Source organism: Haliotis rufescens, unplaced genomic scaffold (genome assembly GCF_023055435.1).
Source record: "Haliotis rufescens isolate VD_foot unplaced genomic scaffold, xgHalRufe1.0.p SCAF_9, whole genome shotgun sequence".
Taxonomy (NCBI): domain Eukaryota; kingdom Metazoa; phylum Mollusca; class Gastropoda; order Lepetellida; family Haliotidae; genus Haliotis; species Haliotis rufescens.
Window position 1 is genome coordinate 23,856,984 of NW_025964383.1, and position 144,179 is coordinate 24,001,162.

The 144,179-nt window shown below is 40.3% G+C and overlaps 2 protein-coding genes across 12 annotated transcripts in view; both read right to left on the reverse strand.

The window, feature by feature from the left end:
* Nucleotides 1-12,264: 12,264 nt before the first annotated feature.
* On the reverse strand, nucleotides 12,265-67,321 carry LOC124116950 (protein glass-like). Of its 10 annotated transcripts, XR_006858205.2 has the most exons (4): nucleotides 66,123-67,321; nucleotides 20,094-20,472; nucleotides 16,148-16,550; nucleotides 12,265-13,947 (listed from the first exon to the last, which is right to left on the reverse strand). XR_006858205.2 is itself a non-coding variant. In XM_046478605.2 (3 exons), the coding sequence occupies exons 1-2, from the start codon at nucleotides 66,988-66,990 to the stop codon at nucleotides 20,108-20,110; spliced, it is 1,233 nt and encodes a 410-aa protein (XP_046334561.1). In that variant the 5' UTR covers nucleotides 66,991-67,321; the 3' UTR covers nucleotides 12,265-13,947; nucleotides 20,094-20,107. The 10 variants fall into 10 exon arrangements, 8 of the variants coding, with proteins under 8 accessions (XP_046334561.1, XP_046334563.1, XP_046334565.2 ...); XM_046478605.2 differs by lacking the exon at nucleotides 16,148-16,550; XM_046478607.2 differs by lacking the exon at nucleotides 20,094-20,472 and having other exon boundaries at nucleotides 12,266-13,947.
* Nucleotides 67,322-78,194: 10,873 nt separating this feature from the next.
* Nucleotides 78,195-144,179, reverse strand: part of LOC124116952 (anosmin-1-like) — a 73,596-nt gene continuing 7,611 nt past the window's right edge. Inside the window, exons 2-16 of one of the 2 annotated variants that reach the window (XM_046478612.2) lie at nucleotides 99,311-99,382; nucleotides 94,081-94,152; nucleotides 92,646-92,862; nucleotides 91,293-91,459; nucleotides 90,694-90,814; nucleotides 90,155-90,285; nucleotides 89,755-89,832; nucleotides 88,947-89,003; nucleotides 87,790-87,886; nucleotides 87,248-87,367; nucleotides 85,619-85,722; nucleotides 84,421-84,592; nucleotides 82,717-82,925; nucleotides 81,175-81,340; nucleotides 78,195-79,591 (exon numbers count right to left, since the gene is read on the reverse strand). In XM_046478612.2, the coding sequence (XP_046334568.2) occupies nucleotides 79,416-79,591; nucleotides 81,175-81,340; nucleotides 82,717-82,925; nucleotides 84,421-84,592; nucleotides 85,619-85,722; nucleotides 87,248-87,367; nucleotides 87,790-87,886; nucleotides 88,947-89,003; nucleotides 89,755-89,832; nucleotides 90,155-90,285; nucleotides 90,694-90,814; nucleotides 91,293-91,459; nucleotides 92,646-92,862; nucleotides 94,081-94,152; nucleotides 99,311-99,382 (1,959 nt within the window). In that variant the 3' untranslated portion in view covers nucleotides 78,195-79,415. Of the gene's footprint in view, nucleotides 79,592-81,174; nucleotides 81,341-82,716; nucleotides 82,926-84,420; nucleotides 84,593-85,618; nucleotides 85,723-87,247; nucleotides 87,368-87,789; nucleotides 87,887-88,946; nucleotides 89,004-89,754; nucleotides 89,833-90,154; nucleotides 90,286-90,693; nucleotides 90,815-91,292; nucleotides 91,460-92,645; nucleotides 92,863-94,068; nucleotides 94,153-99,310; nucleotides 99,383-144,179 lie in introns of both variants that reach the window. The other variant, XM_046478611.2, reaches the window with a different exon arrangement.

Consider the following 144,179-nt stretch of genomic DNA (forward strand, 5'->3'; position numbering starts at 1 on the left):
TGTCTACGGTTGAAAAAAAAGACATTTCTGTTTTAAGAGACGGTTGCATCGCAATGCAGTATTCTTCTGCAAATGAAGCATGTTTGGGGTATTCATTCCCAGTATGTCTTGACGGAGTTGCACAGTCTGCATGTTGTAAAAGGAATCTCCTCCAATATATTCCAAAGCCCATAGGGCCAGCCCCGGTTGGGCTTGGACTACTTAGAAATATTCTTGGCTTCCAATCAGATGGTAGCAGGAATCCGATGCGACCAGCCAGAATAGATCTGGATGATAAAAGGAATTCATCGTATATGCTGCAAAATTCAAGAGCCTTATGACCCATTTGACACCCGTGAAGATCCGGGGTAGAGTAGGTCTTCAGCAACCCATGCTTGCCGTAAGAGGCGACTAACGGGATCGGGTAGTCAGGCTCGCAGACTTGGTTGATGCATGTCATCGTATCCAATTGCATGGATCGATGCTCGTGACGTCAATCACTGGATTGTCTGATATAGACTCGATTATTTCCAGACCGCTGTCATATAGCTGGAGTATTGCTGAGTGCGGCGTTAAACAACAAACAAACAAAGCAGAAGTTTCATAACCCGACATGCAGGTGTTCTTCTTCTTCAAGGTAACATGATTAACATTTGAACTATACAACGTACAGGTACATTCGAGGTCTAGACGTTTTATTCAAAACCACAAATAACTGCTGAAGCTACTGCTGAGAAGTCCTTGAATAATGTTACCACTCTCGCCAACTGAGAGACGGTCGTGAAATATCCTTTCAAGCAGTGCTTGCTGTAGTTGTTCCTGTGTCTGGGAGCAGTCGAACAAAACGAAAATGTACCAATTTGGTAGTCATTATGCACTTTGAAGAAAAACACAACACGTGTATTCTTGAAAACTAAGAACGTATTCCAAAGTATGGTTCACGTGGACATCGTCGGATATTGAAAAATGCACATTCTAATGGCTCCACCTTTGAAGGCGGGGTTTTGGTCCTGAATCTCAGCATCAGGGTTTATGTCATTTGCTTCAGTCGCCATGTCAAGGTCGAAACCTATTAATCGTAATGTAATCTTAGGAATGACATCATTTAAAAAAAAAATGTTTACAGATTAACGCTGCTACATCATCAAAATATCATTCGTGAAATTATTCATACGCAGTTAAGAGGCTTATGTGGATTTGTGGGAATCGAATGATAATCGACGAGGTAGGCTGACCAATCAGATTGCGAAACACACTAACTATTGGTTTACAATTGGACTTCAGCAACCAATGCTTATCGTAATTTTAAGGCGACTGACGGGATCGGGTGGTCACGTTCGCAGACTTGGTTGATGCATGTCATCGTATCCAATTGCGTAGATCGATGCTCATGATGTCAATTACTGGATTGTCTAGTCCAGATTCGATTATTTACAGACCTCTATCACATAACTTGAACATTGCTGAGTGCGACGTTAAACAAAGTCACATAAACTGACGCAAGGTAAGAAGGTTGTATTACGTATTAAGATATTTGTTTGTTTGTTTGTTTAACGCCGCAATCAGAACTATTCCAGCTATATGACGGCGGTCTGTAAATAATCGAACCAACTTGCAATTGTTTGTTCACAAAATACCATGAACATCGACAATCAAGACGGAATCTAAACTAATTCTGGAATTTGAAATATATAAATCACTCTAGATTGTGTTTGCATATAGAAATTCACATCTCACTTAATGACATTTGGCGTTGTTTACGTGAGCTCCCTGTCACGTGATGGGCATTTTAGTCACGATACAGTAGTGAGGGAAACTGAATGTGGACACGTGACACTTTGTTTCCCATCGACCTGCTTGATGACCAATCGACTCATGCCTCCTTCTGATTGGTCAGTATGTCATAATATGTCAGTGTTCTGTTTAATACGCATGTGTGGCGTCATCCCACGTCTTAACAGGATGTTTGGAATGTACAAACTTTCCCAAGCCTTGACATCGTTTATGAATGAATCTTAAGGACATATGTTTTAGACTTGGTGCGGTGGTGTGGTGTTGCGATACTGAACCTGCCCCATGACGGGTTCCTTCTTATCCTGGTTGTTCTCAATTTTACATGAATCATGGCGTGATGTCATACATTGACGTGATATCATTATGATGAGTTTAAGGACCCTGTGACGTCATTATGATGAGATGAATGATGATGTGACGTCATTATGATGACATGAATAATGATGTGACGTCATTATGAGATGAATGATGTGACGTCATTATGATGAGATGTATAATAGTTTGGTGTCATTATGGTGAGATGAATGATGGTGTGACGTCATTATGATGAGATGAATGATAGTGTGATGTCATTATGATGAGATGAATGATGGCGTGACGTCATTATGATGAGATGAATGATGGTGTGACGTCATTATGATGAGATGAATGATGGCGTGACGTCATCATGATGAGATGAATGATCGTGTGACGTCATTATGATGAGATGAATGATAGTGTGACGTCATTATGATGAGACGAATGATAGTTTGGTGTCATTATGATGAGGTGAATGATGGTGTGACGTCATTATGATGAGTGAGTGAGTGAGTGAGTGGGTATGGTTTTACGCCGCTTTTAGCAATATTCCAGCAATATCACGGCGGGGGACACCAGAAATGGGCTTCACACATTGTACCCATGTCGGGAATCGAACCCGGGTCTTCGGCGTGACGAGCGAACGCTTTAACCACTAGGCTACCCGACCGCCCTCATTATGATGAGATGAATGATAGTGTGACGTCATTATGATGAGATGAATGATAGTGTGATGTCATTATGATGAGATGAATGATGGTGTGATGTCATTATGATGAGATGAATGATGATATGACGTCATTATGATGAGATGAGTGATGACGTGGCGTCATTATAATGAGATGAGTGATGACGTGGCGTCATTATAATGAGATGAATGATGGTGTGACGTCATTATGATGAGATGAATGATAGTGTGATGTCATTATGATGAGATGAATGATGGTGTGATGTCAAACATTGATGTGGAATCGTTATAAAATGCGTGGTGCAATACTGCAATGTAAATGTCTGATGTAAAACTGACGGGTGTGATTTGTGATATCATAACGCTGAGATGCGTACATGTGTGACGTCAGACGTCATGATTATGGTAGATAGGAATTTGTGATGTTACAAAAATATACGCCTGCCCGTGGGCTGTGTCAGGAAGAAGGTGAGTCGGGCACGTTGTTTCAAATTTGTATGGGTCTTATGGCCTGCAATAAATTTACGTGTCAATTTATTTGTCACAATAAGCTACTGATATTTTAAATAGGGGTCTGAAGAGTCTAGTCAGCGCCTGCTGCCTCTAAAGTATGAGGGTCCGGATGGCAGCCTGGTATTTTTGTATTTCAAACACTGGATGTTATACTGTGATTTGTGATAGTGTGCTAACCTTTGAGGTGCAGGATGTTGTGATGTTATACTGTGATTTGTGATAGTGTGCTAACCTTTAAGGTGCAGGATGTTGTGATGTTATACTGTGATTTGTGATAGTGTGCTAACCTTTGAGGTGCAGGATGTTGTGATGTTATACTGTGATTTGTGATAGTGTGCTAACCTTTAAGGTGCAGGATGTTGTGATGTTATACTGTGATTTGTGATAGTGTGCTAACCTTTGAGGTGCAGGATGTTGTGATGTTATACTGTGATTTGTGATAGTGTGCTAACCTTTAAGGTGCAGGATGTTGTGATGTTATACTGTGATTTGTGATAGTGTGCTAACCTTTAAGGTGCAGGATGTTGTGATGTTATACTGTGATTTGTGATAGTGTGCTAACCTTTGAGGTGCAGGATGTTGTGATGTTATACTGTGATTTGTGATGGTGTGACATCCTTTGAGATTCAGGATGTTGTGATGTGATACTGTGATTTGTGATGGTGTGATATCGTCTGAGCTGTAAGATGCTGTAATATTATACTGTGAATTGATAATTTGTATAATGTATATCATTAAGGTATTATATATATCGTTGTGTAATCATAATTAGACTATTACACACGTATATAGTTACTATTATTGTAATATAACGACAGCACCATTCATTATATCAGTGTATTATTATACATCATGGTCTGATATGATGATATCGTGAAGCATGACCTGACTGTGTTGTAATTGATAATCATGTCATGTGATGTATGATCGTTTCATATCATAACGTTGTTTAAGTGAGTGAGTGAGTTGGGATTAACGATGCTTTAAAAACTATTTCAGTTATATCACGACGCCAGCTTGATGTGGGGGAAAAGCCCGAAGTGATGCAGGTCTCAAACGTTTACCACTTTTATGAAACTCACGAGCACGGGTATGGTGCTGACAACCTAGAAACATAATCGGGGCAAACCGGGATTCGAACCCACAATCATAGGTTTCTGGTGTACCCAAGGGACGCAACTCTGCACAGCGAAATGAAGCGCCTTTGACGACTGGCCCCCCCCTTTATGTTGTTTTACGTATCATATTCAACACACAATGTTGGATTTCAAGCTATAGTTCAGAATGTGTGGGTGGGTAGGTTGGTAAGAAAAGACAATGGGGGCATACAGAGTCGGTCAGCTTCCCGGTTGGATGACAGGGGTTCCTTACTCTCTGGGTACAGGCGGCGTATTTTAGTTTGTTTTTGTTTGTTGTTTAACGCCGCAATATTCCAGCTGTATGGCGGCGGTCTGGACCAGTCAATCCAGTGATTAACATCATGAGCATCGATCCACGCAATTTGGATACGATAACGTGCACCAACCAAGTCACCGACCCGATCCCGTTAGTATAATCACACACTGTGGTCTCTACACTTGAGTACCGTTATAGTGCACTCGTCTTGAGTACCATCGGAAATGGCGTCACAAAAGTCTTATTGAAATATTTTCACTGTTGACTGATAAATGTACACTTCGGTACACATGTATACAATGTCGGCTTCCGTAAATACTGACTAGCAAGTGTCGTCGGCCACCATGAATGGGAGCAGTGTTGTAGGTATGTGAGAGGCCACTTAACATGGTGACAATAATGAGGGTCTCTGACAGGACGACTGGCTCTCGGTGTGGAACGAGAAGATGCTGAGCGGAGATGTCACCACTCGCCCCTTTCCGTAATCGCCATTCTGCTTGTTCCGGAATGAGTGGTTATGATTTGACTAACGTGTGCACATATACAATTCAAATCACTCTCCGAAACGTCGTTAAAGAAACAAAAACTAAACCATAACAGGAAGACGCGGTGGGTACAATGATTTTGTTGGTTTCTTTAACGCCGCACTCAGCAATATTCCAGTTATATGACGGCGGTCTGTAAATAATCGAGTCTGGACTAGACAATCCAGTGATTAACATCATGAGCATCGATCCACGCAATTGGAATACGGTGACAAGCATCAACCAAGTCAGCGAGCCTGACCACGGGATCCCGTTAGTCGCCTTTTACGGCAAGCATTGGTTGCTGAAGATCTATTCTACCCCGAATCTTCATGGGTCTCCTTCAGGTGGGGTGAGTGGGTGAAGGGCAGGTTCTAAGGTACCGACGATTCGGGTAGAGAATAGGTATTCAGCAGCCCCAGCAAGCCAGTATTTCAAAGGATATCACGCCGCCGTAAAAGGCGACTATGCTTGTCTTACGAGACGACTAACGGGATCGGGTGGTCAGATTCGCTGACTTGGTTGATGCATATCATCGTATCTCAATTGAGTATATCGATGCTCATGATGTCAATCACTTGCTTGTCTGTTTCAGACTGGATTATTTCCAGACCGCCGTCATATAGCTGGAATAGTGCTGAGTGTGGCGTTAAACAACAAACAAACTCTAGGGTACAGAAGACGGTCTATCTGTGCTCAACATGCCAATTATATTTATATAATAATATATCAATCATTATTAATTATTTTGAAGCTTCATTAAAAGATATTAATTAGATAATATACTCCTCTGCTTAATGATATGAAAGGAAAACGCACGAAAACGTCTAATAATGTTTATTTGAAAAATAATACTGTCGTTTTTTCATGCAGTGGAGATATCTGAGACGTGGGATAAATTCATAATTTGCCAGTTGATCTACTTATTCATTTTCCACCAAGCAAACGGGGACTGAACCCCAAACCGTTACATTTCTGATGTTTTCTAAATTCAGGACAGTAGCAGGTGTTTCAAAAGATGAAGATTTCACGAGTTACCTCCCTCTATTGGAAACATTAAACCGACTGTGAAAGGTTCCGTTATTGACATGGTGACTCCTTCTGTGAGTATACCCGTTTGCTAGCCACATAGTCACAGATCACAGAGTCTGGGAGCACCATATACCACTCACACCAAGGACTAGTGTATACTGCCAGCACCATATACCACTCACACCAAGGACTAGTGTATACTGCCAGCACCTTATATCACTCAAACCAAGGACAAGTGTATACTCCCAGCACCTTATACCACTCACACCAAGGACTAGTGTATACTCCCAGCACCTTATACCTCTCACACCAAGAACAAGTGTATACTGTAAGCACCTTATATCACTCACACCAAGGACAAGTGTATACTCCCAGCACCTTATACCACTCACACCAAGGACTAGTGTATACTCCCAGCACCTTATACCTCTCACACCAAGGACAAGTCTACACTGGCAGCACCTTACACCACTCACACCAAGGACAAGTGTATACTGTCAGCACCTTATATCACTCACACCAAGGAAAAGTGTATACTGTCAGCACCTTATATCACTCACACCAAGGACAAGTTCAACTGCCAGCACATTATACCACTCACACCAAGGACAAGAGTATACTGCCAGCACCTTATACCACTCACACCATGGACAAGTGTATACTGTCAGCACCTTATACCACTCACACCAATGACAAGTGTATACTGCCAGCACCTTATACCACTCACACCAATGACAAGTGTATACTGTCAGCACCTTATATCACTCACACCAAGGACACGTGTATACTGGTAGCACCTTATACCACTCACACCAAGGACAAGTGTATACTGCCAGCACCTTTTACCACTCACACCAAGGACAAGTGTATACTGGTAGCACCTTATATCACTCACACCAAGGACTAGTGTATACTGCCAGCTGGGGGATCACAGAAACAGGCAGCACCATATACCAACATTACAGACAGACCTGGCAGACATCAGACAGACAGGCCAGGAACAGGCAGACCCAGGGTAACTACGCCTAATGAAGACCGGTACTTGCATACTTTGCATCTCCGAAATCGATTCCTGACAGTGGCATCATGCGATGAATGTCTTAGGGAAAATGGTTAGTGGTGTACGTCTTTGGCATCTGGAGGGTCGTCTTCACTAAGCTAATGGAAGACTGCATGTTTACCACTGAAGGTTGCGTTCAGTAGGTCATGCCATATGGTGGAGGGGGTGTTATGGTGTCGCGAGGAATAATTTGGCAGGAGAGAACACTACTGGTCATTGTAAACGGAAATTTGGCACCTCAGGGTTACATGGATGACATTCTTTGTCCCATTGTACTACAATTTCTACAACAGCTGCCATGTGGTGTCTTTTATCAGCATGACAACGCCAGACCCCATACAGCTCGAATCATCCAGAAATTCCTTTCAGACAACAATGTCAATGTGTAGCTGTGGTCTGCACACTACCAAGACATGTCCCCCATAGTACACCTCTGGGATTGTCATTGATCGTTGTGTTCGACAGCAACCACATCCTCCAGTCAACCATCAAAGACTGATTCAGGCCCTCCAACAAGAATGGCAACGTATCCCACGTGACTTCATCAGATGACTTACTTTTTCTGTGAGCCGGAGAGTTCTTGCATGTCTTGTAGCAGGGGGTGGTCATTGACGCTATTAATTTGACGTGTCATTGAACTTGAGCAATGATTTTAGATGTGTGTGCCCTTTGTCCATTATGTTGAAAGCCTGTTTTTGCTACCCCACCTCAATTCAGGCAACTGTCATGCTAATATTGCATGCTGTATGACTGTCATTAGACAAACATCTCGTCTCTGAAATGAACATATTTTACAGAAAAAGGTACAGAGTCTTTTTTCATTTTCAGATACTACAGTAGGTATTCTAGACTTGCCAAATATTACAGACTTGCATGGGCTGTATTGAATATATTGGTTTCAGGGTCTGTATTCATTGAGATTTGATCTTTTCAGTATATTTTACTTCATACATCTATCTTTTGTGGTTTTGAAACTATAGAGACTCAAATCTATGGTAAAGTTTCTCTTGGCTGTCAGTTTTCTATAAGCATGAAAGCAACAAAATCACATAATCATGAAACATTTTATTTACGATCAGGATGACATGATGCAATTATAATGACATATTTACATTATAATAAACAATGGACATTTTTTCTTTTCACATAAAATAAAAAAAATGTTTTGGAAACACATTAAAAGCAAAAGAAATCTGAAAAAGAGAATCATTTGACAGATGCTTAACTAAAATATCAGTACAATTTTTTTCAGACTAAGTGAGCAAGTGATGAATGAGAACACTTATATAACGAACTCAGAGGTCATGTAAAATTTGACAAGACAACTGCCCAGCTACACCGTGTCATCTAAACCTCCACTGTCTCATACTTTCCCCTTTCACTCTCTCGAGATCAGATATAAATATGCTTCTACATGATAATACACAAATCTCAGAGAAGCGACTCATCTAAAAGAATGTTCCACTGGTTCTATGTTAATACTGTATAATATTGTATCACCTTCATGCCAGATAATGATTAGATACTTCAATTTCAATACTTATATATGAATTATAAAATTGGGTTATAAATTATGTCAATACTTCAGTTGTCAGTGATATTGAGTTTCAAACTCTGCACAGGTATCTCTTCAACCGCTGGGCCACTGATGTCCTCCTTGTGGAATAAACCTGGCTCTTGCACTAGAGTGAGTGAGGGAGTGAGTTGGGTTTAACGCCGCTTTTAACGGTATTCCAGTTATATCATGGCGTGTCAGCTTAATGTGGGAGGAAAGCCCGAAGTGATGCAGGTCTCAGACGTTTACTACTTTTTGTGAAACCCACGAGCACAATTTGGTGCTGACCAACCTAGCAACATAATCGGGGCGAACCGGGATTCGAACCCACAATCATAGGTTTCTGGCGTGCCCAGGGGATGCAACTCTGCACAGGGAATCGCGGCACCTTAGACGACTGGGCCACCCGTGCCCCCCTTGCACTAGAAGTTAATGTCACATCATATGGCCAGTCTCATAAACACAGAGCAATTAACCCACCTTGCTCAAAATGTAATTGTATATTGATCAGGGAGTTGGGTCGAAAGCTTTTTAACACTCAGTTGGAGAACAGATAAAAAGTTTGAATTTTATGGGTGTATAAAAATCTTAATTCCTTAAGTTTTGGAGGGGGAGAGAGTGAGTGAGTATGGTTTTACGCCGCTTTTAGCAATATTCCAGCAATAAGACAGCGGGGGACACCAGAAATAGGCTTCACACATTGTACCCATGTCGGGAATCGAACCCGGGTCTTCGGCATGACGAGCGAACGCTTTAACCACTAGGCTACCCAACCACCCCTTTGGAGGGTGAGGGAGAAGGCAGGGGTCAGGACTGTCAACAGGATTGCATTTGCTAATCATCAATTCAAAACATACCAGCTCTAATTATCACATTATTACTGTGAAAATGAACACCCATGACTCTTGTAGGTAAAATAAGATGAAATCAAAGAAGGATTGCAGCAACCTCTGTTGTGCTTTGTTTTAATGACTTATTATGGAATGATAATATTCTCCTGAAAATCTCTCTGAGAAAGTCAACATTTTCACACGTAACTTTTAGGTGGTGTGTAGGGTGCATATAACCTAAACTAAAGTGAGTGAGAGTGGTTTTCATGCTTTTAGCAATATTCCAGCAATATCACAGCGGGGGACTCCAGAAATGGGCTTCACACATTGTGGGGAATTAAGGTGTTTCATATAACTTTTAAACCTTCCTCTAATAAGAAAAAAATGTGTATTCAAAAAGAAAGACAAATACTTGGACAAACAGCCACCCTCCCGGCACAGATTTGTTGGAATACAAGCCAAAAAACATACCGGCAGTGGTCCAGCCTCGTCAATTTTTTTAACCATTCAGTGGTCATAAAGCCAGGTACGGAAACCACATGGGAAATAGGAGCAAAGTCAATTCTAGGTGTCACAGGCAGTGACGTGACTGTAATATTGCCAAATTGGGCAAATAACTCCGTCACAAACCATATGTTGTGTATGGTTCAAATGGATTTAATAAATTATATCTATGTAAATATTACGTTGCATCTCCCAGATCAACTCATAACTATGCAGGGGCGGTCGGGTAGCCCAGTGGTTAAAGCGTCCGCTCGTCATGCCGAAGACCCGGGTTCGATTCCCGACATGGGTACAATGTGTGAAGCCTATTTCTGGTGTCCCCCCCGCCGTGATATTGCTGGAATATTGCTAAAAGCGGCGTAAAACCATACTCACTCACTCACTCATAACTACACAAAGAATGTAAATGGACCTGCGATAAACAGACAACATAATGAAAAACATAACATTACTACTTAAAAAGAACAAAAACTAAATTCGTAATCAGTGAGCCAGGCTAAAAACATGAAGCTCATTTTTCATAAAATTTCAGTAATTGGCCATAAAATCCTTGATAATTGCTAAACCTGGGTAAAAATTACACTGAACATAATAATATTATTAGAGTCCAGTACAATGACCTTACAGCCTTTATTCTGAATTCTCACAGCTTTTGGATGAAAAGAATCTTTACTATTTGTACATACCATAATGTGCATAGTGAACCCTGTACTCCTGTCCTGAGAGGCCTCCAACATGCAAACAGACAATCTGCAGTGGGAGCAGGTCCAATGCTTGATGTCAGGTAGCTCTTTAACTTTTACAACAACCCCACCAAACCCTGTTTGTGTATCTGGAAATGTTGACATTGCCAAAGATTTTTTTTAAAATAGATCCTCTGCATAAATGTTAGCACAACAGAAGTCATGAAACAACAACAACATAACATACAAGGAAGCTTTTTGAATGGGCCCAGTCTTTCCTGTATTTCAACTCATTGCGGCAATGCTGTTCATATTTAATGTAAAAATATGATGAATAGAGCTGTTGTTGTGTGTGATGCCTCAACCAAAACCGCCTTCTCTTATTAACATAGATACAAAGAATAAATCTTGGGGTTTCTGTGAGGGGAATTTGTAAACGTAATACAATTAGATAAAAACAAATAAAAATATAAAATACAATTTTTAAAAATAATAATGTATTTGCCATTCTACTCCATCTCTGATGGATTAGAAAAACAAGAAACATAAAATTACAAAAATTAATGAAAATCATACACCTAGAAATCAAAACTATTGACTTATAGATGAAAATTGATAAAAGGCATTGTATATTATCTCTGGCCTCTACAACCTTTTCATAAAGAGAACAAATTTTCTCATACATGTTTTAGTATAAATATTAAACATTCTGTACTTCTGCAGTATTAGTATATATGTTTTCCAAATAAAGAGACTCACCGACCCAAGCATCACAGAGAACCAAACAAAACTGAGAGAGACAAATGGTTCATATTTTGACCAACCAAAGACAATTACTGGTAAGTGAGTGAGTGAGTATGGTTTTACGCCGCTTTTAGCCTGGCTCACTGATTACGAATTTAGTTTTTGTTCTTTTTAAGTAGTAATGTTATGTTTTTCATTATGTTGTCTGTTTATCGCAGGTCCATTTACATTCTTTGTGTAGTTATGAGTGAGTGAGTGAGTATGGTTTTACGCCGCTTTTAGCAATATTCCAGCAATATCACGGCGGGGGACACCAGAAATGGGCTTCACACATTGTACCCATGTCGGGAATCGAACCCGGGTTTTCAGCGTGACAAGCGAACGCTTTAACCACTAAGTTCGTTGGTTGGTTGGTTGGTTGGTTGTTTAACGCCGTAATCAGCAATATTCCAGCTATATGACGGTGGTCTGTAAATAATCGAGTCTGGAACAGACATTCCAGTGATTAATATCATGAGAATCGATCCACGCAATTGGGATCGATGACAAGCATCAACCAAGTCAGCGAGCCTGACCACCCGATCCCGTTAGTCGCCTTTTACGACAAGCCTGGGTTGCTGAAGACCTATTCTACCCCGGATCTTCCCGGGTCTCAACCACTAGGCTACCCAACCACACCCCCCCCCCTCACTTATAAAGACAAAAGGGATTTAATACTTAGTTTTGTAGAGAATGTCCTTTTTCCCATGGGCCTGTGACAGACATTTAGTGACAAATCCTTGATAAATATTTGGAACAAAAAAAAAAGACCTGTTGACCTGGCATGCCCTGTCCTCTGGACCAACTGAACTGTGACAGGTCAAATCAAAACTCAACAAGTCCAATGTCTGGACACACTTCACCATGTTCAGAACATCCAAACTATGCATTGTTCAATCTACTGTTCTGGTACATTAAATCCTGATGTGAACAATGCTAAGACCCGTTCCTGTCTGGTTTGGCTTTGAGAAATGTCCGGCTCATAAAACACCAGACTATTCACGTGTGAATGTATCCTTTTGAAAACATGATATTATTAAAGTCTTGTCATTGTTACCCCAAATTGCTGTTTCATGTCAAATACACACTCTCATGTTATTTCAAGACAACACAAATATTTGACACTATTGTAAAATGGACTTTACCTGACAGTACCAGTTTGAAAGCCAGGTTCAGGTAAGTTGTGAAATGATATGTATCAACACTGAACAAAGCATGCTATGTTCAGAAAAGTTCAACTTGACGTTGAAGTGCCATCTTCCCGAGGCAAGGGAGTCAACTGACTTTAATAGTCCAGTTTCCACCTTTGCCGAACTAGGCTGGAATTCCTGGGCTCGATCGTAGCACCACCATTGGTTATTACAAGTTATGTCAATTCTAAGCCTCTCCTATGGGCGAATCAGACTCCACCTCTCATGTCACTTGCATTTGTTTCAAACAAAATGGCGGCACCCAGTCAAGACGATCTGATCAATAATGGGGATCTATATTGCGATAAAACAGGTCTTACATCGCGAAGTGCATCAAATCACGCAAGCACCTTGATTAAAAACATGAAAAGATCTGGAAAATATGTTGACCAGTTGGTGGTGCACATGCTTTGGAAATTCTGCTATCGACCGAAATCTGCATGACAGTTCACGAACCTGATTTCAATTTCAGTGTGCAATTTTGATTGGACTATGCATAGACTCGTTAGTCTAGACAAATTGTATCTCCATAATACCAGCCTAGTTCGGCAAGTGTGGAAACTGGACTTTTATAGTCAGTTGTCTCCCTTGCCTCGGGAGGATGTAGTGCAGGTGTGAGAGACCTCAGCCTTACTTCCTGGACCTGGGAGTCTGCATATACTCTTGGTATCAACCACTATTCCATACACACCAGAAGTTGTCCTCAGTTAGAACTGGTTGACATGTAAAACAGGCATCTCTGCAACTCTTTCCACAGACTCACAAATATTTCCTTATACACGGCCATGTCATGACAGACAGGATGAGCATGATTTCTTGTGTCTCTGTAAGGCCCTGGGGTGTCGGTAGACTTTACCACAGACACAGGAATATGTCGTGTTGCCATGAACACTTTCCACGTGGATTTGTTTGTTCTGAGGTCTTGTGAAGCTCTTGCCACAGTGCTCACACACATACAGTCCTTTCCTGTTGGAGTCGGCGAAATCATCCGAAAATATCTGCATCGTTTTGTTGAAAAAAGGAAGGATCTGCTGTGAAGACAATACACCTCTAGAATCGTCTCTGTACGTGTCATGGTAAGAATGGTTGCCGAACCCTTGATTCAATTCCGTTCCAAAACCTGAAAACAACAAAAGGTAGCCATGCTTTGAACAGTTCAACAGACAGATGTACCTACTGTCATCACTTGGGGTGTCAGATTTAGTGAGTGATTGAATCTTTTACAATCTCATTAAAATCAGATCTTAGTTTTCGCTACCGCTAACCAAAGATCTGAGGATATCCCATTACGGGTCACGTCAGAACGACCTTTCGTGAACATTGACCGACCAACCAAATGACTGACATGAAATCGACATTAGCCAATCAGAAGGCAGCTATCTCGAGCTTTACGGCACTAGTTTGAAACTGGTGACTACGTTTGGAAACATAGTTTGACGTATTCTCGATTAAAAAAATTAAAACTGACCAAAACACCATTCTGGAATGGCTTATAGATGGCCTAGATTGTATGGATATAATCATAAAACCCTTAACTGTCGTTCGGAATACCCCGTGTTAAATATTTCGAGGTTGCATGATTAGACAACACATTCCGACAGTCACTTTCAGGATCTGGTAAGCGATGCTCCGATTGGTTGGATGAAAGGTTGTGCTGACGTGACCCGTAATGGGATGTCCTCAGATCTTTGTTTAGCAGTAGCGAGAACTAAGATCTGATTTTAATGAGATTGAATCTTTTACACAAAGAGTGCAAAGATACATCAGTGCACCGGTGCATCGTGATTTTTCATGGGACATGATATGCTTTTTTCTGTATCGATACAAGACGATACAGTTGCTAAAAACAATTACGTACTACCCTTTTAATGAGCCCCAGCATTTTGTTCAGTAAAATGATTCAAAATGTGTTGTAATTAGTGTTTCAGGTTCACCGCTAAACATAGCCACTACGAACATACATCCATAGCTGTCTTTAACTTTTGAACCAGCTCTGAAATATTTATAGTCAAGAAGTTTCCATGTGATTTGACGTAAATATGCATATTGCGATTTACCATCCAAAAATTGCTCCCACAGGAGAGATCAAGCGATATCTACATTGGTTACCATGACGTCACAATCAAATGACATCACTAATGGCTCTGCTACTGAAGCTGTTAGCAGTACCTTTTACACTTACGACACTTAAGATGATGCTTATTACTGTCTTCAAACTAAAAAACTTGGAAGAATGATGTTGGATGATAAATAAAATCTCACCCTCGTGTCTTGGAGTTTTTCCACTTTTATCAACTCGTGTTGATATATTTTATATCAAGACACTCGGGTGAGATTCTCCATATGTAAATTCCATGATGACCTTCAATCTCAATCGGATCAGGCAATCCGAACATACTGGGAATACATTGTTTGCCTCTGGTTTTCCCAATAAATATATAATTGTTTGCTGGACATGATGGAAGTCCTGACAAAAAAATTGTGAAAACAAATAAAATTGTTCAGCTACCCATTTCAGAGAAATATTGATATGTCTTGAAAACGTGGCTTAACTCTGGTTATGTCTTCAACAAAGCCTTCTTCAAGCATTCTGCAGCAAGGTATGTGATTCGGTGTTGAACGCAGGAGAACTTACATCCAGTCATGTGAGGTTATTGTTGCCTACATATGGTCAAGACTGTCCTTGTGCTAAGAAAAAAGTATTCCGCCATGAAGTTTGTATCCGACTCCTGGAGGCCATGTGACTGAGGTGTCAATGGATTGTTTAAAGTATCTGTTTTGTGTATTTATGTAAATTTAACTACGTGGGCACACAATTTCAAGTATGAGCAGGTCATGAAGACGATTCGGTTATTTTTACCAACGTCAGAAACTTTCAGACTGCCAAAGAAACTGTATCTTTAGACTTTCCAAATGATAGTGCATGTGCTCCATTAGGACCCATTTTGTCTCTCAAGAGTGATCTCCCTTTAAATGTGTGCACAATTTCTGTTCACTTAGAAATGATGGTAAACAGGTTGCAGTTGGTTTACACCTGGCATGCTAGAATTATCCCCATACCCAATGCAATACTTTGCCCTTTGTGTTATAACATGCAAATAATTATCTTAAAACACACCGTCTTTGGGCTATAAGGCAGCCAAATGAAAAGTCCAAACCTTAGCTTCAAATCCTAGTACCATATGAAAGCCCATTGTTTGTGTCTCGTCATAGTTCCATGATTGAAATACCCTTTCACTTTCACCAATATCATAATGACTGAAGATGAAGAGCAAATTCTTTTTTAATCCGTCAAATGAAAAAGTAATCACGATGCCTACCAACATACGCCTGTTCTCTGTGCTATGTTCCACCTCAGCTTTGCTCAATGCCCCTGCTGTGAACGCATCTGCATAACAACTGCACAGGTTCTCTTATGTCTGCAGAGTCCTCGCGGGTATTTGTAAGCATTGCCACACACACAGGTGTACATCTTCACATCACCAATACCATGGACAGCCTCCATGTGACCCTTCCTATTGCTGCCATTAGTAAAACACTTCCCACACTCCTCACACTGCCACACACGCTTCCTGTAAGCCAACTCATTGAAGATGTCTGGCTCACGCAAAGCATCATGTGATATGTCCCCTCTAAGCAATATGTCAACTACTCTAGATCGGGGGCCTGGATTAGAATGGCTGGGTAGTTCTTGATTTGGATTCATCACACAAGTCCCCAAATCTGAAAGAACAATAACCGTATGTTGGTTTAAAGTTGCAAGATCGGAGTAACATTTATTTTCTATGGCCTACATTTTTGGTATTTTCTAGTACCGTATTTTCTTGAGTATAGTGCACACCCATGTATAATCTGCATCCCACTCTTGCAGATTCAGATTTTTGAAAAAAAAAGAAGAAGAGTATCAAGCGCAGAAAAAAATTACACCGTACCCCTTCAGCGAAGTCCGGTAAACGAACGGGTGATGAGATACTTGGTCAGTACAAATTCGAAATTTGAGATAAAAAATCACCAGACAGGTTGATTTACCGTTTAAATTGTATTTTTTGTTCTGCTAGGCATTGTTTTACATCCAGGGATTAAGATTACCCTGTGTATTTTCTCAGAACCTAAGCCGGAAATAGCAATCAGCTGTACACACATTTTCTTGGAATCTACCGGTGATTCGGTCAAGACACACCCAATGATATAACTTTACAGGATTTTCATGTATAATGCGCACCCCCTTCTACACAGCTGTGTTTTTGGGGAATAAAGTGCGCATTATACTCAAGAAAATAAGGTACTCAAATATCGTCTCCACACTAAACATTTGGGACCCAACATCTATTTGCTTTTACCAAACCAACTTCATTCAGTTGCACACTGCTCCATGGTACCCACACCCTCCCAGGATCTGCACAGCAACACACTTGTTTCTGACTCACACCCTCCATAATCTAGTGGACTGCCCGGGTGGGTCAAATCCCTGCGGTTTCATACCACAAGACGTTAAAAGATGGTAGTTGTTGTTACCCTGCCTGACTCTTGGCATGAAGTTGATAAATAGAGGTTATCACGCGAGTGTGTTTGGGGATGGTAAATATCCTGCATTAGGAATAAACATTGTATTTAGCGAGCCTTGGCGAGCTAAATACATAGTGTTTATTCCTAATACAGGATATTTACCATCCCCAAACACACAAGCGTGATAACCTCTTTATCATATGATGTCATTCTTAAAATCTGTACTTCAAAAGCGCTTTCACTCTTTCACAAACATTACGGAAACATTCCGAGTTTTCCTGGAATGCACGCATTAATATTTATTTCGTCACAGGGTAAGTGATGTGTCAGTCGGACAGTGACAGTAGCCAATATAGTTCCAACTGAAATCTATTTCTTATACAGTGGCTGAGCAACATAAACGCAAAACAACAATTGTTTTTAATTGCCTTTCGCGGCAATCCATCTGTCTGTCCGCTAGAGTAACTGCCCTTTGTCAAAGGGAAGCTACTCTAACCCTAGTCTATGAGACGTCACGGCCACAGTCAGACGTTGTTGACAGTCGGTCTGTCCTGTCATAACGATAAGAAGTGCAGTCAGATGTACACAAAGAAAGAAAATGAAACAAGGTAACAATTCAAACATATTTCGGCCAAATCCAACTATTTTAATTTGTGGAGAAGGTTTCAAGCCGCAGAGGTCTACAAGCATAGATATGGCTTCTGATCCCACTTGGCTAGGCCTCGTGCCGAGAAACCTACCCATTATATGATAAAAGAAAAGACTGGTCGGCTCAGAGTCAGTATACACTTTAATTCAGTGAGTGGGGCATTCATGTTAAACTGCATTGTGGTGTCTCAGTGGGCTATCAGAATAAAACCGGCATTAGTCCAGACTACAAACACATGCACACGCACACGCACGCACACGCATGCATGCTAGCACACATATGATGAGTCAATATGTCAGAAAACTTCCCCAATCTCCAAAACGATACAACGGTGGTCATATAAAGCCAACCAAACCAAGCAAGACGCTATTAGAACAATGATTTTTCATATGTTGTCTGTGAACTTCTTATCTCATCGGATACGGTTGCCATCAGAACAAGACGGACACCATTAGGCTCAAATTCTTTTTCAGATACATATTACTGTCTGTGGTACATGACTATGATATTGCATACGACTGTAAGTATTCTCATTAATAAGCCAATCAGCATCTCCGATGTTTTCAGGAATTTATCAACAAAATATACTTGATTACCCTTAGGATATTTATTGCCTCAGGGCACTTATAGACAATGACTATGATATTGCATACGACTGTAAGTATTCTCATTAATAAGCCAATCAGCATCTCCGTTGTTTTCAGGAATTTATCAACAAAACATACTTGATTACCCTTAGGCTATTTATTGCATCAGGGCACTTATAGACAACCTTAAGGAGGTTGGTTGGTTTGTTGTTTAACGCTGCACTCAGCAATATTCCAGCTATATGAGGGCGGTCTGTAAATAATCGAGTATGGACCAGACAATCCAGTGATTAATATCATGAGCATCGATCAACGCAATTGGGATTGACCCGTTAGTCACCTCTTACGACAAGCAAAGTCACCTTTTACAGCAAGCATGGGTTGCTGAAGACCTATTCTAGGTCTTGCCAATATAGACTGTCTAACCCTGGCAAACTGTAGACTGTCTTGCCAATATAGACTGTCAACATTAGAATTTCTGGGCTCGATCATAGATCCACCAGTGGCTATTACGAGTTATGTCCCTTCTAAGTCCCTCCAACTGACCAATCAGATTTCACCTATTCTATCACTTGCAATTGCTTCAAACAAAACGGTGACGCCAAGTCAAGACCATCTGATCAATAGTCAAGATCTGTAATATAATAAAACAGGCCTTACCTTGCGAAGTGCATCAAATCACTTGAGCAACTTGATTAAAAACCATGAAAAGATTTGTAATATCTGTCGACACACAGTTGGCGGTACACATGTTTCGACAGAAATCTTCACGTTAAAATTTAAGTTGTTTACGAAAGGAATGTCTAATTTGTTAATGATTTTGATTGGACTATGCATAGATTCGATAGTACAGCCAATATTTAACTCCGGAATTTCAGCCTAGTTCGGCAAGGGTTGGACTTTTATAGTCAGTTAACTCCCTTGCCTCGGGAAGATGCAAGCTCCTCACAGCGATAGTACGTTCCCGGAGCTCTCTATACTATCGCTGCCACCAGTCAAAACTCCCCACTGTGAATAGGTGGCCACAACCATGCTTGGAGTTGAACTCGCAACCGAATGACCGTTATGATTACAAACAAGTGACGACTGTCGTGACGCCGAATACACTTATAGCTGCTAAATTACTTTCTTCGTTTGTCAATTTGAATTTCTGTTTCATTAAAACTATCGTGTTATTGATATAGTAAGAATGTAAGGGAGAAGTTGGTTGGTTTTCCGTTTGTCTGCAATCTCGAACCAATCTGATTATCAAAACAACAAAGTAAATTCATCTGGAAAACATGGTCAGTCGTAAACCTTTTCAAATTGAAATATGATGGCATTCCCAAAGACATAAACAAAAGTATAAACGTGACTACATTTGGGGTTAGAGGGCAAATTTCAAGATTCTTGTAATGGCCGCACCCACACTGGTGGCAGCGATGTTACCGAGAGTGTAACGAAGGTGTCACGTGCTGGGAAGGAGCTTGGGGAAGATGGTTCTTCTGTGGACAACCATGAAATATCATTCTCACAATCAATTACCTGTCGAATCATCACTAGTGTTGTACATTGTCAGATTGACTTGCAGCTTGTTTGGCAAAAGCGCAGTCATTCCTGTGTCTGATCAAGTTACATGGATATTTATACTGCTTCCCACAAACACAAGTGTAAGTTTTAGTTCCATGCACTGCCTCAACGTGAAACCTTTTGTTATTGGAATTTGTGAAGGTTTTCCCGCAATGTTCACACTGCCAAAGTCTTTTCAATGAAGTACTGTCACCAAGTGGCAAGGAAAGGAATTCGTCAAAATTCTTAGTAAATGCACTTCCATATATTTTCCCAAAGTCAGCTTGGATATCTGCCCCCGATATAGCCTGGATATCTGCCCCCGATATAGCCTGGCTTGGTATCAGTCCCAAACCTGCAAGCAACAAAAATAGACCTAGTGACTTGGAAAGTTATCTTAACCTATAATTTCTCAAAACCAAAACAGATGAGTCATTGGGGTGAGTGAGTGAATGAGTTTGGTTTTACGCCACTTTTAGCAATATTCAAGCAATATCATGGCGGGGGACACCAGAAATGGGCTTCACACACACTAAGTCGGGACTCAAACCAGGGCTTTCGGCGTGACGAGTGAATGCTCTAACCAGTAGGCTACCCGACCACCACAATGAGTGATTGGACGATTCACAATATTATTTAGTTACATATACCGTATTCGATGTAATAAGCGCCCAGGGCGCTCTCAAAATTAGAAATAGGGGGCTCTTATTAGAACATTTTTTTGTCGAAAAAAAACAGAGTTGAAAGATAAATTTCGTGGTTTATGCTGGCAGCCTGAAATGTTTATATACCGGTACGAGAGATATATTTTTCCAGAACTTAATTGCCCCTAATTAAGGGTGCATATAACACACGAGTGCGTATTACACGCGAATAAATAAGTCTTGTGTACATTGATCAATCGGAAAGGGAGCTAATTGGGATTGTTCACGAGCCAATATTTTAGCAAATATCGCAGTGGGCGCTTATTAGAGCGGGGCGCTTATTACCTCGAATACGGTATACAACATCAGAGCATCGATGATCAGGTGACTTTGATCAGCATGTTCTCAACAGTTTGTTTGGTTGTCTAGCATGTATGATCCTTGTGTGGATTCTGGGTCTAATATGTCTCCAGTACCTCAAGTGTGTCATCGCAGACAACTAATTATTGTCTGTCACTGTGTTCCGACAGCATGGAGCATTACTGACGTTCTCAACCACTAGTTTGCTGCTACCGATGTGATGATAATATATACCGGCACCAGTTTTCAAACTCAGACTTGACAAGTATTTTTTTGATAAGCATGAAAACTTTTATTCATGTATCTTTCGTAGTTTCTGAGAAAATTTGTCCCTATTTCACACTGTATGCATTACATTAAAAAGCATGGAGCAAGGGCAATAACTCCATAAAAAATGAATTTACAACACCAATTTTCGAACTAAGTTAAGATTTGTTTGTTTGTTTGTTGTCCAGCTATATGACGGTGGTCTGTACATAATCCAGTGATTGACATAATGAGCACCGATCTACGCAATTGGCATACGATGACATGCATAAACCAAGACTAACCACCCGATCCCGTTAGTTGCCTCTTACGACAAGCATAGTCGCGTGTTACGACAAGCATAGTCGCGTGTTACGGCAAGCATAGTCGCGTGTTACGACAAGCATAGTCGCGTGTTACGACAAGCATAGTCGCGTGTTACGGCAAGCATAGTCGCGTGTTACGGCAAGCATAGTCGCGTGTTACGACAAGCATAGTCGCGTGTTACGACAAGCATAGTCGCGTGTTACGGCAAGCATAGTCGCGTGTTACGACAAGCATAGTCGCGTGTTACGGCAAGCATAGTCGCGTGTTACGACAAGCATAGTCGCGTGTTACAACAAGCATAGTCGCGTGTTACGGCAAGCATAGTCGCGTGTTACGACAAGCATAGTCGCGTGTTACGGCAAGCATAGTCGCGTGTTACGGCAAGCATAGTCGCGTGTTACGGCAAGCATAGTCGCGTGTTACGACAAGCATAGTCGCGTGTTACGGCAAGCATAGTCGCGTGTTACGGCAAGCATAGTCGCGTGTTACGGCAAGCATAGTCGCGTGTTACGGCAAGCATGAGCTGCTGAAGTAGTAAGTTAAGATTATGGCCAGTAACATCAGGGTGTAAAATTTCATTTCTCTGCTCAAATAGTTTTTGCGAAACTTTGTCCCCATTGAGAAGCGCGGATGGATGGACGAACGAGCTCCATTCCTATATTCCCCGCCATATTTTGTGGCTCCAGGGATTCAGCTAAGTTTTTGAGGTACTGAGAAATTACTCACAAGTTACATTGGGTATTGATAGTTTTCTTTGGGTATTCAATATATTTTTAATCCCTTATGTACAGTTTATTGGATTGCTTTACATCAATGAGTAGACATTTGTTTTTAATAATTCTACTTAAATGCTGTTTCAGGTGACTTCTTATTTGAATCTATTCATTTGCTGCTAAATTCACAACAAGGATAAAACAGAAGTTACGCCTTGTTTATGCATTACATGCATTCACAGCAGTAGACTAGAGTTCAGATATGCATTCAATCAGTAAAGAAAAATCTGTAAAGAAATATGGGTATGAAGTTGAAAAGGAAACATTGGATATAGGGCTGGGACGGGTAACTCGGGTACCCTGGTCGGGTGGGTACTGAGTAGGACCCGGGTACCCACAGGACTACCCGGACCTGTGGTTAGTCACGTGATTATATTAATGGCAAAAATTATCTGAGTGAGTCATTACTGCATGATGCTGCATCACCAACCTTTCAGTTAACATCCTATGTGAGTCATTACTGCTTGATGCTGCATCACCAACCTTTCAGTTAATGTCCTATGTGAGTCATTACTGCATGATGCTGCATCACCAACCTTTCAGGTAAACATCCAATGTGAGTCATTACTGCTTGATGCTGCATCACAAGGCTTTCAGGTAAACATCCAATGTGAGTCATTACTGCTTGATGCTGCATCACAAGCCTTTCAGTTAAACGTCCAATGTGAGTCATTACTGCTTGATGCTGCATCACCAACCTTTCAGTTAACATCCTATGTGAGTCAGTACTGCATGATGCTGCATCACCAACCTTTCAGGTAAACATCCAATGTGAGTCATTACTGCTTGATGCTGCATCACAAGCCTTTCAGGTAAACATCCAATGTGAGTCATTACTGCTTGATGCTGCATCACAAGCCTTTCAGTTAAACGTCCAATGTGAGTCATTACTGCTTGATGCTGCATCACAAGCCTTTCAGTTAAACGTCCAATGTGAGTCATAACTGCTTGATGCTGCATCACAAGCCTTTCAGTTAAACATCCTATGTGAGTCATTACTGCTTGATGCTGCATTACCAACCTTTCAGGTAAACGTCCAATGTGAGTCATTACGGCTTGATGCTGCATCACCAACCTTTCAGTTAATGTCCTATGTGAGTCATTACTGCTTGATGCTGCATCACCAACCTTTCAGTTAATGTCCTATGTGAGTCATTACTGCTTGATGCTGCATCACCAACGTCAGTTAAACATCAAATGTGAGTCATTACTGCTTGATGCTGCATCACCAACCTTTCAGTTAAACATCCTATGTGAGTCATTACGGCTTGATGCTGCATCACCAACCTTTCAGTCAAACATCCTATGTGAGTCATTACTGCTTGATGCTGCATCACCAACCTTTCAGTTAATGTCCTATGTGAGTCATTACTGCTTGATGCTGCATCACCAACTTTTCAGTAAATGTCCTATGTGAGTCATTACTGCTTGATGCTGCATCACCAACCTTTCAGTTAAACATCAAATGTGAGTCATTACTGCTTGATGCTGCATCACCAACCTTTCAGTTAAACATCTAATGTGAGTCATTACTGCTTGATGCTGCATCACCAACCTTTCAGTTAAACATCCAATGTGAGCCATTACTGCTTGATGCTGCATCACCAACCTTTCAGTTAAACATCAAATGTGAGTCATTACTGCTTGATGCTGCATCACCAACCTTTCAGTTAAACATCAAATGTGAGTCATTACTGCTTGATGCTGCATCACCAACCTTTCAGTCAAACATCCTATGTGAGTCATTACTGCTTGATGCTGCATCACAAACCGTTCAGTTAATGTCCTATGTGAGTCATTACTGCTTGATGCTGCATCACCAACTTTTCAGTTAATCTCCTAAGTGAGTCATTACTGCTTGATGCTGCATCACCAACCTTTCAGTTAAACATCAAATGTGAGTCATTACTGCTTGATGCTGCATCACCAACCTTTCAGTTAAACATCAAATGTGAGTCATTACTGCTTGATGCTGCATCACAAGCCTTTCAGTTAAACATCAAATGTGAGTCATTACTGCTTGATGCTGCATCACCAACCTTTCAGTTTAACATCAAATGTGAGTCATTACTGCTTGATGCTGCATCACAAGCCTTTCAGTTAAACGTCCAATGTGAGTCATTACTGCTTGATGCTGCATCACAAGTCTTTCAGGTAAACATCCTATGAGAGTCATTACTGCTTGATGCTGCATCACAAGCCTTTCAGGTAAACATCCTATGTGAGTCATTACTGCTTGATGCTGCATCACAAGTCTTTCAGGTAAACATCCTATGTGAGTCATTACTGCTTGATGCTGCATCACAAGCCTTTCAGGTAAACATCCAATGTGAGTCATAACTGCTTGATGCTGCATCACAAGCCTTTCAGGTAAACATCCAATGTGAGTCATTACTGCTTGATGCTGCATCACCAACCTTTCAGTTAAACGTCCAATGTGAGTCATAACTGCTTGATGCTGCATCACAAGCCTTTCAGTTAAACGTCCAATGTGAGTCATTACTGCTTGATGCTGCATCACAAGCCTTTCAGTTAAACGTCCAATGTGAGTCATAACTGCTTGATGCTGCATCACAAGCCTTTCAGTTAAACATCCAATGTGAGTCATTACTGCTTGATGCTGCATCACCAACCTTTCAGTTAAACATCAAATGTGAGTCATTACTGCTTGATGCTGCATCACCAACCTTTCAGTTAAACATCAAATGTGAGTCATTACTGCTTGATGCTGCATCACCAACCTTTCAGTCAAACATCCTATGTGAGTCATTACTGCTTGATGCTGCATCACAAACCGTTCAGTTAATGTCCTATGTGAGTCATTACTGCTTGATGCTGCATCACCAACTTTTCAGTTAATCTCCTAAGTGAGTCATTACTGCTTGATGCTGCATCACCAACCTTTCAGTTAAACATCAAATGTGAGTCATTACTGCTTGATGCTGCATCACCAACCTTTCAGTTAAACATCAAATGTGAGTCATTACTGCTTGATGCTGCATCACAAGCCTTTCAGTTAAACATCAAATGTGAGTCATTACTGCTTGATGCTGCATCACCAACCTTTCAGTTTAACATCAAATGTGAGTCATTACTGCTTGATGCTGCATCACAAGCCTTTCAGTTAAACGTCCAATGTGAGTCATTACTGCTTGATGCTGCATCACAAGTCTTTCAGGTAAACATCCTATGAGAGTCATTACTGCTTGATGCTGCATCACAAGCCTTTCAGGTAAACATCCTATGTGAGTCATTACTGCTTGATGCTGCATCACAAGTCTTTCAGGTAAACATCCTATGTGAGTCATTACTGCTTGATGCTGCATCACAAGCCTTTCAGGTAAACATCCAATGTGAGTCATAACTGCTTGATGCTGCATCACAAGCCTTTCAGGTAAACATCCAATATGAGTCATTACTGCTTGATGCTGCATCACCAACCTTTCAGTTAAACGTCCAATGTGAGTCATAACTGCTTGATGCTGCATCACAAGCCTTTCAGTTAAACGTCCAATGTGAGTCATTACTGCTTGATGCTGCATCACAAGCCTTTCAGTTAAACATCCAATGTGAGTCATAACTGCTTGATGCTGCATCACAAGCCTTTCAGTTAAACATCCTATGTGAGTCATTACGGCTTGATGCTGCATCACCAACCTTTCAGTTAATGTCCTATGTGAGTCATTACTGCTTGATGCTACATCACCAACTTTTCAGTTAATGTCCTATGTGAGTCATTACTGCTTGATGCTGCATCACCAACCTTTCAGTTAAACATCAAATGTAAGTCATTACTGCTTGATGCTGCATCACCAACTTTTCAGTTAATGTCCTATGTGAGTCATTACTGCTTGATGCTGCATCAGCAACCTTTCAGTTAATGTCCTATGTGAGTCATTACTGCATGATGCTGCATCACCAACCTTTCAGTTAATGTCCTATGTGAGTCATTACTGCTTGATGCTGCATCACCAACCTTTCAGTTAATGTCCTATGTGAGTCATTACTGCTTGATGCTGCATCACCAACCTTTCAGTTAAACATCCAATGTGAGTCATTACTGCTTGATGCTGCATCACCAACTTTTCAGTTAATGTCCTATGTGAGTCATTACTGCTTGATGCTGCATCACCAACCTTTCAGTTAAACATCCTAAGTGAGTCATTACTGCTTGATGCTGCATCACCAACCTTTCAGTTAGTGTCCTAAGTGAGTCATTACTGCTTGATGCTGCATCACCAACCTTTCAGTTAATGTCCTATGTGAGTCATTACTGCTTGATGCTGCATCACCAACTTTTCAGTTAATGTCCTATGTGAGTCATTACTGCTTGATGCTGCATCACCAACCTTTCAGTTAAACATCCAATGTGAGTCATTACTGCTTGATGCTGCATCACCAACTTTTCAGTTAATGTCCTATGTGAGTCATTACTGCTTGATGCTGCATCACCAACCTTTCAGTTAAACATCCTAAGTGAGTCATTTCTGCTTGATGCTGCATCACCAACCTTTCAGTTAATGTCCTATGTGAGTCATTACTGCTTGATGCTGCATCACCAACTTTTCAGTTAAACATCAAATGTGAGTCATTACTGAATGATGCTGCATCACCAACCTTTCAGTTAAACATCCTAAGTGAGTCATTACTGCTTGATGCTGCATCACCAACCTTTCAGTTAACATCAAATGTGAGTCATTACTGCTTGGTGCTGCATCACCAACCTTTCAGTTAAACATCAAATGTGAGTCATTACTGCTTGATGCTGCATCACCAACCTTTCAGTTAAACATCCAATGTGAGTCATTACTGCTTGATGCTGCATCAGCAACCTTTCAGTTAAACATCAAATGTGAGTCATTACTGCTTGATGCTGCATCACCAACCTTTCAGTTATACATCCGATGTGAGTCATTACTGCTTGATGCTGCATCACCAACCTTTCAGTTAATGTCCAATGTGAGTCATTACTGCTTGATGCTGCATCACCAACCTTTCAGTTAATGTCCGATGTGAGTCATTACTGCTTGATGCTGCATCACCAACCTTTCAGGTAATGTCCTATGTGAGTCATTACTGCTTGATGCTGCATCACCAACTTTTCAGTTAATGTCCTATGTGAGTCATTACTGCTTGATGCTGCATCACCAACCTTTCAGTTAAACATCCTATGTGAGTCATTACTGCTTGATGCTGCATCAGCAACCTTTCAGTCAAACATCCTATGTGAGTCAATACTGCTTGATGCTGCATCACCAACCTTTCAGTCAAACATCCTATGTGAGTCATTACTGCTTGATGCTGCATCACCAACCTTTCAGTTAATGTCCTATGTGAGTCATTACTGCTTGATGCTGCATCACCAACCTTTCAGTCAAACATCCTATGTGAGTCATTACTGCTTGATGCTGCATCACCAACCTTTCAGTCAAACATCCTATGTGAGTCATTACTGCTTGATGCTGCATCACCAACCTTTCAGTTAATGTCCTATGTGAGTCATTACTGCTTGATGCTGCATCACCAACCTTTCAGTCAAACATCCTATGTGAGTCATTACTGCTTGATGCTGCATCACCAACCTTTCAGTCAAACATCCTATGTGAGTCATTACTGCTTGATGCTGCATCACCAACCTTTCAGTTAAATGCTGTAAGCCATTAACAGCACATTCTACACACTGAGAAGCAGGTGAACCATTTATCAATCTCACCAGGTTCATTTCCACATTTGATCAGACTCATATAGATTGACATTTGTGTGAATGTGATTGTTGTGAAGCATCTTTCTTTCAACAATAAGAATCTTGCACCTATCCACAGACTACCGCAAAATTAAACATAATTCATATGAAAGATATAAACAATAGATGATTTATTTCACATAGCGTACAGAAGACAAAACATGAACTTCCAACAGGATCATTGTTAACAGGATCATTGTTAACAGGATCATTGTTAACATGAACAATTCAGAAATAAATAGAATCGTTCCTTTGAGGGTTCCTTCTTGAACACAATCATGTCCAGTACAGAAGGGCTCTGCCTCACAGAGGCAGACACATTTCATTTGGGATGAGTGAGTGAATGAGTAAGCATGGTTTTATTCCACTCTAAGCAATATTCCAGCAATATTCCAGCAATATCATGGCAGGGAAAACACATTGTGCCCTTGTTGGGAATCGAACCCAGGTCGTAGTTGTGATGAGTGAACACTTTAACTACTAGGCTACCCCACCACCCTCATTTCAACTTGCAGTGTTAGAAATTGGCACAAGTCCTGTAGTCCTTGCCAAACTGCCCAATAGTTAAGGTATCATAAGGACTTGTAGAAATTTGCTATTTCTAAGGGTTTTGCTATATGTTATCATTGTAAGGACTAGTGGACTAAAAATGTTAGTCTCTACAACTGACTTGTGGTTTATGTAAAAGGTAGAACTTTTTAGGAAACAGGCAGTCCATTCAGATTTTCACTAGTCTCATAACTAGCAGACTAATTATCAGCTGTGTTTCATCAAATCCCGCCTATTTACCTGAACTAGAAAGATACTGATAGTCCTTTTCAAAGCTTTTCGAAAGTGAATTCCAACAAATTGAACTTGATTATGATGCATCACCAAACATTCATTCAGTCACAGTGAACACTCATAAACACTTAAGTCCTGAAAACAATAAAACTGTATCAAGTTCTTCTTGGGTCGATGGAGTAACGACATTAGATCATTAATCCCAATGAGGAATCTGCCAGGATCTTCAGCTTGAGTTTTGTTTGTTTGTTTGTTTGTTTGTTGTTTAACACCACACTCAGCAATATTACAGCTATATGACAGCGGTCTGTACATAATCAAGTCTAGACCAGACAATTCAGTGATTGACATTATAAGCTTTAGTAATTACATCTTCATTAACAATAGAGTTTAAAGGTGTTCAAGTTTCAGGGTGTATTTAATTACTGCAGAGTACAAATTTTAAAGGACTTATGTACCCTTGCTAATAGAACCCTTCCACAACATCACTACATCACTGTCTTCAAACAACCGTTCATAAATTATTTCCCTGCTGAATCGCTATGGCACACTTTTTCCTATGACCAAACAGCCCCCTGGGGTACTTGTACACCTTCCCACAAACACAAACATATGTCTTGACATTTCCTATCCCATGCACAGCCTCCATGTGGTATTTCCGGTTGCTAGGGTTGGTGAAACTCTTGCCACACTCATCACACTGCCACTGCCGCTTCCCGTAGGAAACTGTTTCTGAATGGTCAGAGAAGGGAAATCTCGGGTCATGGGGCTGTTGTCCAAAAGGGTAAAACAAATGACCTTGACCTGTGGTCTGACCTGAAGGTCTGGACAAATCCTGACCTGAAAACAAAACAAACACCTACAGTGATGGAGGCTGGTCATGAGGTAGAAATTTGAGGGACTTGCTGGAAGCAAGGTAAAGAATCGCACCAAACATCATGAAACGTCAAAGCCAGAGAATAACCAGTCACAATTCATCTACCAAAACAGATTCCAATGGGCGTAATAGGCAAAACTGTAGTGACCATTATACGAATGGATCACCGAAAATCATTGATGACACCAATTGTTTTCGGGAACAAGGTCCGTCCCGCCCTATCGGCAGGAAATCCATCCTTTCCCGTAAGTGTATTGAGAACAAATACTGCTATGAGCATACTATTGCACCTCTTAAGTAACAGCGTAACGCCTCTTCAGAACTAGTGATGATTTGAAAGCGTCCATGACCTGAAGGCGACACATCACTGAGAAAATAAAATGACAGCAGTTGCCATCTTGTCACCCAACACTATCAAATATTTTGATAGATATCATGAGGATAAAATATATGTATAACAAACACACTATGAAGTGTTTCATCAGTTGTTTTTATTAAGATTAAAATTTGATTTTCCATGACATCCATGTAGATGAAAAAATTAAAGTGAGTGAGTATGATTTTACATCGCTTTTAGCATTATTCCAGCAATATCACGGAAGGGGACACCAGAAATGGGCTTCACACATTGTACCCTGGGGAATCGAACCCGGGTCTTTGGCGTGACTGGCGAATGCTTTAACCACTCGGCTAAAGCCTACACACACACATAATCAGTGATACATCCATTAACATCTTACAACTTCCCCTGCATGTTAGGAACCTCAGGAGCACTGGCGTGTTAGGTCACATCATCACAAGTTTGACTTGAAGAATAATATTGCGTCTGGATAGGGCTTGCTATAAAGATCGCCAATTGGAATTATCGTCGATGGAAAGAAGTATTAACGATTATCGATATGAAAATAGTCTCATCGATGATATCTCACATAAACAACTGTGCTGAAATAAAGTATAAATTTACCCAAACAGACTGGTTATTGTCAATAATGTCAAAGCCAAAGACGGAAAGCAACTGTTTTTGTTATAACTTAAATATCCACAAAGTGATCCGTGCATGAAGTGGCATGAAGTATGTTATTTTTGGGTTTTGGTTTTTTTTCATATTTGCTACTTCTCCGTTAGGAGTTACTTCTCCGACAGGCTGTCATATAGCTGGAATATTGCTGAGTATGGCGTTAAAACAACAAACAAACAAACAAACAAAACTTCTCCAATATGTACCGATAATTGATCAATATTCAGTTATTGATTATCAATCTCTATGATCTGTATCGATAGCCAGCCCTAGTCTTGTATGCTTACAAAAATGGAATGGAGTAAAAAAAATTACATTGTGAGAACTGGAGGATGTAAGATGGGGGATGTATGGCTGTTTGAACTGTTAAAAATAATAAATAGTGTAGATTTCATGTTTCATATAAAAGACATTTAGTTCTAGTTCGAAATACATTCCAAGTTTATGGTGTCAATGGTTGATTCTCTTCAATGTAAATTTGAAATCTTAGCCATAATAGGCTAATAGCCAAAAAGCCAAAAAGCAAGAGTGGCCTCAACTCAAACAGATGCAGAAAAATCCCTGCCTCATGTTGCATATTATAGTTAAAACTATCCATTTTAGTTGAAAATTTTGGTTGAAAATGTAAAACCTCAAGTAAGGGAAAAGCCCGAGGGCTGAAGGTTTTACAACCCCAACCGTCTACATGTGGGAAATACCACAAAGAACAAGAAAACACCAGGATGGCTCATAGTGAAACAATACAGTTGTCGCGGTATCAAACAAATTCAGTGAAAGTGGGCAAGAGAAAGACCAAGTGCAGAATGCAGACAACTAAAGTCATGACATGTGAGATTGAACACCCTTTCACCACCTGCCCCGGTGACTCAGGGAATACATTGGGTTACAACACTAAATGTGATATGTGAGGTTGCAGTTTCGCGTCACGTCATGGAATTGTCATTTAAAACACATCATTGTGACTTGGAATTAGATTAGATGCATATTAAAACTCTGTTTAAACAATTCAATTGTAAAAATTAGGTTTTACAATTCCAATGTAAAACCTCTAGGCTGGTCTCACTTGTAAGTACTACCTCTCACAAGGGTACTATGTGACAGCAAGATACCTAAAATACTATAAGAAAAAGTGGTAGGTTTACGCTAAAAAAAATTAAATAGTTTTGGTTCTCAGGCTCTGCCTGCATCATGATAAAGTCTGCCTCATGTTTTGTTATTATTTCTATTTTAAAAATAAAATTTAAATTTGTTTTAATTATTCCACGTCTTGAAAACACATCACATTACCAGTGCAGTAGCCAAGATGGCACCAGAAGTGATCATTATTCTTAAGCGTGTTAGTTTATCAAATGTTGTCATATATACTACTCACTATTGACAGGGATATTCGGAGAGTACAGGTGGAGTATAAATCTGACTGGATCTGTGGAGACGCTGGACCTTACACACACATTAAGCTTTACTAAATGCGTTGTCATGAAAGTTAAAAAAGATTCTGAATTTTTACCACTGGTTTAAGGAGTTATACACCAAACTTATCACAAAACTAGATTATTTCGAAAAGAATAACTTTTTTTCTTGACTTGATATTGTACTTGTTGGCTTGTAATGCTTCTTCCTGCTTCAGTTAATGATAATGTATATAAAGTTGAATGTTGTGGGCTAGAAACACATAGGGTACAAGTATATTTATTTGCATTTACAGTATTCCACGTAATAAGCGATCCACTCTAATAAGTGCCCACGGCGATATTTTCTGCTATATTGGCTAGTGTACAATCCCAATTAGCACCCCTTCCGATTGACCAATGTACACAAGACCTTTTTATTTGTGTAGAATACGCACTCGTATGTTAAATGCACCCTTAATTATGGGCAATTAAATTTTGAAAAAATATATTTGTCGTTTATAATACGCAAAGACTTTTCTTTTGTATCATTCTAGGGTGTCAGCATAAACCACAATATTTACAATCTTTTAACTGTCTTTTTTTTCTCACCAAAATTATATTCTAATAAGAGCCCCCTATTTCCAATTTTGAGAGCGCCCTGGAGGCTTATTACGTCAAATACGGTAGTGACGTCAAATCAGTTATATCTCCAAAAATTCATTCATTTATGAAAGACAATTTCAGCAAAACTGAATGACTAATTTACTTTAAAATGCATGACGTTTATGTGACATGGTTGGTAATTTCCGTTTCGTGACAGTAACAAAGCCATACCCTGTCCATTCTCTAGATATTTCTGATGTGTGGAATGTGTGGAATTAAAATATCGATGTATTCCCAAAAACATACTACCACAGAAATAGGGATCATGAATAGAATTACTTACACTTTGACAACTGAAAACATAATTTTCCATCATAAATCACTTACCCAAATGCCACTGCTGACAGTAAATGATGTCAGTTTAAACATGTGGTCTAGTGGCATCTGTCTGGTCCACTTACAGATTCACAACCCCCATCTTGGAATTTCCAAATACCGTATTCGACGTAATAAGCGCCCACGGCGATATTTGCTAATATATTGGCTAGTGAACAATCCCAATTAGCACCCCTTCCGATTGATCAATGTACACAAGACTTATTTATTCGCGTATAATACACACTTGTGTGTTATATGCACCCACAATTATGGGCAATTAAGTTCTGGAAAAATATATCTCTCGTATATAAACATTTCAGGCTGTCGGCATAAACCACAAAATTTATCTTTCAACTCTGTTTTTTTCACCAATATAATATTCTAATAAGAGCCCCTTATTTCTAATTTTGAGAGCGCCCTGGGCGCTTATTATGTCAAATACGGTACGTCATAAGCATAAAATACAAAATGTGAATTGGATTTTTTCGGTAATGAAATTTCCAGATAAAAGTGTACGAAGCACTCATAAATGGTTTGAATCAGGTCCTCTCGTACAGCTGTATATCCAATAGTGTGGTTGTGCTGCACAACACTAGCTGGTGATAATTGCGTCACATATGATGACATCTTTAAAAATGGCTTTAAAATGAACTTGGACCACCTGACACTACCACATCCCTGTCATTGGGAGTAAATGGTTCCTGGCATCATAATAAGGGGCGTTTCTTGTGATGCTTCATGTAACAAAGCTTCTATTTTGGTAAATATTTTATGAGCACAACTTTATCCTCACTGTTATTAAATTTCACAAATACTGCAGGGGCATTTCGAACGATGATTTTAAAGACATTGCTGTGCAACTGACATAAGATTGTTTAAAATATCAGATCTATGTTTGAAAAACCTGATTGGACAAGCTCTGGCTGGTAGAGAGGTTTTATGGTATTGGTGTGTATGGTTTTACGCCGCTTTTAGCAAATATTCCAGCAATATCACGGTGGGGGACACCAGAAATGAGCTTCACACATTGTACCCATGTCGGGAATCGAACCCGGGTCTTCGGCGTGACGAGCGAATGCTTTAACCACTAGGCTACCCGACCGCCCCTGTTGGAAATAACAGCCTGCTAGATGGCCTGTGGCGGGTAGATTTCATGTCGGGCCCGTAGTTTCAAATTGCTATGGGTCCTAAGGGCCTGCAGTAAGTTTACGTGTCGTGTCAACATATTTGTGACAAGAAGCTGCAGTTTTAGAAATGAGGGCCTGAAAAGTTTAGTCGGGACCTGCAGCTTCAATAGTCTGTAGGTCCTGATGACAGCCTTGCAATTTATTTTTTCTCAAACATTGACCATGTGAGTGAGTGAGTTGGGGTTAACACCGCTTTTAACAGTATTTCAGTCATATCACGGCGTGTCAGCTTAATGTGGGAGGAAAGCCCGAAGTGATGCAGGTCTAAGACATTTACCACTTCGGTGAAACCCACGAGCATGGGTATGGTGCTGACAAACCTAGAAACATAATCGGGACGAACCGGGATTCGAACCCACAATCATAGGTTTCTGGCGTGCCCAATGGACGCAACTCTGCACAGCGAATTGCGGCGCCTTAGACGACTGGGCCACCCGCGCCCCCCATTGACCATGTGGATACCAAAGCTTGAAGAGGGACATTCAGAATAACCCGAATTTACGTTTCATATTTTTCTCTATCCAGGGAAACTGGAATCTGTTTGTGGACCTGGGTATCTGTGAACCCAGACAAAATATACCTTATTGCTGTTAACATGTCCCATAATTATTTTAATATTCACGTCATATTCCCTTAATATTCCTTTTTGCAGTTCACAATTTCCCTGTCTTTCTATGCATGTTCATTTCTTTGTAAAAAGATTGTTGCAATCCCCACATTATATTCCTTGGGAAGACTTCAAGTCCAGGCCCAACAAAGAACAGCATGTTTCTTATTACTTAATTTTCCAGAAATATTCAAGCCATACTATTTGACCTAAAAATAAGGATTCACTTCTTTCACTGAAGAGTTCCTTATCTGTACAAGTTTTTTGTAGTAATCAGGGCCAGAGTGACTGCGGTTATAAACAACATTCAAAACATGTAACAACTGTGTTGAAGATGCTTTCTGGGGGTGTCTGTTATACAGCCATGGCCCAACTAAAACGTATGTCAACTTTAGGGCTGGGACGGGTAACTCGAGTACCCAAGGCGGGTGGGTACTGAGTAGAACCCCGGTACCCACAGGACTACCCGGACCCATGGTTAGTCACATGATATATTGTTTAATGACAAAAATTATCTAGAACTCGATGGTTATACTAAAGTCACTAATGTTCGCATTTCTTTCTGACTGTGCACCCATTCCTTCTGATTTTTCATATGGTTGAATAAGGATATAACTTAATTCAGATTCAGCGTATGAATGACCAGATTGTTTAATACATGTATCTAAATACGTTTTGCCTGGGCTATGCTAAAAATGTTCCCAATCGGACATTTTGAGACGTCTCCTGAGACCTACAGTAGGTACCCGGGTAGGGTCGGGTAATAGGGGGGTGGGTACCCGGGTAGTAAATTTGGACTCGTCCCAGCCCTAGTCAACTTATCACATTCTCTGAGGCAGTCCTCAAGTGTTCTTCTATATCTATGGACAAGGAACATTAGCCACCTTATCACATTCTTTAAAATAGATCCCAAATCTGGGGCTTTCTAGCATTCAAGAACATCACTCCCCATCAGTTCACAGGTCCCAGACTTTCAATGGACAAGAACAAGACTCGCCTGCTCATGTTCCCTGATGCAGCTCACAGGTCCCTGAGTTTCTGTGTCTTCTCAAAGCTCTCATGTATTTGTACACCTTTCCACACTCACATGGAAACACAGCATGGTTGTGCACAGACTCAAAATGAACCTTCTTGGTTCCAGACTCTGTGAACTGCTTCCCACAAATTTCACACTGAAACTGTTTGGAATTTTTGTTTCTAGATGTGTCAAAGGTTACTTGCTGGAAAAACAAATCTTCCCCTAAAGGAAAGAGATTTTCTGAGTGGAGAGCATGTCCCTTGGGTGCTTGTGCTGGGCTAGAATCCAAACTCATTGTACTTTCAGTTAATGCCTGCCTTGCATATACACAGCCATTACCTGAAAGTAACAAAAAGTCAAATCTGAGGCCAAGAAAATGAATGGAACTCTTTTATTTTCATATGAATTCCTGCTTTTTACAAAACCTTGGAACTGTCTTGGTATTTCCAGACTTAAAGAAACAAAACGAATCAAAGTGAGTTTTATCACAAGTTACTCTTTTGAACCAGTTATATATATATATTACATGAAACAGAAAACAAAATGTTATCAACATGATCAATACTCTGTAAATCAGTGGATTGGTAGATCATATAGATTTGAAGGAAGGTTGGTGACTTTACTATGTGGTCGTTTGTGAATTTCTGTAAACAATGAACTAAAACCTTCTTGCCTTAATGTATTGGTGAAATACCAGCTTATCATATTATGAGACATTTTTGCTTGGCAAGAAACTGTTGTGAGTGAGTGAATTTGGTTTAACGTTGCTGTGAGCAGTATTCTAGTTATATCACTGAATGTCTGCTAACTTTGAGTGAGTGAGTGAGTATGGTTTTACACCACTTTTAGCAAAATTCCAGCAATATCACGGCGGGGGACACCAGAAATGGGCTTCACAAATTGTACCCACGTCGGGATTCAAACCCGGGTCTTCGGCGTGACGAGCGAACGCTTTAACCACGAGGCTACCCGACCGGCCCCTGCTTACTTTGGGAGGTAAGCCTGTAGTGATGGGGGGATTTGGTGAAACCCACAGGTATGGTGCTGACAAACCTAAAAACATAATTGGGGCAAACTAGGAGTTGAACTCATGAATTCTGGCGCGCCAAGGGACAGTGCCCATTTTGCACAGTGAATTGCAGGGCCTTTGAAGGCGGGGGCCACCGTGCCCCAACAGAGTACAAGTCCTGCTCAAAGTTGTCTGACCTAATTAGTGAGTACCTACCAAGGTGTCTGTGTTACTTAAGATAAACTAGCAACAAGTACTGCCTGAGAACCAAGGTGCCGTTATACAAAACGACTTAAGCACGACTGTCGTAAGTCTATGTTAACATATGGGGTTACGATCACCTTAGCGCTAAGATCTCTTTGTACAACGGCACCCAGGACACACAATGTCCAGTAAACAAATGAAATATAAAATATGATTATTAAACAATATTTATTGATTCCCATTTGATGAAAGTTGTCAACAAACTGCACATACACACCTTCAATAACATGCACAATTTCTTCCCACAGAAAGTACACAATATGCAATATAAAAGTCTTCATGAACATCATGAACTAGGTAAACACAGTTCCCATGTGTAAACCGCCTGAGGTAAACATGATCACTGGGTACATTACATAATTATGCATCAATAAAATCTCCCACTAATTCTGTTTGCATTATTAAAACCAATCAAAGTGGTAGATTGCACATCTAGCTGACATATCTATTCTGGAAAGAAATATTCTTTTCGTTCAGTGTCCACAGAGCTCCAGATAAGCTGCGTATCTGCGCAAAATACGCATCAGAAATGCAGAAATATGCAGTAAAATAAAAACCAAGCATATCTAATACGTAATGAACATTACAGATAAGCTACAAAAATAAAACTTGTGCGTATCATCAAAATATTAATTAGCAAATCAGCAACTTATTTTGAAATTATAAATGGGCATTCCGCCAACCTTGCCAAACTCCACGATGACAGTTACATCACGATCATTTGCCATCACACTTTCTTGTGGAAGTATTGTGGTATTTTTTAGTCCTATAAAGCTTCGAGTATGCAGCAAATACCTTTCAGGGCCGGAAGAGAATTGCAGATTTATTGAATGAGTAAACATGATGTTGAACCAGAATCTTCTTTTGTTCTATGTGTGAACTTCAATTTCTTGTCAATCATGGAGTGGCAAGAGGAAGTGGCAACAATCAGACATTTACCGGTGAGATCCAACAGTACTGCCATGGTGAGGTGAGGTGAAATGGGATTTAACGTCGCGTCCAAGATTATTGCACTTATATAGCGACATGCATGTACGTGTATGTGTTTGTGTGGCTGCTTGTACTAGTCCGTACTGATGCCGATTTATAGTGCTAGCTCACTGAGATACCATGCCACAGTTTAACATGAATACCCCACTCAGACACAGTATACTGACTCCGAGCCGACCAGTCCTTGTTTTAGCCCCTTAATGCCGAGCGCCAGACAGGGTAACAACAAGTACCATCTTTTAACGTCTTTTGGTATGACGCGGTCAGGGATCGAACCCCGGAACTTCAGCTCTTGGGCAGACGCCTCTACCATTAGACCATGGAGGCGGTCAGTACTGCTATGGAACTGACACAGAATATTAATCAGTGTGAACATAGGATTTAATTAACCACAATCAGCAGATCCTGGCACAACAAAGAAATGCAACTCATCACACCCATGCCGCCTTAGACTGAACTAGTTTGTGACTAAATGTCACTTAAATAACCAAACGATGACATCAAGCACATATCCATGACAACAGCCATATCAAAATCAATGGGTGTTACGGTTCAGTGATCATAGCAAATAAGAGAATCAGATATTATCAACAGCTTCCCATGCAGGTAAAAAAAATAATAAAAAAATATAATAAACAAACTCTTAGTCCATGCTTCTGGACTCAATAATGCTTCAGATTCAAGGTCTAATGTATCTATATATATATCTATATATATACACTCTAAAGTTGGACCCGTGAAGATCTGGGGTAGAATAGGTCTTCAGGAATCCATGCTTGCCGTAAAAGGCGACCATGCTTGTCGTAAAAGGAGACTAACGGGATCGGGTGGTCAGGATTCCTTGAAGCATGACATACCAATTGCGTGGATCGATGCTCATGATATTAATCACTGGATTGTCTGGTCTAAACTCAATTATTTACAGACTGCTGTCATATAGCTGGAATATTGCTGAGTGCGGCGTAAAACAAACCAAAAAAAACAAAAAGTTGAGCAGCAACCATTCAAATGAGGGGAGAGTGAGTGAGTTTGGTATGACACTACTTTGAACATCATTCTGTTATATCACATCTATAAGACAGATGATGGACGAAGGCCCAACCTGAGTGATGCAGGTCTTAACGCTCTTGAAAAACCCATGAGCACAGAAAAGTTGCATATAAACCTAGAAACATAATCAGGGCAAATTTGGGATCTGAACCCACGATGATACTGTCAAGATTGTACGCATGCCAAAGGGGGCATGGGTGGCCCAGTCGTTTAATGCACCGCGATTCGCTGTGCAGAGTTGCGTCCCTTGGGAACGCCAGAAACCTATGATTGAGGGTTTGAAACCTTGTTCGCCCCGATTATGTTTCTAGGTTTGTCAGCACCATACCCGTGCTCATGGGTTTCACCAAAGTGGTAAACGTCCGAGACCTGCATCACTTCGGGCTTTGCTCCCACATTCAGCTGACACGCCGTGATATAACTGGAATACTGTTAAAAGCGGCGTTAAACCCAACTCACTCACTCACTCACATGCCAAAGAGGGGAAACTCTTCACAGCAAATTGTGGTGCCCTTGTAGACCGGGACACCAGTACCCCTTGAAATAGACATAACATTACAAACGAGCAGTGATGACCGGGACACAGGCTTACAAAATTTTGCTACCAAAAAAGATTTGGTTGGCCGGAAAACAAACAACACAAAAAGTAGGTATAGCTCCATATTTTTAAAGTTTATTTGAAAGAAAGTTGTTTGGGTTGGTCAGGTTAGTGGGAAAAATGAGTTAATACTGCCTAAAGTGAAGGATGTTCAGTACTTCTACAGCAACCTGCAGTCTCTACTTCTGGGTAGGCTTTTGGTCTCTTTTAGGTTTGCAGCAACCGGAGACAATATAAAATGCATTTAGTCAACAAACATTCAATAACTTATTCTAGTTTTGTATGATTTTTGTAGTTGTAAATTCATATTTTTCTAATCCACCTAGTTAAAGCAATTGGGCAACAAAAATAAACTAAAACTAATCATATACTTTCTTGGTTGGTTGGTTGGTTTGTTGTTTAACGCCGCACTCAGCAATATTCCAGCTATATGACAGCGGTCTGTAAATAATCGAGTCTGGATTAGACAATCCAGTGATTGATATCATGAGCATCAATCTACGCAATTGGAATCGATGACATGCATCATCCAAGTCAGCAAGCCTTACCACCCGATCCCGTTAGTCGCCTTTTACGACAAGCATAGTCACCTGTTACCTATAGACCTATTCTATACCTTGCTGTAAAAGGCGACAATGCTTGTCGTAAAAGGCGACTAACTGGATACTTTCTGATTCAGCCACAAAATAAAACAGGTATTGCTTTAGAAATGTACATCAGCACACATCTGGTCAATACAAATCCATTTTAGATGTGATATGTAACACAGTGAGTGAGTGAGTAAAGTTGGGTCTTAATGCCGCTTTGAACAGTATTCCAGTCATATCACGGCATGCCGGCTTGATCTGGGCAGAAAGCCCAAGGTGATGCAGGTCTAAGACGTTACCACATTAGTGAACCCACGAGCATGGGCATGGTGCTGACAAGCCTAGAAACATAATGCTGGCAAACCGGGATTCGAACCCACGATCACGACTTTCTGGCATGCCCAAAGGACGCAACTCATGGTTCCCCTACCCTCGACATGTAACACCAATCTCATCCTTCAGGTATGAGTGAGTGAGTTGGGTTTATTGCCGCTTTTAACAGTATTCCAGTTATATCACGGCGTGTCAGCTTAATGTGGGAGGAAAGCCCGAAGTGATGCAGGTCTCAGACGTTTACCACTTCGGTGAAACCCACGAGCACGGGTATGGTGCTGACAAACCTAGAAACATAATCGGGGCGAACCGGGATTTGAACCCACAATCATAGGTTTCTGGCATGCCCAAGGGACCCTTCAGGTTTGAAAGTTGGTTGTCCCTGAGTGTGGCAGCTGCACCTGATTTGCCACAAGATGTATTGGACAGTCTTTGATGTGTCGGAACAAACCTGGCTGATACTTATATATTTTTCCACACACACACGAAAATGTTTTATTTTCATGAACTGATTCGATGTGATATTTCCGAGCTGTCGGTGTGGCAAACAACTTGCCGCAAACTGAACAGGGAAACTTATTCTCAAAGCTGGTAGCATCAGTCTGTGATCGATGCAAGACCACAGTGTGGTCAGCATTGAAAAACAGAGGCATGTCTGGTAGTGTATGTCTGAACGAGTCACTGAATGGCATAACGTCCCTATGGTTTGGATCTAAGAACCCTCTCCCTGCGGCGCTCAGGTTACTTTCAGGCTGAGAGATGGCCTTGCTGGCATGCACACTCTCCATAGTGCCACCTGAAAGTAACAAAAACGACTTTTGGTCTTTGATAGGCATTCATAAGTTGGATGGGTAAAGAAACACTAGGGGGGGGGGGTTATGGAGTCAGTAAAAGGTAAGTGGTAGTTGACAATGTCTGAGCTGTACTTGGCAATGTCTGAACTGTACTTGGCAATGTCTGAGCTGTACTTGGCAATGTCTGAGCTGTACTTGGCAATGTCTGTGCTGTACTTGGCAATGTCTGAGCTGTACTTGGTAATGTCTGAGCTGTACTTGGCAATGTCTGAGCTGTACTTGGCAATGTCTGAACTGTACTTGGTAATGTCTGAGCTGTACTTGGCAATGTCTGAGCTGTACTTGGCAATGTCTGAGCTGTACTTGGCAATGTCTGAACTGTACTTGGTAATGTCTGAGCTGTACTTGGCAATGTCTGAGCTGTACTTGACAATGTCTGTGCTGTACTTGGCAATGTCTGAGCTGTACTTGGCAATGTCTGAGCTGTACTTGGCAATGTCTGAACTGTACTTGGTAATGTCTGAGCTGTACTTGTACAGCTGGCAATATTTGAGCTGTAGTTGACAATATTTGAGCTGGCAATTGCTTATACCTGAACTGCAGCTGGCAATATTTGAGCTGTAGTTGGCAATATTTGAGCTGGCAATAGCTTATACCTGAACTGCAGCTGGCAATATTTGAGCTGTAGTTGGCAATATCTAAGCTATAGTTGGCAATATTTGAGCTGGCAATTGCTTATACCTGAACTGCAGCTGGCAATATTTGAGCTGTAGTTGACAATATTTGAGCTGGCATTTGCATATACCTGAACTGCAGCTGGCAATATTTGAGCTGTAGTTGACAATATTTGAGCTGGCAATTGCTTATACCTGAACTGCAGCTGGCAATATTTGAGCTGTAGTTGACAATATTTGAGCTGGCAATTGCCTATACCTGAACTGCAGCTGGCAATATTTGAGCTGTAGTTGACAATATTTCAGCTGGCAATTGCTTATACCTGAACTGCAGCTGGCGATATTTGAGCTGTAGTTGACAATATTTGAGCTGGCATTTGCATATACCTGAACTGCAGCTGGCAATATTTGAGCTGTAGTTGACAATATTTGAGCTGGCAATTGCCTATACCTGAACTGCAGCTGGCAATATTTGAGCTGAAGTTGGCAATATCTAAGCTATAGTTGGCAATATTTGAGCTGGCAATTGCCTATACCTGAACTGCAGCTGGCGATATTTGAGCTGTAGTTGACAATATTTGAGCTGGCATTTGCATATACCTGAACTGCAGCTGGCAATATTTGAGCTATAGTTGGCAATATTTGAGCTGGCAATTGCTATACCTGAACTGCAGCTGGCAATATTTGAGCTATAGCTGGCAATATTTGAGGCAGAGTTGGTATTGTTAGAGCAGCATTTGCCTATACCTGAGTGAGTGACTGAGTATGGTTTTACACCGCTTTTAGCAATATTCCAGTAATATTACGGCGGAGTACACAAGAAATGGGCGGGCTTCACACAATGTACCCATGTCGGAAATGGAACCTGGTTCCTTGGCATGACAAGTGCAGGCTTTAACCACTAGTTTTCCCCACCACCCTGCCTATACCTGAACCGCAGATGGGAATATCTGACCTACATTTGGCATCAGCTGTCGACAGTACCACAGCTGTATCCGACAGTACTACAGCTGTATCTGACAGTACTACAGCTGCATCCTACATTACCACAGCTGCATCCTACAGTACCCCAGCTGCATCCGGTAGTACCACAGCTGTATCGGACAGTACCACAGCTGTATCTGACAGTACTACAGCTGTATCCGACAGTACTACAGCTGCATCCTACAGTACTACAGTTGCATCCTACATTACCACAGCTGCATCCTACAGTACCACAGCTGCATCCGGTAGTACCACAGCTGTATCGGACAGTACCACAGCTGTATCTGACAGTACTACAGCTGCATCCTACATTACCACAGCTGCATCCGGCAGTACCACAGCTGAATCCGGCAGTACCACAGCTGCATTTTGTAACAGTGAACTACCATTGACAATAGTTATGCTACAGTTAGCAATACATGAGCTGCAGTGACAATGTTGCTGCTATAGCATGGACACCTGTGTATACTATATGGTGTGGTGGGTGTGACAATGTTCCTGCAATAGCATGGACACCTGTGTATACTATATGGTGTGGTGGGTGTGACAATGTTCCTGCAATAGCATGGACACCTGTATATACTATATGGTGTGGTCGGTGTGACAATGTTCCTGCAATAGCATGGACACCTGTGTATACTATATGGTGTGGTGGGTGTGACAATGTTGCTGCTATAGCATGGACACCTGTGTATACTATATGGTGTGGTGGGTGTGACAATGTTCCTGCAATAGCATGGACACCTGTGTATACTATATGGTGTGGTCGGTGTGACAATGTTCCTGCAATAGCATGGACACCTGTGTATACTATATGGTGTGGTCAGTGTGACAATGTTCCTGCAATAGCATGGACACCTGTGTATACTATATGGTGTGGTCGGTGTGACAATGTTCCTGCAATAGCATGGACACCTGTGTATACTATATGGTGTGGTGGGTGTGACAATGTTCCTGCAATAGCATGGACACCTGTGTATACTATATGGTGTGGTGGGTGTGACAATGTTCCTGCAATAGCATGGACACCTGTGTATACTATATGGTGTGGTCGGTGTGACAATGTTCCTGCAATAGCATGGACACCTGTGTATACTATATGGTGTGGTCGGTGTGACAATGTTCCTGCAATAGCATGGACACCTGTGTATACTATATGGTGTGGTTGGTGTGACAATGTTCCTGCAATAGCATGGACACCTGTGTATACTATATGGTGTGGTCGGTGTGACAATGTTCCTGCAATAGCATAGACACCTGTGTATACTATATGGTGTGGTCGGTGTGACAATGTTCCTGCAATAGCATGGACACCTGTGTATACTATATGGAGTGGTCGGTGCGACAATGTTCCTGCAATAGCATGGACACCTGTGTATACTATATGGTGTGGTCGGTGTGACAATGTTCCTGCAATAGCATGGACACCTGTGTATACTATATGGTGTGGTGGGTGTGACAATGTTCCTGCTATAGCATTGTCACCTGTGTATACTATATGGTGTGGTGGGTGTGACAATGTTCCTGCAATAGCATTGTCACCTGTGTATACTATATGGTGTGGTGGGTGTGACAATGTTCCTGCAATAGCATGGACACCTGTGTATACTTTATGGTGTGGTCGGTGTGACAATGTTCCTGCAATAGCATGGACACCTGTGTATACTATATGGTGTGGTCGGTGTGACAATGTTCCTGCAATAGCATGGACACCTGTGTATACTATATGGTGTGGTCGGTGTGACAATGTTCCTGCAATAGCATGGACACCTGTGTATACTATATGGTGTGGTGGGTGTGACAATGTTGCTGCTATAGCATGGACACCTGTGTATACTATAAGGTGTGGTGGGTGTGACAATGTTGCTGCAATAGCATGGACACCTGTGTATACTATATGGTGTGGTCGGTGTGACAATGTTCCTGCAATAGCATGGACACCTGTGTATACTATATGGTGTGGTCAGTGTGACAATGTTCCTGCAATAGCATGGACACCTGTGTATACTATATGGTGTGGTCGGTGTGACAATGTTCCTGCAATAGCATGGACACCTGTGTATACTATATGGTGTGGTGGGTGTGACAATGTTCCTGCAATAGCATGGACACCTGTGTATACTATATGGTGTGGTCGGTGTGACAATGTTCCTGCAATAGCATGGACACCTGTGTATACTATATGGTGTGGTCGGTGTGACAATGTTCCTGCAATAGCATGGACACCTGTGTATACTATATGGTGTGGTCGGTGTGACAATGTTCCTGCAATAGCATGGACACCTGTGTATACTATATGGTGTGGTTGGTGTGACAATGTTCCTGCAATAGCATGGACACCTGTGTATACTATATGGTGTGGTCGGTGTGACAATGTTCCTGCAATAGCATAGACACCTGTGTATACTATATGGTGTGGTCGGTGTGACAATGTTCCTGCAATAGCATGGACACCTGTGTATACTATATGGAGTGGTCGGTGCGACAATGTTCCTGCAATAGCATGGACACCTGTGTATACTATATGGTGTGGTCGGTGTGACAATGTTCCTGCAATAGCATGGACACCTGTGTATACTATATGGTGTGGTGGGTGTGACAATGTTCCTGCTATAGCATTGTCACCTGTGTATACTATATGGTGTGGTGGGTGTGACAATGTTCCTGCAATAGCATTGTCACCTGTGTATACTATATGGTGTGGTGGGTGTGACAATGTTCCTGCAATAGCATGGACACCTGTGTATACTTTATGGTGTGGTCGGTGTGACAATGTTCCTGCAATAGCATGGACACCTGTGTATACTATATGGTGTGGTCGGTGTGACAATGTTCCTGCAATAGCATGGACACCTGTGTATACTATATGGTGTGGTCGGTGTGACAATGTTCCTGCAATAGCATGGACACCTGTGTATACTATATGGTGTGGTGGGTGTGACAATGTTGCTGCTATAGCATGGACACCTGTGTATACTATAAGGTGTGGTGGGTGTGACAATGTTGCTGCAATAGCATGGACACCTGTGTATACTATATGGTGTGGTCGGTGTGACAATGTTCCTGCAATAGCATGGACACCTGTGTATACTATATGGTGTGGTCAGTGTGACAATGTTCCTGCAATAGCATGGACACCTGTGTATACTATATGGTGTGGTCGGTGTGACAATGTTCCTGCAATAGCATGGACACCTGTGTATACTATATGGTGTGGTGGGTGTGACAATGTTCCTGCAATAGCATGGACACCTGTGTATACTATATGGTGTGGTGGGTGTGACAATGTTCCTGCAATAGCATGGACACCTGTGTATACTATATGGTGTGGTCGGTGTGACAATGTTCCTGCAATAGCATGGACACCTGTGTATACTATATGGTGTGGTCGGTGTGACAATGTTCCTGCAATAGCATGGACACCTGTGTATACTATATGGTGTGGTTGGTGTGACAATGTTCCTGCAATAGCATGGACACCTGTGTATACTATATGGTGTGGTCGGTGTGACAATGTTCCTGCAATAGCATAGACACCTGTGTATACTATATGGTGTGGTCGGTGTGACAATGTTCCTGCAATAGCATGGACACCTGTGTATACTATATGGAGTGGTCGGTGCGACAATGTTCCTGCAATAGCATGGACACCTGTGTATACTATATGGTGTGGTCGGTGTGACAATGTTCCTGCAATAGCATGGACACCTGTGTATACTATATGGTGTGGTGGGTGTGACAATGTTCCTGCTATAGCATTGTCACCTGTGTATACTATATGGTGTGGTGGGTGTGACAATGTTCCTGCAATAGCATTGTCACCTGTGTATACTATATGGTGTGGTGGGTGTGACAATGTTCCTGCTATAGCATTGTCACCTGTGTATACTATATGGTGTGGTGGGTGTGACAATGTTCCTGCAATAGCATTGTCACCTGTGTATACTATATGGTGTGGTGGGTGTGACAATGTTCCTGCAATAGCATGGACACCTGTGTATACTTTATGGTGTGGTCGGTGTGACAATGTTCCTGCAATAGCATGGACACCTGTGTATACTATATGGTGTGGTCGGTGTGACAATGTTCCTGCAATAGCATGGACACCTGTGTATACTATATGGTGTGGTCGGGTGTGACAATGTTCCTGCAATAGCATGGACACCTGTGTATACTATATGGTGTGGTGGGTGTGACAATGTTGCTGCTATAGCATGGACACCTGTGTATACTATAAGGTGTGGTGGGTGTGACAATGTTGCTGCAATAGCATGGACACCTGTGTATACTATATGGTGTGGTCGGTGTGACAATGTTCCTGCAATAGCATGGACACCTGTGTATACTATATGGTGTGGTCAGTGTGACAATGTTCCTGCAATAGCATGGACACCTGTGTATACTATATGGTGTGGTCGGTGTGACAATGTTCCTGCAATAGCATGGACACCTGTGTATACTATATGGTGTGGTGGGTGTGACAATGTTCCTGCAATAGCATGGACACCTGTGTATACTATATGGTGTGGTGGGTGTGACAATGTTCCTGCAATAGCATGGACACCTGTGTATACTATATGGTGTGGTCGGTGTGACAATGTTCCTGCAATAGCATGGACACCTGTGTATACTATATGGTGTGGTCGGTGTGACAATGTTCCTGCAATAGCATGGACACCTGTGTATACTATATGGTGTGGTTGGTGTGACAATGTTCCTGCAATAGCATGGACACCTGTGTATACTATATGGTGTGGTCGGTGTGACAATGTTCCTGCAATAGCATAGACACCTGTGTATACTATATGGTGTGGTCGGTGTGACAATGTTCCTGCAATAGCATGGACACCTGTGTATACTATATGGAGTGGTCGGTGCGACAATGTTCCTGCAATAGCATGGACACCTGTGTATACTATATGGTGTGGTCGGTGTGACAATGTTCCTGCAATAGCATGGACACCTGTGTATACTATATGGTGTGGTGGGTGTGACAATGTTCCTGCTATAGCATTGTCACCTGTGTATACTATATGGTGTGGTGGGTGTGACAATGTTCCTGCAATAGCATTGTCACCTGTGTATACTATATGGTGTGGTGGGTGTGACAATGTTCCTGCAATAGCATGGACACCTGTGTATACTTTATGGTGTGGTCGGTGTGACAATGTTCCTGCAATAGCATGGACACCTGTGTATACTATATGGTGTGGTCGGTGTGACAATGTTCCTGCAATAGCATGGACACCTGTGTATACTATATGGTGTGGTCGGTGTGACAATGTTCCTGCAATAGCATGGACACCTGTGTATACTATATGGTGTGGTGGGTGTGACAATGTTCCTGCGATAGCATGGACACCTGTGTATACTATATGGTGTGGTGGGTGTGACAATGTTCCTGCAATAGCATGGACACCTGTGTATACTATAAGGTGTGGTCGGTGTGACCAGGAGCTGATAAAACCATGGCTGATGATGGGAACACTAGTCCTTCAGTACAATCACACAGGTAACATCACAGATCACATTCAAAGTGATTTTCAAAAGTGGTCATCCAAGTACAAAAGTAACTGGTGAATGTGTTCACTGTGATAACAAGACAAATGTTGATAAACTTCAGTTGGGCTAAAAAAAACACAAGAATTGGTTCTCAGGCAATGTTTTTTAAAAATATAGTGCGGGCGGGAGGTGTCTTTTTTTTGGGGGGGGGGGGGTTAGTTCAAACTAGTATGTAACCAATAAACAGTTGTGTAATCAGTAAACAATTGTGTACAATCAACCTGGGAAAGGGCCTCTCTACATAAATGTATTCTTTGATGAGTAAAATACTGGAATACAGTATTTGACCACCGTTGGACTTGGAATACTTGAGGATTTTTTCTTTTTTTTTAAAATGGAAATAAAAACGAAAAGTGCGGCGAACTTTATGATGATGCGGAGGGTGCCTGAGAACCAAGACTATTTTTTTTTTAGCCTCAGATTACAAATCTTCATGGTCTACACAATGCTACAAAATTAAAGTCAACAAGAAAATCTGGCTCATTTCACTTTGCTTGTATTTAGTCTAGTATTGACAATAACTAAATCTTTAGGGATTGATTTTGAAACACAAACACAGCATCTGAGTATGAAACAGATTTATTCCATCAGTATTTACTCATAAGGAGTGTTGCCAAGCAACTGCACTCCACTGTTACTTACAGCAAACATGCACAGGGTTTGTCCTCTGCTACACTAAAACATGTTCAAGTCAGTACCAGTCTTACATTCTTGAACAGGAACATAAACCATCAACATGATCGGTAACTATCAGAGAAACAGGACAAAAACAGCTGAAATAAAAATATATAAAACAAAACATTTCCCACGTTGTAAACATGATTCATGATTCATGAAGCAAATGTCATGTTAATAATTTTGGAATTTCCTTTTATGTATAAAAAAACAACTTGCAGTTGGACAAATCACAAGCTAATTGCACCTTCCAACTATTCCCATCCACAACTTCATGAGAGATCTCGCCTCCATGTCAGCTTCAGACAGGACATGACACTTTGTAGCCTGCCACAATCTCATTAAAATCAGACCTCTGTTCTCGCTACTGCTAAACAAAGATCTGAGGACATCCCATTAGGGGTCACGTCAGAACGACCTTTCACCCGACTAGAGGTGTAACGATACGGGAGGGTCGCGATACGATACGTATCGCGATACAGGGGTCGCGATACGATACGTATCACGATACAGTGTTTACTGGTACAAGCTAAGCCAAGTTGATGTCTTTCTGCTATCTAAAAGATGTGACAAGTACAGTTGAAGAAGATATAAGGTGTTTATTTACTGTTATAGCAAATTGTCAGCAATACAGTATGTTTTACTGAAACAACAAACTGGCTTTGAAACTGTTAAACGTATTTCATGGGCGCACCCCCCACCCCCCCCCACCCCCCTTTTATTTTGAAAAAAAACTTCAGTATAAATTACCACCAAAGACAATAAATAGAACTTAATTGTGCACCCCCCCCCCCCCCCCCCCCTTTTCAAAAAAGCTGTATCCGCTCATGTATTTCATTTATTTTCTTGAGTATAGTGCGCACCAATGTATAATGCGCACGTCCCTCTAGCGGGTTCAATATTTTGGAAAAAAAGAAATTTGAATATTATGCGTAGAATAAAATTACACAGTACCCCTTCAGCGAAGTCCGGCAAACGAACGGGTGATGAGAAACTTCGTCAGTACAAATTCGAAATTTGAGATAAAAAATCACCAGACATGTTGATTTACCGTTGATTCGGTCAAGAAACACCCAATGATATAACTTTACAGTATTTTAATGCAAGGATCGGCAAAAGTTGTATCTGAAACTATTTTTTTATCAGGAATAATATATTCCAATATATTGTTTATTTAGATGCAGCTTTTACTAAACATATTTAAAATAATAATAATAACCCTAAGCGAAGCAGCTGATCGCTATTGCCGGGTATTATGTTTTACATGGAACCAGTCTGACCAGTCACGGTCAAGGCTCCCGTGCACGTGATCGCGTGATCGCGAGAATTACGTGTTGACATAGAATCGTCCAACAAAAACAAATCTGACTTTTAACGAATCAAAGTATGGCATTTATGATATATGTATCCATTCTCTGTCAACTAAAATTCCTTTCAAGGCGTCAATAGCGGTAATCTGACCGTGGTTGCAGTTAATAACGGTGAGTTGTGCGATCTTCCGATCGCTTCACACATGATTACGCGGAAAGTAATTAAAACAATATTAAAAGGAATTTTGAATAGAATTAATGGAATAAGTTACAAACATGAGTCCAGATATACAAAGAACACTTTTTTTATAGCCAGTCAGTGTAATTACATGAATAATTTGCGAACTTCAGTATGGATTTGTTGACATGGTATTTCCAGTGTTACGTGCTCACGGTAACGTCTTTCCATGGGGGAAAAAACATCAAAACTCATTAATTCGTGTCTAATGCGCAACCCCTTCTACACAGCTGTGTTTTTTGGAGAAAAAAAGTGCGCACTATACTCAAGTAAATACGGTAGGTAAAACTGTGTTATGAAAATATCGTATGTATCGCGATACATGCTTTCCAAATGGATGCATCGTATCGTGGGCTGTGCATCGGGATACAATACTGTATCGCCGTATCATTACACCACTACACCCGACCAATCAGAGCATCGCTTACCAGATTATGAAAGTGACAGTCGGAATGTGATATCTGATCATGCAGCCTCGAAAACTTTAACTCCGAATGATAGTTACGGGCTTCACGACTGTATCCATACAATCTAGACTATCTATTAGCCATTCCAGAATGTTCTTTTGTTCAGGTTTCAAATTTGTAATCGAGAATTTGTCAAAATATGTTTCGAAGCGTAGTCACCACTTTGAAATTAGTGCCGTAAAGCACGAGAAAGCTGCCTTCTGATTGGTCGGTCAAAGTTGGCGCAAGGTCGGTCTGACGTGACCCTAATGGGATGTCCTCAAATCTTTGTTTAGCGGTAGCAAGAACTAAGATCTGATTTTAATGAGATTGTAGGCTGCCACAACATACAAGGGCCCCTGTTCAGATAACGTATTACATCGATGTGGCTGCAATTTGATACAGTAGCTACAAATACTGCCCAGTAACTATGACATATCGATGTAAAAAAATATCTCATATCCGTAAGTACTATCACAATGGCTGTAGGTATGCCACACATCAACAATTCAATGTTCCCCCAGTCTCAAGACATTCCAGCTTCAAATACTCCCAACTGTCTCAGAACACTCTTTTAGCCATCAGTGCAACTCATGTCCTATGTATACAGTATGGTGTTGGGGTTTCAGATGGACGTCGGTCACAGGTCATTGACTGATAAAATTTCAAATTGACAGATGGTTTGTTTAAATAGTCGGACTTTTGACCGATAGAAATGCTAAGCAAGGTCTCACACTTCATAATTTCATAATTGAAAAATAAATAGTAAGGATTAGTCCTACTTACAAGTTACAGTATAGATTCAATAAAACAAGGCACAGCCATTAAAAATCTAGTTGAAATTCTGAGCATCGCATGTCTTTGCATCGTACGTTCTGTATCATAGGGAAACACTGTCTCGAGCTATAGTGACTTTGTCAAATGCTTTTTTTATTGCCATTGGATCCCGAACAGTATTGCATTGATTTGACTTGTTCTTCCATCATTTTTGTTGATTTGACTTGTTGACTTTTGCCATTGACCTATTACGTTTCCTGGGTCCAAGTCATTGACCTATATACAGATTTTTGTGTCAAAATCACTGTGGTGTTAGGGTAAGGCTAATTTTTAGCGCATTACCATTTGCGAAGCCTGAGGTCTGCCATTAACTGCTTGACCATGGTGGATAGTTGAACATGGTGGATGCTGTGGCTTATGAACTGAAAAAAGCATCCTGTTATACGGATAGAATTTGCCCAAAGCATGTCAACTAAAACAATCCAATAAAATAAAAAAAAGTGTAGGACAAGAGGAACACAACAGGTCAGTGTGACACTGGTCTTGTTTGACACTTGTCTTTTATTCTGCCAACAATGAATGACAATTTTGTGACAAGTGTCTTTAGGCACAATGAGGGCATTATCATATTACAGCGGCCACAAAACAGCCTCATAACTAGACTTACCTCTAGTCCCAGAAATAGAGTAATATTATTTAAAATATAAATCTACAAAATATAAAATAAAATCTTAATGGAGACCAGAACAATGCTTAGAGTTGAGGTAATCTAGACTTGCCAAACCATTCTTGACTTAAGTTGGATTCCTTTCTTAATTTATTCTTCGGATCTAGGAGACTGACTACCGGTACCTAATAGCTTGCAGGCCATTTTATGATGCTTCTATCCATTTTAGCTATAACCTATCCAAGAACCACAGTACACTTCACACGGTTTTGCCATCATATTACTTTCACATTCTGTACAAGTTTGATACTGCGCACAAGACTTCCTGTGACCTTCCTGATAGCTTGCAGGCCATTTTATGAAGCTTCTGTCCATTTTAGCTAAAACATATCCTGGAACCACAGAATACTTCACACAGTTTTACCATCATATTACTTTCACATTCTGTATGAGAAGCTGAGTTTGGTACTGGGCACATGACTTCCTGTGGGCTAACAGCCCAGTCCTATACTTATAGGTCTTGCCACATGGACACTCGAAGGTCAGGTTATCATGGATAGCCTCCTTATGATAGTTGAGGGCACATGGGTCACTAAAGGCCTTGTCACACTGGGGGCAGGGGAACTGTTTCCTGGGGGTGATTCTGAATGGGGGCCGCTGCATGTAGGAGATATCCCCCTGGTTCAACACCATAACCGGGGGAACTCTCTGTTGCAGGGGCCTGGTCGGGACTAACGGGAAATCGGCCATTGTTTGGTTCAATCTCTCCCTATGGTCCCGATAACCTGAAAGCAACAAAAAACCAGGACTGGAGATCTTGAACCAATGGCATCAACGGAAATAACCCTAGGAATGGCATCAACGGAAATAAACCTAGGAATGGCATCAACGGAAATAAACCTAGCAATGGCATCAACGGAAATAACCCTAGCAATGGCATCAACGGAAATAACCCTAGCAATGGCATCAACGGAAATAACCCTAGCAATGGCATCAACGGAAATAAACCCAGCAATGGCATCAACGGAAATAAACCTAGCAATGGCATCAACGGAAATAAACCTAGGAATGGCATCAATGGAAATATCCCTAGCAATGGCATCAACGGAAATAACCCTAGCAATGGCATCAACGGAAATAAACCCAGCAATGGCATCAACGGAAATAACCCCAGCAATGGCATCAACGGAAATAACCCTAGCAATGGCATCAACGGAAATAACCCTAGGAATGGCATGAACAGACATAACCCAAGGAATGGCATCAACGGAAATAACCCTAGGAATGGCATCAACGGAAATAACCCTAGGAATGGCATCAACAGAAATAAACTTAAATATGGGAATACGGAAATAACCCTAGGAATGGCATCAACAGAAATAAACTTAAATATGGGAATACGGAAATAACCAGGCTAGCATTAAATAAACCTTGGCAACTAATAGGGCCATTATGAAAATCTTTTCCACCAACAAACATCTCTTGGATTAAGCAACAGAAAAAATCTCCTTCACTTCTGCCCAACAAATTACTGATACTGAAAAAGCTCATAAATAAATAGTAAAACAAATATCATTAAAGAAGAAATACAAAAAAAACTCACATTATTTGGTATACAGACTGTTCTTAAGCATGTCAAGGATGCCAGCTGATCTGTATTTTGAATATTGAACTATAAAAATATTTCAACACATGGATAATAAGTTCATCCATAATAAAACATAGTATCTCTGGTCGTGTGCACATACTTTGGCAAATCAATAAAAATCTGTGCATTTACAAATCTTCCCATTGATCATGTTGATGATGCAGCCCATGCTTGTTGTAAAAGGCAACTATGCTTGTCATAAGAGACAACTAACGGGATCGGCTTGGTCAGGCTCTCTGACTTGGTTGATGCATGTCATCTTATCCCAATTGTGTGGATTGATGCTCATGATATCTATCACTGGATTGTCTGGTCCAGATTGCCGTTATATAGATGGAGTATACATAGAGACTCAGGGACACACAGGAAACAAAGAATATAATCTGTGTTTCTGTGTCCAGACTCAACCTTATCTGAAGCACCTGACCCTACACATATTTTCTGGAGTTGCACCACAGCTTTCACCCAACACCCTGGCATGTCTGTATTCTATGCCACTTGCATTACTGTGTTGGGCTTCACTATAGACAAACCCTTCATTATCTCCATTAGAAACAAGGATTCTGGTGACATTCTGCAAATTAGCTTTCTTGTAAAACACCAAAATGACCATCTACCGTATATTTGATTTTGCCGACATGGGAAACATAATTTTGATTCCTGATATGTTTGGGGGTATGGGTGGCCCAGTCGTCTAAGGCCCCGCCCTTGGGAACGCCAGAAATCTATGATTGTGGGTTTGAAACCTGGTTCGCCCCGATTATGTTTCTAGGTTTGTCAGCACCATACCCGTGATCGTAGGTTTCACTGGAGTGGTAAACGTCTGAGACCTGCATCACTTCTGGCTTTCCTCCCACATTAAGCTGATATAACTAGAATAATGTTAAAAGCGGCATTAAACCCAACTCACCCACTCCTTAAATGTTATCACCATTCGTGCTAGGAAACGTTTCAGGCAAATCGTCTCTATAAATATTGTCCATCTATAAACAGTTCTTCTCTCATACCATGATACGGCATCACAATGTTGGAGAAAAGTCCCAAATGGCACATGGCATGACCAAACTGAAAATGCTATGACCAGGTACCTTGGTGCATGGGATGATGACCCCCTTGGCCTCGGTGGGTCATCAAAGGCTGCATTACACTGGTTTAGAAGCTGGACAACTCTTCATGTGAAACACTAAGCTGGTTCTGTACTTGTAAACCTTGCCACACGGGCACTGGAACTTAATTTTATCGTGGATGGCTTCTCTGTGATAGTTAAGGCCACAGCTATCACCAAACACTTTGTCGCACTGCTGACATGCATACTGCTTTGTCTTTCTCCCAGCGCTACTCTGACTATGTCTCTTTGTATTACTAGGAAATCCACGTCTGTGGAGATAGTTTGAAGCTGTCATTGCTGGTAGTGGTGACTGATCACTACATGAATCTAGAAATGAATTTGCCTGCCTCTCTGAATATTCAGTTGTTGGATAATCTGAAAGGAACAAAAGTATGATCTAAATTTCAGATCGAGGAATATTTTTGTAAATGTATTTGAATGCCACGAATCATGAAAACACTTGTGAATTTTTTAACAAAATCAATGCCAAGAGTTAAATTGTCATTATTACAATTTTGGATTACCAACAACTATTAGGGAATAGCAGCTAATTCTCTTTGAGTCACATATTGTCATGGGACTTTGGGATACCCTGTACTTTAGTAAATACTTTGTCAAACCCATTGTCAACAAGGCAAAAAGTGAGCAGGGCTCACTATTACTCCCCCCGACCTCGACTCCAACATATTTTTAAGTTCAACAAATGAAAAAGAAATCATATTCTTTTTCAGAAAATACACATATCAAAATCAAACTTTGCCCTGCACCTCTCCTATTGGCATACATACGGTACGCCCAATTGGAAAAGAATCCATGAGGCAGTTTTCAAGAAGAAAATAATTCTAAATTCAAAACATGAAAAAAATCATATTTTTTTCAGAAAATACATATACCACAATTAAACTTTGCATACCTCTTCTTTTAGTATGGAAATTGTTACCTTAATTTGGAAAGAATCCATGCAGTAGTTTTCAAGTAAAAGGTCGCAAAAGTGTTCCAAGTCAAATAATGAAAATTAGCTGTATTTTTCAGAAAATCCAAACATTGAAAACAAACTTGCATTGCACCTCTCTACTGGCATATAATGTAATTACCTTTAATTTATAAATAGGTCGCACAAAATTATACGGATGGAACTCCTTGATATAACTATATATTTCCCCGCCCTTTTAAGTCAAGGGTATAACATGGTATAATAAGAAACTCTTACATTTGGAGTGAGTGAGTGAGTGATTGGTTTGAACAGTATGTTGCATGTCAGCTAAGGGTGTGAGGAAGCCCGAAGTGATACAGGTCTTAGACATTTACCAATGAAACCCATTAGCATGGGTATGGTGCTGACAAACCTAGAAACATAATCTTAGGTTTCTGGCATGATTTAGGGATGAAATCTGCAGAATGGATTGTGACACCTTTGTGGATAACTGCTGGTTTTGTTTGTTTGTTTGTTTGTAGTTTAAAGCTGCACTCCACGCAATTGGGATACAACGACATGCATCAACCAAGTCAGCGAGCCTGACCACCAGACCCCGTTAGTCGCCTCTTACGACAAGCATAGTCCCTTTTACGGCAAGCATGGGTTACTGAAGACCTATTCTACCCCGGATCTTTACGGGTCAGATAACTGCTGGTGGTTCATGAGTTCATGAGTGAGTGAGTTCATGAGTGAGTGAGTTCATGAGTGAGTTCATGAGTTCATGAGTGAGTGAGTTCATGAGTGAGTGAGTGAGTGAGTGAGTGAGTGAGTTGGGTTTAACTCCGCTTTTAACATTATTCCAGTTATATCACGGCGTGTCAGCTTAATGTGGGAGGAAAGCCCGAAGTGATGCAGGTCTCAGACGTTTACCACTTCGGTGAAACCCACGAGCACAGGTATGGTGCTGACAAACCTAGAAACATAATCGGGGCGAACCGGGATTCGAACCCAAAATCATAGGTTTCTGGCGTGCCTAAGGGACGCAACTCTGCACAGCGAATCGTGGCGCCTTAGACGACTGGGCCACCCATGCTCCCTGGTGGTTCATGAAGTTTGACACAAAGCCTTCAAATTGTTTCTTTAACTTGGTTGTAGTAGCATATATGGTCATGGGAGAACTTGCAGCTTGTACCCACTATACCCGCCGCTAACAACACATGCAACAGACTCATCATGACTGTGATTACAACAAGAATTCCTATATGGTCAAATTGTCCTGTGTGACAAGAAACATGCTCATGTGTCAATGCCGGAAAGTTGAGAATAAGGTAAGTTACAGTGAGAAAAGAGTTCCTTCCATCAATACACTTATGTATGTGCCCAAGTTCAAATCAAAGGCAGCGTTAGAAATTGGCACCAGTCCTGTAGTCCTTACCAAACTGCCCAATAGTAAAGGTATCCTAAGGGCTAGTAGAAATTGGCCCATTTTAAGGGTTTTGCTATATGTTATCATTATAAGGACTAGCAGACAAAAACTGTTAGTTTCTAACCCTGAAAGGTAAGGAGACTTAACGAAGTTTAAGAAGCAGATTCTTGCACTGGAGTGAGTGAGTGAGTGAGTATGGTTTTACGCTGCTTTTAGCAATATTTCAGCAATATCACGGCGGGGGACACCAGAAATGGGCTTCACACATTGTACCCATGTCGGGAATCGAACCCGGGTCTTCGGCGTGACGAGCGAACGATTTAACCACTAGGCTACCCGACCGCCCCTCTTGCACTGGAGAACACAAGGTGCAGCTATTCCGTAACACAACAAATCATGTCAGTCGTGTAACCATTCTGGGAATACATGGGCTAAGACTTCACATAACTTGCTGTCTCTCAAAGCAGTGTTCTCACTGGCTCATGTAACTGCCAGTCCTGGTGGGCTGGCAACTCTAAAAATTACCAGTCCCCCCTAATTTTTGTCAGTCCCAATGTTCAACCAATAAAAAAATGTATGAAAATTACCTGGTTTTAATCATTTTAACATCATGTTCAATGCAATGACGTTGTCTCTGAAGTAATGATACACAATATTCACACAAGTCACAAGTTTCTCCTTATTTTATTTTTTTCAATATTTCTAAAATATATATTTAACCTCGAAGCAAAGTGAAATGTTATTTCCTTGCACTATAAATAACTAAGGGGAAAACCCGATGGCAACAGACAAGCCGACTGTTTGAAAAATATACTTATTTCAATATGGGCAGGGTATGAAACTCCCAAAAATTTCAGCCAGACCACAGGACTGGCTAGCTGAAATACTTGCCAGCCCTGACCAAAACCTGCCTGCCCACAATAATCATATGTTTCTCAGGATAATTTAATTAAAAATATGAAAAAATGATTGCTTGTAGCATAAGCGCATCGCTAAATGTTAGGTTGTCTAAAAGCTAACGGGGTTTCTTTTTGGTTACATTTTATCATTCATCTTTCCATGTGAATTAATGCTTATCACCAGGAAATATTTAGAATATTTTCACCTATGAAATATAACCCGACCGTCGGGCAGGGGTATTTGAAAATCTGGCAGCCCGAGTTGTAATCAACCCGTCTCGGACGGTCGGGCAGGCAGGTATTTCGAACGCTGATATGGGTCATGTTTTGTTCAACAACAAAGTTTGTTCAACTTTATTTGCTGGTCCACAGGGACTGGCAATCACATGACTTACCAGTCCAAGCCATATTTTATAGATAAAAACTGGTAATTAGCAGTAAACGTGAACACTGTCAAAGATCTAATGGAGTTGTTGTATTGTGTCAACCTTTACACCGTGCATACCAACCAGCAGAGCAACCAACTTAACCAAGAAAACACAATCTTGGCTTACCATGGTTACTATGGCCACATAGCAGTAGTTTTAGAGGACGGCCAACCCTTCAATGCAAACATGATAAGACTGCCGGACAACATCTGTTTTAAATGTTCTACGTGTTTTAGGATATCTCAGAAACTCTCTACCCAGGCCACAGTTGAATCAGGAAGCCAGTGTGTGGACTTACCTTGTGATGCCAGGAACCACGCCCCCTTCATCGCTGCACTGGCACTGGCTGGGTCATTGTTTTACTTGACAGTGATGGTTATCAAAATGGTTCGAGAATGTGTACAATGAGTGGGAAATGCATGTGAGAATAATGTTTTACACAATCATGTGATCTTGGATACATAGCAAAGACAAGCAATTATTCAGGGCTCAATTTAAGGAACTTGACTTGTAATGCAAAAGGTGCACATTGACGTGAAAACCAATTAGCACCAAACAAAACAAGGTTGCACCCTGGTCCCATTAATTCAAAGTTGAAAGTGACCGGTCTGGTCTACTGCCAGTCACATCAATTAATGATACATTGCTGTAAAATGTAATAAGAACGTGCACATAATCTTGAAGTACCCACGGATTGATGACGTCAAGCCTAAGAACGCATGACAAATTACACGTCACGCAGGGATCAGTGAAGTAGTATGGCTAATGAATTTTAGAGGTGTTCAAAGATTGATTTGTGTTGATAAGTAAGATTCAGTCAGACACAAAAAGAGAAATATTTTGACATGCACTTGGAGCATGTAGTTATTAATTATCAGGTTGCATTTTTCAATAATAGGTTGCACTTGTTGAGCTCTGTGATTTTTGGCCTGGAATTTGTTACAACACTGGGCAAGTTACTGATGAGAGTTGACCATGAGTCAGTGGTCAGCTGATGGTAAGTATGTAGTAAGTATATCCAGTAGGCACTATAGCCTTATGTTCCACATATAAGTAACCACCCCACAACATAAGTAGTGAGTGAGTGAGTTGGGTTTAACCCTGCTTTTAACGTTATTCCAGTTATATCATGGCGTGTCAGCTTAATGTGGGAGGAAAGCCCGAAGTGATGAAGGTCTCAGAGGCTTACCACTTCGGTGAAACCCATGAGCATGGGTATGGCGCTGACAAACCTAGAAACATAATCGGGGCAAACCAGGATTTGGACCCACAATCATAGGTTTCTGGCGTGCCCAAGGGATGCAACTCTGCACAGCGAATCGCCACCCGTGCCCCCCACAACATAAGTAAGATGTACTGGTGCTCATGCATAAGCCCTTTTTAAGTCAAATAATCTAACATTGGTTTACAGTCGACTTTGCTCTAAGCTTGCTTTGTGAGGAAACTTGTGCTGTGGCAGTTCCAACAAATGATTACGTTTCTAACAATACGTTACATCTTAAATGATCCCAGGGTGATTATCATGATTATTATATTCAATGATATTGGCTGTGTTTCCTCAGATTATGATGCTTATCTTACGCATTACTCAGCACAATTCAAATAAACAAATTCAAGCCACACCACTGCAGCCTGTCAATTGTCAAGGTTGGCAAAACAGGGGTTGATAGCATGAGCAACAATCCACATTATGTGGTAACCATGTTGTTTTTTGGCTACACAATCTACCACATTATAACCAACACTTTTATCAACAGATAATAAAAGCTGTGATTAAATGGGACCTCTATTGGCGTGGAATCATCGCCAGACAGATTAGTAGAGAAAAATTGATAAAACAATCAACTTGACGATAACAATGACAAGAACAAGAAGAACGATAAGGACATCCAGGAGACACTTCAAATATCCAGTACACTCAAATACAGTATCTACGAACATATCCATACACTGAAAAACATGTGCTATAAAAATCATGTTATCATGTTTGTTATGGTAAATGTTCTGTATTAGAAATAAACATTGTATTTAGCAAGCCTTGGTGAGAAAGCTACCCATTATATGATAAATCATGTCACATGAGTCTCAAAGTCAAGTTGGAAACGGTGACATAATTTCTTTCCAGCTTGCCATCCTTGTCAGTTTTCCAATCAAAGTATACCTTTGTCATGCCTGTAGTCATGGTAACTCTGGTAGTATCATCATAATAGGAGCATGTGTTACACACCTCCTGTAGCTTCCTGCCTGCCAATCAGTGAAAGTTCTCACTTCAACATGTTCAAAGTGACTGAGTGAGTTGAGTTTAACGCCACTTCTAAGACTATTCCAGTTATATCAAGGCGTGTCAGGTTAGTGTGGGAAGAAGGCCCAAAGCAATGTAGGTCTCAGACATTTACCACATTGGTGAGTGAGTGAGTGAGTATGGCTTTACGCCGCTTATAGCGATATTCCAGCAATATCATGGCGGTGGACACCAGAAATGGGCTTCACACATTGTACCCATGCCGGGAATCGAACTCAGGTCTTCGGCGTGACGAGCGAATACTTTAACCACTCGGCTACCCGACCGCCCCTTTTACCACATTGGTGAAAACCACAAGTATGGATAAGGTGCTGACAAACCCAGAAACATATAATCAGGACGAACTGGGATTTGAACCCAGTCACCATTTCTCTATACCTCTGCACAGTGAATTGCAGTGCCTTACTGGGCCACACATGTCCATACATGCTGGTTTTCAGAGGCAACCAACAGGATCATGTGGTCGGGCTCGTTGACTTGGTTGATGCTTGTCATTGATTGCCAGTTGCGTAGATTGATGCTCATGATGTCAATCACTCAACAATTTACAGACTGCCTTCATACAGCTGGACTATAGCTGTGAGTGGCGTTAAACAACAAACAAACCAAGAAAACTTGCAACATCTTCGATCAACAATTTCCCTGATGTTTCAATGAGAAATGAGGCAAAATAACCATTTTTAATATCTAGTCATAACATTCATTATTCAGATACAAAAAGAGTGAGTGAGTTGGGTTTAACGCCGCTTTTAACATTATTCCAGTTATATCGTGGCGTGTCAGCTTAATGTGAGAGGAAAGCCCGAAGTGATGCAGGTCTCAGACGTTTACCACTTCGATGAAACCCACGAGCACGGGTATGGTGCTGACAAACTTAGAAACATAATCGGGGCGAACCGGGATTCAGACCCACAATCATAGTTTTCTGGCGTGCCCAAGGGACGCAACTCTGCACAGCGAATCGTGGCGCCTTAGACGACTGGGCCATCCGTGCCCCCAGATACAAAAAGAGGACATAGTTGGTTATGTGTCATTTGTAAACTATCAAACAGTGTTTCTGTACACGATTAAAAATTAAACTTGCACATGGTTGTACACCACAAGTACGACAGTGTACACCATTTTGTACACTGTACAAACTACAGCATTCTCAATTATCCACTAAAACTCCATTCCATCATGATAGACACACAAGCCCCATGTGCCACCATGTTATCATGGTTATCAACAGCTCATGAACAGACCACATCGAGAGCATACAGCTTCAACATTGTTCAACACGTTACTGAACCCCAACAGATTCTCACTCCCATGGACACTGTCGAGGCAATGTTTGATCAAATATGATCATTTCGGCCCTTAATTATGTTCATACATGCTTATAAGAAAACATGCTGATAACATTATGAAAGTGATCTATTTTTACCTCCAAACATTAGCAATGATCACACAGAAACAATAAGACATTTGAAAAAAGGACCATCAGGCATAATCAGAATTTTTTTTTCAATTTCACCTTTTTTGTTTGGCTAAAATAAAATAACATGCACAGTGACAAACCCCAATTCGAACTACATTCGGGTTCTGTGTTTATGACCGTGTACTGTTGAAGTGGAGCCCTATTGGTAAATGTCTGCAAACAGTACTATCGTCACCTCACTTGAAATACATGTATCTGTGTTAGCAAGGTTTCACTGCATTTTGAAATTACCAGTATAGTTTTGTTTGTGTGGTTGTTGTTCAAGGAAGCACTCAGCAATATTTCAGCTATATGACAGTGGTCTGTAAGCAATGGAATCTGGACCAGACAATCCAGTATAAAATTGTGCTTCAACAGCAAAATCCTATTTTCCCCCATCAGTAGGCATCATGGGCATGTCAAGTGAAGTAATTTTTTTAGACATTGCCATAAATATTGACGAAGGATTTATCTAGGATTGTAAACAAAGTGCCCATGGCAAGCAAACTGACAAGAAAATCATTATTTTGTTCCAAATTGGGATTTCTAAAAAATATTATTTTCCTAAATTCAGAAGTATTTTAACATTGCCTTCAGTGCGATAATGTAAACGTTAAGCATTAATGCTCTTTCACTTTATTGGCCCTGTTGTCTGTGATATACAACAGGAATTGGAAAAATTCTTCTAATTCCAATTTGGGAAATTTTACTGACATATGCTGCAGTCTAGATCTCTGTTGGAGCAAGTTGTACATCCACATGTATTTTTACCACTTATCACTCCCCGATGTTTACAGTCTTTTCCTGTTTATTTCTTTACTGTGTTTTCCGACTTTCAGAACAAGTAGAGAAAGAAAAAGGGCCTGAAGATCACGATCCACCAGAATATTTTCAGCTAATCTAACAGAATACATCAATACTTAACAGGTTTGTGTACACCAGCACACTATGTTCCTCCATCATGTGTGAATACATACGGCCACTTTGCAGTGCAGTAGTGATGTGTGTGTATTTCTGGGAACCTAATCAGCATGATGAAATGGTACCGTCTGTACGTCCTGGAGACCCGTGAAGATTCCGGGGTAGATTAGGTCTTCAACAACCCATGCTTGCCGTAAAAGGCGACTATGCTTGTCGTAAAAGGTGACTAACGGGATCGGGTGGTCAGGCTCGCTGACTTGGTTGATACATGTCATCGATCCCAATTACGCAGATCTATGCTCATGATGTCAATCACTGGATTGTCTGGTCCAGACTCGATTATTTTACAGACCGCCGCCATATAGCTGGAAAATTGTCAAGTGCGGCGTAAAACAATCAACCAACGTCCTGGATGTCAAAAAGAGCTCTCCTCCATGCATGATTATAGCGTGCACCCTGCCACTGCCGGACACTGAGGCCACGTGTAGATAAACAGCCACAAGGCTAAGGCACATGTTGAACACATTGTTCTGCAAGAAACAGTATGGCTTGTGTTATCTGAACGTTCCATGGTCTGTGCACTCTCTGGCTCCCCTCTTGCTGGCACCAGACCCGTGAAGATTCCGGGGTAGAATAGGTCTTCAGCAACCAATGCTTGGCGTTAAAGGTGACTATGCTTGTCGTAAAAGGCGACTAACGGGATCAGGTGGTCAGGCTTGCTGACTTGGTTGATACACATACATGTCATCGATCCCAATTGCGTAGATCGATGCTCATGATGTCAATCACTGGATTGTCTGGTCCAGACTCGATTATTTTACAGACCACCGTCATATAGCTGGAATATTGCTGAGTGCAGCGTTAAACAACAAACAAACAAAACAAACAAATCATGCTGGCACCAGGCCTTTGTTTGATTTGATGGTTTAAAATAGTGGTTTTACAGCATTAGAAATAGGCATTAGTCCTATAGTCCTTACCAAACTGCCCAATAGTTACAGTATCAAAAGGACTTATATAAACATGTTTCGCATTCAGCTGCTAAACCTGAACAAGTCTCCTGGTGGTAATGAAGGCCGGGAATCAACCAAGCGCTAACGGTGAAGTGACACCAATACACAGGATATTCAAAGTCCTATTACACGCGTTTCAGTGACTTTGCCCTAGCGCGCAAAAAACCGGGTCCTGCAGTAGGAATTGAAAATCCACATCCCAGAGACCACCCTGACTGATAAATTTGCATTTTTTAGGGGTTTTGCTATGTTATCATTATAAGGAATAGTGGACTAAAACTGTTAGTTTCTATTGCTGGGCTTTACCGCAAAGTGGCCCATATGCATGCATGGGCGATGGAGGAGCGTTATATATACAAGACTGTGAAGTATTAATGATGAACAGAAAATATATCTGCTGCTTTAGAAATTTGCACTAGTCCTATAGGACTGGCCAAACGGCTCAATAGTTAGGGTATCATAAGGACAAGTGGAAATTTGCCCTTTTAACACATGTTTAAAGGATTTTGCTATAGGTTATGATTATAAGCATAAGTACTAGGAGACTAAAACTGTAGGTTTCTATAGCTGACTGAATAAATTGCTGTAGTCCATTCTAAAGGGTGTATTGCACCATGGTGGAATAGTCCATGGTTAAGTGAGTGAGTATGGTTTTACGCCGCTTTTAGCAATTTTCCAGCAATATCACGGCGGGGGACACCAGAAATGGGCTTCACATATTGTACCCATGTCGGGAATCGAACCCGGGTCTTCGGCGTGACGAGCAAACGCTTTAACCACTGGGCTACCCGACCGCCCCTCCATGGTTAAGGTATTGTTTTCAGACATTAAAATAGATGTGGATGGAGGTTAACAGAAATCTTATTTTAACAAAACGTGTAACTTTTTATGCATGTTTTATGCCTTGGTCCCATATTCAAATGACTAGAGAGTAGTAGCAGCTCTCCAAAAATAACCAAAAAGTATAGTTACCGTCATTGCTGAAATCAACTTCATTGTCATCTACTTCATCGTTTTCATCTTGGAATACTAAAAAGTCATCTGCACTTTGGTCACCATATCTTGCTTGACTAGTACTGGGTTCGGTGTAATCTGGCACATGTGGAACGTTTTGTTGGTAAGATGAGGATGAAGAGCCGGGCGAATGCGAAATAGAAGGTTGTGGATGAGAGAGTCGATCTAGAGCTGCTTGGGACGTTTGCGTATGAGGTACATCTGATGAAAAGTCAATTTGCATGTATGGGACTTCTTTCTTGACACTTTCCGCAGGATGTGGATCAGGCTCTATTTCTATCAAGTCAGGTTCTTCTGGCTCTGTCTTAACTGTGGCATTGCAAGGTAGTCTTGTGTTATTAGATGATGATGATGATGATGATGATGACTGGTGGCTGTTTGACCCTCGACGTGTTGTTGGCGACTTGTGTTTCGTCATAGTTGGGGAATCATAAAAGGAATTTCTACTTGCTTTTGCTGGCATTGTAACAGACTGTTCACGAGTTCTTTTGCCATGGTTTATTGTAGGTAATGGATGATGCACATTGCTTGAATTTTGATCAAAGTTTGTATCTTCCTGAGGCATTAATGATCTATCCACGTCAAAGACTGATAGCTTCAATGTCTTGCATTCATTTTTGGATATAATGCTTGCACCTGATGACACACCATCAACTTTGAAAGTCAGTTTATTTGATTTTAACAAAACCTGAATGTTTGCATCTTGCGTCGTGCCATAAGAGTTGACCGAAGCCGGGAATTCCATGTCAGAACATCCCTTCTGTAGAGTCGCACACAGGCTACACAAATCAATAGGAATTGTGAATTCAAGAGTTTCAATGAACATTGTTTTAGATTTCAACAAGACCCTAGTAAGAAATACAATTCTTTAGCCGAAGCGATATGTTATCGCAAAACCATTAGAACCACCTAAAATCAATTCAGCGGGTAGCGTTGAAGCAGGTGCGCGAAATTTGAAGAGTCGAGTGCTTTGTCGTCTTTTTCTTGATTGGGGTCCAACACGCTTTTGAAATGGCTTCATGAACTATATCACCAATAGAAGTTTCTATAAATGTATCTGTTACACCAAGCCTACGCCCTCTTCTAATCGCGAAACATCACAAATTTGCTACATTCAAATAATGACCTATCTTTTATCTCTTCGGCGGCCATGTCAGTTCTTGTCAAGGGAGGTAACTCTGTATTAGGCGATTTTTGTCAAGTCACAACTGATCCGTTGTAGAAGATTCGTTCTATCACAGACCACGTACATCGGTATATGGTCTTTGGTTCTATTGCGTATATACGTCCGCGCGTAAAGCCATCCAAATTATGTTTTCTTACATGAGTTAAAGAATGGAACAAATTGCAAAACGGGATAATTAAGTATTCTGCTTTTTAAACCGAGGAAATTACATGGAAAAAAAGCACGGATCAATTTCTGTAACAGCTGAAAATTATGACACGTAACAGCACAATGTACACTATTTTATGTGGAATGACTCATTCAATCGTGGTGAATATGAAGTGATACGCTTTATTGGGGCAAGATTAGATTTTCCATGATTTGTTGATGTATATAGTTCTTTTTTTACATGTTTGACGTGGGAAACAAAATTGGAGAGAAAAAAGTGAAAATGTTCCTTTGGAGGTTTTTAAGAAACCGTTTTTGCCGTTCTACCATTTTCTCCAAATTGTTTGAGGCCATTTTATTCCGGGACCCAAATTCCAAAATATGACCCTTGGCAACTTGACAATCCGTGCCCATGGAGATCCGTACCCAAACAAGCTTGACGGACTCAAATGTTGGATAGCCCGTACTCACTCATACTTAAATCAACTGGATGACTCGTACCCCAAAAAGCGAATCCGTACAAAATGAAAATATATATGATTTTAAACATTAATCGTTTGTAGTCTTACCTGCAGCAATGACCCAATGAAAATATGGGGCGGTCGGGTAGCCTAGTGGTTAAAGCGTTCGCTCGTCACGCTGAAGACCCGGGTTCGATTCCCGACATGGGTACAATGTGTGAAGCCCATTTCTGGTGTCCCCCGCCGTGATATAGCTGGAATATTGCTAAAAGCGGCGTTAAACCATACTCACTCACTCACTCACTCACTCACTCACTCAATGAAAATATACATGATTTGAAACATTCATCGTTATTATTCATACCTGTAGCAATGGCTCTTTGTTTGTTTTGTGTTTCGAGCGAGCTCATCGTCTGAGAAGTCAATAAGACAGAAACCCATCAATGTGAAGTTCCTGTCATACAATTGGTTTGTTTGTTGTTTAACGCCGCACTCAGCAGTCTTCCAGCTATATGGCGGCGGTCTGTTAATAATCGAGTCTGGACCAGACAATCCAGTGATTGATATCATGAGCATCGATCCACGCAATTGGGATCGATGACATGCATCAACCAAGTCAGCGAGCCTAACCACCCGATCCCGTTAGTCGCCTTTTACGTCAAGCATAGTCACCTTTTACGGCAAGCATGGGTTGCTGAAGACCTATTCTACCCCGGAATCTCACTGAACTGTAATTAATCGAATCTGGACCAGACAATCCAAGTTGTTACATGTAAAGAACGATTATACAGAGAGAGTCAGAACGATAAGAACAGGGCTTATCCCTGATATGTTGGATGCACATAGAAATGCTTAGCTCTCCTCTAACGAGGTAGTGATAAATGGCGAAGTCTATATATGTCCTTGAAAATGATGACCTCAGAAATCTCAGTAATCGACTCCAGGAACAGATGCTTGTCGTAAGATGCGGCTAACGGGATCGGGTGGTCAGGCTCGTTGACTTGGTGGATTTCAATTTGCGTAGATCAATGCTCGTGATGTCAATCACTGGATTGTCTGGTCCAAATTGCTACGCACGCACGCGTGTGTGCGTGCAACATTCAAGGACTACATTCCCATCTACAAGACTACGCCTTAATGACTATTCCCAGAATGTCAAAATGGTGTATTTTTTAAAGTTAAGGATAATTTCATCATTGGGTTTCTACACATGCTCCCTGAAAAAAAACCTTATACGAGGACCCTGACACCGATGGTATTGAAGCGTTGGATACTGAAATATCAGCCATTACGCTATGGTAGTGATACACCTATCCTATATTTATTAGGGGATCTCAATGGAGTTGGGTCGAATGATGATATTATGATTTTACGAAGATGACCATGACTCTAATTACCTTCTACTAACAGATCTGTATGTAGCTGATGACTTTAGGCTTTAAAAAATACGAGAATTGGTTCTCAGGCAATGTTTTTTGAAAATATAGTGCGGGCGGGCAGTGTCTTTTTTTTTTATTGTAGATCAAACAAGTATGTAACCAATAAACAGTTATCAATAAGCAATTGTGTACTATCAACCTGGGAAAGGGCCTCCCTACATAAATGTATTCTTTGATGAGTAAAATACTGGAATACAGTATTCGACCACCGTTGGACTTGGAATATTTGAGGATTTCTTTTCTTTTTTTAAAAATGGAAATACAGTAAACTACGGTTATAGCGAACACTCTTGTAACGAACTGATGGATATAACGAACTTACTTTTTTGGTCCCGACTATTTGCTGTAGTTATCCTGTACATATGCTTATAACGAACTACGGTTATAACGAACTAAAATTAGTAGTCCCTTTGAGTTCGTTATAACCGTACTTTACTGTAAAAACGAAACGTGCAGCGAACTTTATGATGATGCGAGCCCTGCCTGAGAACCAAGACTATTTTTTAGCCTTAACGAGAAGAGAGCAGCACAAGACCTTGTAGTGAATAAGTATGGTTTAACACTCGCGTGGAATTATGCAAGTTGTGGTGATTACACATTGTAAGTGGTAAGGGAAAAGGTTCAGACACGTGTATTTACTAGTAATGGTTCAAGCCTCTTTGACTATGTACCAGCAACTACTAACTGTTTTCAATCTGTTATAGATATCGTTGTACATTCCAGAACAGACTCAGACCATCTTACAGTATATTGTATTTTACAAGTTAAATTAAATTCAAGTGTTGTTAATGTTGTAAATGATGGCGGTGTGTGGAAATTTAATTGGATTAATGATAAATGATTTAGACAATTCAATGAAGCTGAACATTCTGAAGAATCAAGTAACATCGAATGATTTTCTGCTATTGGTACATTTCAATGTTAATGCTGCCACTGAGAAGCTAGTGGAGCTCTTGCAACATATGGGGAGTCATCTTAACAGTCGACAGTCTTAACAGTTAACTGTAACAGTCGACAGGGTTTAAAGCGTGTACAACCTTAATGGTTTGATCATGAATGTGAGCTCGCAAAAAGAACCAAATATTGTCGTCTAAATACGTTTTGTAGATGTCGAACACATCATAGTTTGACTGGGTATATTCAGACTAAGAGAAGTGCCAACATTTCAACAATGCAATCGCGAACGAGATTCGTACGACAGTTGCAGATGACGATTGTAAAAAGTTTTGGTTTAAAATAAAGGCACTACTGCAGAACCGTAATGAGAAGATGCACATCTCGTCAGAGAAGTGGTTTATTTATTTTAAAGATTACTGAATCCGACTCGTTGTAACGGCAGTGATGGGTTTGATGCAACTGTCAATGATTAAGTGACACATGATGATGATGAATATACTTATTGTAACAGTATGGATAATCTGTATAGGAACGTTTTACCAGAGATGAGATTGAGAAATCAATCAAGTCACTTAAAATGGGCAAATCCCCGAGTTATTTTCGTTGGGTACGAATCTCCGTGCATTAATAAGGACACATTGCGTCAACAAGTCTTATTTTAGAACGTTTTCTAATATTTGAACACGAGCAATTCTTAGAAAAAATCGGCCTATTCAATCATTTTAGACATACATATGTATTTGATCACGTCAGATATGTGTGTGTGCGTGCGCACGGGCGCGTGCGTGTGCGTGTGTGCGTTTGTGTGTGAACAGAACATTGGAGTATAAGACCAGAACATGATAACCCACACATGGTTAATTTTGTATTGAACCAAAATATCATAACAATTGTATGAAGATGATTTATTGTTTTCACCAGGTAGCACGATGCCGATTTCTCGGGCCGTTTTGTGACGTATCGCGATCACGTTTTGGCTATAACCCATTTCAAGTAGGCCTATGAAGACCTTTACTAGCACGAGTTAAGCTTGGGGTCCGTATTATTCACTGTTGTTGTGTTTAACTGAAAGTCGGAAAGTAATTTATATTGTTAACACAACTGAATTTAGAGAAATTCGACCACGCTTCTATATATGTGGATAGTTAACGTTGTCAGACGTTAGGGACACGAAGGAAACGCAGGAAGTCTCCGTTAGCCAATACTCGGAACACTGAAGATGTTTCTTGATTATAACATGCAGAACACTGTATGTGTAACACTTGTATGTGTAACATACCGAAGACGTTTCCTGGTGATCATATTCAGCACACTGAAAAGTCTATTGGTGATCATTGCCTTCCTCAACCCTATTAGACATAACAAAAGATTCATTTGTACACATCACTAAATATTAACTACCAAATTGATGATCATAAACAAACAACAACTTTTTTCTGCTTAAAGCTTTCTTTTATTTCATGTACAAAATATTAACATATTAACAACAATATTATTATTTACAGAGCACTTGATTTGAATGATATCAACATATGAGGATGGAGACTAAGTCATTCATGTGATATGAGTGATGTTACCATGACAACAGTTACACAATGTCACCATGGTAACCAACTTTGTAGTCATAGTAACAAAGTGTTACTTTCTTCACTGCCATTAACAGGGTTAAAGAGCAGCTCTGTAAATGAAAAGCCTGGCTCTGAGTAGTAAACACCTCCTCCTAAAAGCATTTGTGAAGTTAATCTCGTAAACTGAATTCCTATTTTCCTAACAGTGAAACTACAACCGTAACAGAATAATAACAATGATGGAAAAGCAACCCTGAGATACTAAATCAGCAAAATACATAAACATCACATAATATTCTCAATTAAACAACCACACAAAAAGTTTTAAAACAATCACAATTTTAAGATTCAGTTTCAATACTGTTCATATTTGAGCATGATTCCTTTTAAGTCCTTGTACACTCGGTGATTAAGCTTATTATTTACTAGTTTTTGATATTTTCTTTTCTCAGATTCCAATTGAGGTTGGTACATTACAAAAATACTGTTATATCATATTGGTTTGAATTTTTTGCATGGTTAATTAAATAAAATTGTAAAATAAAATATGTGACCTTGAAATCTTCTTCCCAAAGTTGGCTATTTTAAAGAGCAATGTCTCCCTTGAAGACATCCTTTAGGTAAAGCTCACAAATCGCTGGGCAAAAGAAGGTATCCACCCATATTTAATGGTGGCTAAATAGGAAATAAACAAAAAATAGTTATTTGATGGTGATTATTTGACACTGGAAACATAGTTGTGTATTGGCCCCTAGACTTGCAGTGTTTTGGCAACTGTTTTCAGCCATGAAACATGTTTATAAGGTTTGTAATATTTGGTCAAATCCAATTTTCAAGTCTGTACCTTTTTTGTCCAGCAGTCAATTAAGTAACACATATACGAGTAATCTTGTTAATAAGGTTGTCAACATTGTGGAAATCATACACATATGACACACTCTGCTTGGGTAATGATCCATTCTCAAATTCTACAGTAAGGGACCGACTATTTGACATTCTGTCGGGAGGCCTGGAACTTTGTATTGAGATAAGATATTTTTTTAGCTACAGCTACAAAACCAGATACATGTATGTTTTCATCTAAAACTATGAGCTTAAATTCCTTTAAAGAAATATACCTTGCAACGATGTAATTTTTGTGGCAGGCAATTTCTTTTTCAACAATCTGAAGCATAAATCTTTTAAAGAATTTTCGGGGATAATTTACATTTTCCGATAAAATCCCAGGCCTCTATCCTGAATATGGAATGGTCAGTCCCTTACACTGAGCAAACACAAACAATAACATCCCAGACAGACATCAATGTAGTACAAACATGATGCAAGGCATGGCTTTATCTCAATCTCATTAAAATCAGATCTTAGTTCTCGCTCTCGCTAATTCTCGGTAGCGAAAACTAAGATCTGATTTTTATGAGATTGGGCTTTATCTAGGTTACCAACCCACGTGTCCTTGACACTAATATCATCACTTTCTTCAAAATTGAGTTTTAAATACAAGCCATTAGTTAGCTGGAAAATAGTTTAATCTAGTTTGCAAATCTTAACTGATATTTGCTGCAGATATGGGTGCTGAATATAGGCCTCAGAGCAGGCCTAGATATAAATCCCTGTTTGAGATTAGCAGTTTGGTGTCTCATGAAAAATACCACACTGTGAAGCAAAGATGATGAATTGGTTCAGTGGTGCCTGTTGGCAAATCACATACTGTATAAGAAAATAAGAAATGACTAGCATAGCATCAGAAAATAAACACACATTTATCATGTTGTTTATCAATACAGGAACGTATTATATTACTAAGCATAAAACATGAAAATTGGAGGACAACCATATTTCGCATGAGTTGATCACACTCACACCTCCAGTTGTTAAAATCTCATCGATCAACCAGATCGGTGAAGATTACTGTGTGCTACTACATACAGCATGAAGACCAGTGAATAAGTTATGGGTAATGGACGGCACCAATACTTAATTGACAGCAATATGTGTTAGTAGCTCCTTGTCAACTTGTATGGTCAGCTGCAATATACAATGTAATGTACATCTATGTACATGCGTATACTATAATGTTAAAATGCCATTTGTAATTATTAAAGCTACATAATGTTCATGATGTACTTGTAATTTTATGACAGACATCATACTTGGTATTGTGTACAACACTAGGTAAAATAAATACACCTTTTTGTCCTATTAAGCCTTAATGAGTATGTACATTGATGTAAATATATATATTTATTTTGATTGTTTGTGAAAATATGAATGAAACAGTTTTATCATACGATTATCTAACATTTTGTTATAGTTATAAAGGGAATATCATGAAAGGTACAGTACAGGATGAAAAGAAGACATTTTACCTTTTAAAAAAAATCAGAAAATAACGTAATTTCATTTTAATTACCTATTCATATTTTCATCATTGAATTGAATGTAAATTAATTGTTTCAGTTTCCTAATTGTGGTAAACTGTAACCAAATCCTCCTGCAATTAACAGTCACAGATATGTTGGAAGTATTTCTTTTACGTGTTGCGAGTTTCCGGAGTGCAGTAAAACCTCCTTAATCTTGTACCTATACCGGTGACTTTGTCTGCACTAAAACATTCCAGGTTGGCGAATAATGAGTGCAGGAAATGTTGCTGTAAACACATACTGACATTCAAGATCCACTGGAATGTGCGGTTTTCCACAGTAACGTTTTTTCCCTGAATGGAAAGAAAACACCCCGCCTTTGTGGCCGGGGTGAGTGAGACTATGGCTGAAATTCATCTAAAAAACTCATGAAACCTGTTTAGCTGAAATTCATCTAAAAAACTCATGAGACCAGTTTAGCTGAAATTCATCTAAAAAAACCATGAAACCAGTTTAGCTGAAATTCATCTAAAAAACTCATGAGACCAGTTTAGCTGAAATTCATCTAAAAAAAACCGTGAAACCAGTTTAGCTGAAATTCATCTAAAAAACTCATGAAACCAGTTTAGCTGAAATTCATCTAAAAAACTCATGAGACCAGTTTAGCTGAATTCATCTAAAAAACTCATGAGACCAGTTTAGCTGAAATTCATCTAAAAAACTCATGAAACCAGTTTAGCTGAAATTTATCTTAAATAGCTCATGAAATCAATTTAACTGAAATTGAACTTTAAAAATTCATGAAACAAATCTAGCTGAAATTCATCTAAAAAAAATTAATGGAACCAGTTTAGCTGAAATAGATTTTTAAAAAGTTCATGAAATCAGTTTAGCTGAAGTTCATCTTAAAAAACTCATGATGTTCTTTATATTCTAAACATAAAACACACAGCGGGAAACCATTTTTGGAATGGAACATGAAAAGACATTTTGGAAAAGCCTTCAGTTGGAAACAACTTTGTCAGTCAATCAATGTCAGGTCTAAACTAATCAGATACGAAACTATTTCATAGCAGTACAAAACCTTGTCAGCAGACCACGCCTATCTACGTTCCAAGCTCTTGCTTACCCTGAAGTGCAGGTAGGTTATAGCTAATTTAATCATATTTAGGTTTCACATCAAACAATTACAGAGTCAGGGACTGAATCTGTTAAGGTGACAGCTGTCTCAATTATTGTATCTTAGAGTAAGAAGCCAATCAAGGCGAGTCATTCTGGTACGAACAGAGGTAGATGTATCTACAGATATAAAATATTATAACATTTCAAATGCAGTTTGTTGAGTCATAATTATCAGAAACCTGGGGAAAACATCACGATTTTCAATCTGTTTATTCCTACAATCCTACCCTTATATATAGTTCAAAAGAATAGTCAACCTTATTTGTAGAAAGATATTCTGTTTCGTATTCTTGTTTTATGTATGAATCTGCTCTAACCATGGCAAAGCTTATATTTGTTTCTCTTAAAATCAAGGAATTTCAAGGTTAACTTCACATTTTGATGAATAATCAACAGAGCTTTTCAAAATGAAATCAATCTTAGAATTAGTCTTTGCAAAAAAATTTTTTTTCAGTCTTTCAATAACTTTACCTTCTGTATGTTGTCATAGTTGCTGGAATAACCAGGATCCAAGACCTAAACATGACCTAGCCTTATGATGAAAACATTGATGTTTGTGATAATTGATTATGTCCTACTGTCCTCTTTGGACATAACAAACTCAGATACCGTATTTCCTCTATTAGACGCTGAGGCTCTAATAGACGCCGGGCCTCTAATAGAAGCCGGGTCAATTGTTCAGTGCAAAAAATAGAAGCCAGGCCTCTAATAGACGCCGGGTCGATCAATTGATACAATGGGGGTATTAATGGGGGCATTAATAGAAGCCGGGCCTCCAATAGACGCCGGGCCTCTAATTGATGCCGGGTCAAAGGCTTGTCTGAAATAAATAGAAGCCTGAGCGTCTAATAGAGGAAATACGGTACCTTGCACAATATCCAACAGTCTGTTACGAAAGGCGAATTATCACGTTGTGGAACCACATGGCTTCATACCTTTTTAAGGCGTTTTGCAGGGCAATGATCACATTTATTAAGGCTAAACTTAAGAACCAAGTGTGCGCCAAACAGACTGATTTGGAAATTCTTACTTTATTTCATAATCAGAGCAGCTCCATTCATAAATACCCTTTAAACGATTTTGGTTCACACACAAGTGATATTAATTTTTCAATTACAGACTAATCTTTTGCTACATGATAACATCCCATATTATCAAAAATAAAGATTAGTGCAAAAACAGATCTCGGTTAACCATAACCCCCAAAATCAAGTCCTTCTCAAGGTATTGTATAAAAGTATAAGGCCTCTTCAATGCAGATTAAAATGTTAGGGCTTTCTCAGACCCAACTGCCAATTGAACACCTTTTTAAGTGTGTGTGCACCTAGAAGAATAGGATACAAGAGTATCTTTGTTATTTGTAGTATCCAGTCATGATGACATACCCTACCATATTTCCCCGAATAAAGACTGCATCTTTTATTTAAAAGTAAAACATATTTTGATTGATATTAAATAAACTGAAACTTCAAACTGCAAATTGGAATTAACCTGATAAGATAGACATAAATAGATGCTATTACTCAATTATGTACTTATTCTTAAGGAATCACAAGCCCTGAATAAACAAGCCTGAGGGGGGGGGGGGGGGGGGGGGGTTGAAAAGAGTCAGCACATGGGGGCAATTATTAGTGGAAATAAGGTACTTGTACTTTCATGTCCAGATTTGTACCTACATTATTAGGTGATGATGATCACTATATACATGATGGCACATGATTAATGATTCTTACATTCACTCTGGGATGTTGCAGGGTCAACTTTCATTCATAACCTGGTAGAAATATAAGAGTATTGTCAATCTCAAAGAGCTCTCCCTCCATTGGAGCTACAGTTGTGATACCCATTGCATTGGTAGGTCAAGTCATTGGGAAAACTAACACTGCGTCAACATTCACAATGTGTCAATGTTGGCCACTTTGGCCACAACAAATTACTTTCTGAGTGAGTGAGTGAGTTTAATTTTACACCGCTTTTAGCAATATTACAGCAATATCACGGCGGGGGACACCAGAAATGGACTTAACACATTGTACCCATGTCGGGAATCGAACCAGCGTGACGAGCGAACGCCATAACCACTAGGCTACCGACCTCCCCTCTTATTCTTTGAAATCTTTATTTTTTTCTGAAATGTTTCATTTCATCCTGAAACAGGTAAATATACATCTGAAGGTATTTACCTATCTTGCCAATGGTCGTATAAAAATCTCTCTGCTTAGGTACAGAAGACATAAAAACTATCCAAACCTAAAACAATAGTAACTCATCCATTTCATTGTTTTATAAACAGCAAAAACAAGTCAAATTTTGTACAAGAATTCCAAAAAACTAACAAAAGTTTTTGTGGCCTTATCAGAAGGGCTGATCTCTGATCTGCAGTTAATATAGATGTACTCACATTAAGTGTCAATATGACTTGATACTAGTTCAGTACAACAGCATGTATTGCAATGATGTTGTGTACCCGTACATATATGGACAGACCACTCAACATTACTGAGTATCTGTAGAAAGTTGCATTGTAAAAGCTTCAGTCAGACTTAATAAGTCGACATAATAAGCGCCCATGGCGCTCTCAAAATTAGAAATACGGGCTCTTATTAGAATATAATTTTGGTGAAAGAGTCAAAAAATTGTAAATTTTATGGTTTCTGCTGACAGCCGGAAATGATACAAAAGAAAAGTCTGTGCGTATTATACACGACAGATATATTTTTCCAGAATTTAATTGCCCGTAATTAAGGGTGCATATAACACACGAGTGCGTATTATACACGAATAAATGTACACAAATTGTGTACATTGATCAGTCGGAAGGGTGCTATTTGGGATTGTTCACTAGCCAATATATTGGCAAATATTGCCGTGGGCGCTTATTAGAGCGGGGCGCTTATTACGTCGAATATGGTATTTGTTATTATTTCAGTGAATCACTCGAATATTTTTTGTTTGGGGAAGCAGCTGTGAGTTCAGTTCATCTTTACATTATATTCTATCTTGCAATATATCAATGTTTATACTAGTATACTTATGTTGTACTGTAATATATTGCAATACAAAACATTTGTAATGGGTTTCCACTTATCTTCAGCAGAAATGCTTGATTAGATTCACTGTCTTAAGGTAGAATTTATGTGAAAATGTCATTTGCTGATATTATATGTATCCAGTGAATCAGGAACCGATGCAAACATCTTGATGATGTTACACACAAAACCTCACACAGAAAAATCACAATGTCGAAAGAGAATTGAAAACTGATTTGGAATTTCCAGACCTGGTCCTTCATAATACAAATCTAATTAAATCTACTGGTAATTTAATCTAAGACTTGCACAGCGATGATCATCAGTAGTTATCTTCACACACTACCACATTTCCCCAACAGTCTGTGATCAGCCCTCCAAATGCACACTCCAAATACTACTTTCCATACAACTGTTTTTATGTTATTATGTGAAATAAGTTGCTGACATTGGCACATTGTGACATATTCCAGTGTTAAGTACTCCTGTATATCTATATCTGTCTGTGTTAAGTCTTTGGCAAGTGAGATGAGGTGAGGCAATTTAACCTGATTATGTCATTCAATGACATTCATTTCACGAAATACAGGGACTTTTGTACGAGGCAAATTGTTCACATCATATTACATTCTAATACTTGTAAACAATTCAACATTTTTTCAAAACATTAATTGTGTTAATGTTCTAGTTTTGTCCAACTAATGCTTATTTTACCTTAATACCGAATTTCAATTCCATGAAAACACTAAATCCTCCTATATTGAACAGAACAATGGCACAAAAATGGCATCATCAGGTTGTACATAAATATCTAATGAACAGCAGCACCAGTGGCAATAATGGCAAATGTTTATCCTGCTTTGTTGCTATGGAAACATCCCTAAAGACATTTGAAATTGAAAATATTATAAATCATCCTCTGAAACCTTCTGATGTTATTACATAACAAATGAAGAGGACGTTTCCATAACAACAGTTGTATTTATAGCAGCATAAATGACAAGATCAGTGACAGGACAAAGCTCCAGCCAATGAGAGCCCTGCTTCCAGAGCATGTTGGAAGCGATGACTCTCTTGCTGTAGTTCCCGCTGGACGACAGGCTACTGCTGCATGTGTGGGATTTTTGGTTTCTCTGCTGGGTACTGTAGTAGTGGAGTCTGTGAAAACAAGAAAACATTCAATATAATGAAAACTCTAAAATATTCTAAAGTCGTACAATACAACTTTTTACTCCCCCTTTGGCATTAAGAAGAAAATTTTGTTTGTTTACTTCCTTGTTGTTTAACGCCCTACTCAGCAATATTCCAGCTATATGACGGCTGTCTGTACATAATCTAGTCCGAACCAGACAATCCACGAGCAGTGATATGCACAATGGGATACCATGACATACATCAACCAAGTTAGCGAGCCTGGACACTCGATCATGCTAGTTGCCTCTTACGACAAGGGTGGGTTGCTGAAGACAAGTTCTAGCCCAGATCTTTACTGGTTTAAAGGGCAAGTAAAGTCAGATTTTAATACTTCAGGAAAAAGAACAAATCACACAATAAAAAAACCAAAATCGTCCCCCAATCGAAAACCTCCAAGACTGGGAATCTCCCTACTGGAGATTAAAACGGGTTCCCAATGTTGGACGCTCTGTGCAATTTCAAGGCTCATGATGATCGGTCCGACGAACAGTCTGGCTGCTTCTACCTCGGATTTTTGTGATACACAAATGTCTTTTTTCTGTCTGCTCATGCATTCGATTAGCTTTCCACAACTTATGTCACCCTCGTAACAACACTTAAGATGCCTTCAGCTGTTTACTCAGGGGATTAATCCCTGACAGGCATGTATTGCGTAGAATAGGGAAGAAGGCAGCTGGTGTTTTATTACCCAACAGGATGTTAGTAATAAAACTCTTATTACCGATCTTTAATTATCTTACTTATTCACAATGTCAAGATCGAGGGTTGTTTCATTTCAAACATTCAACAATGTAGGCAATTTTGTTATTTTTGTAGGATTAACAGAAATAGTAGAACAGTATGTATGTATAACGGCTAAGAATCACAAGATAGATAAACGCGGCAAACAGCCAATGAAACCAGTTGTCACCGCTGAACGGGAAGCTTTAGGCCACGCACCGAACATGTGATTTCAGCGCTTTCACTTGGACATTGAAATACTCTCTACGAATATTATAAATGTCCGAGACCTGCATCACTTCGGGCTTTCCTCACACATTATGCTGACATGCCGCGATATAACTGGAATACTGTAAAAAGCGGCGTTAAACTCAACTCACTCACTCACTCTACAAATGGTATGAATTTTTGCCTCCCAGACATTGACTAAATGTATCATGGAAAATTCATTTGTTTCACTTAACTTGCCCTTCAAGAGCCAAATAACTGGGTGGTTACAATGTGTGATCTGACTGACTTTGAGTGAGTGAGTGAGTTTGGTTTAACGCCGCTTTTAACAGTATTCCAGTTATATTGCGGGGTGTCAGCTTAATGTGGGAGGAAAGCCTGAAGTGATGCAGGTCTTAGACGTTTACCTCTTCGGTGAAACCCACGAGCATGGGTATGGTGCTGACAAACCTAGAAATATAATCGGGGCAAACCGGGATTCGAACCCACAATCATAGGTTTCTGGTGTGCCCAAGCGACGCAACTCTGCACAGCGAATCGCGGCACTTTAGACGACTGGGCCACCAGTGCCCCCTGACTGACTTTGATGTCCAACTGACCTGTGTGTGTCGATTGTGTTGATGTGTGCATGCAGTATTGGTCTTTGCGTAGTGTAGTGAAGTGCTGGACAGATTTATCCCCCTCCTTGCTGCTGCTGCGGGCGCTGATCTGAACACTGTAGTGTCTCTCCTCATTCAGGCCAGTCAATATCAACTCTGTTATATTCTGAAACACACAACATTAGAACTACTTAGCAATGAAATTAAGACCTTTCAGAAAGTCATATCAGCCTCTTTCTCAACTAAGGATGGTGGGTGAGTGTTTGGTACTCATACTGAAGACCATGGTCTAGAATCCCCTCAGGGGTACAAGGTGTCAAGCCTCCTCTTTGTGTTCCCAGCCATAAAAATGCTGTAAATCTTATTGCAGGGTAAAACCATTCTCACTCACTCACTCTCTATTTTTTGTTGGTTTGTTGATTAACGCCGTACTCAGCAATATTACAGCTATATAACAGCGGTCTGTAAATAATCGAGTCTGGACCAGACAATCCAGTGATTGACATCATGAACATCCAAACACGCAATTGGGATACGATGATATGCATCAACCAAGTCAGTGAGCCTGACCACCCGATCCCGTTAGTCGCCTCTTACGACAAGCATAGTTGCCTTTTACGGCAAGCATGGACTCTCTCTAGACCTGAAGAAAACATATAAGGGTTTCTTTGATTCACTATGAACAGATTCAGGGATTCAACATAACACATGATCAGGAAACCAAGACAAAACAAATATGACGCTTTTGGCAGTATACCAGCAATTTAACGACAGGGGGACACCAGAATCATGGGCTTCACACACTGTACCAACATATGGAATCAACCCAGACCTTTGGCATGACATGCAAATGCGTCAACCATTGGGTTACTCCACAGCCCTTATTATTACATTGATAACATTGATTGATTATGACCTTAAAACAAAATTTCACAAAACCATGCATACTCAAACTAGTTGAATCTTAAAACATTTGTTAACATAATTTTTTTAATCATTTTCCATTGAAGTACCTTTTCAAGTTTGAACTATTGTTAATGCCACTGATGATTAAACAGCCTCCTTCAACAGGGGTTTATCTAGACTTGCTCAAAGGCCAATATTTGGCCACAAGTCTGGAGCAAATGTCAGTCAAATTTCCCAAATTGGATTACAATTTTCCCAGTTCTTCATAACATGTATTGTTATATGATAAGAGGTAACTTGTGGATCACTGACAATAGGACTTAGTTTTACATTATCGCACATGGGGCAATGTTAAATTATCTCGGAAATTAAGAAAGTATATTTTTTTCAATGCAATATTTTAACAAAATAGTGATTTTTCCCCCAATTTGCTTGCCTAGAATCCTAGATAAATCCCTGTTCAAGCAGTTGGAAGACACACATTGAGTTGAAAATGCAATTTTGTAACAAAATAATGATTTTTTCCCCCAATTTGCTTGCCTAGAATCCTAGATAAATCCCTGTTCAAGCAGGTGGAAGACGCACAGAGAGTGTGAAGAGTTGACTATGTTTGCTGACATGAAGACATTAGCTTACCCCTGAGATGATTCTTTCCTCTGGATTTTTGCTATATACAACTTGTCGTGATGTCGGGGGAACAACCTGACTCTTCCCCCACAACACTGTGTACCCCGTGGTGACCCCACTCCACACCGGCTGCTGCCACACAATCGCAACATCTACGCTGCAGCGGTCAACAAGTGGATGGATCTTGATGTCTGGCGGCCGGCCAGGCAGTATGGTAACTGAAATACACAAACATCACACAATGTCTAGAAGATTGTTCATCCCAGGGCTCCAGAAATTAGGTACAGTAAACTACGGTTATAACGAACTAGAAGGGACCACAAATTTTAGTTCGTAATAACCATAGTTCGTTATAGGCATATATACAGCATTTATACAACAAATGGCCGGGACTAAAAAATAAGTTTGTTATATCGGTCAGTTCATTATAAGCATGTTCGTTATAAACGTAGTTTACTGTATTTAGTTCCGGGTACAACATTGGCACAGGTGGTGAAGTTCTCTAAGGACATCCAATTCACTGTCACGGAGTGTTATTGTAACTCACTTACTCCAGCTCCAGCGTTATTCGCAGGACTATTCCAGCCTGCATGTAAAATGCCAAAATCAAGATGAAAACGGTAGTCTACTTGCGGCTATAGAAATAATAATCTTGGTTCTCAGGCACCACCCACATCATCAGAAAGTCCGCTGCCTGTTTTGTTTTTATTTCCATTTAAATTTTTTTTTAAATCCTTATATATTCCAAGCCCAACAGTAGTCAAATACTGTATTCCCAGGTTGATTGTACACAACTTTTTATTTGGTTACGCAACTGTTTATTTGGTTACATACTAGTTTGAACAACCAAAAAAAAGAAGACAGCACACGCCTGCTCTATATTTTCAAATACCATTGCCTGAGATTTTATTTAGCCTTATCTCTAACAAAATTCCAGCCCCCCTACCCCCCCACCCTCAGTATTCAATGTTTTGTCCTTAGTCCTTAATATTTTGTCCTTAATTAGTACAACCGTATTCACTGCACCGAGTGTTTAGAAAACTTATAAAGTTTAATTTGCCGGAGATTCTGCAATAGAGGACAAACTTGGCTCAAATATCGATGAAACCCAACATTTCTGTAATATAGTTACATGTGGTTTCTGTAAAACCTCTGCAATATAAACACGAAAATATGGACTGTTATGTAAATAAACGAGCTCAGTGCGGGGTGCTTAAAAAGATTACTTACAGATTGATGTAGACATTTATCAGGGGTGTTTATTGGAAAGAAGTGCTCAGTACAGTGATACTGTACCCCCAACATTGTGGGACCGCCTCTGTGGTCTAGTGGTAGAGCGTCTGGCGGAATGTCCCGGGTTTGATCCCGGCCGCGTCATACCAAAAGACGTTAAAAGATGGTACTTGTTGTTACCCTGTCTGGCGCTCGGCATTAAGTGGCTAAAACCAGGACTGGTCAGCTCGGAGTCAGTATACTGTGTCTGAGTGGGGTATTCATGTTAAACTGCGTCATGGTATCTCAGTGTGCTAGCACTATAAATCGGCATCAGTCCGATTGTACAAGCAGCGACACACCCACACACGTCGCTATATAAGTGCAATAATCTTGGGCGCGAAGTAACACCCAATTTCACCTCACCTCACCCAACATTGTGATACTCTAGCATAAGCGCCCTTATCTGAGATGCTACAACACTGTGTGATTAGCCTGTACCTTTCCTGGGGCACTCCGGCCTGATCTTGCCCCTGACTTTGATATCTACACAGTGAGGGGTAGAGAAGCTGGCAACTGATGCAGCCAGCTCCTCCCCGAAAGCGTTGATGGGCCTGACTTGGACGGTGTAGTTGCAGCTGTAGTGAAGGTTGTACAGGTTGAACTCCTGATCCTGGAAACACACAGCATGACTGTACTGGGGTATGTTTCACCAGATTGGAAAATGGCCGCGACATAATGAATCTAATGTAGCTCTACATCTGAAATTAAGTAATACAGTCTAGGCTTCGTCCGTACCAAATTTCATGCTTTTATCACTAACAGCCAAATTTTGATATAATATATTGAACACATCCATTGGATTATTTATATTAGCATCTTTAAGTATTTTAGTTGATAGGTAAACAGCTCCATGTACCTCAAATATATTTTTTAGATTGTTATTTTCATGTAAATTTGCAATATGTTTCCTACTGTCCCCAAATATCAGTGAATGAAACATTATTATATGTTGGATCACAAATCAACCGACCATTTCTCTTCTTCTTATTATTATTACTTAATTATTTTAGCCAACACATCACAAATGGAATAAGAGACCCTGTGATGGTAAATACTTGTAATGAATATGCCAACCAGTTATAAAGAGGAAACTCGAAAAATAAATTTTTCAAAAGTCTCAAACCATCAAAAGGCACGTATCTGTATGCCAAGTTTGGTGATGAAACATTGTATGGCTTTCAAGATCTACTCCGGAAATGGGCACTACCCATCAAGTCAAAGTCGTTGCCATGGAAACTCCAAAACAAAATTCCAAAAAATCCCAAATTATCAAAAGGCACCAGTTTACCACTGGACCTTTCTATGTGCTAAGTTTGGTGACAAAATCTTAATTTCCATAGAAAAGCCAACATTTTGCATGTGCATACAGTTCACAAATCAAAGGTACAGGAAAGTCTGGTACCTTTTCCCCAAATTTGGTGGATCGATGCTCATGATATTAATCACTGAATTGTCTGGTCCAGACTCGATTATTTACAGACTGCCGTCATATAGCTGGAATATTGCTGAGTGTGGCATAAAACAACAAACAAACCAACCCCTCTCCACAGACTTCTGACTTAGGCTGAAAAAAATCTGTGATCCAACAAATGAAAAACCTAATGTCCATGTCAGACATCAAGTACCAGGTACATACATGTGTGGTAGCACTCAGCTCGGCAGGGCGGAACTTCCTCCTGTCACCAACATGGTCACAGCTCACGGCCCGCCAAAACACTATGTACTTCTCCAGTCTCTCCTCTGAAAACCAAATACTCATTTACAGACAAGGAAATGTGAGCCCTATACTACGCTGCGTTTTAAGCATACAGTGTGAATATCACCAAGTCATACCAATGGACTTATCATTCTATTCTATACGATAGCGACGGGATAAATCGCAAAGAACAACAAAGAACACAGCATGGTTTATTTCAGGAAAAAACATTGTTCTATCATGATGTTATTTCTGGACATTCGAACATGCCCTTGCAACTTGATCACATTGTATATTGGACGTTATTTTTGAGAGGGGTGTGGCTAGTGAGTTATATTAAACAATTCATCTGGTGAGTTGTTTGCCATAGATGTGACTGGGCAATTTGAAACTGGGCAACGCAGATAAACGCGATAGCCCGAATGATCGCATCCAAAAGCGGGAGAGATGTGACCTTTGGTTTTTGGAAAAAACATACAGGTAATCGATGTGAGCATTGTGACAATATGCAGGAAATAGCCAACTTAACCCCCTGTTCATAAAATGGACTTGTCCGACACTACCGAGGTTATTCTGTTCAGGGAGTCATCATTATTTAAATACGGGTAAATATTTTTAAAGCTTGTACATCTTATCAACATCCTTAAAGAGGCTGTACATAATGTTGATATCTCATGTAAGAAATATTCGCCTCATGGTCGTTGTTTATCGTACAAGAAAAAACTGCAGGGGAATAAACAACTCGAGGATGCATCCCTCATGGTTTATTCTCCCTGCAGTGTTTTATTATACGATAAACAATTCCCACTCATGCTTTATTTCTTAATTATTAATGCCAACACCATTCCTCTCATTGTAGTGGACCGCCTCCGTGGTCTTGTGGTAGAGCGTCCGCCCGGAGAGCGGAAGGTCCGGGGTTCGATCCCCGGCCGCGTCATACCAAAAGACGTTAAAAGATGGTACTTGTTGTAACCCTGTCTGGCGCTCGGCATTAAGGGGCTAAAACAAGGACTGGTCGGCTCGGAGTCAGTATACTGTGTCTGAGTGGGGTATTCATGTTCAACTGCGGCATGCTATCTCAGTGAGCTAGCACTATAAATCGGCATCAGTCCGGACTAGTACAAGCAGCCACACAAACACACACACGTACATGCACGTCGCTATAAGTGCAATAATCTTGGACGCGACGTTAAACCCAATTTCACCTCACCTCATTGTAGTGAGTGTTATTCTTTAGTGTGTAAGAAGCAATACTTTTTTTTATCTTTTGGCTTCTTGACCAACCCTAATATTTTTTTTGTTTTAATTCAACACTGTTTCTCTTGATATACTGACTGGAAATTATTTTCTTGATTGTGAATGTCAGTGCTGTATTTATTTTGAACTAATGTATACCATGTAGAGTTTTTTTATACAAAATTTTGGTTAATTAGGATAACCATATTTTTTCCATCAAAGATGTTAGATATTTGAGTTCTGATAGAGGGTTTGAAAGATGCTTCTCCTGATGATTGGTAAAGGTCAGCCCTGACTGAGATGCTCTGTGTGAAGATGAAGCTTCAGACCCACCTGTGACAGTCCTCCACTCGATCCTGGTCTTCAGGACACCGCTGTAGTAGAAACTCTGGTCCACTGTGATGTTGTATACAACAGAGTTGTCAGATATCCACGGCTTCTGTGTCACATGGTCTGCCAGAAGAGAACATTGCTTATCAATTATGATATAACACACGCATCAATTTATTGTTACTACATAATAACTTGCATTATGTGAAGCCCATCTCTGGTGCCCCCGCTGTTATATTGCTGGAATATAGCTAAAAGTGGCGTAAAACCATACTCACACACTCACTCACTCAACTTGTTGGACAACAGACCAAAGGTCATATTAAGTCAACATTGCAAAGGGAACAAAACCTTCTCTAACTGAAGTAAATACTTGTACATGTTACTGTAAAAATATAAACATCTTGCACTTTAAACAGAATTAACATTTCTTTTCCCCCACGAAACCAACCTCCCCACACAACCTAATGATACATGAAAACAAACAGTAAGAGTAATGTTACTTCATTTCGACCTAACAAAGCAAAGTTACGAAATCTACTGACCACAACATGCTTGTGTTGGGGGAGAGTATGTGACAATGTACATGGAGGCCATTCTTCCCTTCTGTATCCTGTTGCGCCAGCGCACAGTGGCGTATACCTGCAACAGAGTGTAGATTGACAGAAAACAATGGGATGATGCGTCTTAAGGGTTCTCATGAAGCACCGTATCATGAGGTGAGGTGAGGTGAAATGGGGTTTAATGTCGCGTCCAAGATTATTGCACTTATATAGCCTTCTCAATCTCCAGGGGGGCACAGGTGACCCAGTCGTCTAAAGCGCTGCGATTCGCTGTGCAGAGTTGCGTCCCTTGGGCACGCCAGAAACCTATGATTATGGGTTCGAATCCCGGTTCGCCCCGATTTATTTCTAGGTTTGTCAGCACCATACCCGTGCTCGTGGGTTTCACTGAAGTGGTAAACGTCTGAGACCTGCATCATTTCGGGCTTTCCTCCCACATTAAGCTGTCAGGCGGTGATATAACTGGAATACTGTTAAAAGCGGCGTTAAACCCAACTCACTCACTCACTCTCAATCTCCACTTACGTCTATTTTCAATTGCCATTTTTCTTTGAATAAAAACTTAAGTTACCACGCAGGCTAACTTTGAGAAGTTTGCATTTTGCAGAGTTTCTCAAATTTGAGTAAGAACTCAGACTTAAGTCAGCTTCTGAACTTAAGTTTGTTTCGAGAAATTGGGGCCAGGTTACAGGTAGGAATTGTGAATCAAATCAGCATGAATCAGCCAAATCAAGTACATACCTATTGCTAATCACCCATGAGCGCCAATCATCTGTTGGCTTCCCTTGTTAGTTTCTACCCTTTGTTATTTCCACCTCTTTTTATCTTTTTAATTTTGTTGTCCTTACATGTACATATATACGCTCTCTGCCTCATGGCATTCATTCACCTGATGAAGGAGTAAGCATATATAATATCCATATATTCTCTTCCTTATGTGTATCACTTCTAAATGCCTTTCAAAGTCGTCAGCACCATACCCGTGCTCGTGGGTTTCACCGAAGTGGTAAACGTCTGAGACCTGCATCACTTCAGGCTTTCCTCCCACATTAAGCTGACACGCCTGATATAACTGGAATACAGTTAAAAGCGGCGTTAAACCCAACTCACTCACTCACCTTTCAAAGACAAGTACCTACCTGTACAAAGTATCTACTTCCTGGTTGGAGGTTTCTCAGCACAAACTTGTGTTTATTCTGCAAGAACATCATTGCACAGTCAGGGTTAACTGATGAAACGTTGAAATCTTCAGTAAAAAAAATACACATTATCTGTCCTAAACGAAATGGATGAAGAAAAGAATTAAAAAAATTCCACCAAAGTTACCTGTATTGCTAAACTCATATCAGGTGACATATCATTAAATGTAAACCTTCCACTCCTAAACAAATGTACAATATATGCATGCATTTTGTGAGTTCACATAATTATTGTCTGTTCCCAGTTTCGGGCATCTATTCCAAACAATGTCTCAAGGTAGGACAGTTGTACATAAGCATGATAGTATACTGAATTCAGAATGACAAACATTTCCACACTGTATTGCCATGACAACATAGGATGTCGGTTCTGTCTACTACTGTCAACAGCTTCATAGTTGCTAATTTCAATGGATGCTTGCTAATTTTACTTGCTACATGACCCATGAAGTTCCGGGGTAGAATAGGTTTTCAGCAACCCATGCTTGCTGTGAAAGGCGACTATGCTTGTCGTAAGAGGCGACTAAAGGGATCAGGTGGTCAGGCTCGCTGACTTGGTTAATGCATGTCATCGATCCCAATTACGTGGATCGATGCTCATGTCAATCACTGGATTGTCTGGTCCAGATTCGATTATTTACAGACCGCCATCATATAGCTGGAATAATGCTGAGTGCGGCGTTAAACAACAAACCAACCAACAACAAACTTGCTAAATATTGCACGAGGTCAAATCAGTCCAACTTACCGATTGTAACTTGTATTTTAACATATTAACTCTTTGATAATTAGCACTGGATTGGGGCAGTCCTTCACTACGCATCACCTGAGGGAAGAAAGAAATGGTGAATCAGCCCTTACCAATACATTTCTGAAACTTTAATTTTTGCAACATTAAAAAAATATATAGCTGTGTTTCCTTGCAAATGTTGTGAATATATTTTTGAGACTTTAGATGCAACCTCAAAGAACCCTGATAAATGTTTACTACTTTTTGCCTGCTGCCTGTTAGCATATTGAACAAGTCAACTCCTGAAACATGACATTTTGGGCCCTGTGGCCAAATGACTTCAAGGCATTGTTGAAAGGTTTGTACCTTGTGACTTCCAGCAGGGTGAGCTAGCTGTACAGCGGTGAGGTCAACTTACAATATATCTGTCGACAGGAAGTCCATCCAGCTGACGGGGTGGCTGCCACATTATCTCGACATCTACCTTTCCATCGTGCACAGTGGAAGATCCTTCCTCAAAATTGGCTGGAGGGGAAGGCTTCATAAATTCTGTTAAATAATATTTGGCACATTAATTACACTAATCATTTCGCATGATGTAAAAATTCTTTTAGAATTTATTATCTTGTTATCTTACCTTCAGTATAAAAGAAACGTGACTATACATTGTGAAGAGAAACATTAAATGAAAGGGAGGTAACTCAGATAAGACTAACACAGATTGGTTTCAGCTCAATGGTGTTTCAAACAAGGCATACCATAGTTCAAATCAAACATATTTTAAAAATAAATAAATTTGACATTTAATATTTTAATATGTGACAGTAGACTATGACAGTCCATATTGTCACAACTTGAACATTTTCTAAATTCTGCACACAGACGCACAGGAGAAAACTCATAGCTTGTAATGTAGATGCAGGCCACATATGAATGGTGGTTACATTCTTGTCTTACCTTTGGTATGTTTGGAAACTGAAGTGAACCCCTTGGAGCCATGTATGTTGACTGCTGCTACTATGACATTCAGTGTACTGGCAGGGACGATCCCACGCAGCTTCAGGAACCTCCTGTCAGTCTGGATAAAAAGGGGATGAGTGAGTGAGTGAGGTTTTAGTTTTTAGCGTTAATCCATATCCCAGCAAAACAAGTTTGAAACACAAACAACAAAAGGACTCAACACATTGTGGGGAATTGAACTTGAATGTTTTAACCTCAAGGTTATGTGAATGCCAAACAAAGCATCTCATTTGTGTTTCTCACATCAATCATAAGATTGCAAGACCACTTTGGTGGAACAGAACACACATGGTACAGAAGCTATCTGCTCGGCATTGTACCCATGTCGGGAATCGAACCCGGGTCTTCGGCGTGACGAGCGAACGCTTTAACCACTAGGCTACCCGACTGCCCCTGCTCGGCATCGACCACAGAGACATGCTATAGAAGCTCAACATCCCTGACCACAGAGACATGCTATAGAAGCTCAACATCCCTGACCAAAGAGACAGGCTATAGAAGCTCAACATCCCTGACATCGTGCAGACTGGACTCACCACTTTGAAGTTGACTCCTTTGCCTGACAGAGTCCGCCACCGAACCACATAGACAAAGGGGCGAGCAGCATGTCGCATCCATTTGCCTCCGGGCAGATCCCAGCTGATCACAACTCCACCATCTTTCCGGGTTTCAAATGTGATGTTGCCTGGCTTCTTGGGCAAACCTGCAATATGTATTCACATAGTCACAACCTTGTTTTTAAGAATTGACCTTCACTTTGTGTGAGTTCATTGGAGTATGAACCTTCATAGAGTGAGGGCCAAACTGTATGAACGTTGGAGTTCTGACTTTTCTCAATGCATACTGAAACGATGAGACCAAGATTATGTATGTTTTCATGCTTGGGAATTCCCAGGGGTTTCCCCAGGAATGTGGCGGTAGTCCATCAGTCTTTACGTCATTTCAATAACACATTCTCATGAAAAATGTATGAACGTCAAATTGTGTGGTTCATACACTTATGAACGTCAATTTCGCAGTCATGTGACCGACCTCTCGTCCAATGGAAAAGCCGTAAACTTCAAATTAAAAAATTATAAAGGCATGCTTTCTGACCAGGACTAAGAATGTTGTGATGTCAATTAAGACTATATATGAGTACTTCCTTTGACCTGAACAAAACATGCTTGTCAAATAATTTGTACTGTTTACACCAGACTATGCTTCCTCGATTTCTGAAACACCTAATCATTGCATACTACTTCAGTAACAATAAATCGATGATGCCCTGAAACCTATCTAATTAATGAAAGAGGTACCAAACCTCGGCCTCGAAAATTGTATCAGACAGGAATAACAACCAACCCTCTGCAAGATGAGCGGAGGGATGAACCACTGAGATATCCTTATCCTTGGAACTATATTGTGGGGCGGATCCAGGATTAAAAAAAAGGGGAGCTTCCACAGGGTTTGGGGGAGGAGAAGACTAACATCTAGTCTGTGAAATCAAGTTATAGTTATGAATTATAATAAAAAGGAGCCCAGAGACTTTCTTCATTTTCAGATACTGCAGTAATCTAGACTTGCCAAACATTATAGACTTGCATGTGCTGTATTGGATATATTTGTTTCTGTATGACAGACTAGGGGAGGAGGAGTCCACCCGAAAAATCACAAGACATGTCAACCATTATTAATTTTAGTTAAACAACCAAGTCAATATGTTATCATGGTCGGTAACATTTTTGGGTGGTGGTGAGTGAGATTATTTTTTTTACGTTTAAAAAAGGGTGTGTGGCTTATAATGCCCAGACCACCACCACCTCCTCCCGGATCCGCAACTGATATTCCATGCATTGCTTCACCCTAGGCCACCATCTTTCAGCGGCAAACAGCACGATAACACTGACCTCGATCATTTCTGGGTCCCTGACAGGTGAAGCCGCATCCATTGTCACAGCACTTGTTGCTGCCAGCACAGTCGGCGTCGTGGGTGCACTCCGGCACACATGCTGCCTTGAAGCCCGACATGGTCTTCTTGCTGGGGCAGGTCCCCACCTTCGACTGGGCTGCCCTGGCCAGGAACCTACAGCTCCTCCTGCAGCTGGCATAGTTGGGGTACTTCTCCTGAAACACCACATTCCGGCTCTTACGAAAATCATTTATCCAGAGTTTTACAGTTTATTAAATAAAATGGCATGCTTATATTTCAGAACATCAAGTGAACGAGTGCTTTGTCCGAAAATTACAAGAGCATGGTTCAACCAAAACCTTTGTTGTGTGACTGTCAACTCACATTTTATGATACTCATTAATATATCATTTATGCTATATTACATAGAGACATTATGTTTAAGTTTACCTCCAGTCACTATTGAGAATATCTAGTTTTGACTTGAAATATGTCCCAGATCATGAAGGTGAGATGAGGTGAAATGGGGTTTAAGGTCGCGTACAAGATTATTGCACTTATAAAGCAACATGCAGGTGTGTGTGCCTGCTTGTACTTGTCTGGGCTGATGCCGATTTTATACTGCTAGCCCACTGAGATACCATGCCGCAGTTTAACATGAATACCCCACTCAGACATAGTATATTGACTCCGGGCCTACCAGTCCTTGTATTAGCCCTTTAATGCCGAGCGCCAGATAGGGTAACAACAAGTGCCATCTTTTAACGTCTTTTGGTATGACGCGGCCGGGGATCGAACCCTGGACCTTCCGCTCTACCTCTAGAACACAGAGGCGGTCAGATCATGAAGGATAGCCCCCCTTTAAAGCTGGTAGACACAAATTCCATTACTGTAGTGAAAACTAGTGATCTAACTTGAGTGTGATACCTCTATTTGTAGTAGACAGAAACATATTGAACTTATCCATATTTAGGTGACGATAATATTACATTGTTCCTATTTTTTCAGGGCAGCTTTAAGAGATTACGTAATTTCAAAACACATGTTTCATCACATAACATCCAAACTTCTTAAAATTGTGTATCAATAGAAAAACTTCTACCAAAGTGAAGGAGAAAAAACAGTCAAAATAAATCAAAACGGCATAAAGGCCAAATGTGAACAGAGCTTGTAAATCATGGAAAAGAGGAATGCTACAAAATTTGCAAGGTTGCACAATATAGAGCTGGTTGTGGTTTTGAGAATAACTCAACATGCAATCTGCAGAAAAGGAACAAATGATGTGTCTGTTCCACCCTCTACTTAATTGCTATGATGACTTATACCCATCATTCACTGACCAGTGGAAAGTTCAACATAAACAAGAGCACAAGTTTGAAAATGAAACTCTAAAGAAGGAAAGCTGTGGGTGGAATACTTACTCCAATACTTACATCACAGTCATGTCTACAGCTCTCATTGGAGGTGTAATTGTTGCCAGGTGATCGATCACATACAAACAGACACTGAAACATAAACAACAACACTACATAAGACACCAGTTACAACAACAATGTTGCCTTCTGCATCATGAGTGAGTGAGTGAGTTTGGTTTTACGCCGCTTTTAGCAATATTCCAGCAATATCACGGCGGGGGACACCAGAAATGGGCTTCACACATTGTACCTATGTCGGGAATCAAAACCGGGTCTTCGGCGTGACGAGCGAATGCTTTAACCACTAGGCTACCCGACCGCCCCTCTGAAGTTCCTACCAACATAACAACATAGAAATAAGGAGAAAGCAGGCTGAAACTTTCAATAAATGATGAAAACTATATTTGCTAAATTCAAACACTGCACTAAATGCAATTTCATTTTCAATATAATTTGCTCAAATTGCTTTAAGATTACCAAATAATGATGCTGTAGTTTTTTCTAAGATTATAAAAAAACATACAGCTAAAGGAGATGGAATGAAGACAAATTACATATAGGTACACGCAGTCCCATCTTCTTGAGGCAAGGGAGTTAACGGACTGTAAAAGTCCAGTTTCCACCCTTGCCGAACTAGGCTGGCATTATGGAGTTACATTTTGGCTGGGCTAACGAGTCTTTACATATTTCAATCAAAATCGAGCAACGAGATAGACATCTGGTTAAAAAACAACATTGATTTCAAGGTGCAGATTTCGATTGACTGCAGGATTTGCAAAGCATGTGTATCGTTAACAGGGCGTTAACAGATATTTTACAAATCTTTTCATGTTCTTAATCAAGGTGCTCAAATCATTTGATGCACTTCGCAAGGTAAGACCCAATTATTACAACATAGATCTTGATTATCGATGATGGAGACTCCGTATGTGGATACCAGATCCTAGTCATGTTTCAACACATTAGACTACCCGGTACATGCACTATTTCCCTTGCCATGGGCAGAGATACACCAAGGTCCACTGTGTACAAATAAACCCTTGGTCCTTCTCTCCATGACTACAGAAATCTGGGGGTATACAGTTTTCACCAATATGAATCACTGTCATTAAAATTCCACAAATAGAAAAGACATGTGGTGTGCCATGAGTGATTCAATTTATCATTCCTACAAGGGTAGACACTATGAGCTAGTCAACTGCTCCTTTGAGACTACAGTGATCCCTCACTACAACGCTACCTTTGGGGTCAAAATTATTGATGAGCGTTATAGATGATCAGCGGTTTAATGAAGGTCGAGTCGTAGGTGGTACATGAACAACAAAACAGTACATGCTCTGCCTACCTAACATGATCTACGTTGCACGTTTCAGAGTTTAAAAAAAAGGATTAAAATAGAAATGGTTTATGATTCATAGTGTAAAAAAAGATTTAACGAGTATTAATATGGTCTTTCAAAGAAACACATAGTATTCCTTCAGCAAATTCAGGTGAATAAACAGGTATAACAATCTTGGTCAATAAAAGTATGAAATTTGATATAAAACATCACTAGACATGATGATTTACCATTTAAAATGTATTTCCTGCTCTCCAAGGCATTGTTTTATATGCAGAGATTAAGATTAAGATGTAGTAATTAATGTATCTGTATTTGGGGAGAAAACTAGTTGGCTCACGACTAACCAACTAGTGATGGGGTCTAACCCTGTTTCTAGGGGGTCATCAATGTAAACACTACAGGATACCCACAATCCTGCATCCTTGGTGCATCTCTGAAAGGGAGGTATTCTATCACATGCACTTGAGTACATTTGCAAACATAAAAACTTCTCAGCAAGGGACTTCACGACATTTTTTCGGGCGGTGTTCTTGCTTGATAACAATGGTATTCCAAGTGATCATGTTTAATCTACAGATACAGCAAACTATAATGTTCTGACTGTTTGAAAAAAATCTTAATATTCAAGGACAACTGTTTTATCAAATACCTGTAGCATTGCACGTAAGATATGTCGCAATGGGTCCGAGAGACAGGCACTCAAATCATGGGGTTTGGGAATTTATTGAGCTCATATTATACTACTGACCAATATCTGTTAATGACAGTTTAAAACAATTATTGTAAATTTTACTTTCATATGGTCTTGAAATAAGCACAATTAGGCATAATATTACTCTCTTGTTTACTATATTAACTATGTTGCATTACAGGTCTGAATTATGTTTTTGAGTAATTCTGGAAATTTATTCTCAGTTTGAATTATTTTTATAATTGTATAAACCACATAGTTTTGATTTATTGTGAATGTAGTTGATTTCTCCTGTATTTTTTGTCCAAAATGGCAGGCACATACAAAGCTTTTTATGCTATTATATTGACAACCTTTCAAGATTAGTCAAAATAATTTATCTTAAAGTACTGAACAGTTCACGATTTAAAAAATCTTCAAATTCTTTCATGGGTCAATACTCTCCTAATGATCCCAAATATTGCTGGCTATCTGGATTGGTTGAGCTCAGTGACAGGTCAAAGCTGTACAGGAAAGACTTAACTGACACATCATTGGATTTAATACACGGTTTGTGAGAGTGATTAACATTACTTATATTTTTGAACCCCTGAAGAAAAGTTTAGACAAACTTACTACCAGAAAAGGGACCTAATAGCCATTACATTAATAGATATACATTAATTTGACCTCACATGCTACTATTTGCTCTTGAAGAACAATCTTGAACAATCTTGATCAGCCTCATATGCTAAGGTCTTTAGTACTCAATGCCCCTGGAGGGGCGGTCGGGTAGCCTAGTGGTTAAAGCGTTCACTCGTCACGCCGAAGACCCGGGTTAGATTCCCGACATGGGTACAATGTGTGAAGCCCATTTCTGGTGTCCCCCGCCGTGATATTGCTGGAATATTGCTAAAAGCGGCGTAAAACCATACTCACTCACTCAATGCCCCTGGACCAACTTGGCGTGTCAGGCCCTTGACCTCTACCCCCAGCAGGAGCTAAAGTACATCCTAAGTCATAAATATTTAGTATCTTTATTTACACCCACAATTTATTGTTATTTTGTCTGAGCTGTTCTTTGTTTTAGAAGAGAAAAACCTGACTCATCTACTAACGACCATCCATAAATCTATTCCAGCCTCTATCATGACTGGGGTGAATCATCTGAGAAAATAAGCATAAAACTCAAGGCCAAGATCCTGGCTCCTGTACAGTTTCAAATATAGGCCCATTGTAGAAAAACTTGGATGAAACAGGTACCCGGTATGCCATGATACACCCAACATACAATACTGACATAATATATATACACACACACACACACACACACACACACACACACACACACACACACACACACACACACACATACATAGATATATATATACATATTGTGATATTTGAGTCAAAATATGATACATATTGCAACACTGACACATGCTAACAAGAGGTCATTGCTATCAACAAGTTTGTTTAAGTCCAACAACTGGTAAATTTTTGCTTGTTCTTATTCAATTGTCCGATCAGATTTAGCATACATTTTCATGACAGGCGGAAAGCAAACATTAGTCTTAGCAATTATCAGGCCAGGTTATTGCAAAACATTACAGGTCACGTCAGAACGACCTTTCATCCAACCAATCAGGGCGTCGCTTACCAGATCATGAAAGTGACAGTCGGAATGTGTTTTTCTCATCATGCAACCATGGGGTATTCCGAACGACAGTAACGGGTTTTATGATTATATCCATACAATCTAGGCCATCTATAAGCCATTCCAGAATGTTCTTCTTATCAGGTTTAATTTTTTTAAATCAAGAACACGTCAAAATATGTTTCGAAGCATAGTCGCCAGATTGAAACTAGTGTCGCAAAGCTCGAGAAAGCTGCCTTCTGATTGGCTAATGTCGATTTCTTGTCAGTCATTTCATTGATCGGTCAAAATTTGCGAAAGGTCGTTGACGTGACCCATAATGGGATGTCCTCAGATCTTTGTTTAGCGGTAGCGAAAACTGAGATCTGATTTTAATTAGATTGTGAGTAGGCATGCCATGTATGATATCTTCAGGCATTAATTGGCGATGCAACGATACATCATTAATAAACACCAAGAAACTTAAGAATTAGTTTCTTGTAGGCTTACCAGGTATTGTGAATGCAATGCAAACAGGAATGTTATTGACTGACTGACGGTCCTCGTAAGTTTGATTCCATTCAAATGAACACCAGTTTCAGTGTTTGCATGCTATATAAAAGTTATGATGTATCACATTATGTACTAGGGCTGGGACGGGTAATTCGGGTACTCAGGGTGGGTGGATACTGAGTGGGACCCGGGTACCCAGAGGACTACCCAGACCCGTGGTAAGTCACGTGATATATTGTTTAATAACAAAAATTATCTAGAACTGTATGTTTAAACAACAATTAAGTCACTAAAGTTTGCAGTTCTTTCTTACTATGCACCCATTTCTTCTGACTTTTATATGTTTGAATAAAAATATTCAGTCAACTTCAGTGTATGCATGACCAGATCGTTTTAAACGTGTATCTAAATGAACCAGGATGCTGCTCTCAACAGAAATCATATTATCCTTTGTATGTATATGAATGTTCTTAACAGGAATTGTATTGTCCTTTGTACATATGTATGTACATTCTTAACAGGCATGGTATAGTAATTTCAGTGAATATGAAAGATACTGTTTTGTAAAGAAAACAAAATTATTACGAATATCAAGTTCTGGTTTAAACAATCTTTCATAATGCTTATTGGGGATATGCACAAACTATATAAGTATGTTGAATTAACTGTTTTGAAAGAAAACAAACTCCAGTTACTGATGTGAGGTACATGCTGCGCTAGACTGAATCACTTCCCAATTCAAAAATGGATGATACTGTTTTGTTTTGTCTTATTTCTTTCATTCCAAAAGCCTGGGGTCCTGGCAAGAGTTCTCCATTTTTGTCTTACTATGAACTCCATGCTTCTGTACTGAAGAGTAAGAAATAATGAAAATATGTTTTTTTTTGCTTTTGCACATTGATCATGTTTCTGCAGTCATTCCTTGCAGCCTGATTCCGTCAGGTACAAAACAGTGTTACACAAACCATTCTCTCCATAACTTGAATGCTGGCAAGGACATCTAGTATAGGACCACAGGCACCATCTAGCATCAAGAACCTTGTTAAGCACAGGGTCTACTGTCTCTATTGTTGATAGCATCACTTACTGTTTTGCAGTCTCTGATTTTCTGACATTTTCTTATCAAATTGAAAGATCCATCCTTTGCAGTGTCTGAAGACTGAAACAGAAATTAAAACACTTAAAAACGTCAATGTCAACACATTAAATAAAAAACCCTGTAAAGGTACATGTTCAGCAAGTCAAATTAGCAAAAGATGTCAAGGACTTTAAGAGCATGGATAGGTTTGAATTCATAAGAAAAAGCAAAAAATAGTGCAGTCTATGAAATGGTGAGATTGACCAAAAGTTATTGAAAAGATATTCAATTGTATGATTGCATAGCAATAATCCCAACATAGTAAAGATTTGGATGACTGGGTGTCAATGAAACAATATATGTGACCCACCAGGAGAAAAGGACCTTACTGATGCAAGGATACAATTGTGCTATGACGTCATAAGACATTTAACGTCAACTTTCTTCAGTGAAGATCATCGCCAAAATATATCTTATAATAAAAGCATTATTTCAAACCCTTTCAGCATACATGTCTACTTTCAATTCATCAGACGTACACTATGTCTAAATACTGCTAATATGACATCAACAGTTGTAAGTCGGAAAATGAGTCCAAGTGTTTGATGTAATGTATCTCTGTAATAAATATGAATTGACGCTTGTGAATTGTATTTTTGTGTTCCGAAGATGCTGCAATTTTAAAATATAATGAAAAGTCAAAATGTGAAGTTTCCCCCATAAGGTTCCTTATCTCATAGTTGGTCACATATATATACGTACACAGTAAATAACTACATAGAAAAAACATGAAAACTCAATTGACAACAAGACTGACCACAGATAATTAGAAGGAACTTATTTCTGATAATAAGAAGGAATCCATTTCAATTGGTGTTAAAATGACCATCAAAAACCATTGACACTGATATTGACAAAACCGTCACTTTTATTCCCAGTTCAGCAGTGTTAACTGACTTCAAGTCAATCAGCTTATATCTACACATATGTGGAGGGGCGGTCGGGTAGCCTAGTGGTTAAAGCGTTCGATCGTCACGCCAAAGACCCGGGTTCGATTCCCGACATGGGTACAATGTGTGAAGCCCATTTCTGGTGTCCCCCGCCGTGATATTGCTGGAATATTGATAAAAGCGGCGTAAAACCATACTCACTCACTCACATATGTGGAATGTACATTCAACACAAAAAAAAGATAAAAAGATGAAAGATAACCCATCCCCTAGCCATACTGCCTGTACCTTATAACTATTCAAATGGCTATGTTTGAAAAAGTAAACTAGATCATGTCAAGAACACACTTTGCAAAGAGCCTTCTGAAATCCCTAAATACACCACCAATCTGCCACAAGCATAACCTCAAGTGCTTGTAATCAAAAGTCTATGACACTGGTGCATTAGCAAAGAAAAAAATCTGTATGTTTGTAGTGCATAAAGACGAAGTATACACTGGTGTGTTGTCCTGATTGTATATTTGACAGAGCTGTGGCAAACAACGCCAGAAGTGTCACCAACAACCTCCTCTAGATACAAACAAGCCTCTCACCCTTACGTCTCCAGCCGAGTAACAGATGGGTGACACACACATGCAGTAATCACTGGACAGCTTCCTAAAGTTCTTGGACACTCTTTCTTCAAGTTGTTATGATATACAGGACACTATACAAAGTTTGTTCTAGAACTTCAAGAAGTATGTATCAAAACCCTAGTGATTTAGTTGTAGGAACGTTTACAAAGTTATTCTCAAAACTGAGTGAATGTTTCGTTATGTGTCAGGCAGCAGGGAAAATGGCCACTATTCGAGCCGATATATGGGCATTTTGTTCTAGAACTTCAAGAAGTATGTATGAAAACCCTAGTGATTTAGTTGTAGGAACGTTTACAAAGTTATTCTCAAAACTGAGTGAATGTTTCGTTATGTGTCAGGCAGCAGGGAAAATGGCCACTATTGGAGCCGATATATGGGCATTTTGTTCTAGAACTTCAAGAAGTATGTATGAAAGCCCTAGTGATTTAGTTGAAGGAACGTTTACAAAGTTATTCTCAAAACTGAGTGAATGTTTCGTTATGTGTCAGGCAGCAGGGAAAATGGCCACTATTGGAGCTGATATATGGGCATTTTGTTCTAGAACTTCAAGAAGTATGTATGAAAACCCTAGTGATTTAGTTGTAGGAACGTTTACAAAGTTATTCTCAAAACAGAGTGAATGTTCCGTTATGTGTCAGGCAGCAGGGAAAATGGCCACTATTGGAGCCGATGTATGGGCATTTTGTTCTAGAACTTCAAGAAGTATGTATGAAAACCCTAGTGATTTAGTTGTAGGAACGTTTACAAAGTTATTCTCAAAACTGAGTGAATGTTTCGTTATGTGTCAGGCAGCAGGGAAAATGGCCACTATTGGAGCCGATGTATGGGCATTTTGTTCTAGAACTTCAAGAAGTATGTATGAAAACCCTAGTGATTTAGTTGTAGGAACGTTTACAAAGTTATTCTCAAAACTGAGTGAATGTTCCGTTATGTGTCAGGCAGCAGGGAAAATGGCCACTATTGGAGTCGATGTATGGGCATTTTGTTCTAGAACTTCAAAAAGTATGTATGAAAACCCTAGTGATTTAGTTGTAGGAACGTTTACAAAGTTATTCTCAAAACTGAGTGAATGTTTCGTTATGTGTCAGGCAGCAGGGAAAATGGCCACTATTGGAGCTGATATATGGGCATTTTAAACAGGCTTCATTGATCACTGAAACATTTGGTGTTGAAGCTTCTGGTTGGGCAGAATACTCTCACTGGCAAGGATTCCTCCCACAGTGAATCCTCTGAGAGAAACTCAAACAGTGTAGATATTACTCAACCTGTCTGTCATAGCCACAATAGAATCAAACCTCGAATATTGTACCAGAATGATGATATTATCATGATCTATCATGTAACTATACTGTTACTATTTCTAAGTGAGCTACATGACACTCACTAAGATGCTAAGGTATGTGTTTTTGGATGCAAGCATGCCAACAAGAATAATACTTTTCAATGAAACAAAGAAATCAGTTATTCAAAACTCATAAAGCATGACAAAGTAGAGATAATTTATGGACAACAACTTCTTTATTTACTGTTGTCATGCATAAATTATCTCTACATTGTCATCCATAAACTTCTAAGTAATGCTATCAAACAACTCATTAAGCATGTACATCATTTACTCTTGTGGTCCAGTGCACATGCAAGTATTTTTACCATGTGTTGTCCAGTGTACATGTGTACATGCAAGAACATTCATCACTTGCTTCACATAATAAACAACATCACAAAGACAAAAAGTATTCTTATTACAAAATGTTACTTCTGAGGTCGCCGTAAATAAGGCACCAGGAACTTATTTAAACCATGCCATCATGATTTCAAACATGTCATTGGCATTATATCATACTGTTCCCGTAAGAGGACATATCTGATATGAAGTTGAGCCTCCAATACAAGACAACATGACAGACTGAAGCTATAAATGCCGGGGCTGCTTACACAACCTGCACCACAATATGGACAAGGGGAAGTGATTTCCTTTTTCTATTTTCATACTAACAGTGCATAAAAGAGGTAACAAAGTGATAAATCTGCCTCTAATAACTGCTAAATGTCAATTAAACCAGGGATGAACACATGAAATCTAGCATTGTGGATCTCTGGCAAAGGAAATATCCTCTTCCATGAAACACTTCACAAACAAGGCGTTTAAAAATCTACATACAAAGAGAGGCAATGACTGGCAGATTTTTGAACAAAACACAATAAATTCTTTCTTTTCACTGCATTTTCACCAGATAAACATGCAACCATACATCACTGTACCTGAAGAAGAATGTGAAGGCGTCCCGATTATGATCTATCATAGGGGTTTATTGTGTCTTCTCTATGGTCGATATACCAAGCACACTGAACACAGAGCGTAACTGACACCTAAGAAGTTAAGAAGAAAGTTCTATTTATTCAACAAAATTGGCAAAAAGGTGAAAGCGTTTTCCACCACCTTCATAAATTTACATTAAAGAGTTACAGTGAAATGGACAAGCTTATTCACATGACAACACCCAGAGAGTTACACTGTAGCTGAATGCAACTGCAAACTGCAAGTCATCTCATCGCATTGTGTTGTTTTAAGTACATATTTTCCGAAATCTTACACCATCACCAATCACCCTCCCTATACATTCCTAGACTGTGCAGCTTCTGACGCAAAACACATTAACTCTTCTGACAGTTGGATATGATTTATCTCTTAGCTATTTACACACATGAATATAAACACAATTTGTAAATCCCTCTCATCTTCAATCAATATTTATTTAAAGCGTGTCTCTGTTGCCACAAGCCCCGGGCATATCAAGGATGGTACATACTCGCGATAAACACTACAGTTGTGAAGCGATACTTGAGCAGTTCACTGACACGGACAAGTGTTCCATGACGAGGCAAATATGGCAGGCTGATGAAGTGTGAATGTTGCCCTTTACCTCATCACATCCAGCAGGTGTCAGGGGTAGAAAAGGTCTGAGGAACACATGTATGATGCCCTCTGCCCCCATTACATCCTGCAGGTGTCAAGATAGATAGATTCTGTGATAGAATACTTCCAAGGAACCCATGTATGTTGCCCTCTACTCATCACATCCAGCAGGTGTCGGGGTCAGGATAGGTTCTAGGAACCCATTACGTTGCCCTCTACTCATCACATCCAGCAGGTGTCGGGGTCAGGATAGGTTCTAGGAACCCATTACGTTGCCCTCTACTCATCACATCCAGCAGGTGTCGGGATCAGGATAGATTCTAGGAACCCATTACGTTGCCCTCTACTCATCACATCCAGCAGGTGTCGGGGTCAGGATAGGTTCTAGGAACCCATTACGTTGCCCTCTATTCATCACATCCAGCAGGTGTCGGGGTCAGGATAGATTCTAGGAACCCATGTATGTTGCTCTCTACTCATCACATCAAGCAGGTTTCGGGATAGGTGTGAAGATCAAGGATATAATAGGTCTTCAGCAACCCATGCTTGTCATAAAAGGCGACTATTGTTGTCATAAAAGGCGACTAACAGGAACGGGGGGTCAGGCTCGCTGACTTGGTTGATGCATGTCATCGATCCCAATTGCGAGGATCGATGCTCATGATTTCAGTCACTGGATTGTCTTGTCCAGATTCGATTATTTTCAGACCACTGTCATATAGCTGGAATATTGCTGAGTCTGGTGTTATACAACAAACCAAATAAAAAAAACCCCTGATGAATGGGCACGGAACAGTGCCAGTATGCTATCACTGCTTCAAAGTCCTCAATTTCTTTCTGTGAAAGGAGGAGACAAACAACTTTAGTTTTTTCACATCACATTTACCATATTTGACACAATAAGCACCCAGGGCATTCTCAAAATGAGAAATAGGGGGCTCTTATTAGAATATTGTTTTGGTGAAAAAAAACAGAGTTAAAAGATACATTTTGTGGTTTATGCTGACAGCCTGAAATGTTTATATACGACAGATATATTTTTTCCAGAATTTAATTGCCCATAATTAAAGGTGCATATAACACACGAGTGCGTATTATACATGAATAAATAAGTCTTGTGTACATTGATCAATCGGAAGGGGTGCTAATTGGGATTGTTCACTTGCCAATATATTAGCAAATATCACTGTGGGCGCTTATTAGAGCGGGGTACTTATTACGTCGAATACGGTACTTTGTTTTGGTAAAACCAGATGGCAAATTTATTTTATCTAGTTTTTACTGCGAAACAAAAGTCCCAGGCCCCAATAATATCAAATGTTTGTTCACTAAACATTTGCTTTTTCAACCTACCGTAATGAGCAATCTTAAACAATTTCCCTTACCTCCCACAATGAATATGCTCAAACCTCCCCAATGTATCCCTAGTTCATCAGATAAAAGAAATAGTTACATACAAGACAAACTCAAGCACATACAAGACAAACTCAAGCACATACACCTACCCATTTCACCTATCCCTTTCATGCCTTCACTCTTCACAAAAAAAAAAAAATTATAAATGGATTTAGAATTTGTATTTTCTTTTGCTGTTCCTGTTGAGAAAAAACTTTTCTTTGATACAGTTTCCACATTGCCTTGACCCCAATATATTACCACTTGTAAAATCAATCATGTTATCAGCTTCAACATGTTCTGGTCATTTGCGCTGCAGAATTCCTGCAAGTATTCAAAATAGTTAAAAAAAACTTGAGACTTTTCTGCTTGCACAGTTCAGAATCAATATAAATTTTGTCAATATTGACAAAGCAATTCATGAACTATAATTAAAGCATGAAAGTTAAACATTTGGCCTGCTAATACAGAAGGATTTCCATGAATCACCAAGGGCTTTAGGCCCACAACACGATGCACAATATTTCTTTGCTTGTATCGATACAGTCTCAAGAATCAATATGTATAGAAGTGAAAGCCGATATGACAGGTTTGTGTTGATCAAACACAAGAGTGAAACTGCACCATTGCAAAAAGGTCAGCTTAAGTCTTGTGTCAGGGTATTGATTATTTTCATTTAGATGTCCATACAAGATCAGAGTAGCAACAACTGTAGAACTTGCTTCCAGAAATAAATAGTATAGTCTCTGACATTTGACATCAATGGATTTATGCTTGGATGATGCAGCATACCTATTGACATTTCTCTAAGTTAATATGTGTGTTTTCACAAGACATATATACCTATTGACATTTCTCAAAGTTAGCATGTGTTTTCACAAAACATATACCTATTGACATTTCTCTAAGTTAATATGTGTGTTTTCACCAAAATATACCTATTGACATTTCTCAAAGTTGGCATGTGTTTTCACCAAAATATACCTATTGACATTTCTCAAAGTTAGCATGTGTTTTCACAAAACATATACCTATTGACATTTCTCTAAGTTAATATGTGTGTTTTCACAAAACATATACCTATTGACATTTCTCTAAGTTAACGTGTTTTCACCAAAATATACCTATTGACATTTCTCAAAGTTAGCATGTGTTTTCACAAAACATATACCTATTGACATTTCTCTAAGTTAATATGTGTGTTTTCACCAAAATATACCTATTGACATTTCTCAAAGTTGGCATGTGTTTTCACCAAAATATACCTATTGACATTTCTCAAAGTTAGCATGTGTTTTCACAAAACATATACCTATTGACATTTCTCTAAGTTAATATGTGTGTTTTCACAAAACATATACCTATTGACATTTCTCTAAGTTAACGTGTTTTCACCAAAATATACCTATTGACATTTCTCTTAGTTAACATGTGTATTTTCACAAAACATATATCTATTGACATTTCTCACAGTTAATATGTGTATTTTCACAAAACATATACCTATTGACATTTCTCTAAGTTAATATGTGTGTTTTCACAAAACATATATCTATTGACATTTCTCAAAGTTAATATGTGTGTTTTCACAAAACATATATCTATTGACATTTCTCACAGTTAATATGTGTATTTTCACAAAACATATACCTACTGACATTTCTCAAAGTTTATATGTGTATTTTTACAAAACATATACATATTGACATTTCTCACAGTTAATATGTGTATTTTCACAAAACATATACCTATTGACATTTCTCAAAGTTATCATGTGTGTTTTCACAAAACATATATCTATTGACATTTCTCACAGTTAATATGTGTATTTTCACAAAACATATATCTATTGACATTTCTCACAGTTAATATATGTATTTTCACAAAACATATATCTATTGACATTTCTCAAAGTTATCATGTGTGTTTTCACAAAACATATACCTATTGACATTTCTCTAAGTTAATATGTGTGTTTTCACAAAACATATATCTATTGACATTTCTCAAAGTTAATATGTGTATTTTCACAAAACATATATCTATTGACATTTCTCACAGTTAATATGTGTATTTTCACAAAACATATATCTATTGACATTTCTCACAGTTAATATGTGTATTTTCACAAAACATATACCTATTGACATTTCTCAAAGTTATCATGTGTGTTTTCACAAAACATATATCTATTGACATTTCTCACAGTTAATATGTGTATTTTCACAAAACATATATCTATTGACATTTCTCACAGTTAATATATGTATTTTCACAAAACATATATCTATTGACATTTCTCAAAGTTATCATGTGTGTTTTCACAAAACATATACCTATTGACATTTCTCTAAGTTAATATGTGTGTTTTCACAAAACATATATCTATTGACATTTCTCACAGTTAATATGTGTATTTTCACAAAACATATACCTATTGACATTTCTCAAAGTTAATATGTGTATTTTCACAAAACATATATCTATTGACATTTCTCACAGTTAATATGTGTATTTTCACAAAACATAATTCATACTGACATTACTCACAGTTTATATGTGTATTTTCACAAAACATAAATATGAAAAATGGAACGGAAATGACTTTAATCAAAGTTTGTATGAATAATTCTTTCAAATTTTGTAATATTCAGTTGAGGACTTTCTGTATGTCATAAAGATAGCCAAGTGATCAAGGGCACCGAGTTGCTTCCCTTTAACAGTACCAGGATCTCCTGAAAGTGAATTTGAATCCCTGATTTTTCCTGATGATCCTCAATGACTATACTTGTTTTACCAAGTGGTAAACATTTATGGCCTGCTTACATTTAGGGCTTCTGCTCACATTAACATGACACCCCTTGCAAGAACTGAAATACTGTTCAAAGCTACCCTTAACTAAACACTCACTCACTCTTGTAGATGTGTACCTACAAAATCCCCTCAAAAAGAAAATGAAATGGCCCTTATTATTCTTTTGAATTCATGTCCAAAATATTTAAAATACACCCTAATATGTGGTAGTGATTTCAAAAATCAGATACAAATCATATTGTTAGGTGAGGGGGCGGTCGGATAGCCCAGTGGTTAAAGCGTTCGCTTGTCACGCCAAAGACCCGGGTTCGATTCCCGACATTGGTACAATGTGTGAAGCCCATTTCTGGTGTCCCCCGCCGTGATATTGCTGGAATATTGCTAAAAGCGGCGTAAAACCATATTCACTCACTCACTCACTGTTAGGTAAGGTCAATACAATAGACACCTATAAACAACATTGCCTCACCTGTTGTGTCTCCTTGTACAAGGCCACAGATGAAGCACATCACCAGCCACCTCCCATACCCTGTACCAAGCATTCACTACACAAACATGACTAATGTGGTACACACTGTTTACTATACAGCTTCCAGAGGGTAATGATCACCAACAAAACCTCTCTTTCCATCAGTGTGTGGTGACAGACTCACTGCAACATCGAGTCCACTCAATGGAGTCAGCTAGTGGAACTAAGTTTATGTTGGGGCCTTGATCAACCTCATGCATATCATTCATAACGTCCAACATTTTTTTAGAAGCAAGTTGTCATGTTGTAAGTCCTCTAGATGTTAGGTTTCCAAGTCTCATGCATCTTGTTTAAATGTACTTTGACGTTGAAATCTCATTTTAAAGCAAATGAGTCAGTATAACAGAGCTAACAGGTGTTCATCAAGTGGCCTGAGGCCAATATTTGGCATCAAATGTTTGCTAAAGCCACATCAGATTACACAACGGTCTACTATTTCATCACCAAAAAACACATATGTCCCCCTATCATATAGGGACCAATATTCCGGAGGTAGCCCCTATATATACGACAAGCATGGGTTGCTGAAGACCTATTCTACCCCCAATATTCCAGACATAACCCCTATATACGACAAGCATGGGTTGCTGAAGATCAATTTTAACCCGGCTCTTCAAAGGGTTCTCGGTTTATAAACACCATACTCATTGAAAGCGGGTTTCACCTAAGTGTTCAATGTGTAAGACCAGCGAAATCTCGGCTTTCCTATAAGACAAAGGTTGAAATATCTTCACACAATGGAAACACTGTTCAGCATTAAAACAAACCCACATATTCACACTCACACAAACGTGTGTTCCCCATTTGGGAGGTCTTGTTAAATCCACTCAAATCACTGTGCAGAGTTACATCCCTTAGGCATGCCAGAATCCTGTGATCAAGGGTTTGAATCTAGATTCACCCTGATTATGATTCTTGTTTTGTCAACACCCTACTCATGGACTACATTTCAGATTTTCTTCCCACATCAAGCTGACATGTTGTGGTGCAACTGAATACTGTTCAAAGCCATGTAAAACCCATGTCAATCACTCACTACTTCGGATCGTAGTATTATACAATTTGAATATACCGTATTCAACATAATAAGCGCCCCACTGTAATAAGCGGGCGATATTTGCTAATATATTGGCTAGTGAACAAGCCCAGTTAGCACCCCTTCCGGTTGATCAATGTTAACAAGACTTATTTATTCGTGTATAATACGCTCTCGTGTGTTATATGCACCCTTAATTATGGAAAAATATATCTGTTGTATATTAACATTTCAGGCTGTCAGCATAAACCACAAAATTCACAATCTTTCAACTCTGTTTTTTTCTCTCACCAAAATAACGTTCTAATAAGAACACCCTATTTCTAATTTTGAGAGCACTTATTACGGCGAATACGGTAGTACAGAAAGACTCACATATACAGAAGACACAAAAAGATATGACATTAATCCTCTGTAAAACCTTACAACGCCCTGTCTGAGATTCAAGCTCAACAGTATTTGATAACACAACTGGTCTGCATGGGGCAGTTGGTTCCTGTTGGTAAGTGCACTGATTCAAACCCAACAATTCAATCTGAGCAATTTCTAAAGCCTGTTCTTGGTGCCCCCCAACACAATATTACTGCAATACTGTGTAAAATCTATGATCAGACAGACATGCTGCACTACTGTGAGTGAGTGAGTGAGTGAGTGAGTTTGGTTTTACGCCGCTTTTAGCAATTTTCCAGCAATATCACGGCGGGGGACACCAGAAACGGGCTTCACACATTGTACCCATGTCGGGAATCGAACCCAGGTCTTTAGCGTGATGAGCGAATGCTTTAACCACTGGGCTACCCGACCGCCCTTGCTGCACTACAGACTACTGGACTCTTGGCTACCGGTAAATAAAATCTTACATCATAAAGAGCAAATTCTTACATTTCTAATGTAAAATTCTGTCAATGCTTCATATTTCTTCATGTTTGAATATGCCAAGATGTCTAAACACTATGTAGGCAACCTTGTTTTTATTACTAAGATAATGAATCCGGCTCCTACTCTAATGTGTAGACTGTTGTGTTTAATTTTACACGCTGTTCAAAAATAGTAATTTGTTCACTAGCAACTTCCACACTTCACAAAAAGAAAGGCCTAACAAAATTGATGGAACATTTTGCATATTTTTCTTTTCAGTACAAATTAACACATCCTCTTGGCTCGCACTTGGGTAAACCTATACTAATCCCTGGATATATTCCCGTGGTTCTTGTAATCTCAAATTAACGGCCCTTGATATTCATTAAACCATTTGATTGGCTACGCTACTCATAACAAACCAATCAGAATGCGAGTTACAGACCAGCCTCAAAGTTGGATTGACGATTTCAACAACATGGCGGCCAGTCCCACTGATTATGATAAGAGTTGTGAGAAATTCAACATTGAAAAACTGATTGACATGAAAAAAACAAACCCAAGAATTCCTTTTGATGGAAAGGAAGTCTTCATGTCCATTCAAACTGGCCATGGCAAGTCTTTTTACCTATTTCCTGTTTCCTTATCTTAACATTTGATTGGTCGGTAAAATGTTAACGAAATTCAAGGGCGGGTAATTTGAGTGAGTGAGTGAGTGAGTTTGGTTTTACGCCGCTTTTAGCAATATTCCAGCAATATCACGGCGGGGGACACCAGAAATGGGCTTCACACATTCTACCCGTGTCGGGATTCGAACCTGGGTCTTCGGCGTGACCAGTGAACGCTTTTACCACTAGGCTACCCGACCGTCCCGCGGGTAATTTGAGTTTAAGAGAGCCACAAGAAGTTCAAGAACGGATGCAGGAGTTAGAGTAAGTTTCCCAATGTGCGAGCCCTGGAGATATAGAGGTCTATATGTTTGGTCCAAATCCATAATAATACAACAGTAAATACGTATTTATAGCTGACGGGAAAAAACAAACTAAAGAGTTATTCCACCTATATCTATTCCATTATGAAATCAAAGAAAATTGCGGTTTGTATGCTACAAATGTAGTTCCAACAGTTCAGCAATTCCAGCGTGGAACACAATATCAATAATAACAACAATAATAATAAATAATTGAAAAAATAAATAATAAGTTATGTACCTTAATAATAAATAACAAGAAATGTACCTTAAAAGTTAGCTGGGTACATTGAAAATATTAGAATGGGTCTCAGTCAATCGGAATCCGACATTCATGCTGAAGGTAAGATAAATGTTCTTTTCACTTTGAAGTCGATTTTTAAAAATATTTTTTCAATTTCAAATACAGGGTTCTCCTGAAAATGTCTGTTATCCAAGTAGAAAGAAAGTTGTCCTTTGAATGTCCGGCACCTCCCACATCTTTCATCTTACAATTACGTAGACCTTTATCATGCTGGCATTTTACGTAGAGATAAGAGGAAAGAAATAATGCATTAATATGTTGAGCACAAGTTATCGAGATGACACGCCCACTGCAGTCTAACATAGTCCCCCAACAATGCATATGCTTCTTAAAGCCTCCTTTATCCCTAGAATACCATCAAATCATATACTATAGAGTGTCTACAAGAACAAGTATTAAACTACGCCGTCAACCTTGAAGTCAACCAAGTATGACTGGCCATGGGTATTCTTGCCAACCTTCAAACTGTTACAAACTTGTCATCACACAATCGGGAACAGAACAGAGCAAACTATTGTATGAAATCAAATTCCTCAAACTTGTTTACGGTTTCTCACAAACGTAAATTATTGAAAATCCAACTCAACGTTGTATGAAACTTAAACATTATAATAGTGTCAAATTTATACAGCATCACATGACAACAATTTCAATTGTGTGTGAAACTTAATGTCCCCCTGGCATATGTAAATCTTTAAATGTTACCAACATTTTACAGAATTACAGCTTTGCATTTGAACATGACTTGCAAATTTTCCCCTCCACTGAGTCAGTACACTTGATACTCAGCCATTACGATCAGCCGCGGTTGCCCAGCATGTGGACTCAGGCTTCCATGTTCAATGAGAGGAAAGTATGTTCCCATGAACTGTGTACATGATTTCAAATACCTTAATAACTACTTCCAAAGATTTGATTCAGATGTGGTGAAAGAGTCTGAAAGACTGCTGGATGATTACGCATCTTTCAGTTATCTGGGTAACAATGATTGATATAGGCCATGTTTTCATACACAATAAGAAGAGGGCATAACTATCAATTCACTATTCAACAATTGTCCGTCCCTTTCCATTAGACGACTTACTAATGTTGTACTCAGTTTCTTGATGTTGTCCCCAGAGGAATTTGAGGACATACTTGTGTATATCATAATGGACTGTGATATTGATGCGATAAACTAATTCAATAAACAGGATATCACAATCTGGTAAATATACGACCGCCTCCGTGGTCTAGTGGTAGAGTGTCCGCCCAAACAGCGGAAGGTCCGGGGTTCGATCCCCGGCCGCGTCATACCCACAGACGTTAAAAGATGGTACTTGTTGTTACCCTGTCTGGTGCTCGGCACTAAGGGGCTAAAACAAGGACTGGTCGGCCCGGAGTCAGTATACTGTGTCTGAGTGGGGTATCCATGTTAAACTGCGGCATGGTATCTCAGTGGGCTAGCACTATAAATGGGCATCAGTCCGGACTAGTACAAGCAGCCACACACACACACGTGCATGAGCTATGCTATATAAGTGAAATAATCTTGGATGCGACGTTAAATCCCATTTCACCTCACCACCTCACCTGATAAATATACAAATGAGGTACCCAAGCATGATGTAGTTTATTCAGTTCTAGGCCACAATGCGCTGTCTGCTTGCTAAAAAAACCATTGCCTAAAATCCTCCAAAGTTCAGATATCTTTCTTGGTGTGTGGGTGTTTTATACACAAACGTGGCTTCAAATTATTTGGTACACATGTTCTCCTTCATGTACATATTTTAGAATATTGTGGCTTGAAATGTATACAACTAACTCTAACATATATATCAGGATGGGACGAGTCCAAACATTTACTACCCAGGAACCCGACACCCAATTACCCGAACTAAACTGGGTGCCCCCTGTTGACCGCAAGAGTTGGGCACTCAATGTCTAATTGGGAACTGTTTTATCAGAGCCCTGCAAAAAAATATTCAGTGATAAATAAAATGATCTGGTCATGAATACACTGAAGTTGTCTGAAGCTTTATCTTTACTCAAACCTACAAAAGTCAGAAGGGATGTGTGCATAGTCAGAAAGAAAGCGACAAAACCATTTCCAAATTCGATAGAAATCCCTGCATAAAGCAGAGTGGATTGTACAATTCTGACTATATCATAAGCATCTGTTTATGAATCACTATCAAATAGTTATGATACCAGGTGTTTGCGAAAAGGTGAGCATATACTGTCCGACCTGTGGCACACATCACAAACACATGCAAAGGCAAGTCAATTGTTCACCTGAATAAAATGGGAACATATGGTAGAAGTCAAAATAGGGAATTGCAGACAGAAATGCAGACAGACAGATTGAATATGTTGTGCGAAGGCAGCTAAAATTAAGCTTCACAAAGCAGAAGGGTAATTGTAATTTATATTGACATTTCAAATCGGCAGAAAAAAGTATAAGTTATTCACACACACACACACACACACACACACACACACATACACACACACACACACACACACACACACACACACACATTTGTAATATCTCCAGTCTTTTAAGAAAAATGAAGTTAAAGCTGCTGGCCAAATTATTAGAAGTTGTGTGGTCCTCAGTATAGCCCAACTACAATGAGTCAAAGTGACACTGAACAGCCAATCAATGGATAGATAGATACAGTGTGTTAAAGTACACATTTCCAATGTAAAGGAATGAGTACAGGACTGTCCCAGTGATCTGATTGTGGTTGAAGTGATGGGAAACAGGAACCTCATGTGACATAAATAGCCAACATCCAAGGAAATCATCCAAACTTTGTTGTCAGCTACTAACTTATGTGTACTGATAGTAAAAGTATGTCTATTGACACCATCAAAGCCCAAAATACAAAACCAAGCTTTGACAAAGATTGAAAAAGTCTGATATCTTGGTGATAAAAGAATTTTTTAAACCATCACGTCTGAAAATAGCCCTCTACTCATATTTTCTAAACCACTGACATCTTTACTATAAAATTGTGAAGAAAAAGCCACGTTCAGCACTTCTGTAGCTTCAAATGTCCGCTTTCAACAGCGTTTCAAGGACCTGTTTACAAAAGAAATTAATGGGCAATGACCTATCTGGGTTGCTAGAAATAGAACCACAGGTCGTCTGCTATATATAGAATCAGTGAACTTTAGTCTCATCAACTTTGAAGATTTGGGCAATTCACAATCCATCTTTTAAAGGTTGCTCATGTCAAAACTGAAATTATGAAATGGATTGATAACATCCTGTGTTTTCTGCTGACCTTTCTTGGGAGGGGGGAGGGGGGAGGGGGGCTGGATTTGTCCTGTGCTTAGGGAGAGTTTCATAATAGCTAGGGATCAGGAATATTTTGGGGAAATGTTTAAGAAATTGTGTGCAAAATAATATCCCCTAAGATATTCATTCTCCCCAACTTATTTTGTTCAATATAGATCATTTTGAGTAAGTGAATGTTGTTTTACTCTGCTTTAGTGATGATCCCAAAGTTGTCAAGATTGAAATAGTTTCGTTTCTAAGCATGCTACAGGGCACACCATTAAGATGTTCCCTTGGAATGTAAGAGTGCCAACAAGAAAAATACTCTTGATCAATCTTCACATTGGTGAATCTCATTTGACAATGAGCTCAATAAGCTGTAATTCAGACAGTATGGTTCCATCCCTTCATTGGGATTCATAACACGCTTTTGTAAATCACGCTGTACATCAAGCATGTTCATACACTAACGGGATCAGGTGGTCAGGCTCGCTGACTTGGTTGATGCATGTCATGGCATGTCGATACTCTCGACATCGATCACTGGATTGTCTGGTCCAGACTCAATTACTTACAGGCATCTGTCATATAGCTGGACTATTGCTGAGTGCGGCCTTAAATAACAGACAATCATTGTATCTAAAAGTACAATCTGGTAGCCCAAACTTGATATGGAGTTATTACATGACTCCCTGACAAAGTGACAGCCTCTGCGGTCTAGTGGTAGAGTGTCTGCCCTGAGAGTGGATGGTCGGGGATTCGATCCCTGGCTGCGTCAAACCAAAATATGTTAAAAAATGGTACTTGTTGTTACCCTGCCTTGGAATTGGCTTAAGTGTTGGGGGTATTTATGGCGTTAAACAACAAAAAAACAAAACATATGTTCATTCACCATGTACTTCCAGGTTACTTGTGTGAAAGAACATCTATTACTGGTTTCATACAAGAAACTTATACAAATATATAATTGCTATAACAGAGGCACAAGGGTCATATTCTAACCATGCCATTATTATTTTACCACATCCTTGCCACTTTAATACATGGAGTTCCGAGGCCTCTCTATAATTAAATGTTATAAGGAAGTAATGTAGCATTTCAACAGTTGTAATCAACATTTTGCTACTTAACATGAGAAACTTGTTTGACATATTCCAAAGAAACATTTATAACAATTAATTATCCTCTTTTTATATTCCTATGGAAACCACACAAATGCCACATTGCTGAAATGACTCATAACAGAAAGTGGCATTTAAAATGTCAAAGTGAGAATTCCTCTTCGAAAAGAATGCTTAGAATTTCAATAAGTTGGAGCTACAACATATGCCACATATATACCAACAGAGGAATTTTAATCAGGTCAGTGAGGGTGACAGAGCAGTTAAATTAAAACCTGTCACACTCCAGAGTGGGACTTTCATATATGCATAGTCTGGTATCCTAGCATGCTCCGTGTATGTAACTATCTGCACTGGATGGTATGCTTGTGGGCATTCCTGCTTTGGCTTGAAAAAGACAAAAATACAGATATAACTAAAACTTGACCACAAATATTCCACATCCAAAATTCATTGACACAGAAACAAATTAATGTTCTGTTTAAGGGGACATTTAAAATTCTACAATTCAAAACACTGTGCTATCCTTGAAATAGGTATACAGAATACAATATTTTATTGCCGCAATGAAGCTAATAGCGAAATAATCCCATGACTGTTAATGGGTACAATGTGACACTAAGACTGCCAGGCTATGCCATCATGAGTTGATCACTTATACACTAGTCATGATGTATTAACCAGGGTATCAATCGTCATTCTATTATGATAATACCCTAGGCCCAACTGGCACTACAGCTACATTTAGGACGTCACTATCTCCATCTTGCCATATCTAACTTACAACCAAATTTCTCTTGCTCAGGAAAGAAATTTGATGTGACAGCTATTTTAAAAATGAATCAGGATTAAAAAATAAGCTGTTGTTGCAAATGGGTCCTGTGTATATTATTAATACAGAGATGTATTATATTGGATAATCGAGGACCAGGGATCCTTATGAGAGAGACCCGTGAAGATTCCTGGGTAGAATAGGTCATCAGCAACCCATGCCTGCCATAAAAGGCGACTATGCTTGTCGTAAAAGGCGACTAACAGGATCGGGTGGTCAGGCTCACTGACTTGGTTGATGAATGTCATCGATCCCAATTGCATGGATCGATGCTCATGATATCAATCACTGGATTGTCTGTTCCAGACTCGATTATTTTACAGACCGCCATCATATAGCTGGAATATTGCTGAGTGGGGCGTAAAACAACAAACACCCCCCCCACCCCCCCCCCCCCCCCCCCCCCAAAAAAAAAACAACTTATGAGAGAATAAGTCTTTGTTTTGTTTCTCATCATCGAGTAACCCTAATAACCATGGCAACCATGAAGTTTTATATATCTTATTGCATGCTCAATTCAGTTCCATTTCGGCATCTTTAAAGTTATTTTCCATTCCTGAGTTCCACTCTTTGATGTAACCCATCCTGACGAGCAGCATACTGTCCATGAGTTTGTAAATCAGAAGGTTGCATGGGCTTGAATCCTTCCATTGGTGTTGTGTTTCAGTTGTGATTTTAGGTTGCTCAGGAAATCGAAATTAAAAAATTAACATGTAATTTCAACCTACATACCCAATTCATTTTTTAAAAAGTGATGAGAAAAAAGTATTTTTTAGTATGGTCTTAGTGAGTGAGTATGGTTTTTCCCCAGCAGTACCACGGCAGGGCACACCAGAATAGGCTTCACACATTGCATCAGTGTTGGGAACTGAACCCAAGCCTTTATATGGTCTGACCCATTCTTGCTGTTAAAGACGACTTATGGCTGGTCGTAACAGGTGACTAACTGGATCGGGTGGTCATGCTCGCTGACTTGGCTGATGAATGTTGCGTGGATCGATGCTCATGATGTCAATCACTGGATTGTCTGTTTCAGACTCGATTATTTACAGATTGCCGTCATATAGCTAGAATATTGCTGAGTGCAGCGTTAAACAACAAACAAACAAACTTTATATGGTCTGAACAGAATTAGAGCAATATGAGGACAATTCCAGGACTTGAGGACAATTCCAGGACTTGAAGACTAAGCCCCACATGTAGTACAAGTGTGGTGAATAAAATCTGTCTCCACGGCCTGAACAGCTAACACTTCACCACAACACCACTCCCATGAAAGAATATTTCCACCCCATATCAATCATAGTCTATAAACAACAGTTGAGACACTTTCATTCCTTCTCCTGAATGTACTGGAACTGTCATTCACAACACACCATAGGTACTCAACCACAAACCCAATTACCATAGTCATAGAATATCCTGAAATAAAAATTACCCCTTTGCACGCAACATTTTGCAAGTACCTACCCCCTTTGTAACAGACCTTGAATACTTAAGATCATGTCAAGGTTCTATATATAGCCTGGTCTATTCAAGGTATTTTGAGGTCAACAAACAGCTGTATTGTTCTGCGGTCACAGAGCCAGGTTTGACAGGGGTAGCGGTCAACTACACATGGATCCTATTTCACCTACACGTTTTTAGATCTTGTGGTTTTGAATCCTGACAACCAGAAATGTTTGAAGTGCAGTGTACACAGTGATAGATATAACTTGTTGGAAGTATCTTCAGTGATATACTGATTGTGTCATGCTGTGTGCGTGTCTCTCTTCCTGACTGACAAAGGAAATATAGGACGCTTCTTGCTGCACCTTTTTTCACATCTTGGAAAGAGGAATATTTTTTCAGAATATTTTTTTTTTTTATCTTCTTGTAAATTACCGTGTTTCATAAAATGATGTGAAAATCTTTTGAACTATAATTGAACTTTTACCTCTGGAGATTTCTGATACTCATTAGATTTTGAGGTGAGGTGAGATGAAATTGGGTTTCACGTCGCGTCCAAGATTATTGCACTTATATAGCGAACTCCCCTTGTGGTCCTGTGTGTACTCTGTCAATAACAATGTTTATTTTTATAACGAACTGTTAATTTTTAAGCTGCTCATGTTTCACCAATCAACCTATTAGAAACATACTCTGTCATGAGCGGCGGTTCAAATAAATAAACAGTTGAAGGCAAGTGATTAAACAGATTACGTACTGACACCTTGCCCTCCATCTACACCCTCAATTAACAATAGTAAACCAGTGATTAGGTTAAATCCTTTGAAGTCGAAATAAATGTGGCGACTTAAGTACACACTTTTGTTATTTGTCGAGTAGCATAATGTGGTCATGTGACAGTTAAAACGCTTATAATGAACTACGGTTATAACTAACTACATTTAGGGGCCCCTTTGAGTTCATTATAACTGTAGTTTACTGTAGTCCAGTTTGACGAATTAACAAAATCATGTCATGGAGAAAAGTTACTTTGTATGCATTCCGAGCCTTATTTGTCAAGATCAAGAGCGTTGACTAATGGGGTTACATGTATATTGATTTTGTGAATAATTAACATTACATCCAATTAGTTGTGAGAACAGTTTGAATACATGCAAATTATTTTGGCACCTTAGTGTATTTTCCACATTGTCATTTATGTAGCAGGTCAAGGCGAGACCATTTCAAAGGAATGCTATTTAGGACAAAAATATTTCACCTTCAAACCTATCCTTGTATCAATTAAATCTGTGTTTATTGTAATTACAGCCCCAGAAGAAATCCCAAACAATACACCAAGAAGTACTGAATTATTTAATAGGGTGTAACAACAGGGCAATTGTTGTCAATATTGATTAATCTCTAGCAACACAATCAAGGCATTCATTCACTACAGTATTATGGAAGTTATATTAACTTTGCTTAATCAATAATCTCCAATCTGCATCAGCCAGCCTCACTGAATACAACTGTTGACAACACAGTGCACCTGCAGCAATAGCTAATGATGCAGACTGTCAGGTAGCGAAGTGGTTAGATCGTTGGTTCAGCTTGCCTGAAAACCGATTTGATTTGGTAGATGGATACCTAATGTGAGCTATTTGTGTACACAGCACCATATAGCGGGAATAATGCCAACAACAATCCAACTCACTCATTCACTCACTTATTAATGCAAGTGGGACTATTCAGGCATTTATGCTTGTCATAAAAGGCAACTAATGGGATCGGGGTGGTCAGCCTCGCTGACTTGGTTGATACATGTCCTTGATCCCAATTGCGTGGATCAATGCTCATGATGTCAATCACTGGACCATCTTGTACAGACTCGATTATTTACAGACCGCCGTCATATAACTGGGATATTGCTGAATGCGGCATTAAACAACAAACAAACAAACAAACAAAATTAAGGCATTCACACTAGTGAAATCAAAACTGACTTCAGGAAGTTAAGGAAACTTACCTAATAAATTCTATATACCTGATATCCTATTTTAGCACTTGAACCCACTCAGTTTCCTTAAGCACACAGAAAACTTGTACAGTTGTAACCTGTTTTACTGGAAAACTTGCTTTGAGAACGTTAGAAACTGGTATTGGACATATCTAGAGGCATGTGGTTGAATAGTTGCCCCCATAAGCAACAAAACAATCCTAAACTATGTACCATACACAGTTGGTTTCAAGAGCGATGTTCATATGCTATCATCATATATATTGGGTGGCAGCAGACAAGTACTTCAACTTACTATGTATCACACATAGAGCAATGACCCCATCCACCATCCACCTGTTACCCCCCACCAGTAGATATGTTACTCTTCCACCAGTAGACATGTTACTCTACCACCAGTAGACCCGTAACCCTCCCACCATTAGGCATGTTACTCTCCCACCAGTAGACCCGTAACCCTCCCACCATTAGGCATGTAACTCTACCACCAGTAGACATGTTACTCTACCACCAGTAGACCCGTAACCCTCCCACCATTAGGCATGTAACTCTACCACCATTAGGCATGTTACTCTCCCACCAGTAGACCCGTAACCCTCCCACCATTAGGCATGTAACTCTACCACCAGTAGATATGTTACTCTTCCACCAGTAGACATGTTACTCTACCACCAGTAGACCCGTAACCCTCCCACCTTTAGGCATGTAACTCTACCACCAGTAGACCCGTAACCCTCCAACCATTAGGCATGTAACTCTACCACCAGTAGACCCGTAACCCTCCCACCATTAGGCATGTTACTCTCCCACCAGTAGATATGATACTCTACAACCAGTAGACATGTTACTCTACCACCAGTAGACCCGTAACCCTCCCACCATTAGGCATGTTACTCTCCCACCAGTAGATATGATACTCTACAACCAGTAGACCCGTAACCCTCCCACCATTAGGCATGTTACTCTACCACCAGTAGACATGTTACTCTACCACCAGTAGACCCGTAACCCTCCCACCATTAGGCATGTTACTCTCCCACCAGTAGACCCGTAACCCTCCCACCATTAGGCATGTTACTCTACCACCAGTAGACATGTTACTCTACCACCATTAGGCATGTTACTCTACCACCAGTAGACATGTTACTCTACCACCAGTAGACCCGTAACCCTCCCACCATTAGGCATGTTACTCTCCCTCCAGTAGACCCGTAACCCTCCCACCATTAGGCATGTTACTCTACCACCAGTAGACATGTTACTCTACCACCAGTAGACATGTTACTCTACCACCAGTAGACATGTTACTCTACCACCAGTAGACATGTTACTCTACCACCATTAGGCATGTTACTCTACCACCAGTAGACCCGTAACCCTCCCACCATTAGGCATGTTACTCTACCACCAGTAGACCCGTAACCCTCCCACCATTAGGCATGTTACTCTACCACCAGTAGACCCGTAACCCTCCCACCATTAGGCATGTTACTCTCCCACCAGTAGACCCGTAACCCTCCCACCATTAGGCATGTTACTCTACCACCAGTAGACCCGTAACCCTCCCACCATTAGGCATGTTACTCTACCACCAGTAGACATGTTACTCTACCACCATTAGGCATGTTACTCTACCACCAGTAGACCCGTAACCCTCCCACCATTAGGCATGTTACTCTACCACCAGTAGACCCGTAACCCTCCCACCATTAGGCATGTTACTCTACCACCAGTAGACCCGTAACCCTCCCACCATTAGGCATGTTACTCTCCCACCAGTAGACCCGCAACCCTCCCACCATTAGGCATGTTACTCTCCCACCAGTAGACCCGTAACCCTCCCACCAGTAGACATGTTACTCTCCCACCAGTAGATATGATACTCTACCACCAGTAGACATGTTACTCTACCACCAGTAGACCCGTAACCCTCCCACCATTAGGCATGTTACTCTCCCACCAGTAGACCCGTAACCCTCCCACCATTAGGCATGTTACTCTACCACCAGTAGACCCGTAACCCTCCCACCAGTAGACATGTTACTCTCCCACCAGTAGACCCGTAACCCTCCCACCATTAGGCATGTTACTCTCCCACCAGTAGACCCGTAACCCTCCCACCATTAGGCATGTTACTCTACCACCAGTAGACCCGTAACCCTCCCACCATTAGGCATGTAACTCTACCACCAGTAGACCCGTAACCCTCCAACCATTAGGCATGTTACCCATCCACCAGTAGACCTGTAACCCTCCCACCATTAGGCATGTTACTCTCCCACCAGTAGATATGATACTCTACCACCAGTAGACATGTTACTCTACCACCAGTAGACCCGTAACCCTCCCACCATTAGGCATGTAACTCTACCACCATTAGGCATGTAACCCTCCCACCATTAGGCATGTTACTCTACCACCAGTAGACCCGTAACCCTCCCACCATTAGGCATGTTACTCTCCCACCAGTAGACCCGTAACCCTCTCACCATTAGGCATGTTACTCTCCAACCAGTAGACCCGCAACCCTCCCACCATTAGGCATGTTACCCATCCACCAGTAGACCTGTTACCCTCAAGCCAGTAGACACGTAACCCTCCCACCATTAGGCATGTTACCCACCCACCAGTAGACCTGTTACCCTCAAGCCAGTAGACACGTAACCCTCCCACCATTAGGCATGTTACCCACCCACCAGTAGACCTCTGCATGTTTGCCTGTGACCCCACCCTGACCCTACACACCAGTAGACTGTCAGATTGCCAGCGACCCCACCAATCAGTAGACCTGGGTCTGTTTGCCTGTTTCCCAACCTCCAGTAGACCTGAGACTCCACCCACCAGTAGACCTGGGTCTGTTTGCCTGTTTCCCAACCTCCAGTAGACCTGTGACTCCACCCACCAGTAGACCTGGGCCTGTTTGCCTGTTTCCCAACCTCCAGTAGACCTGTGACTCCACCCACCAGTAGACCTGGGTCTGTTTGCCTGTTTCCAACCTCCAGTAGACCTGAGACTCCACCCACCAGTAGACCTGGGTCTGTTTGCCTGTTTCCCAACCTCCAGTAGACCTGTGACTCCACCCACCAGTAGACCTGGGCCTGTTTGCCTGTTTCCCAACCTCCAGTAGACCTGTGACTCCACCCACCAGTAGACCTTGGTCTGTTTGCCTGTTTCCCAACCTCCAGTAGACCTGTGACTCCACCCACCAGTAGACCTGGATCTGTTTGCCTGTTTCCCAACCTCCAGTAGACCTGTGACTCCACCCACCAGTAGACCTGGGCCTGTTTGCCTGTTTCCCAACCTCCAGTAGACCTGTGACTCCACCCACCAGTAGACCTGGGTCTGTTTGCCTGTTTCCCAACCTCCAGTAGACCTGTGACTCCACCCACCAGTAGACCTGGGCCTGTTTGCCTGTTTCCCAACCTCCAGTAGACCCGTGACTCCACCCACCAGTAGACCTGGGTCTGTTTGCCTGTTTCCCAACCTCCAGTAGACCTGTGACTCCACCCACCAGTAGACCTGGGCCTGTTTGCCTGTTTCCCAACCTCCAGTAGACCTGTGACTCCACCCACCAGTAGACCTGGGTCTGTTTGCCTGTTTCCCAACCTCCAGTAGACCCGTGACTCCACCCACCAGTAGACCTGGGTCTGTTTGCCTGTTTCCCAACCTCCAGTAGACCTGTGACTCCACCCACCAGTAGACCTGGGTCTGTTTGCCTGTTTCCCAACCTCCAGTAGACCTGTGACTCCACCCACCAGTAGACCTGGGTCTGTTTGCCTGTTTCCCAACCTCCAGTAGACCTGTGACTCCACCCACCAGTAGACCTGGGTCTGTTTGCCTGTTTCCCAACCTCCAGTAGACCTGTGACTCCACCCACCAGTAGACCTGGGCCTGTTTGCCTGTTTCCCAACCTCCAGTAGACCCGTGACTCCACCCACCAGTAGACCTGGGTCTGTTTGCCTGTTTCCCAACCTCCAGTAGACCTGTGACTCCACCCACCAGTAGACCTGGGCCTGTTTGCCTGTTTCCCAACCTCCAGTAGACCTGTGACTCCACCCACCAGTAGACCTGGGTCTGTTTGCCTGTTTGCCTGTTTCCCAACCTCCAGTAGACCTGTGACTCCACCCACCAGTAGACCTGGGTCTGTTTGCCTGTTTCCCAACCTCCAGTAGATCTGTGACTCCACCCACCAGTAGACCTGGGTCTGTTTGCCTGTTTCCCAACCTCCAGTAGACCAGAGACTCCACCCACCAGTAGACCTGGGTCTGTTTGCCTGTTTCCCAACCTCCAGTAGACCTGAGACTCCACCCACCAGTAGACCTGGGTCTGTTTGCCTGTTTCCCAACCTCCAGTAGACCTGAGACTCCACCCACCAGTAGACCTGGGTCTGTTTGCCTGTTTCCCAACCTCCAGTAGACCTGTGACTCCACCCACCAGTAGACCTGGGTCTGTTTGCCTGTTTCCCAACCTCCAGTAGACCTGAGACTCCACCCACCAGTAGACCTGGGTCTGTTTGCCTGTTTCCCAACCTCCAGTAGACCTGTGACTCCACCTACCAGTAGACCTGGGTCTGTTTGCCTGTTTCCCAACCTCCAGTAGACCTGTGACTCCACCTACCAGTAGACCTGGGTCTGTTTGCCTGTTTCCCAACCTCCAGTAGACCTGTGACTCCACCTACCAGTAGACCTGGGTCTGTTTGCCTGTTTCCCAACCTCCAGTAGACCTGTGACTCCACCCACCAGTAGACCTTGGTCTGTTTGCCTGTTTCCCAACCTCCAGTAGACCCGTGACTCCACCCACCAGTAGACCTGGGTCTGTTTGCCTGTTTCCCAACCTCCAGTAGACCTGTGACTCCACCCACCAGTAGACCTGGGTCTGTTTGCCTGTTTCCCAACCTCCAGTAGACCTGTGACTCCACCCACCAGTAGACCTGGGCCTGTTTGCCTGTTTCCCAACCTCCAGTAGACCTGTTACTCCACCCACCAGTAGACCTGGGTCTGTTTGCCTGTTTCCCAACCTCCAGTAGACCTGTGACTCCACCCACCAGTAGACCTGGGTCTGTTTGCCTGTTTGCCTGTTTCCCAACCTCCAGTAGACCTGTGACTCCACCCACCAGTAGACCTGGGCCTGTTTGCCTGTTTCCCAACCTCCAGTAGACCTGTTACTCCACCCACCAGTAGACCTGGGTCTGTTTGCCTGTTTCCCAACCTCCAGTAGACCTGTGACTCCACCCACCAGTAGACCTGGGCCTGTTTGCCTGTGACCCTGGATCACCTTTATTTCTTTGTGACAATCAACTCATTCAAGCAGAGCATGTCACCTGTCACTGGGCCTGAATCAGGTCATGAGGTCACTGCTGGAGGATCTGGCAATCTCAGGTTGTGTTTATGGGGAAACTTAGGCGAGACCTGCTTTCATCAGCACCTTTATGAGAAAACTTTATAGAGATTATTTTCCTACTTTGTTTTAAAGTCGACAAGAGATTTACCCAAAAAACAAAAGGACCAAAGTTAAAGTATATATGGTAACACATACCCAAGTTTCAGATATCATCTCAAAGACTGTTGTTTTAGCAATTACACTTGGACAAAGATCGACGAATACATGTACCATATACGACGTAATAAGCGCCCAGGGCGCTCTCAAAATTAGAAATAGGGGGCTCTTATTAGAATATATTTTGTTGAGATTAAAAACGAGGTTGAAAGATTGTAAATTTTGTGGTTTATGCTGACAGCCTGAAATGATATAAAAGAAGAATCTGTGTGTATTATACACGATAGATATATTTTCGAGAATTGAGTTGCCCATAATTAAGGGTGCATATAACAAACAAGTGCGTATTGTACACGAATAAATAAGTCTTGCTAACTGGTGCTAACTGGGATTGTTCACTAGCCAATATATTAGCAAATAACGCTGTGGGCGCTTATTAGAGCGGGACGCTTATTATGTCGAATACGGTATTTCATCAGATATGAGTAACAGTGCCATCGGTGGGGCAGGATACACTCATCTTTGCCCAAAACCAGTATCATCACTATTTTTCAAACAGGCTTATGACATAGTTCAAATTGTACAATAGACTCTGCTTTAAGCAGAAAGTTCCTCTGATTATGGGGGCGGTCGGGTAGCCTAGTGGTTAAAGCGTTCGCTCGTCACGCCGAAGACCCGGGTTCGAATCCCGACATGGGTACAATGTGTGAAGCCCATTTCTGGTGTCCCCCGCCGTGATATTGCTGGAATATTGCTAAAAGCGGCGTAAAACCGTACTCACTCACTCACTCCTCTGATTATGGAAAGGGTTTTGTTGCTTTTATTTAAATAAGCAATACTTGTATAGTCCATACTATAGTTCTTTTATATTGCATAAAGCCCCTGGTAACAGTCAGCGAGTGAGTTGGGTTTAATGCAGCTTTTAACATTATACCAGTTATATCGCGGCGTGTCAGCTTAATGTGGGAGGAAAGCCCGAGGTGATGCAGGTCTCAAACGTTTACCATTTCGGTGAAACCCATGAGCACGGGTATGGTGCTGACAAACCTAGAAACGTAGTCAGGCTGAACCGGGATTCGAACCCACAATCATAGGTTTCTGGCGTGCCTATGGGATGCAACTCTGCACAGCGAATCGTGGCGATTTAGATGACTCCAGCCACTCCAGACTATTAAAACATTGTTCTATATATGTCTTTGTTGTCAAAATGTTACATTGGATTGAAAGACTTCTTTTCTAAAATGGACATTCAAACACCCATTCCTATGTACCAGGAAGCCTGTTGTGGCTTCACATAAGAGAAGCCTTTTACAGGTGGTCAAACCAAACCTATTGATAAACAAACACAGACATTTAGTCTGTGATTGAGTGAATGATTGAGTTGAGTTTAAGGCCTCTTTTCGCTGTATACCTTCAGTCCATCATTATCAATATTTCCTTTTCAAACACTGGCGGATTTTGATCTATGATCAAAGGTAAGAAATATGATTGTTCTTATAATTTACAGCCTTGAGTTCTATTTGATATGGTTTCATGATTTATTACTCAACCCTGAGTAAAGATATCAGGCAAGGGCAATCATGGCTGTTTGGCATAAAGAAATATAGAGGGGAGGGGGGGGGGGGATGAAAATATGTAATATAAACTAAGGGGAGGGGTCAGCCAAATATGATACAGTCCACAGAGCAATCCCACTAGCCCCACCCCCCACCCCCCACCCTATAATAAATGACCCAAACCCTTCAGTGAACCAGTCTCTGCACATTGTAAAGGTAGTACAACACAAAAGCACTCTGGAAGACTGACTGACTGAGTATGGTTTCACGCCGATTTTAGCAATATTCCAACAATATCACAGCGAGGGACACCAGAAATGGGCTTCACACATTGTACCCATGTGGGGAATTGAAACCCGGTTTTTCGGCACGATGAGCAAACGCTTTAACCACTAGGCTAACCCACCACCCCCACTCTGGAAGAAGTCACTACCAGTGACTTCATTGCAGCGTGTAATACAGTCATTATGCATAGAGCTTGGGGAATTACTTGCACACAAAGAAGTCTGCGGCATGATTGTTGTCATGGGGATGAAATGAGAAATTAGAAATACAGTGCAGGAAGAAAACAAGGTGAGGTGGTGAGGTGAAATGGGGTTTAACGTCGCGTCCAAGATTATTGCACTTATATAGCGACGTGCATGCACGTGTGCGTGTGTGTGTGGCTGCTTGTACTAGTCCTGACTGATGCTGATTTATAGTGGTAGCTCACTGAGATACCATGCCGCAGTTTAACATGAATACCCCACTCAGACACAGTATACTGACTCCGAGCCGACCAGTCCTTGTTTTAGCCCCTTTAATGCCGAGCGCCAGACAGGGTTACAACAAGTCCCATCTTTTAACGTCTGTGGGTATGATGCGGCCGGTGATCGAACTCTGGACCTTCCGCTCTCGGGGCGGACGCTCTACCACTAGACCACGGAGGCAGTAGAAAACAAGGCATAGAAAATAAAATGACATAATTTCATAGCAACCTGATTCGTAAACCTTTAATCCCAAATGCCAACGCTATCCGCAGTCACTTTGACTTTTCTAACTATGCACACAGATCCTCAACTCACTAAGCTGGCCTATCGGCATGCTCTCAACCTCAAACATTTGATATAGTTTATCAGCTGTGGGAGGCACAAATCAGCCAAGCGTTGCAGTATTGAGAGAGATTTGCTGTATTCAGAGTGTCACATTGCAAACAGATACAAAGACAGTGGCCCTACACTTTGCTGAATCATGATCGGGAGAATTACCTTCTCCATAGCAGGAATGGATGAAAAACACACACTTACTTGGTGGTATGACTGTGAATATAAAATAAGCCAATCCAATTGTTAATAGTTTTAACTCCTGCTGTACCATAGCATGATGAGGACCATGTGTGTGGTAAGGGGAATTTCATGATTGTGAATGTCCTGGAATAATCCTGTTTTAATTAAAATTTTCAATAAATTTTGCATGGCGGTGAGAGGTTTTGGATTAGGATTTGGACTGAATTATATGATTGTGTGTGACATGGTAGTAAGGAACATGTGGTGCTGGGTAAAACATCACTGGCAATGTGTTAAGTCTGTGTCCCTGTTGTAACACATTCACACTCCATGTTGTCTCAATGATTAGGGGGCCATGGGTGGCCCAGTCATCTAAGGCGCCGCGATTCGCTGTGCAGAGTTGCTTCCCTTGGGCAAGCCAGAAACCTATGATTGTTGGTTCGAATCCCGGTTCGCCCCGATTATGTTTCTAGATTGTGTTAGCACCATCACCCGTGCTCGTGGGTTTCACCGAAGTGGTAAACGTCTGAGACCTGCATCACTTCGGGCCTTCCTCCCGACACGCCGTGATATAACTGGAATACTGTTAAAAGCGGTGTTAAACCCAACTCACTCACACTCAAAATACAAATATTCATAATTTGTTGATTTCTTTTTTCTGACTTTTTCTTGTTGAGTTTCATTTCAGTGAAATTCAAATACAAGTATGCCATAGGAAAAATAAATCGTGCAATACTTTATTAATGTCCACCTTGGAATAACTTACCACTTCCTGCACAGATTGGAATATGTGATTTAGTAATATGATAAAGTGTATCCGGGATAAGTTCACATTCAGAAATGTAAAGACATCATTTTCCAAAATATGAAGCCCTAAGAACCATAGATGTATTGTATAATCTACTGTCTGAGACAAGCAGATTTGTTTGTTTGTTTGCTTGTTGTTTAATGCTGCTCTCAGCAATGTGCCAGCTATATGTCGGCGGTCTGTAAATAATCAAGGCTGGACCAGACAATCCAGTGATTCACATCATGAGCATTGATCCATGCAGTTGGGATACGATGACATGCATCAACTAAGTCTGACCACCCGATCATGTTAGTCACCCCATACGACAAACTTAGTCGCCTCATGCGGCAAGCATGGGTTTCTGAAGACATATTCTCTATCCAGATCTTCACGGGTCTGAGATATGAAGGGGGCCAATATTAGACAATAGTGATGTTGATTCTGACAGATCAAAAAGTTATTCTATATCAAGTTTAAATAATGAAATTTAAGTTAATATAATTTCACTGTTCATAACACATCACACATCCACATGGAACAGTTATTTTATGTACATCACTTGACAACTAACATTTCAAAATAACTACGGGGCGGTTGGGTAGCCTAGTGGTTAAAGTGTTCGCTCACCACACCGAAGACCCGGGTTCGATTCCCAACATGGGTACAATGTGTGAAGCCCATTTCTGGTGTCCCCCGCTGTGATATTGCTGGAATATTGCTAAAAGTGGCCTAAAACCGTACTCACTCACTCACTCAAAATAGCTACTGATATTTTTATAAGGATTATTTATATGGTGAATCTCCACCCTAACTATTCTGCCAAGACAGATGATATCATGTATCTGAAGCCATTCTCCACCCTTTGGGATCAACACATATGTGCAAGCTCGGCTATAAACAAGCAAAACCTCCACGTTATGGATGATTGTCGTGATAGATAACCTGTATGCCATCAGTGTCACATCCCACACCATCAATCACTGTATAATACTACTGAACTTTCCATAAGCTGGATAACATCAGAAAACCCACAAGAAGGTGTAACTCAATCAAATCCTCATTTCATCATTATTATGCAAATGTTACATCCATTACCATATTTATTCCATACCATAAAGCCCCGACCACCTTAAAGATAGGTCCCTTTAATTCTGACATGCCTGCCGTGTGACTCATCGATATTAAAGATAAGCTGTGAATGAAGTGACAGTAAGATTCTTATCTCACCAAATAGGATGTATATCATCAATAGGAAGAATGCCACCTTCTAAAGAAAAAAGTATCGAGTATTTGTAGCATATTTTATCTTTAAGCGTCAAGCCGAGATGAATCAGCACGAGATGGGGCACCTGCCTGTCTTCTTAACACTATTTGTACATGGTTCAAGGTTAGCCTGTTGTTTATATCTACAAAAACACTTTATACATACACTGCGTGGAGACACCATCAGCTGATGTGAAAATTCACAGGTACTTTAAGAAAATCATTTGATGTTGAATTTAAATGTGACGGAGCACCTAACATACACCTAAATATATGATGCTCTGAAGTGGATATTAATAGCAATGATAAATAATTTGAATAAACACCACCAGCATATATTATTCTCACACGTCAAAGTTCGTTTTGTTTGTTTGTTGTTTAACATTGCAGTCAGCAATATTCCAGATATATGACGGCGATTTGTAAATGATCGAGTCTAAACCAGACAATCCAGTGATCAACATCATCAGCATCGATCCATGCAATTGGGATACGATCACATGCATCAACTAAGTCAGTGAGACTTACCACCCGATCCCATTAGTCGCCTCTTACGTCAAGCATAGTTGCCTTTTATGGCAAGCATGAGTTGCTGTAGACCTATTAAAATCCAGATCGTTGAATATGGTAAAAATATTTTATAGTCTAATTAGAACATGCATATCCCCTGAAATCTGAAAAGTTTCTCAAGTACAATTCCTTTTTGATAAGGTAATCAGCACATACAAAGTTAATACAATAAATATAACATGTTGAGAGCACAGTATGAAATCAGTGGCATCATTGATCGCAGTAATGCAACACAAGCCCTACCCATTCTATTATCAGCCAATCAGGAAACACTCGGCCATTAGTGGGTGTGGGTGATTGTTTTGGGGGGTACAGTAAACTACAGTTACAACGAACACGCTTATAATGAACTGACAGATATAACAATCTTATATTTTGGTCCCGCACATACATACATATATGTGCTGTATATATGCTTATAACGAACTACGGTTATTACGAACTAAAATAAGTGGTCCCTTTGAATGTGAGATGGTGCAGTGCAACAGCACAATATAAGAGGGTTTCAAAAACTTCCAAGCCATTAGCTGTATTGCATGCAATTCATGTTTGTATCAATCTCATAAAATCAGACCTCAGTTCTCGCTACCGCTAAACAAAGATCTGAGGACATCCCATTAGGGGTCACGTCACCCGACCTTTCACCCGACCAATCAGAGCATCGCTTACCAGATTATGAAAGTGACAGTCGGAATGTGATTTCTGATCATGCAGCCTCGAAAACTTTAACTCTGAACGATAGTTACGAGTTCGTTATAACTGTAGTTTACTGTTTATGGAAACATAACTGCAAAAACAAATGCTTGTAAGCCCATCAAATGCCACGTTATCAGTTGCAATTTTTTCATAAACCTTCACACAATAGGATCAGTGTTCAAATCAACTCAAACATGTAACAGCGTAATGGATCAGCAGGACTAATATAGCTGTTCTATCCCACAGCATGAATCTCTAGCCAACAATGACATGTAACCTATTTATGCTAGGACTTGTGAGTGAATGAGCTGGGTTTAACACTGCTTTGAACAATATTTCAGTTTTATCAAAGTGGGAGGAAAGCCCAAAGTGATGCTGGTCTAACACGCTAACCAGTTGTAGAGTATGGCTCTGGCAAACCAAGAATCATAACGAGGAAAAAACTGGGATTCGAACCCATAACCAAGGAACAAGGTGATACAAACACAATCTCATTAAAATCAGATCTTAGTTCTCGCTACCGCTAAACAAAGATCTGAGGACATCCAATTACAGGTCACGTCAGACCGACCTTGTGCGAACTTTGACCGACCAATGGAATGACCAATCAGAAGGCAGCTTTCTCGTGCTTTACAGCACTAATTTCAAATTGGCGACTACGCTTCGAAACATATTTTGACAAATTCTCGATTACAAATTTGAAACCTGAACAAAAGAACATTCTGGAATGGCTAATAGATGGTCTAGATTGTATGGATACAGTCGTTAAACCCGTAACTATCGTTCAGAGTTAAAGTTTTCGAGGCTGCATGATCAGAAATCACATTCCGACTGTCACTTTCATAATCTGGTAAGCGATGCTCTGATTGGTCGGGTGAAAGGTCGGGTGACGTGACCCCTAATGGGATGTCCTCAGATCTTTGTTTAGCGGTAGCGAGAACTGAGGTCTGATTTTATGAGATTGATACAAACATGAATTGCATGCAATACAGCTAATGGCTTGGAAGTTTTTGAAACCCTCTTATATTGTGCTGTTGCACTGCACCATCTCACATTCAAATGGCAAGTGTGAACATTTAAATCTGTATTTTGAGAACAATACAAGTATCATCAAAACCATTAGGTGTATGTGAAATAAACTTGAAATATTTTACCAGATATTTGAGAGAGTCGACAAAAGTGATTACAGACTGTTTAAGATACATATATTAGATACGGCGTGCATTTCTTTTGCCATACACCACTCAGTCCCAAACCGAACGCTACATACGAAAAAGCGGACTTCAGATCTTGAAGAGAATCTTCAAAATGGTCTTATACAATGTTTTGAATCTTATTTTCATGTGATTTGATCAAACATTTCAAATCATAATTATATTTTAAGAGGTACCTTTTCTTTTGTAAAAGCATGTTATTGATAATTATGATGATACACTTAAAGATTCAAACATTTCTCAATTGAGATTTTAAAGTAAATTCTTACCCCTCTATATAAATGGGGAACAAAAAGAGTACAATGTTCTCTTTATCTTATAAACACTATAAATATCTTTCAGTAAAGTTCCTATACAAAGACTATGAATGCACAGAGAAGACAGAAGGGTGAAAGTCCCCAAACTGTTTAACCCCCAAGTGAGTTTGCACTGTATTCCAAGGTCCCGAGGGCTGATTTCTGCTGTAGTTTCTATAGGCAGAGAAGCCTTTCAGGTGTTAACAGGTATAAAATTACTGAATTTGGCAGGTAATAAGTAATATTGTGTAGTTGGGGGGACTAGCTGACAATGGCTTTGGTCTTGCCTTCTGGTCTTGCTCATCAGTGAAGTCAGAAGTGTTTGCCCTGGTCGAGGTCCCTGGGAAGATAAGCTGACAAACCCGTAAGTGTGCAAATAGGAGAACAAGAAGGCTTAAAATGTGCTTTAAAAGGACAAATTATGTCTGAATATTTGTTACATGGTGCTTTTATGTAGGGGACTGCTTTTACATACAATTACTGGGATTGTGGAAGAGGATTGTTTGATTCAGGAAGGTGATGGCTGCTTGGGGAAGATTCAATTTCACCTTCACTGAGAAGTCTATTATGTAGTAAGATAGGGGGCAGGTAGGTTGATGGGTATCAGGTTAGCTGTCATTTGGATGGGGGACACACTTCAACCTTAGCTTTCACTCAGGGCCTTTGCCTACCCATGATGTAGGAAGATTTTCAGATGACAATTTATACAATTTCCATAAGGTCAATGTTCTTATTTTATTTTATTCAAGGCACAAAGGGTTCATTCTGATAACGACCTCCTCTGTGGTCTAGTGGTAGAGCGTCCGCCCGGAGAGCGGAAGGTCCATGGTTCGATCACCGGCCGCATCATACCAAGAGATGTTTAAAAATGGTACTTGTTGTTACCCTGTCTGGCGCTCAGCATTAAGGGGCTAAAACAAGGACTGGTCGCCTCGGAGTCAGTATACTGTGTCTGAGTGGGGTATTCATGTTAAACTGTGGCATGGTATCTTAGTGAGCTAGCACTAAAAATCGGCATAAGTCCGGACTAGTACAAGCAGCAACACAAACACACACACGTACATGCACGTTGCTATATAAGTGCAATAATCTTGGACGCGACGTTAAACCCCATTTCACCTCACTCATTCTAAAAAATGCATGTTGCATTTGTGTTCTTTGGTAATTAGCACACCAACTAATGATTCAGTTGAGGTATCATGTCTCAAGGCCTAGTTCATGGCTCAGGGCTGTTCACGGCAATACAGACATCTGCCAAAGATGTCCCGAACATGCTCAGGCTCAGTGTCTGCCATACTAATGTGGTGATGTTCTGCTTCTGCCAGTGTGCAGTGACAATCTGACTGTGGACATACTTTGTCTTCTTGAAAGACAAACCATTGACCAGAGGTGCATGATGGGATAGCATGACAAATGCCAGTATCTTGTCATGGTAGAACTGTCGTATGACCCTATCATGGACAACAAACTCTATCACACCAATCAAGGAAGTTTAAGGTGAATCATTAGGGAACATAACACATTGTCTATTCCCCCAGTGCCTGTGTTGGTATTGGACTGCAATGTGGCACTCAGTCAAACACTGAATTACTCTTGGCCCTTGAGCATGGAGATGAGCAGCATAAACCCAAGTTCAAATGCTCAACCTCAAACCACAGTAGCCCTGTGTGGGTTGTTTGCAATTTGAGTGGTTGTTTGTCCTAAAATTGCTTTGGTCTTGATAAGATGATACTTGATGGACATTGTAGATCTCAATAATCCACATTGTGACACATTGAGCGAAGTAGCTACAATGTGGCCCAATATGATGTATGCCTGAAACATTTCTCATGCTGCAGAAGTTGACTTGTTATTTATTTGGAAACCAACTGATTTGCAGATGGTACAGTGTGTGTTTTAAAGATATCTTAGTCATTAAGGTTGGCTGTAGTCATGACTGTATCCTTCACTTTCAAGAAAAGTCTTTCTAATCTTAAATGCACCTCCAACACATGCAAAGGATCATCACCTGATATACGTCCAGACACCACTAAATGGCAATACATCCAGTGGTTGAAGTCCCAATCTCATTAAAATCAGATCTTAGTTCTCGCTACCAGTGTTGAGCTGGGATGGGTAACTTGGGTACCTGGGTTGGGTGGGTACTGAGTAGGACCCACGTACCCACAGGACTACCCGGACCGTGGTTAGTCATGTGATATATTGTTTAATGACAAAAATTATCTCGAACTCTATAGTTGCACTAATGTCACTAATGTTCGCATTTCTTTCTGACTAAGCACCAATTCTTTCTGATTTTTCATATGGTTGAATAAAGATATAACTTAATTCAGCTTCTTTGTATGAATAACCAGATTGTTTAATGCATGTATCTAAATACGTTTTGCCAGGGCTATGCTAAAAATGTTCCCGATCAGACATTTTTAGACATCTCCTGAGACCTACAGTGGGTACCCGGGTAGGGTCGGGTAATAGGGTGGTAGTAAATTTGGACTCGTCCCAGCCCTAATCCAGTGGTTGAAGTCCTATTATGGACAGAAGTATTGCAGAGCATCAGTGTTACTATGGTGATCTCAAACGGGGATAATCTGGCTTGTAGGATACATTTCATAAAACCAAGCTCCAGAGCAAGTTTATTCATTTTCACACACCTGTTTGTACATTCATGCTCAGGCTTAAGCCCCTATAGTCCATCTTATACCACATGGTGATCCCTCTGTGATGTTTTAACAAGGATTATTCCTCTACAGAGCCAGCATGGCAGTCACGCTCTGATTTTATGATGAGTACTTGGTGCATATTTTATGAATAATTTCTATAGAGAAAGGAATGTGAAACTACAAACTACATTTCTTATCCTTTTCAAGCATATCTTGACAGTTGTGTCATGCGCAAGTACATTCAAACAATGCTGAGGTGCCACAAGTGAGTTTTCAACTCTGTGTTATTCTCATGAGAAAAGCCATTATATGTCCAAGAGCTTTTCACACACCCTGGCATTTAAACCACATCCAATGGCAGTTGAAGTTTAAAAAACTCTAGTTTATGCATTCAACCATGTGGTACTGATATTACTTTTAGGTCATTCATGAATAAATGAAATGAGGAGAGTTGTTCACCTTGTCATACACCCCCTGCAGTGATGTTTGAAGGAAGGGATTGCAATCATGGATCACCATTATTTTCATACTTAAGGGTAAAATCATTCCACTCATAGCTAATATCTGTCAAATTTATTCATCACCAAAACCAACCTTAGTTCTGTATCAGTCACCCCACGAACATAATTCTCAATTTATGTGCATAATTTCTCCTATTTGCCAAAATCCAAATAATGTGAATAAGTTTGATAAAAACCTTTTAACCAGAGTTTCATTACCACATTTTATGACATACTAATGTTATACAGGTCACTGTGATGTCTCCAGGTGTGCATTACCCATGCTGGATACATAATGACAAGTTAAAATATAAAGGGGCTGGGGCTACAAATATTGATATAATGTTTTTAAAAAGGACAAAAGAAATAATATCTTAAATATGTACATCTGAGCGTATTATCCAGAAGTTTTTGTTAAGTCAATGGTGACCACAAAGATGATTTGCTGGTGATGTACTCTTTCAATATACTGCCCTGCAAGAGAAACTATTCCCCTATGCTTGATGGTGGCTACAAATGAAACAAATAGGAAATAGTTATTCCATGGTGATGTATTTGATATAGTATCGCAAGCGATATTATGTGTCTCATATCAACGAATGTCTCACAACATGACAGCCTGGTAACGTTATGATGACGTTTGTACGTTTTTTGTCAAATCCCATTTTGTTTTTAACACTTTCCTTTGCCAGGCAGTTTAGTAACGAATTATGAAAACAGGGGTGCAAACAGGATTATCTGTTTCAAAAATCTTCAAACGAATTTCTAGATACAACTCATGGTTTGAATCCAGTACACACCAAGGTAAAGCACCCTGACACACACTTCTGAATAGCGAAGTCTCCCCCATAGCATTTCTGCTGGGCTTTAATCCTTTACATGTTCGACTGCCATACATACTCCTGATGACAAATAACCCCAGTCCGTCCTTTATGTTATATATGAATAATTCATCTCAATAAAGTTTAAACGCGACGTGTGCAACGCCACCATACCGCGCATACCACGTTGCGGAGTTGACAACGTGAACCTTACCCCTCTATGCAACACCCAAACGACACCCCTCTTCAATCCCAAAACGAGTCAAAGTTCTCCCTTTTTTTCCCGTCATCAAATTAAACTTTACACCGGCGTTCCTATCGACATAGGAATGTGTCTACCAAATACACCAAAATATGCGCAACTGGTAACTTGTGCGTTCTTTTAATGTTGTTTTTTTTTAGATATATTTCTATCAGTTTATAGATTAGGAAATTAAGTGTCATACGACATAATCATTCCTATATTTGCCCCTGTTAAATCTTAACACAAATTATAAGCAGAACTGAAAGGTATATCATTGCAATATACCCATATCGCTGTGTGATAAATATAATCATCTTACTAATTTTAAGTTTAAAAAACTACGCATGTCATCGTATCCCAAATGCATGGATCGATGCTCATGATATCAATCACTAGATTGTCTGGTCTAGACTCGATTATTCACAGATCGCCATCATATATCGGGAATATTGCTGACTGCAGCTTTAAACAATAAACAAACAAAACCAACTTTGACATATGAACAGAATGATATACAAGAAACGCTCCCACATTCCCTAAACATTTTGAAAAGTCTGAATGTTCCGTGTTATGTAAGATATGAGTCGTGTTGTTATGAGATGCCTACATAAATGGAGACATATACACGACTTTGATGACATTGTGTAGTTTAAGAGACAGCTAAATCAACCTGGCTCCCACCATGCAACCTATGTAGACCCGCGTCGGACTGAACTCACAGTACAATGAAATATGCCCACGCTTTTCATACAACCATGTTCTTGTATTCGCATTAGAATGATTTTATTATGCAATGGTTATCAGCTTGAATGTACACACACACCCCGCCCATCCTTCAAAGAAAAGAAGAATACGTCGGCACAACACTACATTGTCATCACCAAATCAGCCGTGACAGCACATACCGTCATACCCTAACATGGCCCCCTCTACATTAATAAATATGAAAGCAATATGAAGCATAGACCTGAGCTGATTTGTATTTATGTAATTTTGCCACGACTTATTGGAACGAAAGCCTCGGACTTTTCACAGATGACCCTACAGAGGTCGGTACAATGCCACACTGTGTAAGTGATCAAGAAATCAAGTCCAAAAGAATTACGTCTGGTAAGGTTTCCTGACCTTTCAATAAGTTTGTTTCCTTAAGTCGCTGCGGGGGTCGACGATACAGATCTATTGGTGCCTTGTTTTCATACACCACATTTGTTCCCGAGGCCACAGTCAGCAAATTGAACGGTTTCAAAGACAAAGATAAACAACAGAAGGGCCCCCTGATCAGTCCATGTGGGGTGAGAACTTAAACCGCAAGATTACCTTCAAAAATTCCAAGTGAACCTAATCTAGAGAGTTCGACCCCACGGCAAATCTGTACAAGATCTGTAATCTATGTTGTGGCCACCTTGGTGTAATCAACAAGGGCTCAGAACACATCCCTGTATCGCCCCAGTCCCCCGTTCGCCGATAGCATGAATTTATCAAATTGTATCTTGGTTTGGCTTTGCCTTATCAGGAGACGAGACCCTTAAGAGCAACAGGAGTGGGCGAAATTCCGGGTTGCTATTACCCAGGAAGATTGGAGTGGATTTATTCAAAAGTTGTACGAAGTGTTTTGAAATCTTCAAGTGTGATGACTCATAGGCCATGCTTAGACATATTTACAACGGCAATGTCGAGCAGGGAGCTAAGAACAAACGCTATGGCGTAGAGACGCGTGCCGTATATTACTTTTATCGACGCGTGGACAAAAAACAGTGATAAAACTTCAAGGAATTTATCTCAAGAGACGTAACCTACGTGGCCACTGCAAAGGCTTGCTAAACAGATGACGAAGCATTTTTTCCTGAAATCCGGTTCAAAGGGCACGCAGATAGCAAATTAGGAGCGCACCTGGAAGGATTAAGTGAGAACTAACATTCTTCTACATTTAGTTAAGAGATGATTTTGAAAGGTTACACTTCCATCCGTACAGTGTTTCAGAGTAGGTTCTCATTGCACTTCTTCAACATGAGTGAGTGAGTTGAGTTTAACGCCGCTTTGTACATTCATCAACATGAACATACATGTAATAACACTAATATTAGAACAGAAATAGACATCTAAAATATGCTCAATATACAAATAATTGCAATGACAAAAGGAAATGTGTTCATATACGAGGTACAATGTACATCTGTCATCGTAAACATATTTTCTTCAAAAAATACCCTTTTCGGAAAAAAACGTAGCACTTGGGGGCCCCGGTTCAACTCTACACACACCTTCAACGTGTGATTCACATTCCTGGTGTCCACCGTCTCTCCACTGTACTCAATCCTAATCAAAATCAAGACAATACGCAAAATATATTCGACCAAACGTCAGATCAAATAGAAATCGCGTTCATTTGGAGTTAGTTTGAGATACCGTGAGTAATATCGGCCAAATGGAAATTTGGAAGGTGAGGAACAATATTACATCAAATAATGACGCTGGGAAAATCAAAGGTAACACACATTCATGTATTCATTGGCAAGCAGCCCTCGTTTATATAACCTTCCTGCTCTCGTTGACATATCAGTGTAACTAACTTACAATAGTGTATTCACGGTCAGTGCCACTTATATAGTGCAACACACAAATGTGTATTCACCAGCAAATCTTTCCAGTTTGTAAATGAGTGTCTCACAGGAATGTGTATTCACGAGCAAATCGTTCTCGTTTGTATATCAGTGTCACACACAAATGTGTATTTGTGAGCGATGAATTAGTCCGAGGTATAAATATTCACGAGGAATAAAAATTCATATGTAGAAATTGACCGAGGGAAGGAAGTACAGTCCTCATCCTCATGTACTCTCACATATTCACCAACAAGTTGTTCTCGTGTGTATATCAGTGTCACACACAAATGTGTATTCACCAACAAGTTGCTCTCGTGTGTATATCAGTGTCACACACAAATGTGTATTCACCAACAAGTTGTTCTCGTGTGTATATCAGTGTCACACACAAATGTGTATTCACCAACAAGTTGCTCTCGTGTGTATATCAGTGTCACACACAAATGTGTATTCACCAACAAGTTGTTCTCGTGTGTATATCAGTGTCACACACAAATGTGTATTCACCAACAATATGTTCTCGTGTGTATATCAGTGTCACACACAAATGTGTATTCGCCAGCAAGTTGTTCTCGTGTGTATATCAGTGTCACACACAAATGTGTATTCGCCAGCAAGTTGTTCTCGTGTGTATATCAGTGTGTATATCAGTGTCACACACAAATGTGTATTCGCCAGCAAGTTGTTCTCGTGTGTATATCAGTGTCACACACAAATGTGTATTCGCCAGCAAGTTGTTCTCGTGTGTATATCAGTGTCACACACAAATGTGTATTCGCCAGCAAGTTGTTCTCGTGTGTATATCAGTGTCACACACAAATGTGTATACACCAACAAGTTGTTCTCGTGTGTATATCAGTGTCACACATAAAAGTGTATTCACCAACAAGTTGTTCTCGTGTGTATATCAGTGTCCCCCACAAAAGTGTATTCACCAACAAGTTGTTCTCGTGTGTATATCAGTGTCCCCAACAAATGTGTATTCACCAACAAGTTGTTCTCGTGTGTATATCAGTGTCACACACAAATGTGTATGCACAAGGCTCGCGCGGCTATGGACTGTACATCGATGTGGTACAGTCATGTCTTCACACATATACATATGTCCATGAAGTGTCCTTTCTGGCCTCATTTGCATATGTCTGTAACACAGAAAACATGTAGCTGCCCTTCTGGTGTGCATACAGGTGAAGCAAGTCATGTAGTAACCACATCGTTTTCATGTCAGTGCAACACAACCCTGCATTCTGTAAAACGGTGCTCTCGTTTGTAGTCCGGTGCAACACACCCGCGGGTATTCACAATAAGGTTGTTCTCGCTGTCACATCAGTGTAGCATACAACCATGTATTCTCTCGTATCATTTCGGGGTAAATATAAAACGTTAACGTGTCACACACAGCGATATGATGTTGCTGTTTGCTTATTAATGTAACACACAACTGTACTCTATGGCTATCACTGTAAAACACACATCTTCAACGTGACATTCTCGAATGTATGTAAGCATGACACCCACAGCTCAACAGCACATCTGAAGGCGTTTGTATCTATGTTAACATCATCTGTCACTAGTTTTAATATTCATGAAGGTGAAGATGCGGTGAAGTGGTTAGAGGGGTCATAATGTTCTTTCCTGGATGGGAACGACGACACTAAGGAGTTGACACCTGCACGAACGTTATATGTTCTCCACTAACGTCGTGCTACGTATGTATCTATACCAAGTTGATTCTGTCGCCTATATGATTAATGCCAGTCCTAGATCAGACTGCTAGTGATGTATTGCTAGGCGGGAACTGTATAGGCTTCATATGCCCTTGGGTGATGCTGGGGACAGTGTCAATATCAAAATGTTCCATATTATTGAACCTGCAATATTGAGAGAAACCTGAAAAAACATGACAAAGCTAACACTAAACTAGCTGATTACACAACTTCGAGTCTGTCATGGCGTTTGCACCTGGATTTCATCAGTGTTTCCAGTAATTGTTTCCAAAGTTAAAACACATTTCTTGATACAGCCCCTCATTTCTGTTGAAGTTCAAGTGGAACAAAAAACGCTTTAAACTGACAGCAACCTCCACGTATACCCTGTTGTTGGGCAGGTTTGTTTGTAGTGGATCCACATTTCCCCTTATATAACCTAGGAGTTGCAGTGTGATGGGTCAAGTATAACGCTAACAGCATGCAACAATGACTAACTATAGGCCAATGCCCGAAAACCACTAAACTTTTAAGGAAAGAACTTCAGGATGACCAACACCAGCCGTCCTTTCTCATGGCCAGATGATGCAGCACGAGAAGCATTGACAGTTTCATTAAAATATTTTCTCCAGTATTGCAGGAGACATTGAACTTCATGTTCGTTGTCTTGCCTGCATTACCGAGTGTCCCAAATCTAATATTAATGACTGTTTTAAGTGAAACACTATAACCGTACAAAGGCTGGCAAAATACCTTAATGAACCCAAAGACTTTTCAAGTAACTTCAGAATCGTCATTAGATAATGTCACCACTTTCAACACGTTCTCATAGAGCCGTATGAGCAATGATGAAGTTACATTGGACGTTGCCCTGACTTGGCACCAGCGGAGGTTGCTTTGAAAGAAGTGATCTATAACTTTAGACACTTGGACGACATCGTGAGACTGTGCAATATTGGATGGTAACTTGAGTCTGTTTTGAGTCCTCGAATTGGGGTACCGTCTTCATAAATATTACAGACCCGTGAAGATCCGGGATAGAATAGGTCTTCAGCAACCCATGCTTGCCATAAGAGGCGACTAACGGGATCGGGTGGTCAGGCTCGCTGACTTGCTTGATGCATGTCATCGAGCCCAATTGCGTGGATCGATGCTCATGATATTAATCACTGGATTGTCTGGTCCAGACTCGATTATTTACAGACCGCCGTCATATAGCCGGAATATTGCTGAGTGCGGCGTTAAACAACAAACCAACCAACCAACATAAATATTACAGAAACTTGGTTATGCCATATTATATTCAATTGCGACAATTCTTGTGGTCTGAAATATGTAATAGTCAACATCCATAGCGTGGTATAGGGCCAAGAACAAAATCCAAGAGTTACTTCCGTTACAATCCAATTATTGAGGTACACTGTCACATAACACATATTAGTTTACACTTATATCTTTACACAATTGTTCTTAAATTTAGAATATCATTCTGTCAAACCATGAATGTAACGATACTCTTCCTGCAGGCACAAGAGCCTTTTCGAAGGCCAATTAGCATATTCTGTATCTCTGCTAGACATACAATCATAATCGGGTACTTGTCGAGGTCTTGTACAAAATGATTTGACACAAATAACACAAACGCATATAAAAAGATATGCTCAAAATGTGTGTATGTTTAATACGACAAAGAACAGTCGTTCCATCAGAAAGTCCTTTCATCTTTCCCGAGGGTAACGCCTACACATTATGGAAAAACGCGGGCTCAGCGAAAAACATGTACACAGTTTCTCTTCCCTCCAAATTTGTTAGACCATAGCTGTGAATGAATCCCGAAAGATAGACAATGTTTTAAATATCTGTGGTTCTTTTGTGAAAAAAGTCTTGTGAGGAGATTAGGCATAATAATGGCAGAGCCAGACCCCAAGCTGAATGAGGGTCAGAAATAAAAGGCACCCATTCCCTTGTACCTACGCGGGATCAAGTTCGAAACAATTATCTACGAACGAGGTGTGCTTTTGTCCCTAGAACTGCGGGTAAAACAAATACACGCAACGTGCTTGACAAAGGAAATAAACGCAAAGAGGCCCATGATTGATCGGTAGCACGTAAGGGATGAATGAACAA

Excerpts from the sequence above, each read along its gene's own strand:
- LOC124116950 (XM_046478603.2), bottom strand. The coding sequence starts at position 66,990 with ATGTTCATTGAAACTCTTGAATTCACAATTCCTATTGATTTGTGTAGC. Across the intron at positions 41,700-66,122 it reads AGTTGATTTCAGCAATGACG|GTGGCACTATGGAGAGTGTG; the intron begins GTAACTATACTT and ends TGTTACTTTCAG.